Genomic DNA, 144,179 nt, shown 5'->3' with positions numbered 1-144,179 from the left:
TATGGCCCTCCAGGAACTGAGTTTGACACTCCTGGGATAGGTCTATTAATCTCAAACTAGTTGTTTTTAATTAAAGGAATCAGTTATTTAGAATAATAAAACATTTGGGCTGTTATCTGGCAAATCAGTATCAACAAACTCATCTTTTCAATACAGAGGAAATGCAAAAGCTTCATCGGACGTGGCATTTAGATGTATTTACACACTGTTTAGTGCAGGACAAGAATGCATTTAACCTGCAGTTACAAATGCATGAATAATGTTTTGATATGCCAGACATAAAATGTTGAATACTCATTTGAAATTATAAAAACTTAATTATAAAAAAAAAAAAAAATCAAAAGATACTTTAAATGTGAAATTAAAATGGCCAGTATGTGTCAGCAAGTCACTGTTAATAAGCGAGTCATTGCGATTGAACCAAATCATTTAAACGGTTGATTCATTCAGGAACGAAACACTGTCATGTTGCTCAGAGATGCAAAATTTTGCTTTGGTGGCTGTGTTTGGAATAAATTTTTGTTGTAGAAATAGAGCAAAAACAATGGCAATATGGTGTCTAAAACGCAAGTCTCTTAGTTTACTGTCCTGTTGTAAAAAAAAAATATATATATATATCAGTGGCGGCTGCTGGTCTTTCAAAGAGGGGAAGCTCATTTTCGGCCTACATTATAACCCTCTGATGGTCTTCATTTGTAGTGACACTCGGGGTCTTTTTGACCCCAGACAATAACATTTCATTTTGTAATAGTAAAATATTTAAATTTTTTACAAATATAATTTTACTCTGTTCATTTATGTTTTTACTAAACTTTGTACAGTTTTTGGAGGATTTAAATCTTTTACATTTCTATAAATAAATAAATATTTATTTAAATAGGCTTTTTTTTTTTACAAAAAAAGAAAAAAGCATTTCAGGTTAAATTCACTTCATAAAAGACCCAGATTTCTAACTTTCATACATGGGGATACCATGGATAATTTTATACGGTTTAATGTAAGATTTTTGCCCATTTTTGGGGAAATTCAGTTTAAAAATTTTAATAAATCACTTTAACCACTAGATGGCTATAGTGTGTGTGTGTGTGTGTGTGTGTGTGCGCGCGCACATTTTCAATCTGTCTTAGTTACCAATTTAATTTTGTGGTGGTTCTGCATTTTACAAATATCAAGAAATATTGCCGCAGTTTGTCTTTCGAATACACTTGAGAAATCCGCGATCATGGGACTGAGCGTGAAACAGCTTCGCCGACTTCTTATGGTGCAGACCGCTGTCAGTCAAAAGGAGATCGACAGATCCTCCAATCATCACGCGGAAGCCCAGTCTTCATTCACCTCCAGAGACGCTGAGCGTCCGTGGGCGGGACATAATCGCAGCATTTATCCAATGACCGTCTAGCTTCGGAGCACTGAAAAAAACTGTTCAAAGCAGCCCCATCGAAGTCAATGGACGCTCGGCTTCAACAGGGAAATGCACTGTGACGCTACGGGAATGTATGAGAAGAAAATCGAGTCAGCCGACACGTAGCTGATTAACACAATACATAATACACAATAGTACATATTTGACCGTTGGGTTTTTTTTTTACATTAGAGGGGAAGCTGAGCTTCCCTTGCAGTCTTAAAGAAATCCCCACTGATCTCTATATATATATATATATATATGTATGTGTGTGTGTGTGTGTGTGTGATTATGATTTTTAGAGGAAAAGACAGCATTCTTTGTGTGATTTTGATTCTAAATGATTTTGATTGATTTCATTCTAAATGCATTTCAACAGACTGAATCACACAGTGAAAGAACACTCTAAATGCGCGCGTACATCATTAAAACAACAATTATGATATTATCGCAGACAATATATATCGCACACTCCGCACCAATCTTTTTGGCTAATTTGTGCAAAACCTCTTGCTAAAATGTCAAAGCATCATTTTAACCACCAATGCAATGACGCAATTATTTAGCTCACCTCTATGCTTACGTGGGGTTGATGTCTTGTCGAGATTTTATAAACTGCTAGTTTGGTCTCCCTAGGCAAGCACAGCATACACAGCATAATAGAGCATAGTATATGGCCAGGGGTTCACTTCATTTCCTTGAGTTCAACTTCAGAATATGACGGGGTTTCGTTTTCAGCGGTGTCTGCACCACGAACGCCTGTTTTGTCCGTCTGCATCTTTCTTGTGATTTTAGCGGCAGTTTGCCCTCCTGCCCATTATTTACTGACATAGCTTCCAGGGAGCGATTTTTTTTTTTTACTCAGTAATTAATGTGTTTTAAAATGTAGCGAAGTACAATACTTCAAACAAAATATACTTAAGTAAAAGTAAAATTACAGATTAAAAAAAATACTTTAAAAAGTAGAAGTACACAAAAAAGCTACTCAATTACAGTAACGCGAGTAAATGTAATTCGTTACTTTCCACCTCTGCGATTAACTCAACTCACGAATCAATTCGATTCACAATTTTGATTTCACTATTCAATTCGATTCACTGTTTTATTTTATTTTTACTAAATTAGATTTAAGTAAAATTTAAAATTAAATGTGTCATTTTAATTTGGACTGAAATATAAAATTATAATTATGTACTAACATAGCACTTGTATATTATTTCTCTTTAGTTGGTTTTGATTGCTTCTATTGTCTTTATAAGCCGTTTTGGACAAAAGCGTTTGCTTAATGACAAATTTTTAATATAATGTAAGTTTAAATAGCAAAACTAAATTGAAAGTTTAAAACAAGCCTCAAACCAAGTATATAACACAATTAAAATAAATCTCTTCATACAAACAAAATAAGGCTTTGTGCTCTCCATTTTAAAATTTGAGGCAACCACTGCATTTTAATCATGATACAAACAAAGATGCTGCATACATGCAATGTAAGCAATTTGTAATTTAAATTAGATTGTAGAATTTTTACATTTGAAGAAAAAACTGAATGTTTTGAATTCAGTTTTGTGAAACTATGCATAAAAATATCTGCATGAAACAGCGGACGAGCTGAATGATACGCAGATACACTCTCTGCCAGCAGGTGGTGCGTAAAGCGTTTCCGGTGTAAACAAAGCAGAGTTTCACTTATAAACTTTAATATGCATACAGAGGCAAGATGAAAAGAAAAAATACCATCTAAACTTTTCTAAAGACAGTAAGTTCCCCTTAAACATGCTTTAATATTAACTCCTACCCTTAAATAAATCACGATTTGTTTAGCATCTAAACCGATTTCAATCGTCACACTCTTTAATTGCAGTTAATTGTTACATCCCTAGCGATAAAATATTACTTTTTAATGAGGCCAATTTTTGTTTTGCACATTTATGTAGGTTACTGAAGTTGAAGAAAAATATGAAAAGCTTTTGTTAAAGTTCCAGATCACAGAAGATACAGAGAATCAGCAGTACCAGATTTGTGACAGGATTAAGATGCTCCAGAATGAACTCGCAGTTCAATATTGTAGAGAAGACAACCTTTCAGTATGGTCCCAGTTTGATGATGCTATAGGATATAATGAACTGTCTCTTACAGAGAAGCTCTCAATTCTTGAGGCATCTCTACAGTTAATTATGCACAGTTGCATTGAAGATGCTAAAGATCAGCCGGCTGGCTGGGAGAAGAAGTACAACTTTCTCTTGGGTTTGATGGAGCAGCTTCATGCCACAAATCCAACTTTGGTCCAATGCATTTTATTAAATGTACTTGACATGACGACAGAGCTTTCAATACAAAGTAAGGACATTTTGGGTCAAATGTTGTTCAACAGAATCTGGACACCAAGAGAAATAATCTTCTTTTGCAAAAGTCTAACTTTCAAATGTGATCAACTCGACTCAGCTCTCCACAAAGCACAAACATACCATCTGGACTGTAACCTTGTTCTCTCTGCGCTTTCGAATGAAAACCCTTTAAAGTTTCTTCAAGAACAAATAAAAAATGACAAGGAAAAAAATGCTGATACAATTGTCAAGGAACTTAGAGAAGAAAACTGCCCAGAGAAAGTCTTGGTGCTGTTGAAGGATGTGCTTAGATACATGGAGTCAGAACTCCCAAAATATCAATCAGGGAAACTTACCAAGAAACAAATCAATGATTTGAAAGAGAAGATAAAATCTCTTAACCCTACAAACCTAGATATCACAGTTCTGAAAGCTGTATTAATTGGAACGTCAATAGCAGTGCAAGACTGCGAGATTCAAGGCTATGTTCCAAGACTTACACAATTAGCAACATTGCTATTGCTGCTCCATGCACATCTGACAGACAATAAAGGGTGCCTTCTAGAGATTGGTACAGGTGAAGGCAAGTCCTGTATTTTGGCCATGTTTGCTACAATTTTGGCCATTCGTGGAAATAAAGTGGACATTGTGACAAGCTCTCCAGTTCTCGCCCATCGAGACCAAGAAGAATGGAAAAGGTTTTTTAAAATGTTTGATGTCACCTCATCTGTTGTACCTCCACGTTACGCAAGTGGCTATCCACCAGAGGGACAAGAGGAACATCTTCGAGAGATTTACAAGCAACAAATAGTATATGGGACAGTGGAAGTCTTTGCAGCAGACACACTTAAACAGGAATTTGAGAAGACGACTACTCGCGGTACAAGGCAGTTTGAGCTTGTAATAGTGGATGAAGTGGACTATATGACCTTGGACAATGGAGTTCAAATAACATTCTTGTCCCATGAATCTAGTGGATTTAGGCATGTGGAACAAGTGCTTTCCAACATATGGGCCATGATATCTACTTGTCAACCAATAGAAATGCTTGAAACAGGAGAGATCAAATGGGCAACAAGAATACAATATTTTCATAAAGCTGTAACTGCAGCGGTTATGGGACAAGAAATATCAGACAACTTTTCAGCAAATGAGATCTTGTTGCCTGGAGTAACTTTGGGATTCTTCACCCAGGAGGATATTGAAATGATGCATCAGGCTGAGAGCAAGAAAGAAAATGAAGATGATGGGAATGAGGACCAAAAGTCAAAAGCATTATCTGAAGTCATGATAAAACTTGGAGTTTCACATCAGTACGATCTTCTGACTATATTTGAGGAGGTCTTGGAGAACAGTGCAGTGTTTAAGTGCTATTCTTTAGAGAACAAGAAAGCCAAATGTTTTCAAGCTCGAGAAAAACAAGGTGACCTCAATGTTGAAATGCTACTGCTGGAAGGAGGACTTGCGTGTGAAATCATGTCTGAGAAATTGCTCATTGATGCAACTGTGAGCACAATAAAGTCATCTATAAAGTACTCTGATGTCTGCCAAATAGCTGAAGAATCCAACAAATTCATTGTCATCCCTGTTTTCATGAAAAGTTATGTTGAAAATCAGTTACCAGCTTTTGTTAAGAATGCACTAAGGGCTGTTGAGATGTCACAGGGCAGAGAATACCTGATCGACAGCTCACCGGCTGCTGAGAAATATTTTGATGACAGTCATGACAGACACATGTATAATGCAATAATTCCAGTGGACTTCAAAGCAAGCGGTGTGCTGGAGAAAAACAAGAAGTGGGGGAGTGGTCTGCAGCAATTTTTGGAGTTTAAGCACCAGCTTGCAATTTCACCGTTATCCAATGTGACAAACTACATGTCAAATTTACATTATTTTAAAAGGTACCTCAATGGGAAAGGTATATTTGGTGTTTCTGGTACATTAGGAGGCAAGGCAGATCGGGATTTTCTGGCAAGACATTATGAAGTAAACAGTTACACTGTGCCTGCACATCGCCATAAAAGGGTGGTGGAGCTTCCAGTCATCCAGGTGACAGGTGGAAATCACCAGTGGATCCAGACTATTTGTGAAACTTCATGGAAAGTAGCAGAACGAGGACAAGTTGTCTTGGTAATTTGTGAAGATGTTAAAACAGCAGATGAACTACATGAGAGAATAAAAGATGGAGGCAGAGTTAAGGCAGAACAGATAACTCTGTACACAATCAGTGAGAAGCACAACATTGAAAGAGAGGAATTCTGTGCAGGCAGAATCATCATTGCTACAAATCTTGGAGGGCGGGGGACAGACATAAAGGTTAATGAAAGTGTGAATATTTGTGGTGGCCTTTTCGTTCTTCTTACTTATTTTCCAAACAACCAAAGAGTCGAGAAACAAATATTTGGTCGCACATCTCGAAAGGGCAGTCCTGGGATGGTCCAGATGGTTGTGAACTGTGATCATCTCGCACCCGCTTACCAAGGTCAGTCTGTGGAAATCATGCGCCAGCTTAGAGAGGATTATGAAATTAAATGTATCCATGAAATGGAAAGTAATGAGCTGGCTGCAATAAACCTAAAGGAAGATCTGTTTTCCAAATTTTGTAAATTGCTGAAGGATTTTGATAGGCATTACACACCAAAAGAACAATGTGACCCCATGCAAATGCAGCTCAATAAAATACCTGATTGCTTTAAAGATCATCAGCTTAAGTTTGATTATCAGCCTGCTGTCAACGCTTTGAAAGACTCTTGGGCCTTGTGGTTGACCCTTCAAGAGGAACACATCAATAGGCATGATGACTTCAGAGAACTTGAAGCAGACTTAATCAGGACAATAAATGAAACAAGTGGAAAGCTGCTGCAAGGAGAAAGCACAAATTTCTATGATCATGTAAAACAAGCAATTGTAAGAACTGATTTACACAGCCTAAAAAAATCCACTGAATATGGTGCTAAATCCTACTGGCAAAAAGTTGTAGACTCTGACAACTACTACAGGGCTGTGGCACTCTATAACCAGGCTTACATTACCATCAACCTCCGCAGTGGTAACTATAAAACAGATGCTATAAGCCTGCTGGAAGATGCAAAGATATCCATTGACGTCTATATCTCAGAAGTCTCAAACACAATGGTCTCAGGCTACTTATCAGTCACTGGTAACAAAAATCAGAGCACAGACAACAACAACAACTTTCAGAGTCAAATGGAGGCCAGAATGAGCATCTTTAAGTCTTGGAAGACATACATTGATAATGCACTGGATAAACTTAAAGAGCTGGAGAAAAGTAACAGCGATGCCATTACAGAGGACTGTTCAGTCTACACACTCTCCAAAGAAAAGAACTTCATCATCACTAATGAGATGAGATCGATGTATGACTATGGCCTCTGTGTTGTTTTCGAGGTGAAAAAGAAGCCCAAGTTTTGCTTAGATGCTTTGATATGTTGTATACTGGGGTTGGTACAGGTTCTTGCTGGGGTTCTTGTTTGTACGCTGACACTTGGAACAGCCAGCCAGTTTGGATTGGGCCTGATTTCAGAAGGAGTGTCTGACATGATCAGTGGAATAGAAGGAATGATAAAGGGCACATTCGATTGGGTGTCATGGGCAATATCTAAGAGTATCAGCATTGGGATTTCTTTGTTAACAGCTGGCTTTAGTGTTATCAGGAAATCAGTTACCAGTGTGATTAAAGTGACAAAAAGTCTCCTCGATGGTTCAAAGTCCTTCTCTTCTGTTGCATCTGATTTAATCAAATCAGGAAAGGCAATATTTACTTCATTCAAAGGAAGTGTTCAGTCTGGTTTGTCATGTGTCGGTAAAGAATCTTTTAAGTCTACACTGACAAAAAACTCTTCTACAGTGCTCAAACAGAACTTCATAAATGCAACTAAATATGCAGGTAAGGAACTTGTTAAACAGTCTTTTCATACTGGCATGAGCTATGCAGTCAATAAAGTACTTCAGGATGACTTAAAGAAGATTATACAAAGCAGCTTTAAGAATGATGTTACTTCGTCGGTGAAGCAGAGCAGTAAGCTGGAACAAACTCTTGTTGAGTTCATCAGCTCAGGCATTCCAAAAGCAGCCTTAAAAAAAAAGGATTTTAAAATTGATGAGAAATATGAGAATCAAATAAAAGAATCAGTTGGCATGCTCTGCGAAAGGATAATACCTCACCTCATACTGGACTGTACCACAGCACAGGATGTTATCAGCAAACTCTCTGAGGTGTGTGAAGCAGCAACAGATCTTATGGCTAAAGCAAATCTGTCAGGTGTGCTTGAAACAGCAAAGGTGGCGCTGAAAGTAGCTGAGTGGTCTTTAACTCTCTCTCAAATATTGGATGCTGTACCAACAGAGGAGATAATACAACAAACATTTATTCCTCAATTACTGGAGACCATCAGCGAGCTTCAGAAGGGAATGAAAAAGTATGACCAAGATGGACGACACCATTTACAGGATGTACAACGCCTTAAAGGAGAACTTCTACAGATTATCGCTGAGAATGTGTCTGAGCAATTCATCAGTTCCTGTTCTGAACACATGACTTCTTTAATGACAAGTACATTTAAGAGTCAGTGGAGCAGTGCTGCAGGACAAGCAGTAGGTGAGCTCATGTGTAGACATAAAACTGAACGTTTTATTGAATAGGGGAAAGGAGAAAACAGCAAGAAATTTGTGAGGGAAAGTGACTGCAAAGCCAGTGCAGTATACAGAAGATATGTGCAAAACAAATCAGCCCATGTAGAAATCTTTTATTAAGTTAATAATAATAAAAAAATATCAAGTATAATCTTTGTGAATATAACCATTTCATTCTACAATTATTTCTGATGGTCAAGCATGTATCTGATATGTGTGAACTGTATAGTGTTAGAACTGATGCAGCACTGCAGACCAACTCAGCTTTTTATCTCTGATAATTCAGTCTGTCTCCTGGCATCTGTAACATGTAATTGAACAATATTCAGATGATGCAAAACACACCAATTTGCATCATCTGGCAGACATTAATCTAATTTTAATTTTATAATCTTCTGGATTATAGTTGCTGCCGATTGACCCACGCCTGTCTCTGGATTACCCTTTTGTCTTGTCTATGAATCTACGATGTACCTGTTATCCTCCTGCCTGTTTGACTATGTCTTAGAATAAAGCTTTGCATGTGAATCAGCATGCCTCTTGTCTCACTCACTCCATAATAATAAAGAAGCCTATTTACAGAGTTTAGAGTAAAATGTGAAAAAGCTCTGCCTCCTTTACTAGACGTTGATATCCTGGATACTACCAATAGTTACCAGAAAAATAATCATCTTGTTTAATCACAAAATGTTTTTATTCTAGATCCCTCTGTAAACATATTTCTCCTCCTTTTCTAGGAAAAACAGTCTCTATGGATCTATCATTTAAGTGGGAAGAACATAGACCACCATAAATACATTTTATACAAATGCTCAAAGGTTTTGGGTCAGTAAATTTTTTACATCTTTAAAAGAAATCTCTTATGCTTACTATTGTTCCATTTATTGGATCAAAATATAGTAAAACACGAAAACTATGAAATAATACAATTCAAAATAACATTTCTATGTAAATACAATTTAAAATGTCATTTATTAATGTGATGAAAGCTGAATTTTGCCATCGTTATCCCATGCTTCAGTTATACATTCCTTCAGTAATCATTCTAATATGCTGATTTGTTGCTCAATGAACTAATATTGAAAGAGACTGAAACAGGGTTTACTATGACAAATATGTTGCTTTCCTCAGTCTCCATTCAAACTAATGTTTTATTCTGAATATGAGATGGAGTTGAAGAATGATTGCTGTATCAGATAGAGGTAATCACACTCACTCAGTTTTGTTCTCATAAGTAAGCAATAAGGCATGACAGGCTGTACTGCATTGTGGATAAATCATGGCTGAATTTTGTGTTTTTTAGGCACGATGTGAAGTAGACTCACTGCAACACTGTAAGCCATGACTTACTGACAATACAGCACAATTCAAGTACCTTATTACTTTTATAAAACAGAAACACAACACAAATATTAAAACTAACAATGTATGTACTGATGTTTTTTTAATTCATTAAATGCTATCCTTTTGAAAAAAACAGCACTGCACATTTTATATGTGTCCCTTGTTTTATACACTAAGGCCTTTGTAAAAGCATCTTTTTCTCTCTGCTTTGGCCTTCCGTTCACACTGAGACAGCATTTCTGTCAAGGAAAACTGAGCTTTTTTGCATGTGGACCATGAAAATGAAGGCTTTTGAAAATGATGACGCATGTTAAGTCATGTATGAATACTGTACCAATACATAAATACTAATAGATAGGGAGACAAGTAAAATGTGCAGAGAGGGGGTTAAGAACAACTGCAGGATTAAGAACAACTGCAATTAAAAATAGTTCCTGACAGTGACAGCAAACAGCAAGTGGATGTTCTTAGGTGTAACCCCTCCTCTTATGGATCTCAAATAAAAACAGGGAAAAGGAACTGGTGTGTTGTTTATATTTTAACACAACATATTCAAATGGACATAGAGTATTATACCACAAACAGAAAACTAAGAAACAAAGTAATATTCCCTCGCTCTTCAGAAACTGTAGCATTTTACACAAACGTACTACACACATCAATGCATCTCCTATATGAGAGTTTCTTTGACAGCGGCAATGGTGTGACCTCAAAATTAAAGATGAGCATCTCAAAATAACACCTACAGGGCTCACTCATAATTGATTACATGAATAATAAACAGTTATTTTATTCTGAAGTGACAGTTTCGAATTAGTAACGAGGCCTGGGCTCAGCTGTTAAGCTGACAACGTAAGATTTGAATCTGTGGCTGAAGGAAGTAGTTCTGCATACAAAATGTTTTTTCCAAGACTGGTTATTTCATATTTGTTTCCAGTTGTGCTGTTGAACAGCTGTATAAATGCAACATCATACTCGTAGCTGTGTGATATTGCGCTATAACAGCTTTTTTCACACTTTGGAACAATCTAAATTTGCATGACAAAATACATAACATACTGGGCAAACATCAAACCTGCACAATGTTAAATTGCTCATTGACCAATGAGTGATCAGTGCAACTAATGAATGTCTTTAAATCATTTAAAGAGACCTGCATGACAAGAAAACACTTGACAACATCGTAATCCTACGTCTGTCAGCTTCTAGAAGAAAATATAAGAAACAAACATACAAGAACTGGATAGAAAAAAAGAAATAAAACCACTCTACACCAGACTATAAGAACTTGCTAACGTTTTCTATTACATACAGATTCACTCATCTCAACTACACCAAATTAATACTCTCCAGCATCTGTGGACTATTTCAAAGGATGCCGGTCTTCAGGTGAGAAATCATGTACACCTCCGTATAGTGGGTGGACAGCCTAATTGGGCATTACCGCTGCGCGTGGTAACTGTAATTCACTCGTGTGTTAAAATCATTCGTGAAACTACCGCCAGGTGGTGCAAAGGGACTGATTGCGAAATGAATGTAATTGTAAAATGAGATAAAAGAAGTAAAACAACAATAACATTATGATATAACTTTGTAACATTTAAAAAAATTTCATAAAAAAATTTACAATTTGTTAATTTCAAAATGTAGGATAGTCTTAGGATACAGTCTACTCAACAAAAATTAAAAGAAGACCTTTACACAAATGATCATATGCATGCTATTTTTATTTAACATTAAATAAATATAAGGCCTATATATATATATATATATATATATATATATATATATATATATAAGCTAAATGTTTTCATTTCATTTTCATTTCGGTTCATTCTTGGTTTAAAAAAAAATCTTCAGGTTCCATATGCAGAGCGAAATGGGAACAGTCCAGCATTTAGCAATAATTAGTATTAACAATAGTTAATAATAACTATAGTTATTATTCTTGATTTTTCAAACTACCAACACTTTACATTTTTGAATTATGCCTTATGTGTGACCAAAAATTAAGTATTATTTGTTTCTGCTGTTTGATCGTGCTGGTGCCTCGCGCACATATTCACTGGAAACAGCAGTCCTTCACCAGACATTCAGCCTTAGCACTTTGACATATTGTTAATTATGATTTTTTCATAATGGGCAACATCATGAATATGGAAACGTTTGGATTTCTCCAGAATGAGAAAGCCAAACCTTACCTTATGTTTAGCTTTAAATTATTATTATTTTTTGTTTTTTTATTACTAAGCCTATGTTATTATATACTGCAATTATATTTATCCATTAGAATCATATATTTTATATTCTTGTTTTGTTCTGGTAAATTTGTTAAATTTAAAGGATTTGTTGTAAAGTGAAGGGAACTAAAAATTATAAAATTATTAGGCCAGTCGCTATTATTTCTAAATGTAATATAATGCAACTTATACCTGACTTATATATTTTTTTTATAAATTTTTTAGTGTTTAAAAAAAAATGCAGCAAATGAAAATAGGTGATTAATCTGTTAAAATGAAACCTATACACGACTCATATATTTTTTTTTCCTCTGACAAACTTAATTTATTTTTTAGTGTGTTTAAAAATAAAAAATAAAGAAAACATCCAGCAAATGAAAATAGGCGCAGATCAGCCTCCCGCTGTAATGACCCAGAACTCGACATGGGATCCATGTGCAGGCTTTATTCAGAAACTCGTAGTCGTACAGGCAATGGTCAGTAACAGCAGTTTCAACAATGCAGGAAGAGCAGAGACGTAGAGATGGAACAGACAGAATGTCAGGATCACAGGCAGAGAATCAATGTCCAATAAACAAACAAGGGTCGGTAGGTAGGCAGCAGAGGTACGTAATGGATAACAGGCAAGATCAGCAACAGTAAAACAAAACCGGGTAATAACGCTCAGAAATGACAAATCAAATCAAGCGAATCAAGACTTCGCGTTGAACTGATGTGATAGTCCTGTTTATATTCACCAGTCCTGATGGATTGCACCTGTGACGGTGATCAGAGTCCAAGGACGGGGCTTATGGGTAATGTAGTGTAGTCAATGTAAATGAGTGGGTGGATGCGTGTGTGTCAATATTCAGGTGAGGGTGCCAGAGGGAATCACGGGGTTCATCTCCGTGACAGAGCACGCCCCCCCCCAAGGAGGCAAACGACGTCGGGGTCTACCACGGGGTCTAGGGGCTGGTCTTTCGGGATGTAAACATCGATGAGATTGGGATCTGGAATATCCTCAGAATTTACCCAAGAGCGTTCCTCTGGATCGTACCCCTCCCAGTCGACCAGATACTGCAGGATTCTTCCCCGACGTCTGGAATCGAGTAATTCCTGGACTTGTTAAACCTCCTCGCCCCCAATGGTGATGGGTTGAGGGGCCTGTTCACGGGACCTCCCCTCCCCCTCGTCTCTGGGACCAGCAGCGGACTTGAGCAAGGACACATGAAAAGTAGTAGAAATACGGTATGTGTTAGGAAGTGCTAAATGGAAGGAAACTGGGGTTATTTGTCTGGTGATTTGGAATGGATCCACGTACCTTGGACTCAGTATGCGGCATGGAAGTCGGAGACGGAGATCTCGTGTTGACAGCCACACCCATTGACCCGGCTGGTAGTTGGGACCTGGGCGCCTTCTGCGGTCCGCTTGCTCCTTTTGCCTTCGCACAGCGTGTTGAACGTGAACATGAGCCCGATTCCAAACCTCCTCACTGCGAGTCATCCAATCGTTCACGGCCTGAACGTCCGTTGGATCCCCTGACCATGGGAACATTGGCGGTTGGAACCCCAGGACACATTTAAAAGGAGTTAGACCAGTTGAGGGTTTGAGAAGGGAGTTCTGAGCATATTCTGCCCATAATAAGTATCGAGCCCAATCATTCTGATTCTGATTACAGTAGGTTCTGAGGAAGCGGTTCAATTCTTGGTTAAGTCTCTCCACTTGTCCGTTGGCTTGGGGATGATAACCAGAGGTGAGGCTGACATTGACGTTCAGGGCTTTGAAGAAGGCTGACCATAATTGAGAGGTGAATTGAGGTCCTCGGTCTGACACGATGTCCTCGGGTAAGCCATATAACCGAAAGATCCAATTGCAAAGATATTCTGCAGTCTGGAGAGCTGTGGGTAATTTGGGTAGTGGACTGAGTCTGAAAGCCTTGGAAAATCGGTCGATGATGGTAAGTATGGTAGTGTAGCCTTGTGAATTGGCAAGATCCGTAATGAAGTCTACGGCAATGTGAGACTATGGTCGGTGTGGAATGGTGAGTGGTTGAAGGAGACCGGCGGGGGATTGCTTGGATGATTTGTTTATGATACAGTTGTTGCACTGCTGTACGTAGTTGGTTGTGTCCTTGTGTAATGATTCCCACCAGAAGCAGTTCTCCAGCTGATGGATGGTTGCCGTGATACCTGGGCTTGGCGAGGGTTAAGGCGTTTGGCCATGCGTAAATATTCCTAGTTCTTATGGTCTGTCAATACTGTAAACGGATGAGTGGATCCCTCTAGCCAGTGCCTCCACTCCTCGAAGGCTGCCTTCATGGCAAGGAGTTCCCGGTCCCCGACACTGTAATTGCGCTCTGCTGAGTTGAGCTTTCTTGAATAAAAAGCACAGGGATGAAGCCTAGCGGCTGGGTCTGGGCGTTGGGACAGGATAGTTCCGATACCAGTGCTGGAAGCGTCAACCTCTACAACAAAAGGTAATGAGGGGTCAGGGGGACAGAGGATGGGTGCGTTGCTGACTCGTTGTTTCTATGTTTGAAATGCTTCATGATTGGGTTCGGACCATTGTAATCGATGAGTTTTTTCTCTTTTGACCATTGAAGTAAGTGGGGCGACAACCAGGGCTGGCCCTGACCAATTTGCTGCCCTAGGCAAGATTTTACCTGGCGCCCGATGCATCACAGCCCATTTCACCCTGTCATTGTGTTCATGATTTAGCATATATATATATATATATATATATATATATATATATATATATATATATATATATATATATATACACACACACACACACACACACACACACACACACACACACATTACAGCAGAACTGTTTCCAACACTCATAATAAATCATCATATTAGAATGATTTCTAAAGGATCATGTGATAGACTGGATGTCACATGTGACACTGAAGAATGGAGTAATGATGCTGAAAATTCAGCTTTGCATCACAGAAATAAATGATAATTTAAAGTATAATAAATTGAAAACAAATTATTTTAAATTGTAATAATATATCACAATATTAAATTTTTTCTGTATTTTTGATCAAATAAATGCAGGCTTGATGAGCAGAAGAAACTTCTTTCAAAAACATTAAAAATAGTAATGTTTCCAAACTTTTGGCCTGTACTGTAACCCCCCAAAACTGCACAACTGTAGAGTAAAACATTAATAAAAAAGTGATAATAAAAAATGTGTCTTAAAACTGACATGATTGTACAAAATCACAGTCTGGGGACTCAGAACTCAGAACAACTGCTAACATTAAGTTTAAGGTAAAAATAACTGCCATGAAATTATAGTATCTTACTCCTATGCAATAAATTGTTCTTTCACTACATCTCTTTACCTCTGTCTTTATCCTCTTCTCTTCTTTTTGGCACTGTATCTATCGCAGACTATGCTCATTTATAATGTGTCATGTAAATTCGGCCTTCCGTCACAATCAGGAAACTTTCACCGTGTCTAGAACTGGCGCGAGCTGCCAGGCCCGTTTCTACGAGCTGTGTGTTAACAAAAGCAGTGCTGTCTACATTGGATGCGGCGTCGGGCACGCTACACAACAAATTACCAACAACTGATCGTGCGCGCGCTCTGTTTCTGACGCACTTCAAGCACTCGATGGGCGGGGAAGATTGAAGAGCCAGACTTTTTTTTTTTTTTTTTGCTTTATTTGGTAGTATTTCGAATTAATGGTTTTTAAATAGTAGCCAATTATAAAAAAAAATATGTAAAAAAAAAAAATAAAAAATTCACTCGTTCACTCATTCTGGCGCCCCTATGGATGAGTGGCGCCCTTAGCATTTGCCTATACCGCCTATGCCGCGGGCCGGCCCTGGCGACAACAGTACTGAAGTTTCTGATTAATCTTCTGTAGAAGTTAGCGAATCCTAGAAATCGTTGTAATTCTTTGAGGGTTACGGGTTCAGGCCAGTTAAGAAGGGCGTTGACCTTCCTCTCGTCCATGGCCACCCCTCCGGGACTGATTATGTACCCAAAAAATGTGGTGGAGGTCGTGTGGAACTCGCATTTCTCAGCCTTGGCGTATAATTGGTACTTGAAGAGACGTTGAAGAACTGATCTGACGTGTTGTACATGTTCTAAAAGTGTGTTGGAGTAGATCAGAATATCATCAATATATCATCAATAAACGATCACAGATTTGTTCAGCATGTCCCTGAAGACCTCGTTTATGACTGGAACACAGACGGACTATTGACCAGTCCGAACGGCATAACGAGATATTCGTAGTGCCCAGTGGTTGTGGAGAAGGCCGTCTTCCATTCATCTCCCTCTCTAATGTGAATGAGATTGTATGCACACCTCAAATTCAGCTTGGTGTAGTACTGGGCAGTGCGAAGCAGTTCAAGAGCTGAAGGAACCAACGGGAGAGGATATCTAAACTTAACAGTTATCTCGTTTAATCCACGATAGTCAATGCAAGGGCGGAGACCACCATCCTTTTTCTTCACGAAAAAGAACCCAGATGAAGCAGGGGATGTAGATGGTCTAATGAAACCCTTCTGGAGTTCTTCATTGATGTAATCCTTCATGGCTTCGGATTCAGGTTGAGGCAATGGGAAGATGCGACCCTTTGCAAGAGAATGCCCTGGTAGAAGATCAATGGCACAGTCATATTTACGGTGGGGTAAATATTACCCCACCCTACCTAGGTGTTGGCCTGTTCCTTACTGAATGCCTCTGTAAGATCAGCATACTCCTCTGGAAGGTCAGAAATGGATTCTCGTGCTGGAGAGAGTGACACGGAACAGACAGGAATGGGTTTGACCAGAGAAAGACAGTTCTGTTGACAACGATTGCTCCATTTCACAATTTGGCCCTCTCTCCAGGAAATTTGTGGATCATGCAGACGTAACCAGGGTAATCCCAGAATCACGGGAGTGTGAGATGTGGGGATAATGTAGAAATGAATCCTCTCCTTGTGAAGTAAACCAGCCGCCATCAATAGTTTGCGAGTGAGGTGAGTGATGGATCCAGAGCCCAGCGGTCGACCATCTATTGTGTCCACTGAAAGAGAGGTAGAGCATGAAGTCAGTTGAATGTCATATTTTTTAGCAAATTCTTCAGAAATGAAATTGCCAGCAGCCCCAGAGTCGAGTAAAGCAGTGGTAGTAATTTGTTTGTCGCCTATCCACAATTCAACTGGAATGCTTACACACTGTATATCGCAAATGGAATTGAGAGGAGTACTCACCGAGCGTTGGGAGGAAGTAGATGCACTAGTGGGGCAGTTGTTACGATGATGGCCAGGTAAGCCACAGTACATGCATAGTCGATTAGAGATGCGACGATCTCTCTCTTCAACAGACAGATGGTAAGTATTAATCTGCATGGGTTCAGTAGGTTCATTCGGCGGCATGAAAACTGGGTTATCCGTGCGGCGTGACCTGGGTCGTCGGGCACGTTGCAGATTGTCAATGGAAATGGCGAGTTCAATGAAGCTATTAAGATCTCTGCCCTCGTCTCTGCAGGCCAGCTCAGTTTGAAGATCATAATTCAGACCCTTGCGAAAGAGTACCTTTAACGTGTCATTCAACCAGTTGGTCTGTGCTGCCAGCGTGCGAAATTGTAGAGCATAATCAGCCGCCGTCATTCTGCCTTGAGATAATTCCAGTAAACGATCTCCTGCTCCTTTTCCCTCCTTAGGATGATCGAATACTGTTCTGAACTGTTGTAAGAAAACATGAAAGGAAGAAAATGCAGATCCATCGGAGCGCCATACAGTAGTAATCCATTCCAGTGCTTTCTCAGTCAGAAGAGAACAAACAAAAGCGATCTTCCCAGTATCAGTAGTATACAGCGTGGGCTGCTGTTCAACAAACAAAGAGCATTGTAGTAGAAGCCCCTTACATTTGCTGGCGTCACCGTTGAATTTCTCCGGGAAAGCGAGACGGGGATTAACATGTGACGGCGTCTCTGCAGCGTGGGTAATGGCGGACGCAGCCGGCGTTGGTGTGGCAGTGGGAGCTGTGTGAAGGCTTTGAACTGCTTTGACGAGTTCCTCGGTGATAGTCTAAAATTGGTTGGCAGCGATCTGACTGGCTTGGGCCGCCATGGTAGTATGAAGACTTTCATAAGCCGCTGGATCTTGTGTTGGCGAAGTCTTCTGTAATGACCCAGAACTCGACATGGGATCCATGTGCAGGCTTTATTCAGAAACTCATAGTCGTACAGGCAATGGTCAGTAACAGCAGTTTCAACAATGCGGGAAGAACAGAGACGTAGAGATGGAACAGACAGAATGTCAGGATCCCAGGCAGAGAATCAATGTCCAATAAACAAGCAAGGGTCGGTAGGTAGGCAGCAGAGGTACGTAATGGATAACAGGCAAGATCAACAACAGGAAAAGAAAACCGGGTAATAATGCTCAGAAATGACAGACACAGCAAATCAAGACTTCGCGTTGAACTGATGTGATAGTCCCGTTTATATTCACCAGTCCTGATGGACTGCACCTGTGACGGTGATCAGAGTCCAAGGACAGGGCTTATGGGTAATGTAGTGTAGTCAGTGTAAATGAGTGGGTGGATGCGTGTGTGTCAATATTCAGGTGAGGGTGCCCTCTGCTGGCCAGCAGATGGTATCACGGGGTTCGTCTCCGTGACACCCGCGATGCTCAGCTGTGGACGATTTAAAAATGTTTGTTATAAAGGTTGCTGTCCCATTTTATACAGGAATTGTTCATTTAAAAAGATCTAATTATATTCTTAGTTCTAATTATATTGTTAACACAAGTTCATTTAGGCTATTTAACATGCACTGTGACATTTTACCCTTTTTTGTACTTATAAACTCCTTGAGAACTTAAAGTTAGTTTAATAGTATTTAAATTCAAGTTTAAAAAAAGGGTGTAATTGCTTAAATTATTTTTATTAATTAATAATATGTTATCATGTTTATTCTTGTAGAAAATACATGTTTATTCTTTAAGAAAATAAGGGAAAAAATAAAGGACGATCCGAATATTTGTTTTGCTTCACCTATTTATGTAGGCTACAATTATTCAAAAAAATAAAATAAAAAAGAATAAAATAATGTCATTAAAAAATACCATTGGCCTGAGTAATTTTGACCATTATAGAATTGTGACTTAAAGGTTAGTGATTTAGGAGGTGAAAATACTGTGAAATTACTAATGGCATGGATTTTAGAGCATAACAACTGAAGGTTTATGAAACATTAGACAATAAAGCATTTTTTTAAACAACGGAACTTAAAGTTGTGAACTAAAATATTATTTCAACTATACAGCATGTGAATAAATCAAATGCATACTTTTCATAACATTTCATTATTCATAAAATGCATAACGTTTCTGGTGTTTGGATTTGTACTTTAATATAATGAACTCCAAGTTTAAGAATAGCCCTAGACTAGTTTCTCTCGCTCTCTCTCTCTCTCTCTAACAACATTAGCTCAATGAAATACGTCTTCCTTCAGGTAGAATGAATGTTTTCCTGCTTGCTAAATGTTAGGCTCGTGATCAATAAGTTGTATTGGCCTCAATCTGATTTAGTAAAGTCAAACCGCAGACAGTGATGCAGTGCATGCTGTGAGGCGGGAACAGAGGATTCCGCTTGGTCTTTCATATGGACAGTGTCTTATGAGGCTTTCACTTGCTGAACTGGTTTATATAGGACTGTTGTTTTGGTTTTACACTAAAATGTAAGATTTATCTAGTTCTAGTCGTTTGTTTGTTATATTCAACTAATTAGAGGTTTACATTAAATTTACATAATCAAATCTTAATATATTCTGCGCTCAAGCACATGCATTAAGTTTGCAACAAAGCACATGCAGAAGTAGCCTAATAATTGTGAAAAATGAGACATTTTAGTTATTTATTAATAAACAAATGTTTTCTTGTCGGCTGCAGGATGAAATTTACAGTGCTGACTCTCTCTGACAAGAGAAATTTAACATTCACAGATTTCACAATTTGTTTTCATTTAAAAAACATTTCAAGCTTTTTGTAGATATATTTTTAATGTATGTGAGACACCACGATATTATGTTAATTAAAAAATTATAAATTCATTATCAGGAAATTTTTTTTAGTGATGATGGGGTGGTGTTGGCGCAGTGGATAAGACACACGTCTTTGGTGTGAGAGACCCGGGTTCGAATCCACTGTGAGACACCAATGTGTCCCTGAGCAAGACACTTAACCCCTAGTTGCTCCAGAGGCGTGCGACCTCTGACATATATAGCAATTGTAAGTCGCTTTGGATAAAAGTGTCAGCTAAATGTATAAATGTAAATGTAAATGTAAATGTGATGAAATGGAGCCTCCCTGTCATTAATGCACATTAATTATTTTTGCACAAACACTTGAATATGAGCATTGTGGTTTTCACTCGCTCCAAGAGCGCTCCATCACGAGTACAATTCATGCCAACAGCCCATAATATAACTGCATATTCAGCAAGAATTAATGTTAAACATATTTAGCAATAGCTTGATCAGAAGGTTACAATGACTACAAAAGTCGAGCGGGATGTTAAAGGGTTAGCTCACCCAGATAGCAAATTTATGTAATTAATAACTTACCCTCATGTTGTTTCAAACCCTAAGACCTCCGTTTATCTTCTGAACACAGTTTAAGATATTTTAGATTTAGTCCGAGAGCTCTCAGTCCCTCCATTGAAGCTGTGTAAACAGTATACTGTCCATGTCCAGAAAGGTAAGAAAAACATCATCAAAGTAGTCCATGTGACATCAGAGGGTCAGTTAGAATTTTTTGAAGCATCGAAAATACATTTTGGTCCAAAAATAGCAAAAACTACGACCTTATTCAGCATTGTCTTCTCTTCCATGTCTGTTGTGAGAGAGAGTTCAAATCAAAGCAGTCTGGATATACGGTTCGCGAACGAATCATTCAGTTCACCAAATCAAACTGAATCGTTTTAAACAGTTCGCATCTCTAATACGCATTAATCCACAAATGACTTAAGCTGTTAAGCTGAAGAAATGAAGACGACCGCGGCTGCACAAGCACAGCACATCCACCAAAAATCAACCTGCAGCAATGCTCGTTGATCGACTCGCCAAGCTTTACTTTTGTAGGTTGCACGGCAGTAAATAATACGATAATATGACCATGCAGTCAATACAGATATTTAATAAAAACATTAAAACAAGCAGGGCTGTAAAATAAAACAATAAAAAACGCACGCCAGGTCTACACCGGACATGAGTGGAGTGATCCGACAAAAGACAACAGAACACACTGATGGATACACTGGACACGATCCCCATCAGTGAACTGATACTCGTTCTGTTTATGACAAAATGTACTGATACTGCGTTCAGATGATTTGACACTATAGTGTGATGTCATCAAGTTTAGACACACTTTTAGCGCAGTGGGGCACGGATGACAACTCTCGCTTCCGGTGTAGATACATAGAAAGTGTCTGCTCTATTTACAAATAAGTTCTATAAGAAAAAAAAAAAACTAAACCAGCGGCATAATGAGATGGAAATATAGACTAGAAAATATATGAACAGGTCCTCCGTCCATGACACTGACTCACTGCTGAGCTGCCAGTTTTAATCTTAACAGATCTTAAAGCTGAGTGGATGGTTAGATGCATGATGGGCTAGTATTAAAAAAAAAATAAATAAATAAATATAAAGGTCTTTCCAGCATTAAGGTAATACCATTATTGTTTTTTAATCATCTTGTTGCAGTTATAAATTTGACTGCTAAATGAATGATAAAGAACTATATTAAAACTAGTTTTGAAAAAGGTCATTGTCATTTGAATATTGATTTTAAAATCGATTTAAATCATAAATCAGACTTTTTTTTAGGCCGTATGCTATTGCCCAACTTTAAAAGCAAGTAAAGAAGGCTCCCTTTAAAATCACTTAAGTTGTCAATTACTAAAGCTCTTCTTTACTTTTAATACTTTATTTTTAATACTTTTTTGTGTGTATTTTCTTGATTATAATGAGAGAACTTGAGTTTAATCATGAGGACGTTTTATTAATCTGTCCATTTTTTTAGAGTTTCAAAGATTTAATCGTGCAGGTTTAATTTTATTCGTTTCTTGTTTTAGGCAAATTAGGCCTAAATAATGGGAACGACATTATACAGTGCTTCACATTTAAACATGCAACAATTTCTTAATCAGTTTACAGACAAATGTCTTTTTCCCAATAAGTTATGTCAAAATAAAGAACAGGTAACGAATAACAAAAATGCATGTTGTTTTATTAAAGGAAAAAATATATTTATATTTAAAATATGTAAAATTGAAAATATTGACATTTTGCATATTAATCCATGTTGCCTACCCCCCTAAATGCTCCGATGCAAAGTAAACCACAATTTCTTTTGAATAATATAACGCATAATTAATATAATATAAATAATACTGCACACCTTTTAAATATATCAAATCTAAAATATGGTTTAATACCATGTAGCTTAGAAAATATAAGCACAGACTCAGGCACAGGCTTGACATTTATCCTGCTTGAATTCGTTCTAAGAAATGCACATAACTTCATAAATACCAAACTGTCAATCTGTGAATATTAAATCTTAAATATATTAAATATTTAAACTATAGTGTTTTTCTTTCATTTTCCGTAACTGAAGCAGTCAAATGTAACACATCAGTGAGGCAAAACTGACATCTATTTGCGAAAATGTGCTTTGATGCGCTTGCTTGATAACTTGTGGTTAAAGCGCCACTCAGCGGTCAAATGCTGCAAATGCACTTTACAAATGCAGCGGCGGCGGTACCCGTAAAAAGGGCCTTTTGAATGTCTACTTACTGTATGCTTCCCCCATACATTCAAATATTTGCATAAGCAGCTAAATCAACATGCTTGTTGTATGCTTTCTTTCTGAGTTTGGGTGATGCTTCCCCCATAAATATAGTATCAAGCAACATTTCTCATTGCTGGCCATTCAAATTGCATCAGTTGTGTTGGGGAGTTTTGGCATATGGTTGTTTTGGGGGTTTGTCTTGCTGCTCTCCCCGCTCTGTCCAAGCATGGCTGCATGGACAGGCGTGTGGGCTGTTGCACAGAACATAACCATACCACCAACACTAACTGTATGCAATACAACTGTCATAATATATACTTGACGGAAGTGGTCCTGATTGAAATTGAGCATTGCGTTAGTTCAGTCAGGCCACGTTAGTCATGCTTGCATCAGCTGACAGTCAGCTGTTCCTGACGTGTACCAATCCAGTCTTGACACCTATCACCTGCGGTCTATTTAAATTCCCATTCTTCAGTGTCTCTTCCATCACATCGCTGCTTGCAATTAACTCCCTCCTCCAACCCCAACTCCACCAACTGAACCTGTAATCCGATCTAACTTTGTTCTTTCTTTACAGTCTCTTCATTGGAAGCAGTCTCTTATCACATTTTGTTTACAACTCATGTAATTGTGAATTGTAATTATGTATGCTTATAATGGTTCTGCTCTGTACCCCAGGAGGGGTTGTCTTGCTGCTCTCCCCGCTCTGTCCAAGCATGGCTGCATGGACAGGCGTGTGGAGTGTTGCCCAGAACATAACCATACCGCCAACACTAACTGTATGCAATTATAATTGTCATAAAATATACTTGACGGAAGTGGTCCTGATTGAAATGATGATATGGCATTGTTAGTGTTACATGGGGGATGTATAGGCTAGTAAGAAATATTATTTAAAGTTTGACTTCAAATTATTTATACCGAAGTTCATTTAAGGACAATATCTATGGTCACTGGGCACTGCATGAACTGGATGTTCTGTGGTACTTCTCACGGCAGGACCCTTCAGCCTCTTGGGCTCAGGGCACAAATATGGTTGGAACATTGTCAGTTTTTAATATCAAATGGCCTTTTTTGTCCTTGAGAATTATTCTCCCTCAAAATGTGCCTGCAGAGTTGCTTATGGGGTTATTTTCCACACACTTTCCAGACATTACATCATAATTGTCAAATCACAATTTCATTGCAGTCTAAGTGAAATGTCCAAATGTGCATTACAAACACAGCAAGGCAGATGTGCTGCTTCAGATGTGCTGCCCAAGCTCTGTTGAAGAAGCACAAAGAAATTGAGGACTGGTTAGCAGTGTCACCGAAATAAACTTACTGCAGCAGATGAATGGCACATCATGCTTACTTGCCTTGCAATTGAAAGATGTCCAGCAGTAGTGGTGGAAATTTTGATTCTTTCAAGAGATCCGTTCATTTTCACCAAAATGATTTGATCAGATTCTTTTACTGATTCGTTCAGTGACCAATTCTTCATATTACTCAACTATGCCACAGCAAGTGGCGAAAAAAAATGTCTTATGTGTTATGTCTTAAGTCAACAAACGTATTGTGACAAAATGCGCGGGTCAGATCAAGAAATTGTACTTTATTTGCGGGGTGGGCCAAATAGGAGTAGCCCCTCTTTCCTCCAAAATTAAACACAAAAACAGATTAATGCTGTGTTTCCGCCACTCCCCAGGAAAAAAAATGCTATTATATGTATGTAATGCAAGTTTCAACATTATATACGTTTAATCATTTCAGCTTTACAAGCTAACGTTAGCTTAGAAAGTGTTCACATAGCCTAACGTCAGCAGCAGCGCAGGACAACTTCAGCAAAGGTTTAAAAAGGTAAACTTTATCAAATGTAAGCATTAGGAGATAAACAGTTTTTACGGTAGCTATAATGTCTAATAATATAAAAGAATAAATACCTTTTCGACCAAACAAAAGCGAAAACTCAAGGCCGTGTCTGAGGAAATCACCGGATGACTGTTAACTGTCACTAGCGGCTGAGTGTTGTCATGGATACATGTCGCGTGCCCTAAAGTGACGTCATTCGGTCATGTGCTCATTTGATCGACACCTGCTTGGATCCTATCTCCAGTGTGGCTATATTACTTTTTATTAGAGCTCCATGTAGTATAGCAGTCTTAAATGCAATAACTAAAATAATATATTTCCTAAATAACTTTTCTTGTCGGCTTTCCAACAGTTTATACTACAATATAAGTTTATTTATATAGAACAAATAAACAGTTTAATACGTAAATGAAAATAATTAATTTATTTGTCTTACCTTTGTTATTTTCCACTTTCTATTCTTCATGTTTTCCTTGGCATTCACTCTATAACATTCTAGTAGAGCTCCTGGGATGCAAACATATTTTCTTCATTCATGCATAAACCTAATTGTAGCTATGTTCAATTATATTATTGAAAGGCATCATGATTTTGATTTTAAATGCTGAAAACAGACTCCTGATTTAATGACATTTTTCATTACAGAAGTTACTCCTATTTTCTTTTTCCAGAAATGAAAATGATTAATTTAACATTAACTTTATTTTACAATGTATTCAAATCTATATAGTAAAAAATAATAATAGCAATCTGCAAATCAAAACATTTTTTTTTTTTTGCATTCTGTTATTATTAAAGTTTTTTTTAAGGATTTTGTTTTAGGCAATAATAAACTTTAAAATCCAATATGAGTTTATATTTTAGTTTGATTTTGTCAACTCTCTTGTCTGAGTTGCAATTGGAAATGTTTTAGGTTACAGATTACAAATTACCTTATTTAAAATGTATTATGTAGTGTCACTTTTTCAAGTGTTAAAGTAATGTAACTGATTACATTTGATTACGTTTTGATTACTTTTCTAAATTTCTATTGTTTTCAAATTGTGATTATTTTGAATCATTTAAAGCAGGCATGGTTAATGTTACAGTGGTACTCAACACTGATTACTCTCAGATTTCAGAATCCTTCTTCACTTGAATTAAGACTATAATTTAATTGTAAAGTACAACCACCTCAAAATAGGACTTTAGCAGCTCTTTTTACTTTGCAATCTTTTTTAGGTTAAATACAGATTTAAAATCACAAGATATAGTTTAATAGCTATGATACTGTTTTTGAAATCAAATCTTTGCATAGCTATGACAGGAAACATTGGCATCTTAACAGGGGCATTGCACAAGATCCCGGGCCCTATGCATAGGCAGTCCTGATAGGCCCCCCGTGCCCCCCCCCCCCCATCCCATACTATTTTAGTTATTTAATCCCTACATGAAAAAACTGCATATTGTATGATAACCAAACAAGACTTGATTCAGCCATATTTTATTTGCAGAATGAACAAGACAAAGAGGATGAAGGGTCTGTTGCTACTCCACTTCCTGATGTGACAGTTTCTGAAACTGAGGGCCATGTGTTTTACAATGTTAAGATCTGCTTCTACTAAATCTGACAAATATAATGTTGTTCATTTGTAAACATTTGTGTACATAATGTAAAAGTTCATTTCTGTAATTTAACTTAAAAAGTGAAACTAATATATTACATAGACTCATTACATGCAAAGTGAGATATTGCAAGCCTTTATTTGTTGTTATTTTGATGATTATGGCTTACAGCTCTGAAAACCTTTTCACAATATTCTAATTTTGAATTTGGGGTTTTCATAAACTCTAAGCCATAAATAATCATCAACATTAAAACAAATAAAGGCTTGACATATCTCACTTTGCATGTAATGAGTTTATATAATATATTAATTATACCATTATAACAATATATTAATATATTAACTTTATTATATATTAGAATTACTGAAATAAATGAACTTTTGTACAATATACTAATTGTTACTAAGAGTTTCACCTGTAACTACCAATGAGCTAACAAGCTACCTATGACCAGTGGCGGCTCCAGACAATTTTGATTGGGGGGGCAATGGGGGGTCCTGGTTATTTCAAGGGGGGTCTCATGAAAACCAACAAAAAATACAGTGGGTACGGCTAATAACTGCATATTACTGCATCGAAAATACATTTTGGTCCAAAAATAGCAAAAACTATGACTTTATTCAACATTGTCTTCTCTTCCGTGTCTGTTGTGTGAGATTTCAAAACACTGAAGTGTAGTGATATCCGATTCACGAACGAATCATTCGGATCTTCCATCCGGATCTTCTTGAACCAGTTCACCAAATCGAACTGAATTGTTTGAAATGGTTTGCGTCTCCAATACGCATTAATCCACAAATGACTTAAGCTGTTAACTTTTTTAACGTGGCTGACACTCCCTCTGAACAGGGCCGTGCAGAGACCTTTGGAGGGGCAGGTGCTCGAAGTATAAAAGGGGCACATGGAACAAGGCTTTAAATGGCGCTGTTCAAAATATCAATACAGCAATATATTGTGCTGCATTCCTTGCTGATTCGTGTATAGATATGGATGATTATGTATTGATACTGTCACAGTGTCTGGGTTGTGTTCCCAGGGTTTCCACTAGGTGTCCTCCGGTTCCCACGGTGTGTATCATATTATCACTTCCTGTCTCCTTATTTGGTCACCTTCCTCCTTGTTTAGTTAATTGATTGTTCTCCACCTGTCTCCAGTTTCCCCATTATCCTTTTGTGTATTTATACCCAGTCTGTCTGAGTCTGTGTTACGGAGTTCTTGTTTAATGTTGATGTTAATTCATGTCCGTCATCTTGCCTTGCCTTGCCTTGCCTTGCCTTGTCTTCTTGTTTAGTTCATGTTTGGATTGCTCTTCTGGTTTTCGACTCATACCTGGACTGTTTATTCTCTGTGAATTAACCCCTAATAAATGACTTACCCGCACTTGGTTCTGTCTTCTGGTTTCCTGTATCACCGATCGTGACAGAAGGACTCCGTCATTCTAGGAACCAGCGGTATGTCGTTTTTCCATTCCCCAGCCAAGATGGCGGAGCGGCGAGCCAAGTATCTTCGGTTGATCGCCCTCCGCCAAGAGGGCAATGAAGTGGGGACCCTGGCTCAGGTGTTCTGGTCCCTGGCCGAGGGCATGGGTTACAACGATGCGGCCCTAAAGGACTATTTTAATGGCGGGCTGGATGATCCAGTGTCTCAGGAGGAGATGGCGCAGTTAGAGACACTGGAATTCTGGGAATTTGTGTGCTACCTGCAGCATCGGCTTCGGTGGGATGCCCCAGCCACTTCTGTCTCTTCCGGCGGGGTGGTCATCAGCCCAGCACCACTGCCCAGGATGGCAACCAGCCAAGCGCCACAACCCAAGATGGCCGCCAGTCCAGCACCACTGCCTAAACTGGCTACCAGCCCAGCGCCACAGCACAAGATGGCCGCTAACCCAGCGCCAATGCCCAAATTGGCCAATGTTCCAGCGCCACAGCCCAAGATGGCCGCCAGCCCAGCGCCAATGCCCAAATTGGCCACCGGTTCAGCGCCACAGCCCAAGATGGCCGTCAGCCTAGCGTCACAGCACAAGATGGCCGCTAACCCAGCGCCAATGCCCAAATTGACCAACGTTCCAGCGCCACAGCCCAAGATGGCCGCCAACCCAACGCCAATGCCCAAATTGGCCACCGGTCCAGCGCTACAGTACAAGATGGCCGCCAGCCCAGTGCCAATGCCCAAATTGGCCACCGGTTCAGCGCCACAGCACAAGATGGCCGCTAACCCAGCGCCAATGCCCAAATTGGCCACCGGTCCAGCGCCACAGTACAAGATGGCCGCCAGTCCAGCGCCACAACCCCAGATGGCCGCCAGCCCAGCACCACAGTACAAGATGGCCACCTGTCCAGAGTCATGGCCCAAGATGGCTGCTTGCCCAGTGCCGCTGCACAGGATGAGAGTCACAGCTGACCCTCCGGAGTCGAGTCAGGTTCCAGTTGACCCTCCAGAGTCGAGTCAGGTGCCGGTGAACTCTCCAGAGTCGAGTCAGGTGCCGGTGAACTCCCCAGAGTCGAGTCAGGTTCCGGTGAACTCCCCAGAGTCGAGTCAGGTGCCGGTGAACTCCCCAGAGTCGAGTCTGGTTCCGGTGAACTCCCCAGAGTCGAGTCAGGTTCCGGTGAACTCCCCAGAGTCGAGTCAGGTTCCGGTGACCTCCTCAGAGTCGAGTCAGGTTCCGGTGAACTCCCCAGAGTCGAGTCAGGTTCCGGTGATCCTTCCAGAGTCGAGTCAGGTTCCGGTGATCCTTCCAGAGTCGAGTCAGGTTCCGGTGATCCTTCCAGAGTCGAGTCAGGTTCCGGTGATCCTTCCAGAGTAGAGTCAGGTTCCGGTGATCCTTCCAGAGTCGAGTCAGGTTCCGGTGATCCTTCCAGAGTCGAGTCAGGTTCCGGTGATCCTTCCAGAGTCGAGTCAGGTTCCGGTGATCCTTCCAGAGTCGAGTCAGGTTCCGGTGAACTCCCCAGAGTCGAGTCAGGTTCCGGTGATCCTTCCAGAGTCAGGGCTGGTCACTGCGGATCCTCCAGAGTCAGGGCTGGTCACCGCAGATCCTCCAGAGTCAGGGCTGGTCACCGGTGATCTTCAAGGACTGAGTCAAGTCACCGGTGATCTTCATGGACTGAGTCAAGTCACCGGTGATCTTCATGGACTGAGTCAAGTCACCGGTGATCTTCATGAACAAAGGCAAGTCACCTCTGATCTTCATGAACAAAGGCAAGTCACCTCTGATCTTCATGAACAAAGGCAAGTCACCATTGATCTTCATGAGCAAATACAAGTCACCAATGATCTTCATGAGCAAATACAAGTCACCAATGATCTTCATGTACAAATACAAGTCACCAATGATCTTCATGAGCAGTGTCAGGCCAGCACCAATCTTCTGGAGTCCAGTAATGACACCAGGGGATTACCAGAGTTTCGTCGTCCCGTTGGTCCAGCCGCACGAAGGTCTGCTCCACCTTGGGGGGCTCTGGTCCTGACCGCATGGCTGTGGTGGTCTTCTGCTCCACCCTGGGGGCCTTCCACCCTGACCACACGGTTGTGGTGGTCTTCTGCTCCGCCCTGGGGGCCTTCCGCCCTGACCACAAGGATATGGTGGTCTTCTGCTCCGCCCTGGGGGACTCTGGCCTCGACCACAAGGACGTGGTGGTCTTCTGCTCCGCCCTGGGGGGCTTCATGTTGTTTTTTGCTTTTGTGTTAATTTCTGTCCCTGTTCCTTTCTGTTAGTCTGGCCCTCCGTCCCTCCCCCTGAACCTCCTCCGGTCCTCCTCCCTCCTGGTCTTCCTGTTTTGTGTTTACATTCTGGTGCCTGTTCCCCATGTTTTTCTTTGCTGACCCTCCGTCCCTCTCCCTGAGCCTCCACCTGTCCACCTCCCTCCTGGTCTCTGTTCTGTGTCTGTCTTGAAGCGTCTGGGAGCCGCTCCGTAGAGGGGGGGTACTGTCACAGTCTCTGGGTTGTGTTCCCTGGGTTTCCACTAGGTGTCCTCCGGTTCCCACGGTGTGTATCATATTATCACGTCCTGTCTCCTTATTTGGTCACCTTCCTCCTTGTTTAGTTAATTGATTGTTCTCCACCTGTCTCCAGTTTCCCCATTATCCTTTTGTGTATTTATACCCAGTCTGTCTGAGTCTGTGTTACGGAGTTCTTGTTTAATGTTGATGTTAATTCATGTCCGTCATCTTGCCTTGCCTTGCCTTGCCTTGTCTTCTTGTTTAGTTTATGTTTGGATTGCTCTTCTGGTTTCAACTCATGCCTGGACTGTTTATTCTCCATGGATTAACCCCTAATAAATGACTTACTCGCACTTGGTTCTATCTTCTGGTTTCCTGTATCACCGATCGTGACAGATACAGCAGCAAATGCTTTGATGCAGTTTTGAAAATGAAACAATAGAGAAGACAATTTTAAGTTTCAAATAGTAATAGCTCTGGGATTAGAAACTGAAATGTCTTAAATTGTCCCAACCTGATGGCTTTTTCTTCTCTGTTCTACAGAATAATTAAGAACAGCTGTTATAGTAAAAATTATAGAAAACACTTGTGCCTCTACATTTTCCTCTTTCTCACCAGTCTCTGTCTCCTGGCTTGCTGTTACCTGCTCTCTTTCTGTCACTTGTGCCTCTACATTTCCCTCTTTTTCTTCCTCTTTCTCCATCTCCTCATTTGATCTATTACTTTCCACTCTCTGTCCATCTAGGAAGAAGGCTTACTATTTCAGCATTAATCTATTATTTTAACCATCACTACTACTCTTGCACCTAATCAATAAGTCCACCTTAAATATTGATAAAAAACATTAAAAAACTGATACACTGAAATATAGTGATTAATATTATTATTACTGTTGTAGTTGTCTAAAATTGAACACCTTTGCAATGTAAACAAATGACAGGCTACATTTGTTATTCATATCCTTCACACTGCACTTTGATGTCAGGTATATTATGCATTTTTATTGACAGTGATATTTTCACATTTTTACATGCTCAAGTGAACCGGTTCTTTCGGACAATTTGAGCAAATAAACCAGTTGAAAAAAAAAACGGTTCACCGGTTCTTTTGCGCTCGATGTAATGTCATGACTGCCCTTCATTCAAGCCTTCGGTTTACCCGCGCTCATAACATTAGCACAGAATCAGTTCAGAATCAATCACCAAAAGAATCAGTTCGGTTCAGACGCTCTGTGTGTCAGTCTGCTTCACACTGAATCACGCATGCGCAGTATCATCAACTCCTCGGTTCTCGAATCGGATGCGTCTGACAGAAACGGTTCTCGGTTGAGAGTACGAATACATTTTGAAATAATTATTATTTATTATTGTTCTGTGTAGTTTGAAGAGAAACATTTTTTAATCTTAATCCCGGATATATATTTTTTTAATCAGGAAGAGGATGGGGGGTCAAATGGGGGGTCAAAACGTTTTTTTGCAGGGTCTTGAGACCCCCCAAGACCCCCCCCTGGCGCCGCCGGTGCCTATGACACTGATTAGCCTACTATTGCTAATTTTAGATATTATAGCCTATTAATTTAAAATTAAACATGTTTCAAAACTATGCTATTATAATGATGTGTTGTATGCAAACAGCATTGTTAGTGTACAGTTTATTTATGTAGCCTTTACCTGAGATTACATGTATAACCGAATTGCCATCTGAAAGTGAATGTTCTGCTCTTTCAATGGGTTGTCTCAGTTCATTTTTAGCACTAACGATCGGGGATTCGCAGGAATTTTCATGCAGTTTTGCACTATAAATTTCAGGTTCTAATTTAAAAAGAAGTCAGTAGCCTACCAATTGTTTCCCCTCATTTTGTTTTCTTTCCTTCTCCTGTCTTTCCTTTCTTTTTTGGAGGCCTGATTTGACTTTCTTTGAGAAAGACATTTCTAAAGCGCTCCACCAGATGCTCAACTAAACTAACATAAACTGCATGCAGATGGACTAAACCATTTGGCGCATTAGCAAGAGGGGTGGGATCATGAGACAATCAGTCAATCAATCAAATTATTTAGCCAATACACAAAATTTACGTTTCATCTGACATTCATTATGAAATTTAATTAGGAAATGAAAATATCCAGGTAAAATAAAATATATTCCAGACTTTTCAAGGGCCCTCTCTTCCTTTGGGCCCTGGTAATCAGTACTGGTTTTAGCTTGTCATGACGAGGAAAAAAACATATATAAGTCACATTTATTTAGAACCAAGCACCAAGAGAAAACATTACCGTCTACAGCCGCGAGAGGGCACTCAGTGGTCTTCAGTGGTAGACTACAGGTACACTGAGCAGCATAGAGCGCCCTCTCGCGGCTGGAGACGGTAATGTTTTCTCATGGTTCATTTCTCTCAGTTCATGTCAAATTAATTTTGATAAATAAGTCGCACCTGACTATAAGTCGCAGGACCAGCCAAACTATGAAAAAAAAGTGTGACTTATAGTCCGGAAAATACGGTAATCCATTTGCAACTTTTAACTCCAGTTCAAAAGGTGGCGCTAATGCACCTAAAACGGTTTATTTTATGTAAGCTTCGGCAGCCGATGTTTACTTTCTTGTATGTAAATGTAACCAACCGTAACATAGTAGGAAAGAAAAACGTGAAGTATAAATACTGATCAGTGATTAATGGTTTTTGAACAGATTTTGGGCTGAAATTCATCAGCTGGATCTGCCAAACAGATTTGGATGGTTGACGTTAATGTTACAACTAAACAACAATATTATTCACAGAAAAACTTTGTATATGAGATAGGAGTAGGCCAATTCAGCCAATGAAATGGCAGATTGCTGGTTGTCAGTTTGATCATTAGTTTTATTGTATTTTGAAACTGTCAATTTAGCCTACTTTGAAGCAAATGTTTAAATTTTTTGTTGTGTAAAACAGGCAAATGATAATTATAAATGATAATTATAATTCACTAATTAGCTAATGTGAATTCAATGTGCCATTGATACGTGTCCATAAATTATGTAGAAGTAACATTAGTCAAAATGTTCACACAGAGATGAGTATCCTACAATACTTTAAGAGGAAGAGGACAGAGGAGAATGAGCTTGTAGATTGTATGGATAGCTACATACAGTATATTCTAGAATTCACATAGTAAAAGTACTTTAGATCAGTAAAATTAGGCCAACAGCATGTCATCAGAGTTTGCATTGAAACCAGTTCTGTGTCCTCAAACATGTTACTTTCCTAGACAGGAGATGAAGAGACCACAGAACAGGGAGAGTTAGGTCCAGGTGAGAAACAGGTAATGGGAATATGACAGGATGCTAATTTTTGTAGGATACAAGAATACATGGGTACTGTGTCCAACTATTTTAACTAATTGTTGTTATGATTATATAGATTTAAATGTAAAATGAGTTCCATGTCCTCAAACATTTGTTACCTTCCTAGACAGGAGATGAAGAGACCACAGAACAGGGAGAGTTTAGGTCCAAGCAAGAAACAGATAATGGGTATATGACAGAATGCTCATTTGTGTAGGATAACAGAATACGTTGATACTGTGTCGAGCTAATTAAGTAGTTGTTGTTATGATTATATATATTTAAGTGTAAAAATAGTTTATCGCTGTAGCTTTATAATGATGAGCTGTACATACTTTTATTTTCATCAATATTTTATAAATTAGAAAACAAATGTTTAAAATAAACATGCTTATACTTTAGATGGCAATTTCTTGAATCTGCAAACATGTTACAGTATTTTTCACAAAGTAATTGTTTAAAAAGAAAGTAAATGCTATAACAGGGCACTCAGTAATCTGGTAATTTTGTGCGCACTAGTAATCATATTATTTCAAATAAAGACAAAGTATTGCTAAATTTACATACAGCACAGTGAAAACAATATGAATATGACATAGTTGCTTACTGGATAAAGTACAGCATATTTTAATGAAGGATTTAAAGTTTTTCGATCACGTCTCCAGTGAAGCTGATCTTCTGTTCGCATTCACTCACTTCACACTGCCGACCGTCACTCACAGTAATAACATGTTTATACCGGCTATAAATGAACATTTCACAAGATATCACAGCTGAATTCGATTAAATCTGCAAGGTTTGTGAAATTAAATGTTTATTAGATATTCATTTCAGAGATTTGTTTAAATGATGTAGAACTAGAAAAATCTTACGTGGGGACAGACCATTTTTTAGTCTATAACCAAAACAACAGTCCTATATAAACCGGCTCAGCAACTTTGAAAGCCTCATAAGACACTGTCCATATGAAAGAGCAAGAGATTCACACCTTTATCTCGACCCCCACAAGCCACACATAACTAACCCCAAAAACCCAACCCCCTCCAGCTGAACAGCATTCAGTCTGTGTTTTGGCTCCGAGGAACGTGTGTTACTGGGCTGAAACATACCTGCACTCAGCAGCACTACTCTTTGTATTCATTATATTCTCGCAGCCCATATTATTATTTTCACAATACCATAATGATAATAACAAATCATCAATTAATAATTTATCATTATTTTACAAAAATCATTGTTATTTGTGATCGTGGATGTTTGCGGAAGGCTTTAAGACCATGCGGAGTCCTCTGTTATCGCCACACAGCGCGCAGGACTCCGCTTCACTGACTCCGCTTCACCATCTGCTGTTTGACTTTACTGAATCAGATTGAGGCGAATACAACTTATTGATCATGAGACCAACATTTAGCAAGCAGGAAAACATTCATTCTACCTGAAGGAAGACGTATTTTATTGAGCTAACGCTGTTAAATAGAGAGGAGAAATCCGTTTCCATATTCGTGATGTTGCCCATTTGAAGCTTAAGTATTATTCGTGAGGTAAAATAGGCTTTGTTGTTCACGCGTGTTTCAGTATTGATGAAAAAAAATCATAATTAACAATATGTGGAGTAAGTGGACCACTGCTAACGCTGAATGTCTGGTGAATGACTGCTGTTTCCAGTGAATATGTGCGCGAGGCACCAGCGTGATCAAACAGCAGAAACAGAAAATATTCAGTTTTTGGACACACATAAGGCATAATTCAAAAATTCAAAGTGTTAGTAGTTTGAAAAAATCAAGAATAAAAACATAGTTAATAATAATTTTTGCTAAATGCTGGACCATTCCCATTTCGCTCTGCATATGGAACCTGAAGATTTTTTTTAAACCAAGAATGAACCAAAATGAAAAAGCTTTTTATCCGTATATATATTTTTTCACAAGACCATAATGATAATAACAAATCATCAATTAATAATTAATCATTATTTTACGAAAATCATTGTTATTTGTGATCGTGGATGGTTGAGGAAGGCTTTAAGACCAAGCGGAATCCTCTGTTCCCGCCTCACAGCGCGCGGGACTCCGCTTCACTGACGCAGCTTCACCATCTGCTGTTTGACTTTACTGAATCAGATTGAGGCGAATACAACTTATTGATCATGAGACCAACATTTAGCAAGCAAGAAAACATTCATTCTACCTGAAGGAAGACGTATTTTATTGAGCTAATGCTGTTAAATAGAGAGAGAGAGAGAGAACCAGTGTAGGACTATTCTTAAACATGGAACTTAAACTATTCTTAAACATGGCTCATTATATTGAAGTACAAATCCAAACACCAGAAACGTTATGCATTTTATGAATAATGAAATGTTATGAAAAGTATGCATTTTATTTATTCACATGCAGTATGGTTGTTGGTATTTAGCAGTTAAAACCTATTTTTGAACTTGAATTTAAATACTATTAAACTAATTTTAAAATATCAAGGAGTTTATAAATTAAAAAGGATAAAATGTCACTGTGCATGTTACATAGCCTAAATGAACTTGTGTTAATAATATAATTATAACTAACAATATAATTAGATTTTTTTTTTTACATGAACAACTCCTGTATAAAATGGGACAGCAACTTTTATATCAAACATTTTTAAATCGTCCACAGCTGAGCAACGCGGGAGGCGGATCTGCGCCAGAGCGCGTGAAGTGAATGTGATGAACGGTCATTTTCAGATGCAATGAAAAAAAAAAGAAATAGCCTAGATTAGGCCCATGCAGGCTCTGCTCTGAAGTATATAATAATTATAATTACTGTTAACCCAGAGTAACAAATTTTAACGGATTAATCGCCTTTTTTCATTTGCTGCATATTTTCTTTATTTATTTATTTTTAAACACACTAAAAAATAAATTAAGTTTGTGAGAGAAAAAAAAATATACGAGTCTTGTATAGGTTTAATTTTAGCAGATTAATCACCTATTTTCGTTTGCTGCATTTATATATATATATATATATATATATATATATATATATATATATATATATATATATATATATAACGGCTGGCCTAATAATATTATCATGTACAAACAGGATATATTTAGTTCCCTTCACTTTACAACAAATCCTTTAAATTTAACAAATATATCAGAAGAAAACAAGAATTAAAAATATAGAATTCTAATGGATAAATATAATTGCAGTATATAATAATATAGGCTTAGCTATAAACAAACAAAAAATAATAATAATTTAAAGCCAAGCATAAGGTTGGGCTTTCTCATTCTCTCACTCGGGAGAAATCCGTTTCCATATTCGTGATGTTGCCCATTTGAAGCTTAAATATTATTCGTGAGGTAAAATAGGCTTTGTTGTACAAGCGTGTTTCAGTACCGATGGAAAGAAAATCATAATTAACAATATGTGGATTAAGTGAACGACTGCTGTTTCCAGTGAATATGTGCACGAGACACCAGCGCGATCAAACAGCTGAAATAGAAAATACTAAATTTTTGGTCACACATAAGGCATAATTCAAAAATGCGAAGTGTCAAGCCACCTTTCCACTGTTTCTGACAAACAACAAGCGACAGACCGGAAGTCATTCTTTTCCAATGGAAAGTAATGCGGGAGCTGCGTGGAGTTCCGATCACATGCATATGCGTAAATTTCGGATCCGATTTGAGCCTCAGATATGTTCACATATTTGAAACATGCAAACATGTCTGGCAAGACTAGTGGAGTGCAGGCCAAAATCAAGGAGATTCAGCATCTTGCCCTCTATGTCCACTGTGGCCCACATTGCGTCAATCTTGTAACACAGGCTGCCCGCAGTTCATCCTGTGTGGTTATGGATGCACTGTCATTGGTTTCACAAACTTGGAACCCTCTTCAACCAATCAGGCAAGTTTAGAACGGTCTTTAAAGAGATTGCCAAATCAGAACACGGGAACATCAAAACACTGAAGCCCTTATGCCCTACCAGATTGGTCGTCAGGATATTGGCTATTCGAGCTGTTCTTGGGCAGTATGAGGCAGTGCTGCTCAGTCTGGAGGAGATGGCTTTGTCTGGTTACTCTGAAACAACAATCAATGCTAGTGGGGTTTTGGAGCGATTCCAAAAGGGGACCACGGTGCTTGGGCTTCTTCTTGCTTGTGAAGTGATTGGAGAACTAGAGTGTCTGAATTACTCCCTACAGACGTCAACAGGAACTGTCATGGGCATGACGGCAGCTGTGGACTGCATGAAGTCAACTCTGAAGGCAAAGAGGTCAGATGAAATGTTTCACCACATACACACAAAGGCCACCTAGCTAGTCACCAGCTGAGGTATTGAACCTATCAAGATGCTGCATGCCAGAAAGCCACCCCAGCGCTTCACAGGAAATGCAACAGCATTTGTCCCAGCAACCAATGAAGAGCATTACCACATTGACATTGAAATTCTGGATACTGTGGACATGCAACTAACCATGCGCTTTGAACAGAGTAGCCTGCAAGTCCTGGATGAATTAGAGAGAGTGCTCCTGACTGGAAAAAATGCAAGATGTTGTCAGCCAATATCCAGAGCTAGATCGGCGTTCAAGCTTCAGTTCGACTATAGTACCACTCTTGAGGCTACCAACATACAAAAAAATCTGCTGCCAGAGGTCTGCAGTCTCTTCAGCCAGGTAGAGACATTGGTGAGGCTGCTTTTGGTTGTTTCTTCTTCCTCTGCAGAAGCAGAAAGAAGTTTCAGTTCCCTAAGAAGACCGAAGACCTGGCTAAGGAGCATAATGTCACAGACCCATCTAAACAGCACTGTCTGTGGCTGAAGGAAGTAGTTATGCATACATTTTTTTTTTCAAGATTGGTTATTTCATATTTGTTTACAGTTGTGCTGTTGAACTTATGATCCAGATGGGGATCGAACTCGGGTATGTGGCGTGTATAACCTTGGCACTAACCACTTCTCCACTGAAGCAGGTCAAACCCAGATGCAGAGGAAATATCCAAGAGGCGCAGAGTCTGACTCCTAAAGTTCTTTACTCAAAAAAAAAAACTCTGTCCTTAAATGTCAGGCAAAAGAGAAATCCAAAGCAACACTCAACAGAAGACAGCAAAATTCTTTAACCAAAAATCCTTGGCAGCATCATACTCAAAAAGACTTTTGGACTGAACAAGAACAATAGTCAGTGAGAGTTTTAAATAGGGTGGGCAATTAAGAAAGATTCAATACAGGTGTGCTACAAGTCTCTAGGTGATCTGGGTTGAAAGTACGCCATCCAGTGGTGAAACCAGGGAAACTCAGTCAGAACATTACAGAACTGTTGTATAAATGCAACATCATACTCGTAGCTGTGTGATATTCCGCTATAACAGCTTTTTTCACACTTTGGAACAATCTAAATTTGTATAACAAAATACATAGCATAATGGGAAAACATCAAACCTGCACTGTATTAAATTGCTCCTTGACCAAAGAGTGATCAATGCAACTAATGAATGTCTTTAAATAATTTAAAGAGAATTGCATGACAGGAACACACTTGACAGTATCGTAATCCTAAGTATGTCAGCTTCTTAAAGTAAATACTAGAAATAAACATACAAGAACTAGAGAGAAAAAAGAAATAAAACCACTCTACACCAGACTATAAAAACTTGCTAACGTTTTCTACTACATACAGATTCACTCATCTCAACGACACCAAATCAATACTCTCCAGCGTCTGTGGTCTATTTCAAAAGAGAAATCAGCACATACGCCTCCGTGTGTCCAATTAGATGGTAATAAATCAAAGAAACAAACTCATACAGGAGTAAATGATGACAATTTTTATTTTGGGGTGAACTGTTGATTTAAGACAAGTGAATGTTTCCTCTTAAGTGTGACACCTTATTTTTCTTATCTGAATTTCTTCTCAGTGATTCTTCTCAGAATTTTCTTCTCTTCACTGTGAATTCTCATGTGAATCTTTTTCTGCTTATTAAAACAGTTCGCTTTGTCTGAGCAAGTTTTTACAAACTGATTACACTGAAATTTTTAAGTTATATTAACTCAGTTTTATAAGTTAATGCAACATCCTTTATTAATTAAATGTTACTAAGTCATTTTAACTGATACTAACTTAATCTGATTAGTTACTGTAACATTATTGATTGTTAATTTCACAAGAGTTTTTGGGTTCACAGGACCAATTAAAACTATATAAAGGAGACAAAAATTTTTTGGTTACATTACATTAAGCTTACCTTGGTTAAAACATTATAGTTTTAATCATTAACAAATCTTCAACATAAAATATTTTTTCAAATGGAAATACATTCTCCAAAACAGTGCAAGGCCCTTGAGAAATGAGCTGAGATGACAACTGACACTTTTAGAAGTGGACAGTATGTATATCTGCATATCACCTAGCTGTAAACACCTCCCTAAAACGTGACCCTTGAACAGAAAAGGTCTTAAGTGTAAATTTGTCAAAATTGAGATTTATAGATCAGCTGAATAAATAAGCTTTCCATCGATGTATGTTTTGTTAGGATAGGACAATATTAGGCCAAGAAAAAAAAAATCAAAATCCTGAGAAAATTACCTTTAAAGTTGTCCAAATGAATTCTTAGCAATGCATATTACTAAACCAAAATTTCAGTTTTGATATATTAATGGTAGGAAATGTACAAAAAATCTTTATCGAACATGATCATTACTTAATATTCTAATGATTTTTGACATAAAACTGACCCATGCCAATTTTTTATGACTATTGCTAAAAATATACCCCAGCAACTTACTCCACCCCAAAATGAAAATGTTGTTCGTCTTCGGAACACAATATAAGATATTTTGGATGAAATCCGGGAGGCCTGTAAACCTGTAAACCTACCCCTGGATCCCATTACCACCCCTAAACCTTTAAGCTCAGAGTGTTGTGGAGTGGAGCTGATTAAGGTGCATTGTGTAGTTAACCATAGATTACATTTGGTAAAATGGTCAACACAAACATCAATGCAACCAGGCAGCTACATTCATCAGCACCTGCATGCTTTCATGTTGTCCAAGTTCTGTGTAGTATGGTGTTTTTCATCGACTGCATGCTTTTGTCATGTTATGCACGCAGTCTCATTGGTTGCGTGTTCTTGTGAGCTGCAGTCCTGCCACTGCTTGGACTATTTTGGGGGTGGTTTTTGTTTATTTATTATTAAGTCCGATAAAAAGCAGATTAACTTCTGCATCCTTGAGTCCTTCTTCATCCCTTGTTTAACCTGACAATAAGTAACATTAAAAATATATTTGCAAGACAGTTTTTTTATATTATATAATTATCAAAAACACTTTACATTTCATTTGTTTTTTATGTAAAATCCATACTAAGACTCTATGACATATACAAATTACACGTTATTGCAACTTACTGATATTACACATACAAAGACATATATGTTGTATTAATAATTATATATGTGACATATGTCAAAATATGTATTATATATATTAACATACATAATATATGTGACATATATGTCAATGTATGGAATTGTTCCATTTTCTAATAGGTTTCATATATAGCTGGGTTTTTTATCTATATGAGCATATTAGGACATTTCATATATATATTTCATATATGCATAACAATTCCGTATGGGACATATGAGGATTTATTTCACACGTTTATTCTAACATGTTCAGTGACAGAAGAGAGAAAGAGACTGAATAACATCTCACTGTTACTGGTTTATCATGCAGCTCAAGGTATTGTGGGTAGACTCTCTCTACAGTCAATTCTGATTGATCAGCAGTTTCACTGATGATCTTTTAAAAATTGTAAACCCAGGATAGAGCGGCTGAGTGAATGTGGTCTGGAGTGTGTGAATGAGTCTCATTGTATCAGAGACGCTGTAGAAGGACAGAGTTCCTGCTCTGTGATCCACATACACTCCTATTCTACTGCTGACGGACTCTACAGGGAGTTCAGTCCGTATCTTTTTGTGTCTGAATGAGTATCTGTCAGAAGAGCAGAACAAACTCCAGGACTGATCATTACGTCCAAACACACACTCATCACCCCGTCTATTCCTGCTGATGCTCCTATATGAGACTGATATACACACACCTCTATCTCCACTCCACTCAATCTCCCAGTAACAACATCCACTCACACTCTCATTACACAACACCTGAGGATGCACATCAAATCTGTCTGGATGATCAGGATACAGCTGCTCTGTGTCAGTGCAAATAATCCTTGTGTTGTTCTCAGACAGACTGAGGTTTTTCTGTGCTGTGTTTTGATCCGGAGTGAGTGGATAGGAAACTGAAGGGAATAAAAACACACCAGAATCAGGAATTATGAATCAGATCTGGTAATGTAGCTACACTTTTCATGTTCATTATGTAGCCAGTGTCCCATGAAAGCTTAAATATTCTGTGCAAATTGTCAATTACACGATCAGTTATAAAACTCCTTTGTCATGTTTTCTTTCGCCCTTTACAGGAAGAAGATGTACACAGCAAGTTTTTCCGCTTGTTTTTTAATGACTTACATTGTAGGAAGTTGTCCCTGGTCCAGAGAACAAAGTTGATGAATGTGACTGTGGAAATCAACAGACATGAACAACATGATTATCATGTCAAGAGAAAATAATCCTCCATCCATTCCTAAAACTTTTCTAATATTATCTTCTTCATGACATGAGATGATGGAGGATATTTCTAAGAATCAATGAGAATAACCCGTTAATAACAAGGGCTATAGAATACCCAAGACATGTCACTCATATAGTTTTAAATGGGAAAAATCCAACTCTCAATATGGCCGCTCAATCGCAGGAACCCCCACCTTCTGAATGAAAAGTCAATGACTAATCTGAAAAGTCACTGATCTAGCCTGAGAAACAAGCTTTTTATAACGCTATTTGAGCAAAAGAAACAACATTTATGATACAGTTGTTGTCATATTTCTTTGGTGATTTCAAATATGAAATTTAATCCCAAGCTTAGTGAACAGTTTTGGAGAATTTGATGTTTCCCCAATCAAAGAGATAGGATCTGCACTTGGACGCCCGAGAGGCATTTCAAAGATGGCCGCCGAGTGACATGACTTGTCTTAAAGAGACTTTGTTCATAATTAAAAATGTTACAATTTAGTATAAGGACAAATTCTCACTACTAACTAGTTTTAGCATGCCTATTATTAACATATTAGCACATATTCTGTATAATATACCTAAACTTAACAACTACCATACTAACTATTAATAAGCAGAAAATTATTAGCTTATTGAGGCAAAAGTCATAGCTAATGGTTTGTTAATAGTGATAATTGGACCTTAAATTGGACCCTAAAAAAGCAAAATGTCTTCAGGAATCACAGTGATCATGCGTGAAAAACATCCATTCTTCAAGGCCACATCTGTAAGAATAAACTGAAATATAGCTGCAAGCAGCGATGGCGGGCTCAAGCCGTCAGTGCAAACGCCACCCCGGTGGCATCGGGAAAACTCTGCCCAGCGGGCATAAGAATTTACAGTAACCCTCTGGCAATCAAGTTTTAAGGGATACGGCAGTTAAAGGGTTAATCCGACCCATCTAGACTTTGAAATCACATACACAGAACAATATATATAACTTTAGTATCACTTTATTTTAATATATATAAAAAATGTATAAGGTGTGCATCGTAGCTGAAACCTAAATGAACACATCACAATTGTTTTATGACTGCAAGTCTTTCTCCTCAAATGCTATGGAGCTTCAAATTTGCGTTTGAGCCCATGTGAAAAAGTAGCATAATTTACATATGACTTACAGTTTGTTTTAATAAATATCAAACATTAAATTTAATTGTGCATTATAGCTGTCGCCTAGATGAACAATTACAGTTGTTTTTATGACTGTAAGTCGTTCTCTTCAAATGCTACTGACGTTAGAAAAGTGTATAACAATATCACATGTAACTTTAGAGACGGTCCCTAAATTTGAGACTCTCGAATGTCCAATGTCAAGCCAACTTTATGCCTGTTTTTGTTTTGTTTTTTACTTTCTTTATTTTTCTTTTCTCTGTGCCGGATTGCTGATGTCTTTTACATGGGCATAGATGTCCATACATCAATAACGAACATTCATCCGCAAACATGAGGTGCGAGCGGTCGCGAGCGCGGATGGGAGAATGGCGCATGTTTTTTTTTTTTTTTGAGCAACTGGGATGGTGCCCCCTCTGGGAGTTGGTGCCCTACGAAGACTGCGTACTCTGCATATAGGGAGTGTCGGTATTATCTGGAAGATATATTCCTCAAACCGTCGTACAAGAGGAGGTGATGCTAGTCCTTCAAGAATCTCTCAAAACTTATCTGTTCATAAAGCCTATATATAAAGTCTTTTTACATCTCTCAGAACCTGACACATTGTAATTCGTAGACTCCAGGAAAGTTGCAGTTCTGGAAAATGGTGGCACTGTAGACTAAATGCTCCCTGATTGTTTCACACCTAATTCTTCACTTTAATTCTTAATTCTTTTGCAGTTTACGTGTTTCTGGTCTTCTCCACCTGTTTTTTTTTCTGACCCCAAAATCCGTTCGCAATTTAAGTTCCTCAATGTTTTTTCAACATGTAGACAAAGTTTGGTGAGTATAGTGAACTTTTCCTCTGAGGAGTATTCATTAAATCACAGCTCAATTTAAAAAAAAAAATCCATATTCAAATCAAAATAGCCGATTTCCTGTTGGTCGTAGCTGATGACTGTGAATTAGAAAGTTGTCCGTCATGATAAGAACAATATACGTACCGAGTTTGGTGTCTGTACCTTTTGACAAAAGGTGGCGCTATAGAGTGCCTTTTCCACGCCCTTTTAAAAGCTTTTTCCATTGTCTAGCTATCAATAATACTGATATGTGTTTTGAGTTTCATGTAAATCTGAGGTTGTTATCTGCCTCAAAATCACCATAACAGAATTTTCAAGTTTGACACGTTGCCATGGCAACAATGTTTTGTCATTATTCTGATGAAGTTTGAGGCAAATCGAGTAAAAATAAGATGCTGAATTCAAAGCATTTTGAAAATGACTCAATTCCTGCTGCCAGTTGGTGGCGCTATAATGTTGACTCTTAATAGTCACATATATACGATCGGTATCATACATCGAACAAATCGAAGAAGTTTGATCAAACTCAAGCAATGTATGTGGATGTTATTAGGCGTTTCCTGTTTCTCATTTTTTGCCCAAATTTCAACGCCGCGCCACGGGCAAACCGTTCGAGATATCAAAAATCCCCTGGCAATTTTTCATCCCAAATGTCTTGAGATCATGTTGACCGAGTTTGGTGGCAATCAAGTAAAAAATCTATGACAAGTATATCAAATTCCAGAGCATGCTTTTTTTAAACAGCCCTGAATAGCTGACTTCCTGTTGGGCGGAGCCTATGACATAGCACGCAAAAGATGTTCAGCTCAATGAGATCTATAAGTGTACTGAGTTTCATATAAATATATGCAAGTGTGTGTGAGCTATGGTTCTAGATTTCTGACTGTGTTCCAGGGGGTGCTGTAGAGCCCCTGTGCCACGCCCGGGTCCCAGTCTCTGCGACGTCCTGATGGCCGCAGGTTCCAATGTGTGTGCCAATTTTCAAGAGTTTTTGAGCATGTTAAGGCCCCCAAAAACCCCTTTTAAAGGTTTTAAAGGTTTAATAAAAAATAAAAAAAATAATAATAAGAATAATCCTTAGGGGAACAATAGGGCTCTTCACCCCTTCGGGCTTGAGCCCTAAATATGTGGCTTCTCTGTACAGAAAATGATAGGTATTTAATCCCTATTGGTTCTAACTGGCTCCAACAGTTACACACTGATTAAGTGCTACAATTTAAGTGACTGAAATATTCAGTGTTTGTTTGGTCTATTCTGCCACATGTGCTGAGATTGTTTAAAATGTATTTTAAAGACTGCTGATATTGTGTTAAATTCTCAGCATGGTCACTAAGGACAAGAACGCTTTTATCATAAATCTACTGAAGGTCATTTTTAAGAATGTTATGCAAAAATCCAGTCCAGGTGGATATACACTATACCCTGAAATAATATCAAAAGCAGCAGTTTAGGTAAAACATATATGACAATGAGAGTAACATGTCAATGCATCAATGTGTCCTGACAACTAAGTAATTTAAAGTGTGAAGGTCTCTTATGTGTAGGGCAGCAACAACTAATTGATAAAATCGGCATTAATCAATTATGAAAATAATTGACAACAGATATCATTAAGGAGTAGTCGCTGTGGTGAGGGGGGCGTATGTGGTTCAGCGAGGTCTGCTGTGGGAGAAATAGATGAGAGACGAGCAGTGAGTAAAGCAATGGGCACCACGGTTGCTATAGTTATAGATCATCTTACAATAAACAGAACATAAAATACAAACCTAGCTATATAAATAAATAAATCTGGGCTACACGTCTCTGGCTGCTTTGTGTAGAGTTGTTACTGGGAAAGCCATTATATTTTTGATTTTCCAACTTCTGGCAGAATATGAAATTACATTTTCAATCAGCTTGCCAGCTATTTTTGTTCAGACCAGGGTGAAAATCAACCCATATTTTTATGTTGCAAACATGCAGATTTGTAAATGTGAACCGGTGGATCAACAAGGAAAATCTAAACAATTAAGACAGAAAAACATGACAATGGACTTCGGGATCCAAATGCAAGGCTTTATTTTTACATACGTGATCAAACAGACAGGTTCGAAAACCAGCAAACAGTATAATCCAAGGCAGAGTCAAAAGAGTAATAAAAAAATAGGCAAAGCTCAGGGCAGACAGAAAACAATCCCAAAAACAAGGAAACAGTCCAGGTTCAAATTAGTGATGGGTGCTTTTTTCGAAGCACTGCTTCGTGAAGCTTTACAACTTATCAATATTTGTTCTTCCTGCTATTAAGTGTTACAAAGCTGTACTATTAGCTAAAGCAGCATATTCTGCATATAATATGCACACTGCTTGTGTGGTGCAGTCAGTTTTGACTGCAAAAGTCATTAATCACTTACCCCCATATCAATCCAAACCCAAGTCTCTGTTCATCTTCAGAACACAAATTAAGATATTTTGGATGAAAACCTGGAGGCTTGAGACTGTCCCATAGACTGCCAAATAAATAACAGTTTCAAGGTCCATAAAAGTTACTATTCACACAGAAGAGCATACGCAGCACGGTGATATGGTATGAATTATTGAATGAAGTCTTTATTTTTGTTTTCTTCGCTTACAAAAAGTGTTCCCATCACTTCATATTACCCAGATTGCACGTCTGATGGCAGATGGACTATTCTGACGATGACTTTTCATAACTTTTATTTAACAACTACTTTGTTATTTACTTGGAAGTCTATAAGACAGTTTCAAGCCTCCAGGTTTTCATCCAAAATATCTTAAATTGTGTTCCGAAAACAAAAAGAGCTTTTACGGCTTAGGATGGACATGGGGCTAAGTGATTCAGGACAAAATGTTAATTTTACGGTGGAGTATCCCTTCATGTTGGTGAAGAATTGAATGCAAAAAGCTGCATTTTGTTCACTCTCTGTCACCTTGCAGTGTCGACACCACGGGCCTGGACACCTCGGTCACTGTGCTCCTATAATGCCATCTCCGAATTGGTTGCACTGATTTTAGTCTGTGAGGCAGGCTGGTGCCCTGGGAAGATCTCCCACTCAGAAGTACGAGATGCGAAATGTTTTTAATTTCAGTTTGTTCTTAGCAAAAATATTTTTTGCCTTCAGGTTCCAGAGAATAATAAGAACGTAACAGTATTCACTTTATAAAATTCCTAATAATCTTTTATATTACTGAATCTTCAAATTATGCCATACTGTAAGTGAGGGAGTATTTTATGTTTCAGCGATTTGATCGCGCCGGCACCTCATGCATATTTTCATTGTCACATAGTCTGTACCGTACAGAGTGAGCCCTGGTGCAGCAAAAATTTTTTCATTATGATTTTTTTCCCCGTCAATATTATTAATTTAATAAATAATGGTTTAGCTTCAAATACATTGCAAATATGGAAACATTTGGATTTGTGCTGAATGAGAGCTGTACGTGAGCACATACTTTAAGTTACGCTTTAAATTATTTGTTTTGGCTTGTTTATAGCTAGATCTATACATTTAAATTTTCATTTAGTCATTTAACAGACGCTTTTATCCAAAGCGACTTAAAAATTAGGACAATGGAAGCAATCAAAGTCAAAAAAAGAGCAATTATATATAAGTGCTATAAAAAGTCAGTTAGCTTAAATGCAGTACACATAGCAAAAGTTTTTTAAATTATACAATAAATAAAAAAGAAAACGGACAGTATAGAAAAAGAATAGAGCAAGCTAGTTGTGGCAAGGGGGCGTGCTTCAGCGAAGTCTGCATTGGGAGAGAGAGGCAGGAGACGAACGGTGAGTGAGTGGGTTAAACGAAAATAACCAACACCTGTGTCTTGTTCCAATAATTGGCGTGGAGAGAGTATCTAAAACCAGGAGAAACAGGAGTAGGTGAGAGAGAGAGAAGGACTGCTGACGGATGATCCTGCCTCGAAGAAGAAACCCCAGAAGTTATTGAGATTGGGTGTTTATGTTGGTGTAGTTTGAAACTGTGAACCGTTAAAAGTTATTTATATATTTAAAAAATATTATTATTATTAATATTAATTAAATAATATTATTAAAAAAAGAAAACAAATGGAATACAAAAAGATTAGAAAGGCTAGTATTATTATTTTTTTTTAAGAAGAAGACAACCAGTAAATGAATAGTGTGCAAGTCAAAAGAATAGAAATGTAAATATAGTTCTAGACTTAAAGGGTCAAATAAAGATGGAAGAGATGTGTTTTTAGCCGATTCTTGAAGATGGATAAGGACTCAGATTGAGTTGGGGAGGTCATTCTACCAGGAGGGAACATTTAATGTATAAGTCAGTGAAAGTGATTTTGTGCTTCTATAGGATGGCTCAAAAAAAAGTGACGTTCACTTGCAAACACAAGCTTCTAGAGGGCACATAACTCTAAAGTAATAAATTTATTTAAAGAGGTGCACAGCCAGTGGTGGTTTTGTAGGCAAACATCAATGCCTAGAATTTTATGCGAGCAGCTATTGGTAGCCAGTGCAAATTGATAAACAGAGGTGTGACGTGCATTATTTTCTGCTCATTAAAAATGTATCTTGCTGCCGCGTTCTGGATTAATTGTAAAGGTTTGATAGAACTGGCTGGAAGACCTGCCAAGAGAGCTTTGCAATAGTCCAGCCTGGACAGAACAAGAGCTTGAACAAGGAGTTGTGCAGCATGTTCTGAAAGAAAGGGTCTGATCATCTTGATGTTGAATAAAGCAAATCTGCAGGATCGGACAGTTTTAGCAATGTGGTCTGAGAAAGTCAGCTGATCATCAATCATAATTCCAAAGTTTCTGGCTGTTTTAGAAGTGATTATGGTTGATGTGCCTAACTTGATGGTGAAATTGTGATGAAACGATGGGTTTGCTGGAACCACAAGCCGTTCTGATTGAGTTGAAGTGATGGTCCATCATCCAGCAAGAAATGTCTGTTAGACAAGCTGAGAAGAAAGTAGGCACCATTGGATCATCAGGATGGAATGAGAGGTAGAGTTGAGTGTCATCAGCATAGCAGTGATATGTAAAGCCATGTTTCTGAATGACAGAACCTAATGATGCCATGTAGACAGAGAAGAGAAGTAGTCCAAGAACTGAGCCCTGAGGCACCCCAGTAGTTAGATGTTGCGACTTGGACACCTCACCTCTCCAAGATACTTTGAAGGACCTATCTGATAGGTAAGACTCAAACCACTGAAGTGGGGTTCATGAGATGCCTTTTGCCAGTAGGGTTGACAGGAGGATCTGGTGATTAACTGTCAGAAGCAGTGGACAGATCAAGCAAGATAAGTACTGAAGATCTGGATTCCGCTTTTGCCAGTCTTCGAGCTTCAACAAATGAGAGCAAGACAGTCTCAGTTGAATGTCCACTTATGAAGCCCGATTGGTTGCTGTCAAGGGGGTTGCTCTGTGTGAGAAATGCAGAGACTTGGTTGAACACAGCTCGTTCAAGTGTTTTTGCAATGAAAGGAAGAAGGGAAACTGGTCTGTAGTTCTCTAAAAGAGATGGGTTGAGGGTAGGTTTCTTAAGTAGTGGAGTTATACAAGCCTGTCTAAATGATGGAGGGAAAAATGGAGGGAAAAACCACCGTGTGGAGGGATGTGTTAATGATATTTGTGAGTGTAGGTACTTATACAATTTTTACGAATATATTTAAATGAAATGGGACAGATTTAATATTGCCAAATTATATATCATTATAAACATCTAAGCATCAAGCATCAACGACAGATTGCTGTTTTTAAGCAGTACATATCAAAACATGAAGAATGAAAATGCAGTACATACCAGATTTGTTGTATTAACGAGTCATAAACACATCCACAGCTGTAAATCCCGGTTTAGTTAGAAAGGTAAGGTTCCACAGAACGAAATCTCATGAAGCACGTTTAGTCCAACGAAGCAATAACGATGTAATATGGATGATAATTCCTTTGTTTACGTTTCAGTTCTTCAGGGACAGTATTGTTTGTGTCTGTTATGGAATAACTCGCGCTCAGAAACTGCATCTTGGTAGTAAAAAAACAGCATGGTTTTGTAGCGTACAGTGTCACAAACAGAATGAGACGATCCACAAAAAAAAGTGAAAGCTAGGCAAAAGATCGTTTATTTGAATTCTGGTGCTCTCTTGTTACGGCTCGTGACCCGCTCTGACGCACTTGTCAGCTGATGGAGGCGGAACTTAGCAATCGTCTTTTTCTTAATTTGATTTATTTTTCAACATTTTTCATATATGTGTGAGTGTGTTTTATGTTTAATGTGCCTGTCTCTGCATGATTACAATCTTTTGAGTGCAAATCAGCTCGCTATTATTGTGTAACCACAGCTATCAATGTGTACGCCAGCTATATGAATAGTTTGTGATGTGTTATGGACTTTATGGCGCATCTCTGATTTGCATCTCTATAACTGGCCATCAGCACATCAACACGTGATAATTGACTATATGAACAGAAATCATTGTAAATGCTACATTTCTAGCAATCTCAGGATGTACTGTAATTGGCATACAAAGTTAAATATTTTTTTATTTTATTTATTGTTCTTACTCAAATTATTCTTATTGTTTTTTTCTAGTGCTCAAATAAATCACTTATATGATGTCTAAGTTTCTGTCTATTGTTTTATAATTGAAAAGAATATTCAGTGGTATGTTTAATGACTAAAATAGTTTGTATAACCCTTCAATACAGTTTCTTATATTTGGGTCGGTTGTAGTAGTGGTGGTGGTGGTGGTGGGGGGGGGGCTATCTTCTTCAGATTTGAAATATAAACTCACGAGACATTCAACCCATTACTTTTCTAGATTGCTCCAGGACTGATTTCATGTATTTTTATATCAAATAAAAAAACAAATTAGTGTAGTAAAAAAAAATTCAAGGCACTTCCGTGTCTATAACGTGTAATAATTTTGAGCATATTTTTGAGTAAAGCCCAAAGGGTCTTCTTTCCAAAGACACCAAAATTATGTGTTTAACACACTGAAGTAAGGAACAATTTTAAATTAGGTAGGACACTTTCAGCTGTGAGTCCCATAATAGGGGGTGCTGGCTAACAGGTTAAATCAAGTGAAACATTTTGAAATACTGCATTTCATTTCATTGAATCTAAATGTCTCACAATGCCAGGATGTTTTTAATGTTCTATAAAATATAATACCACAAGATATAAAAGTGATATGAGTTTTACAGTGAGTCAAAGAATGATTGGCATAAAGGTGTGTTACTGTTCAAATCTTTGTGTTTAGATCAGTATGTTCAATCATGTGTCCTTTACTGTGTAGACCTATATACTGATTATAAAGGTGTAGTAAATAAAATACAAATAATCAAAACCCCCATTATTTTACTCTCATCATATTCTTTATTACCTGCCTCACAGACACATTTCTTACTGATGACTCACTATCAGAGGCACTTTGTCTCTTAGGTGTGAATCACTAAATATTCATGGCCATTGTCACTCCCTCACATAACACAAAACATGTCTTACAAAGGTTAAATCAATATACTGTATTTTTCTGTGAATGAGTGAACAGGATGATTTTCACATCATTTTGAAGCAAAAACTCTAGTTCACCACATCCAGTGCTCAAAAGTCTTGTGAACAAATGTTCTGAATCTGTTTTATGGTCTTATTTCGGGGACTAAAAATGTTTCACTTTTTCACTAACTACGCATAAACATTGTTTTCTCACAAACATGTACATTCATGCTGCTCACATTATTATAGACCAGTTTGCACTAAATACAGTGTTATCAGACTTTAGCCATTAATGTTTTTAAGATACTGAAAAAAGCACAAATGTCAGAGTATGTCAAAACTTCTCCAGAGCCCCAAAACCCCCTCAGACCCCAGAGGGCTAAATTTATGTTCAACATCTGCTGGTTTCCGCAGCCTTCTTCCCATAACTATGACCTTTGTGACAGAACGCTTCCCTAAAATTAACAATGTGGAGTAGAGGTGAATTTGGTTTTGACATGCTGGACTTGTCAACATATGCGCCCCGTGGACGTGGTTTTTTTATGGACCCCTAGTGTCAGACCTCAACACAATGTCGAAGTGACCAACTGAAGAGAATGTATCTGTTACGTATGGTAACCCTGTGGCATTGTGTCCCTTATGTAACATCTCTGAACTTAATCTCAATGGATTGATCTGCTTTCTGGACTCCTCAGAACAAAAAAATGTGAGCAAATGCCATACTGGCCTATTTATACCCAGATGTCCGGGGCATTGCTAGCTATGCAAATTGTGCTCGCCAGTTTCATTGGCATTTTCTCAATAATGTCAAGTGTCTGGGCTCCCAAGTGCAACCCTCAGTGTCAGACTTTAACACAATTTCCCCATACCCTCTATCAAGAAGCGAGGGTCACCAAACATAACTGAGATGTTTTGTCTCTAGGTGCTTTTCTTGAAAAAATAAATAAAATTGCTAAAGGGATCTGAAAAGTCACGCAATTTAGCATATATCAAATATAGACAAATGAATTCCTTAGCTTCTCTTTTTTAAATGGCTCGTTTAACAACTTAATTTTAACTTTAACATGTTACCTCGCTTGAGTTTGCTGCTCAGCTAGATTTTTCTGTTTATTCCTCTCCAGGATCTCCAACGTGATCCTCTCAGCGTGCTCTGGTCCAAAACGATTCATTGTAAGATCCACTGTGTCAGGAGTATTTGCCTTCTCTAGAGCAGCACTTGAAACACAGTAATGATTCTTTAAATGCCATCTAAACCTCTTCAGTTTATCTGTTTTGATCTTAACTGGTTTAAAATGATTAAGTAAGTTTAATTAATGAGCACAAAAATTAACAGCACTTTAAATCTTGTCAGGTCATACATTTATGAAGCAGTACTAACTTACCAGTAAAATGAAGATAAAACTGTAGGCTTCTTGTTTCACCTCTGAACTAGCTTCTTCAGAAAAACCTCTGAAGCCAATCTCCGGGAAAACAAGTGAAACCAGTTTTTCAAGAAAAACGTGAGAAAACCTTGTGGGGAAATCACAGTCTGTCATTTTCCTAGTCATTTTTTTTAATTGATTTATTAAACTCTGTCATGGTTTCATGCCATGCATGAATAAATTGTTTGTTCTCTGTCCTTTAATGATTTGTGGTCTCTTAAAAAAAAAAAGGTAAACATCCTCTGCTGGCATGTTATTTTTTTATGTCAAGGGTGTCAAAAGATACAATACAGAATAATGAAGGAAAACAAAAGTTGCGTTCAATTTAGCTGACTTCCTGTGCATGCCAGGATAATTTATTTTATTTAGTGCTTACAGAACCTGAATGCTATACCATAAAGAGAAAGTAGAAAGGGAAAAGAGGAGAGAACAGAAGCACAAAAGAGAGAGGGAAAAAAGTAAACAATCCAGCAGGGTAAGGTTCAGTGTAAGAGTTCCTTGCATACTTACATTAAATTTACAATACTGATATGATTATATCTATTTTAGCATTACTAATTCTCAGAGACCAAATGTTATTTCCACTTACTCCATAAAATAGCCTTCTTTTGCTTGTTTAATTTAAAAGAAAAAGTATGGTTTTCCATCTTATGTACTTCAATTACAGAAAAATGTCTTCTACAGTGGGAGGATTAAGTTGAAGCCATTTACGAGTAATAGCCTTTTTAGCAATTTAGAATTCCCAAGTATAAGACATGAAACTGAAATGGGATATTAAAGGGGTCATATGACGTTGCTAAAAGGAACATTATTTTGTAAGGTAAAAAAAACATTATTTTTCCACATACTGTACATTATTGTTGCTCCTCTATGCCCCGCCTTTCTGAAATGCATCGAGTTTTACAAAGCTCATTGGTCTGAAAAGCGAGGTGTATGCTGATTGGCATGCATGAATAAATTTGCAACGAAAATGTTACCCCCTTAACATACTGTGATGCTGTGTCCCAGCGCGACAAACAAGGCATTTGTTGCATCCAGTGGGGACATAATTACTGATTGTAAGGACTTATACTGTCTTTTTATACATTGCATATTGCATTTGTGATCAGAGAAACGACAAACAACAAGTGCTACCCTACACTGCTTATAACTCGCGTAAAAAAGGAAATCTTAAAATTGCATCATATGACCTCTTTAATCTTCAATATGTCCTTCAATGTCCGGTGGATGTCTTGCCAAAACAGCTGGACATAACCGGAATATATGGTGATGATTTGCTACTTCAGATTTACAGTGAGTCTCCAACACCCAGATCCTATTTCACTATGACACTTTCGGGCAGGCGATATTAAAAAAATCAAATAACATTTTCCCAGACAAATAACCTCCGGTGGTGTGACCCTGTTGTTTCCCATTAACATGCTTTTAACCAAACCTCTTCTGTTATAGTAATGTTGTCTTTCTTCTCCCATTTAATTCGGACATAGGAAGTACAATCTTATCTGTAATTTTAAAACATTGATCAAATTTGGAGATTACCTTACTAGTATTATTAGCTCTATATGCTGACAGGAATATCCTCACTAAATCATTCTGTGACCAATCCCCGCTCTTGTTCACTTTTGAATTAAAGTAACGTCTTATTAGAAAGTATCTAAACAAGTCATGATTATCCAACTTAAACTGATTCTTTAATTCTCTGAAAGTTAAGAAAATATTATTGTTCCTGTTAGAATAAAATGATGCAATGCCTTTCTTACTCCAATTCTTAAAAGATTAATCTAGAGTATTTGTGAAATCTGACATAGAGAGTACTGCAACCGCAATGTATCGTCATTACTACTGTGGAACTTCTCTTTGACACATCTGCAATAAATTCTTATGATTAAGTTACGTGTCTATCTGTTACGTTTCTCTTATAGACTGTATACTTTATACACTCACTCTTTATTGGTTGAGTAGTTCACTATAGAAATAAATAGAAAAATCAATGCAATATATGTTTTTTATTGCACAGTTACAAGATTTGTGGGTTTTAAGTCTGATTTTCTATTCAGTTTAATGTACTTTATTGGCATAGATTGTGTTTACATTACCACGCAGTAAGCATTTTCAGCAGGATCTGGGCCAACACTATATTGCTGTTTGGGTTACCAAAGCATGTCTCAAAATTAATAATGTTGATTATAGTAATACACAGTGCAATAATATGAAATTTTAAGATTCTTTATTCCCAGACAGCAACATAGCGTTGGCCCAAATCCGACTCACATCTGGCTCGCGTGAAATCCATGTGAGCCGGATCTGAGCTGACACCGCTTGCTGTATGGGTTGGGTCTGGGCTATATAAGGCTCAGATGTGCCTCAGATTTGGGGATTCCGGTTTACTTGAGGCTGAGAATTGGCACCAATAATAAAACCTGTTTTGGCCAGTTTAGGGTGATTAACTGGCTGAGATTCAGGCTGGTTATGGCCCATGTGTGGCCCTTGTCTTTAATCCAGTTCTGGGCCACTTCAGGGCCGTCATTCTTTGCGGTACTTGGGCTGAGGGAAAAATTATAGTTTGACCCTGATCTGGGCCAGAAGACATTTGCTATGTGGGCTTATGCTGCTGGCATTGATCCAGACGTGGATTGATAAGTGAAGCTTATATGTTTCTTTCTGATTAATCTATGAGAAATGAGTCAAATAGTCAGACTCCATGTTTCAGTTCAAAGAAACAGTTTCAAACACTTACATGTGCGTTGCACATGCGTCTAGGTGCATATATGCATGCATGCGTACATATTTGCTTGTGCAATGTTGTGTGTGCATGCATACATTTATGTTAGTGCATTAGTACATGGACATATCTGTGTGTGTGTGTGTGTGTGTATGTATATGTATGTGTGTACGTGCATGCATGTGTGCATGTGTATATCTGTATGTTTGTATGTGCGAATGCGTGTGTGCATGCATGCATTTATGTGTATATCTGTACATATGTTTATGTGTGTACTTGCATGTATGTGATTGTGTGTGTGTACATGCATGTTTTTGCATGTGTGTGTAAGTAACTGCAGGCTTTATTTTTATTGTTATTGCATTGTTATTGTATTATTATTATAGTTTTTTTAGTTCTTACTAATATATTGCTTTATAATGAAACATATTTTTATGAACATATATAGAACATATATATTGTAACACATGCTTCTATTTAAAAAAAATTCCAGTGTGGCTTCTCTAGTTACCTATGAAGAAGCAAATGGGCCATCCACGAACACAACACCATCTCAGAGGGGCCGTGGTCGCAGCTGTAGCTGTACAATAAGTACATGGGGGAGGACTTGACACCTCCAACAAGATGCTCGGAACAAAGTCGGTGCACCATAAAACAAGTAGTATGTGACCCTTTTCCAGCACTTCCTGGACATTGCAGTGACCAACAGCTTCATTTTACACAAAGAGCTGTGTGCCATCCACCATGATAAGCTCATGACACTGCAAAACTTTCAGGAGCAGCTAGCTGCTCAGCTCACAGGTTTTCCTCTGGATGGCCGGCCGAGAGAGAGATGCGATCATCTGCCTGTTCCTATGAGTGACACTCAAGACCTTTCACAGAGTTGCATACTATGCAAAAGGAGTACCCCATGGAAGTGCCAGGAATGTGATGTGGGACTATGCTTGCAGTTAGACAGGAAATGCTTCAGAGAGCACCACATTTAAATGACTGGATAGAAGGATCCAAAAATGCCTGGAGAACTGGAGTAAACCAAATGGCTACTGAGTGAAATCTGTGCAGTCCAGTTTCCCAGAAAGACTTGTATATATGTATCATAGTTCTCTATAGTTTTTCAAGATTGAGGCATTAGATTATTTTGATGAGTTTTCAGATTTTTTCTAAATAAAAACCAGTTAAATTTCTTCCCGTTTTTTATTTTTTGGCTATTTAAATTCTATTTGCACTTTGTGGTGAAATCTGTGTGTTTCGCGTCTGCACTGATTAGCTTGTGGGCATCTCCGTTAATTGTCATCAGCAACAGCTGTCACTCATTACTCATCCACTATATATTGGCTTGTCTCACGTCTTGTGTTTGTGAGATCGTTGTTTAATGTCGGTTACCCTGTTTGTTGGCTTTAGTGTTGTCTGCGTTGTGGATGTCTGTGTTTTTCCCCAGAACCTCATCCACTCTCCGCATATCCACTCACCCATGGACGCTTACCTTCGGCTCTATTCCCCGTAGTTCTTGTGCCATCCTCTCCTGCTGCCTACTCACCGTCATCATCCGGACTACTCACCTTCTCTCCGCCATCATCCGGACTCCTCACCGCCTCACCACCACCACCACAGAGTATCGTCTTCTCAGCCTCATTGTTCCTTTGTGTCTTTTTGTTCATCTCACTTCATTAAAACTGTTAACTCTCATCTGTTTCCTGACTTTTCTTCACCCCACCGTCACATAATTAGAATAATTAGTCGCCAACATGAGGTGAGAGCAAGAGTGGGCGCAGATGCAGGAATGGCATACTGCTTACTTTATAAAATGCAGTTTTTATAATTATATATAATATATATGTTCACGTTTAGATTTTTTTTTTTTTGGCAACTAGGAGTTGGTGCCCAACGCAAACTGCATACTGTTTCTTTTGCTTTTATACTTCTTATACTTTTATTTTGGTCTGGCGGTGTGATATCATTAGGCAGCGCAGCACTCCCACGTTTTTTTTATCAGTACAACCAGAGCCCGTCTACGGAGATCCTTCCCACTCCCTATTAAGTCCTATTGTACAGAATTTTGGTTGCAGTTCCACCAGAGTTCTACTGGGGGCGATCGCCATGAGTGCAAAGTGAATGGGAGTCTATGGGGCTAGACGGCTAAATTTGTCCCTTTCACCCGATTGCCGTTGAGAAATCTCAGATCTGATTGTAGGTTTTGCAAGTTCAACATAGGTTATAGGTCGAAAGTTGAATGAACGAGTACATATGTCCTTTCGATTTCTTACAGGTTGAGTTGTTGTTGCCCATAACATGCTAGCATTTTGCTAATGAACGCTGATTGGTCAGTGAAGGACTGATTACGACCAGAGATACCGCTTGATGGCATCAGAATCAGTGGGATCAGAATGTTAAGGCGGACTTTTTCGCCCAAGTTTTTCTTTTCAACGCAGCAACTTTTTTTTTGGTTGCTGGCACTTTAATCTCCATATTGTTATGTATGTACTGTGTAATTAACACGTAAAATAAATTGAATTTGAGTACTTGTTGTGTTATTCTTGTGTTAAGAAATACCGGATACATATGGTATAGTATTGCCAGCTTAAAAAAAACTCAAACAAATGTCACGCTCAATAGTGCGAAATATAAATAAAAATTGAAAAAGGAAAAAAAATGCCTCGCAGGTGTGCAATGATCAATTGTTCTAATAGTGGGAAAGGGTTGTCCTATTTTTCATTTCCCAAGGACGAAAAAGGTAACCCATGTGGACTTTGTTAATTGTCAAAGCCTACCTGAATTTATGGTGGTTCACGTGGGAGGGAAAGTTGGCCAAATGCCAAGTTGGCTAATGTCTAAAATCGGCCAGGTTGCGCGGGCTATCACAGATCGTAACGATACGTGTTGTTCGGAGGGGGACTCTTCCCTTACTCGATTGCTACATACAAATTGTTGTGTTAATATTTTAACTATTTTAACTACTTCACCGAATCACCTTCTACAGACTAAATGGTGTATTTAGGAGTTACCCAACGGTTCTGGAAAGCACAATAGACATTCTCTGAAAGCACCAAAGTGACTGAAGGATTGCCGTAAAGCAGTATCTCTGGTCGTACGATGTGTATGATGTCATTGACATTTTAAAAGACTTTAAAGCAAATAAGTGACTCTAAAAATCTAACACCCAGCAATGTGTAATTTCTTTGCATCTCCTTTCGAATACAACATTCAAATTACTAGACAAAAAATTATATCCTGAGAAAAGTGGATTTTGAGGGGTATACCGCCATTGACGGCATAATATATTATAATGTAATCTAATATGGCTTTTATTTATTTTATTGGCATATATAACAGTTATCTGTGTAAAAAATCAATCACTATGACAAGGTAATGTTTAATTTATTATATTTATAACATTTTATATTATTTCACACATGGATCTGCATTTTCTATGATGTCTTAATTCTAAATCAAAATACATATCTGATATGACTTAATATATAATTAGCATCAAATAAACAATATAATTCATATCCTCAAGGATTACTGATTAAAGAAAAGAAAAAAAAAGAAAAAATAATTGCACAACCATCAATCAGGTGACAATATGCACTTAGCATGTAAACCACAATTGAACAAAAAATGAAGAAACTTTTTCTTAGTGTCCGTTTCCATAGTCGATGGTCAAATCTTCATCAATTAGTTGTATACGGCGAGTGACTGTTCTGCGTGATAAACTAATTCGTTCAAATTTTTGTTCTCCGGACCATACCTGTCAACATTGATATTTGAAAATAAGGACCATTTTCAGGGCCACCTCAAAGAGCCCCCCCACCTCCCCATAGTGCACCCCCAACCCTGCATTGTATAAATGAAGAGACCGAGCCGAGCCAGATAACGAACAAAAGATTGACTTGTTCTCGAGTCAAGAACCGTTTCTGTCAGACGCATCCGATTCGAGAACCAAGGAGCTGATGATACTGCGCATGTGTGATTCAGCGTGAAGCAGACCGACACACAGAGCGTCTGAACCGAACTGATTCTTTTGGTGATTGACTCTGAACTGATTCTGTGCTAATGTTATGAGCGCGGGTAAACCGAAGGCTTGAATCAAGGGCAATTATCACAAATGAAGCCATTACGTCGAGCGCAAAAGAACCGTTGTTGAATTGAACTGTCCGGAAAAACTACTGGTGTTCCGAAAACCGATGCAACCGGTTCTTGACTCGTGAACGAGTCAGTCTATTGTTTGTTATCAAAAAGATCCGGTTACATCGAACGAATCGTTCGCGAACCGGATATCCAGACTGCTTTGTTTTGAACTCTCTCTCACAACAGACGCGGAAGAGAAGACAATGATGAATAAAGTCGTAGTTCTTGCTATTTTTGGACCAAAATGTATTTTCGATGCTTTAACAAATTCTAACCGACCCTCTGATGTCACATGGACTAATTTGATGATGTTTTTCTTACATTTCTGGACATGGACAGTATACTGTACACACAGCATCAATGGAGGGACTGAGAGCTCTCGGACTAAATCTAAAATATCTTAAACTGTGTTCCAAAGAGAAACGGATGTCTTACGGGTTTGGAACAACATGAGGGTAAGTTATTAATGACATAATTTTGCTATCTGGGTGAACTAACCCTTTAAGAACCGATGTACATCTATAACAACTGTAAATTTATTATAAAAACACCCCCAGTAGTGACTACAGAATGTAATTGCTTTTTGTCTTTTACTTTTAAGGGAATCCATCCTGAACCGGTTAGTGAGCTGGTGGTGCAAAAGCCCAAAACAGTTGGCAAGGATGGTCCACACTGTACAAGGCATATACAGGTGATTAATTTAACTTTTTGTTGCTTTGTGAGAGCAAGTTAAGTTTTTTTTAATGTTATGACTAACCAAATTATGGTGTCCGCAGATATAATGAATAACATTTAAATTTAGTTATGCACTCATGTCTAACTTTTCTTTTGTGTGACCAATAATCTTGTGTTTCTCTTGTCTAGGAGCACTGCCAGATCCATATATCACCGCAGCTGTCCTGCGAGATAGCAAAAGAAACTCAGCAGCAATCCAAATGTCCTGCATGGACACAGCTACGGCGACCAAGGCTGACTGCTAGTCGTTTTTGGGATGCTTGTTGTAGTAGGGCGTCGTGCAGAGCTGGAGTCTGCAGCTATCAGAGGCTCCATAAAGCAAACAGCTGCAATGAAGCGTGGTCTACTAGAGGAGCCTGAAGTGCTGGCAAACTATGCTAAACTGCTGCGAGTTAATGTGTTACCAGCAGGATTCGTCATTCACCCTGACACACCACATCTCGGGGCCAGTCCAGACGGTCGGGTGTATGACCCTTCAGAGTCGCCTCCTTTTGGCCTGGTTGAGGTAAAGAGCAGCACAAAAACTGATCCATCTCAGGTTGCTCACCTCAAGGTGCAGGAAGGCCAGTCTGAGGCATTCACATAAGTACTACTGGCAGGTTCAGGGCCAACTGGCAATCACAGGACTGACATGGTGTGACTTTGTTACAAATACCCTATCAACTTTAACTGTGGAAAGAATTTGGCGTGATGACTCATTCATAGCGGAAATGAAAGAGAAATTGGATATATATTATTATGGCACATACATGAATGCATACCTTGAATTACATTACCGTATTTTCCGCACTATAAAGCGCAACGGATTATAAGGCGCACCTTCAATGAATGGCCTATTTTAGAACTGTTTTCATGTATAGGGCGCACCGGATTATAAGGCACATAGAATAGAAGATACTGCAGTCAAACGTTTGACTGGGTTTGCATTATACATCCACTAGATGGAGCTGTGCTAAAAGGAATGTCAACAATTTGACAGAGTGCCTTGATCCATATATAAGGGGCTCCAGATTATAAGGCGCACTGTCGTTTTTTGAGAAAATTAAAGGCTTTTAAGTGCGCCTTATAGTGCGGAAAATACGGTAATCTTGTTTTTACCAATCAGTTTAGCCTTCTGTCTTACTGTTGATGTCCTGTACTGTTATTTTTTATTGTAAATGTTTGATGTTATTTGAGTTATTAAGTCAAAGTCATATTTCAACAGAAAAATATTAATAATATTCGATTTTTAAGAATATGTGGGAACACTAAATTATTTACATACTATTTACACATTATATTATACATTATTTACATACCAAACATTAATTCACTCTTCAAAACCAAAAAGGTCCTTGATAATTTGCCAAAACACAGCAGTTAAGCCAGATCTGATTCACACTGCCAATCAGTCCCAGATGTGAAAGGACTTTATCCTACTGATCACTCTTTCCACTATAATTCTGACAATGGCTCTTCTGGCAATGGCTTGGGTTTGTTCCGTTTCCTCGCTGAATTGAGCGGAACGCTTAAAAGGTGGAATGATGAGCTTAGATCCAACGTCAGCAAGGAGGTCTTGAATGAGGAACCCTTTGTCCGCCATGACATCGTCTCCTGGCTCAAGCAAGGGAAGGACTCCACTGATCCTGGTGATCTCCTTATCTGAGCTGCACCCAGTGTACAGGGGTGAGATTAATGTAACCAAACGATTGGGAGCAACTCCAATTAGCCCTTTCAATGTCGTCCTGTTTTTGTACTGTTTTCTGACTGTACATTTTTATGCTACCTTTCAACACAACACAGTAATCATGTTTTAAAAAGTATTTTAAGTGTTTAATTACAAATTACATTTGATTTATTTTTGTTAAGGAAAAAACAATTGACAAAATACACAAAAGTAATTAAATACATGTAATTAAAATAGGGGAGAGCCGGGCACAACTTAACACAGGGCCAGTTGTAACACACTTGTTTTAAATAATTCCACACATGCTAGTATGATGAAACTTAGTGTATTTACTAGCTGCCACATCAATAAATTGTTTCATTGTTTCATTCATTGTTCATTGTACATTATTTTATATGAACACGTAATAATTGTATTTTATTGAGAAAATATATTAAGAAATCTTGTATTTTTTTAATTTATTAGATCAGATTACATTTTAAACTATTATATGGTCGTGTTATAAAATTAATTTAGGGAAAAAATAAATACTGTAAACCCAAAGTAGGTTTACAAAAATGGAGAAATTCAAAAAGTGTTAGGTTGTGTCCCGCTCTCCTCTACTGCCCATTTCTGGTCCCTTAGAGCTAGACAGCATGAGACTATGTTACAGATGTAGGCTTACGTTAGTTGAATTTCGTGAACAGCTTAAATTATAAACATTAATTTGTTCAGGTAGAAATGCATTTATTCAATAACGGTACACATAGTTGGCTAGCGTTAACTAAATGATGTTCTCGTTAACAAGGTTCGGGAGGAGCGCGTCAGATACTTAGTCAAGTCAAGTCAAGTCAAGTCACCTTTATTTAAATAGCGCTTTAAACAAAATACATTGCGTCAAAGCAACTGAACAACATCCATTAGGAAAACAGTGTGTCAATAATGCAAAATGATAGTTAAAGCCAGTTCATCATTGAATTCAGTGATGTCATCTCTGTTCAGTTGAATAGTGTCTGTGCATTTATTTGCAATCAAGTCAACGATATCGCTGTAGATGAAGTGACCCCAACTAAGCAAGCCAGACAGCGGCAAGGAACCGAAACTCCATCGGTGACAGAATTGAGGAAAAAAACCTTGGGAGAAACCAGGCTCAGTTGGGGGCCAGTTCTCCTCTGACCAGACGAAACCAGTAGTTCAATTCCAGGCTGCAGCAAAGTCAGATTGTGCAGAAGAATCATCTGTTTCCTGTGGTCTTGTCCTGGTGCTCCTCCGAGACAAGGTCTTTACAGAGGATCTGTATCTGGGGCTCTAGTTGTCCTGGTCTCCGCTGTCTTTCAGGCAGTGTTGGGAAGGTTACTTTGGAAATGTAATAGGTTACAGATTACAAGTTACCCTGTTTAAAATGTAATAGTAGTGTAACTTTTTCAATTACTTTATTAAAGTAATGTAACTATTTACTTTGAGTACTTTTTGATTACTTTTCTAAATATGTGAAAATTAAAGAATAATAAATAAAAGCATATACATCAACTTAAATACAGTTATCTAATAAGCATGTAATGTATTCTGTGTAATAAACTCCTGAAACATTGGTGGTTTTTTTTGCACATGAAGTGACACAGAGCAGTTCTAGAAATTATGTTTATGTGCTCGTGTACTCCTATATTGAGGCAGCAGAGGTTGAAAACACTGCAAGCTTCAGTAGGCCTATGTGAAGTAAATGAAACCATGTCTTTGCCATTTATTTACAGGAGGGGCGGACTGGGAAAAAAATTCAGACTGGAAAATTCAAACTCATACAAACAAATTTATGTACAAAACTATTTTTTGTATGGACCTGACATAAAAAAGGTTTAAATCTTTTATTTGGGGACATGCAAAATAATTAAAAGTTCTCTCCTGAACTGCACCTTCACTTCCATTTTTCTCTTCAGTCTCTTTATTTTGCCCTGTTATCCATCTCTCTCGTGACTTTAATACTCAAGATTGAACAAAACTATACTTTACAATACAATACTCTACAATACTACAATATCTTTATAGAAAAATCCTAATACTGTACACGAGTCATGTTTTTCCCTTACAAAAAATTACCATGCTTTTATTAGCCTATATAAAAGTAAAATAACCTTTCTTTTTTTTTTTGCAAATGGATTTGTATTTATTTTTAAATAAATACATTTGTAAAATAATTTTACATTTTTGGTTATCACAGTTAAACAATAGTAACCATTTTCTCTGGATTTACAGTTAAATATTAAAATGTTAATTTTCGTAAGGGTTGTGGGGTTGTCTGTCGTAGCTCCCCCTAAACCTATAAAAAAAAATCGGGATTTTTTTTCAGCTAAATTACTACTGTAAAATTACAACAGATAATAATGATGTCCTTTATATAGTATTTTGAGTGATGACTGATGAGCAACGTGCTGCTTCTTGATTAAATAAATAAAAAAACAAAGACAAAAAAGCATCTTTACAGATGAAACTGACCTGAAACCCTGAACAGTAGTTCTGCTTCTCTGCTCCAGCAGGCCACTCTCTCTCTCTCTCTCTCTCTCTTTCTCTCTCTCTCTCTCTCTTTCTCTCTCTCTCGCTCTCTCACGCTCTCACTCACTCTCTCTCTCTCTCTCTCCCTCCCTCTCTCCCTCTTTCTCTCTCTCTCTCTCTCTCTCTCTCTCGCATTGATTACTCGGAGTCTGATCCAAACCGTTTGGCGGAGGCGCGGAGAGCGCGCGAGTCACGACTAACACTTCATGACTTATTAGAGATTTAATTATCAAATGGCGGATTCACAAATGATCGCTTTAGTACATTCGGCAGGCAATTATACAAGAATTATATTAAAAAGTGGGGCAAAATCGGCTGCCAGGACCCCGGGAAATGTCCCGGTTCTCCCGGTGTCCAGTCCGCGCCTGATTTCCACAGACATGCAGAATGAGCAAGTCATATTGCATTTTTTGGGGCTTTATATTCACAGACACTAGTCGATGTCATGTTTTGATTAAAGTGTACTGACCTACTTTTGATTTAGTCATCCAAAATGTGGCATATTCCGTCCGCGTTAGGCATTTCGTTTTTATGACTGGATTCTACGAACCAGACTGTATTTCCGCATCCCGGAAATTATTAGGGCGGTATGTCTCAGAATAGTCAGTGCAATTTGGGAAAGAAATCAGTTAAATCTGTATGTGGATGTGTGTAAATATTCAAATGTAATCCCCTTTGTAATCGTAAAAAATTTCATAAGTAACTGTAATTTAATTACTAATTTTTTCTTAGTAACTGTAACTAATTACAGTTACAATAATTTTGTAATTAAATTACGTAACTAGTTACTCCCCAACACTGCTTTCAGGGCAGTAGAGGTCCTTTCTAGGTGCTGATCCACCATCTGGTCTGGATACGTACTGGATCAGGGTGACTGCAGTGACCCTCTGATCTGGATACAGACTGGATCTGGTGGCTACGGTGACCTCGAAATAAGAGAGAAACAGACAAATATTACAAATGGGGTGGTGCTAGCGCAGTGGATAAGACACATGTCTTTGGTGTGAGAGACCCGGGTTCGAATCCACTGTGAGACACCAATGTGTCCCTGAGCAAGACACTTAACCCCTAGTTGCTCCAGAGGTGTGCGACCTCTGACATATGTGGCTATTGTAAGTCGCTTTGGATAAAAGCGTCAGCTAAGTGAATAAATGTAAATGTAATGTAAATATTAGCGTAGATGCCATTCTTCTAATGATGTAGCAAGTACATAGGGTGTTATGGGAAGTGTTTCCGGTTCCGGTTTACCTAATTAATGCAGCCTAAAAATCCTTTAACGGATTTGGATATTAAAAGCATATTAGTATGTTATGTGTAAGCCAGGTTAAAGAGATGGGTCTTTAATCTAGATTTAAACTGCAAGAGTGTGTCTGCCTCCCGAACAATGTTAGGTAGGTTATTCCAGAGTTTAGGCGCCAAATAGGAAAAGGATCTGCCGCCCGCAGTTGATTTTGATATTCTAGGTATTATCAAATTGCCTGAGTTTTGAGAACGTAGCGGACGTAGAGGATTATAATGTAAAAGGAGCTCATTCAAATATTGAGGTGCTAAACCATTCAGGGCTTTATAAGTAATAAGCAATATTTTAAAATCTATACGATGTTTGATAGGGAGCCAGTGCAGCGTTGACAGGACCGGGCTAATATGGTCATACTTCCTGGTACTAGTAAGAACTCTTGCTGCTGCATTTTGGACTAGCTGTAGTTAGTATACTAGTATAGTCTAGAATACTAGTATATCTAGTTTGTTTACTAAGCGTGCAGAACAACCACCCAATAAAGCATTACAATAATCTAACCTTGAGGTCATAAATGCATGGATTAACATTTCTGCATTTGACATTGAGAGCATAGGCCGTAAATTAGATATATTTTTGAGATGGAAAAATGCAGTTTTACAAATGCTAGAAACGTAGCTTTCTAAGGAAAGATTGAGATCAAATAGCACACCTAGGTTCCTAACTGATGACGAAGAATTGACAGAGCAACCATCAAGTCTTAGACAGTGTTCTAGGTTATTACAAGCAGAGTTTTTAGGTCCTATATTTTACACCTCTGTTTTTTCAGAATTTAGCAGTAAGAAATTACTGCTCATCCAGTTTTTTATATCGACTATGCATTCCATTAGTTTTTCAAATTGGTGTGTTTCACCGGGCCGCGAAGAAATATAGAGCTGAGTATCATCAGCATAACCGTGAAAGCTAACACCATGTTTCCTGATGATATCTCCCAAGGATAACATATAAAGCGTGAAGAGTAACGGCCCTAGTACTGAGCCTTGAGGTACTCCATACTGCACTTGTGATCGATATGATACATCTTCATTCACTGCTACAAACTGATGGCGGTCATATAAGTATGATTTAAACCATGCTAATGCACTTCCACTGATGCCAACAAAGTGTTTAAGTCTATGCAAAAGAATGTTGTGGTCAATTGTGTGAAATGCAGCACTTAGATCCAATAAAACTAATAGAGAGATACACCCACGATCAGATGATAAGAGCAGATCATTTTTATGATTTAACAAGTTTATACAATTCTTCCCCTCCTATAGTAGAGAATGAGTGGAACTGTTCCTCAGGGGGTCTATAGTGCACTGTCTGATGTGATACTATAGCTGACGGCTGAATGGTTGCAATTTTATCTCTAATAGTATCGATTTTAGAAGTAAAGTAGTTCATAAAGTCATTACTGCTGTGGTGTTGGGAAATGTCAACACTTGTTGAGGCTTTATTTTTTGTTAATTTAGCCACTGTATTGAATAAATACCTGGGGTTATGTTAGGTTTCTTCTAAAAGAGAAGAAAAGTAATTGGATCTAGCAGTTTTTAATGCTTTTCTGTAGGATAGATTACTTTCCCGCCAAGCAATACGAAATACCCCTAGTTTTGTTTTGCTCCAGCTGCGCTCCATTTTTCGGGCTGCTCTCTTTAGAGTGCGAGTGTGCTCATTATACCATGGTGTCAAACTGTTTTCCTTAACCTTCCTTAAGCGTAAAAGAGCAACTTTATTTAAAGTGCTAGAAAAGAGAGAGTCCATAGTTTCTGTTACATCATCAAGTTGTTCTGAGGTTTCGGATATGCTAAGGAATTTGGATACATCAGGAAGATAACTTAAAAAGCAATCTTTTGTGGTAGAAGTGATGGTTCTTCCATACTTGTAACAAGAAGTAGAATTTACAATTTTGGCTATATGAAGTTTGCACAGAACTAAATAATGATCTGAGATATCATCACTTGGCTGAATAATTTCAACACTATCAACATCAATTCCATGTGACAGTATTAAATCTAGAGTATGATTTCGACAATGAGTAGGTCCTGAAACGTGTTGTCTAACACCAATAGAGTTCAGAATGTCTATAAATGCTGATCCCAATGCATCTTTTTCATTATCAACATGGATATTAAATCACCAACTATTAAAACTTTATCTGCAGCCAGAACTAACTCTGATGTAAAATCACCAAACTCTTTAATAAAGTCTGTATGGTGCCCTGGTCGCCTGTATACAGTAGCCAGTACAAACATAACAGGTGATTTATCATTAACATTTGTTTCTCTGGATAATGTTAAATGAAGCACCATTACTTCAAAAGAGTTATACTTGAAGCCTGCCCTCTGAGAAATCCTGAAAACGTTGTTATAAATTGAAGCAACACCTCCACCTTTGCCTTTTAGACGCGGCTTATGTTTATAACAGTAATCTTGGACTCATTTAAAATAATGTAATCATAAGGTTTTAGCCAGGTTTCTGTCAAACAGAGTACATCTATATTATGATCAGTGATCATATTATTTACAATAAGTGTTTTCGTAGAAAGGGATCTGATATTCAATAAGCCAAGCTTTATCATTTGTTTATCCATATTGCTTCTTTTTTTATTTGTTGAAACTCAATTAAATTGTTAATCTCAACTTGGTTTGGACGTTTTTATTATTTTCTAGTTCGGGGAACAGACACAGTCTCTATAGTGTGATATCTAGGTGAAAAAGTCTCTATGTGCTGAGAATTAACTGACCTCTGTGACGGGAGACAGCTAGCAGACGGTCGGTTTAGCCAGTCTGTCTGCTTCCTGACCTGGGCCCCAGTTAGTCAAGTATAAACACTAAGACTATTTGCCATATTTCTAGAGAGAAGAGTGGTGCCACCCCAGGAGGGATGAAGACCATCTCTTTTCAACAGGTCAGGTCTGCCCCAAAAGCTCGTCCAATTGTCTATGAAACCTATGTTATTCTGTGGGCACCACTTAGACATCCAGCCATTGAGTGATGACAATCTGCTATGCATCTCATCACCACGTTAAGCAGGGAGGGGACCAGAGCATATTACAGTGTCTGACATCGTGCTTGCAAGTTCACACACCTCTTTAATGTTATTTTTAGTGATCTCCGACTGGCGAAGTCGAACATCATTTGCGCTGGCATGAATAACAATCTGACTGTATTTACGTTTAGCATTAGCCAGCACTTTTAAATTTGCCAAGATGTCAGGCGATCTGGCTCCCGGTAAACATTTGACTATGGTGGCTGGTGTCTCTATATTCACGTTCCGTACAATAGAATCACCTATAACAAGAGCACTTTCATCAGGTTTCTCAGTGGGTGCATCACTGAGTGGGGAGAACCTGTTTAATCAACACAGGTGGACCACAATCTAGTAATCAATCCCACAGTATAAATATCGCTGACTTACCTCTATCCATTGACAGTTAATAAGCATCCCTCCTCCACCCCATCTCCTCACTTCGAGTTCACTTTATAATTAGACGGGGAAGGGGGGGTACTCTAGGTTTGGGCCATTCCCGAGCTCGGAGCCCTTCCCCGGACAGCACGCCAAATACCATACCTCGGCTCATTATATGTAAGCGTGAACTCGTGAAACACATTATGAACAATCTTACCCGCAGGTGGGTGTGTCACGTAGTCGTGATCCATCCTTACTGCCTTAGCCACCATGTCGCTATCTTCACAGCATAGCTATATCGACTGAGGTTTGAAGGTTGAGTCATATACTGACTCCCTTCTCAAAGGAGCAGTAAAGTTGTTCCAAGGGAATAGGCTCGGGACAACACCACTCTTCAGGCGACGGACGACGCAGCCACCACTGTAATCATCCGGAGTGAAGTGCCGGCTGCAGACATAGGTGCTACCTGTTTTTACATTAAAACTATGCCCTTACTCTCTTCGGATTGCCTGTATCCATTTGGGTTTCAGGTTTGGATCCACAGGAAAAGAATGAAATGAAAGGTAGGGCTGTTTTTGGTTGGAAGACGAACAGCCTGGAACACAACAGAAACTGCGACTCTTCGACTCTTCGTATCTGCCACTATGATAACAGGAAGTTCTAATACCCTTAATTTACGTATTTCCGTTCGAAAAATGCAGAAGTGCGTAAAAGGTTTATTGTAAGCTTAACCAATGAAATTAGCTGCAGGGCGGGACTTCTGCTTAACTGTTTTGTGCCCGGTGGGATCTTTTTTTTTATTGTAAAGAAATATAAAAAATATGGAAGAAATACGGGTAAATATTCAAACGGGATGCATGAAGCATTGTGGGAAAAAACGGGAGGGTTGACAGGTATGTTCTGGAAACAAGAGACTCGCAGTCTCTACCGTGCATTCTTTCAAAAACCCCTTCAGAAAAAGGCTTGCTGATATTGTTTTATTTGAAAACCGCAACTGTTTCTTGGCAAATAAGACATGGCCTTTGATCGGATTTCAGTGGAAAACTATTTAGCTGTCCACTCCTTATTAAAAACTCGGCAGTCACTGTTCACTTTTCTTTTCTTTGGTCCACTCATTGTTAAAGAAGGGCTCAATACCATGCATTACAAAAGGTTGTGGTGTATTGTTTGGAGAGCGCCATCTAGTGTAATCAACTGAAACACACGGTATTACAGGAAAAAGGTGAAATGAATGCCCTGTGAAATGAACGGCCCATAGTTTGCCCACCCCTGGTGTAGGCTGTATATGACTTTTTATTAATTTGAGTGTTAGTTTTGGTTGTGTGTGTCTTATTAGGTGATTTAGGTGAGTAATATACTTCTGGTGAAGAGAACGCTGGCACATTGTTGCTGCTGCTTCTTCGTCTGGTTTTGTTTTGTTTGATTGTTTGTTTTAATTTGTTTTACATTTAACTATTTTGCATATTGTTTTTAAAAACTGTGTCTGATACTGGACACCTTGTAAACTTAAATTTTACCGTGTGGAATCACGTGGTGCTTTGTTCTGTGGCTTGCCATCATTTATGACTGCTGCGTTGATGCTCTCGGTTCCGTGAATCTGACCAGAGCTTGACTTTGCTTCGTGTCTTGGATTGTGTACTCCTTTGGTGTTGTCGACGTACTTGGATATAACTTTGTGTAACCTGCTGGATCTATTACTCCTATCATGCACATCTGCTTGCTAATCATTGTCATCTTCATTTCAACTCTGACTGGACTTTGTGGTGAGCGGATCCTTCAGCACTTGGATCTTGACATGATAAGGTACTCTCTGAACTTCTCTCATTAAAACATGAACATCGTCCAGAAATTTGAGTTCAAAGAACTTTATGGTCGCTTAAACTCCTGCATTGACCGAAGTATTGTCACAGAAGGTCAATGTGGAGCTTTTGTACAACTGGCATTGGAGTTAAAGTGTTATGTTCCTAGCTCTGCGTGTCTCGGCATTCAAACTCACTCTCGCCGTGGTATTTGCCCCGCAAACTTACCTTATCCTCCAATAACTACTAACTTTTCTGAGAGAGTGCGGCTTGATTCTTTTAACACATTTTAATGCTCGTTCACTGAAGAAAAAGACTGGACTACTTCACGATATCATCTTGGACAAAAAACTTGATTTCTTCTGTATTTGTGAAACTTGGCATCAGCAAAATGACTTTCTAAATCTTAATTTGACTATCCCATCTGACTATATGTACATCGATAGACCACTGCTAACCGGGAAAGGAGGAGGCCTTGCTGTTATCTTTAGATCTGATGTATCGGTGACTGAAATTGCCACTCCTAGTGTAATATCCCAACCCTCTACATTGCGAGTAAATCAGTCGCATATGTGAGTAAATCTTCACTCTGTGTGACTAAATGATGTCTAATATTAGTCAATGGCTAATAAATTATCAGATTTTACTCGCCAGTGTGTGAGTTGGAGGCTAAGTATAAGTGTGAAGCCGATCATTCTGACTGAGCTCTTCAGAGTTCTTTTATCATCAAGTGATTAGTGATATTTCTCATTTCATCTCAATGGATGCGCAGTGCACCGGGGTTTGACATACCGTGAGCTTTAGTGTGAAGGTGTACAACTCGCTGTCACTTTCTCTCACACGCGCAAAGTGAGAGAGAGAAGTCGAGCAAGAGAGTCTTACATAAATGCAGAATTGACGCGCTATACATGTACATGCTAAATTATATTCTTTTTTGTATTTTCCTGTAAAAATTTCTTAGTAGTGGACGGAACTAATGCGCAGAGGGCAATCTCATTGGCTGGTGCTCACCTACTGAGCAAATCAGTTTGACCGAATGCAGACAACCTGATTAATATTCACGAATCCATTACTGTTCTTATTAGTAGAATTATTATTATTATTATCATCATTGTTACGTTCTAGCTCCCCAAAGGGAGGGGATCCTGACAACCCACTGCTTGGGCCCACCGATGCCAACAAAGGAGGTATTGGGGTTGCGGTGTGAGAAAAGGACACAACTCCCAAATACCGTATAAAAACAAAGCTTTTATTTCACCACGGTAATAGGGTAAATAAACAATATTATATTGTAAATAATAAACGATAATATTCTGGGAAAAGGGGAGGACTGGACGGACCAAAGCAAAGAAATAAACAAAAAGGACCCCACCCCTAACCTATACTAAAGCACACATAAATACAATCCCTATCTGGCACACAATCAAGGTGCCCTAACCAAACTTACAGCTGGTGGTCCGCCCAGGTCTAGCTGGTGTTTCTAGACAGAAATATACCTACGGGTGATACATGTATACCCCGGGGTTGCTCTAAATCTACTCCCCAACTCCCTATAAACAAAGAAAAGAAAAACAAGTTAATACAAATTATAAGAATCCACAAACACAAGTGCTCTGTCCTGCTACTACAAGTTCCAATCAAGGAACACAAGTTAGATTTACTAACACACAGAAATAGTTTAAACCTATTCTCAAACATTTCAATCAAATTTTACTTGACCCAGCATGTTAATTTTCCTACTCATAACAAAGGTCATATACTTGATCTGGTGTGTTCTGTTGGCGTTGACATCAAAATTATCATCTCAGAAATATTGCTAGGATTAGGCCTTTCCTTTCTACACCTGATACGGAAAGGCTCATCCATGCTTTCATCTCTTCAAGAATTGATGACTGCAATTCTCTTTACATTGAACTATCAGCAAAATCTATCAAACGGCTTCAATATATTCAGAACTCAGCAGCACGTGTGCTCACACAGCCTCATGGCAGCACATCAGTGTCCTCTGTAACTTGCACTGGCTTAAGTTCAATCGCTAATTGAGTTTAAAATGCTTGTTTTAAGTTATAAAGCTGTGCATGAATTGGCTCCTTCTTATGTTTGTGATTTAGTTACCTCTTACATGCCTTCTCGTCCTCTTTGCTCTGCTGATTCTCTTCTTCTTTATCAGCACCACTCCAGATTAAAAACTATGGCACAGAGAGCCTTCTTTTGTGCTGCTCCGAGGTTATGGAATACACTTCCTTTGAATGTTCGAAGTGCTCCTACACTAAGTACTTTTAAGAAATGTTGAAAACCCACCTCTTTAAAATTGCTTATCATGATTAACCAGTTGATTAGGGCTTTTTGATTTGATTAATTTTGCTGTTTTATATTGTATAACTGAATCTTGCATTTGAATTGTTTTACACAGTTGTCTAAACCCAGGAAAAAAGACTCCTGAAGCAACTGAGATCCACGTGACACTGTTATATAACTATAAAGATGGCATTTATTAAAGAGGAGAGTGAAGACATGAAGATTGAAGAAACATTCAGAGTCAAACATGAAGATACTGAGGAACAAACAGGTTAGTTTTCATTTTTAAAGCTGAACTCAAACGTTAATGTTTTTGAGTGACACAAACTGACACAGAGACACAAATTGTGCACTAAAGGAAACATCTGTGGTGATTTTCACATATTCTAACAGCATTAGCAGTAAATGAACCTTCAGAAGTTGATCTAGGATGAGTGTTTCTCATGAACTCATGTAGCTGCACGTGTGGGGTCTTTTTCACTTTAAGATGCCAGTGGGGGGAAAAAACAGACTATATTCTAAACAAGAAAAATAACGACTTTATTCAAATTCAACTCCTTTCTAGCGCCATTTTGGAGAGTATTCACTGAAAGCAAACAGCATATGCTTTTCTGTGTATCGAACGTATCCAGCATAACACAGCTGACACAGAAGAGCATATGCTGTTTGCGTTCAGTGGATATTCTCCAAAATGGCGCTAGAGAGGAGTTGAATTTGAATAAAGTCGTTATTTTTCTTGTTTTTACTTTTGCGCACGAAGAGTATTCTTGTAGCTTCGTGCAATTATGATTGAACCCCTGATGTCACATGGATTAATTTACCAAACTCCTTATAAGGACACTTGCTGTGGGAGGGTCAGAGCTCTCAAATTCCATCAAAAATATCTTCATTTGTGTTCTGAAGATGAACGGAGGTCTTACGGGTTTGGAACAACATGAGGGTGAATCATTAATGACAGAATTTTCATTTTTGGGTGAACTATCCCTTTAAATGCCTTCTTTGCTTCTGCTTGAGCATATTGCAGCTTGCTTTCTCAGAAACCCTCCACCAAACTTTCCCAAGCTCCATCTTTATTAGGGCTGCATGATTAATAGATGGCAATTAATCAAGATTGTCATACAGTAAAGACAGTTCTGTGATTGGTAGTAAATCTCCATCATCATCTTCAGGTGGAGCAGCATTTACTGCACGAGCCATAGTTCTCTAACAAGCTATGTTAAATTGTGTTCATAATCGCACACAATATAATTGTAGGATTATTAAATTTTTTAAATCGTTGGCAATAATGACAGCTGTTTGTGTATCTTCTCAGTGAACAACAGCTCTGTGTAGTAAATGTTTCATCTGAGAGCACGTGAATATAGAACATTTAATAAAGTTTTTACTCCAAACTCACTTCATAATATCAGTCGAGTGTTTGAAATAAATCCTTCGGTGAGATGATGTGGCTTCATAAACAATGTTTAAGGCACAGAATATTTAGTTGTATTATAAGCAGTGATAAAGGCTATGTTGATGAGCGTGTCATTATAGATATACTTTATTATGGTGAAGATAAACTGTATATAAACTGTCATAGTCTCGTGTTTTTTTAGTTATGTTGAATCAATAAAAGCAGTTAAATCTTCTGTTTATTCAGCTGCAGGGGCATATTTGGATTTTCAGCACGAGAGCGCCCTCTCTTTTTTTTAAAAAGCGGTATTACAATATCAGTAAAAAGTAGATTTTGTGGTAAAACCATTAATAGTGCTTGTATTAAATTGTTCGGCCTTTTATTACATGTTCTGTTTGTTTAGGTTTCATTTGGGAACGCAAAGAAAGTCTGACGCGCTTTGTGTTGCACTTTTATCATTTACTAGCTTGGAGTGCATCTCCATCTCAGACGCTTGGGGCACAAACTCTTCCTCTGAATATGCCGTCAGTTTGGGCTCCTTTAACGCTCATCTGGGAAAACAGTGTGCATTGTCTCATTAAATTTATCATGTAAATAATTTATAGAACTACGCAAACACAGGAAAATACATCAACATATTTTTATTATGTGATTTGTTGTAAATCGCTTTTTCAAGATAAAAGTTCAAACCCTCGATCAGAGTTTGTTTGTGGCCAAATATTTAAATTACATGGATTTATATGTCATCGAATCACACAGTAAAATTAAACATCACCAGGTGTTGGCACCCTATGCAGGTATTTGTTATAATATATAATATTATGTAAGCATATTAGACCTGAGCATTTTACAAGTGTTGTTCAATAAAAACCATGTGATTATTGGTTTTGATACTTTATTTGAACCAATTATTGTCTTATTGTTAGTTTAACTACTATATTTACTACTATAAATGTAGTCAATATAAAGCCGGTTTTTCACTTAGGTCTATTTTTATTACTAAAAAAATATTAGATTACTCAATTGTAAACATAAATCAGCATTACTTGATTACCAAGGTAATCATTAGTTATGACTCTACATTAGCTAAAATGTTTCAAAATACAACTTCATTATTTGCTATTTTGTCATTAAACATTTCTTAAAAATAGTATTAAAATGCTGTATAGTAAACCAAGTACCTGTATTTTGTCTCTCGTGAGCTAAGTGTATTGTCAACACCCCTAGTGTATATGAGCATTATATAATATAATTTAATAGCTCATCACTTTCCAAGTGTATGATGAAGATTGTACTTTTCAGGTCAATCATATATTTATAAAACAAACAAAAAAACTTTGCCATAGTATCTTTTCAAGTTGCCACAACCATTGCATTTTTGCATTTTGTTTCATTAGTTTATTTATTAGAATTTGAAAAATAACAAAATTGTGATCTTTTAGTCCTTGAAAACATAAAAAAGTAGTGCTTAAAGTTTCTGTATGAACCCTGTTAGATGTGCTGCGCGTTATTTTATGTTATTTGTGTAGCAGCGTATGTCTAAAATTCTCACAGCTCCGTATCGCTGTATGCATTGGCAGTAGCAAGTTCCTGTACTTTCCTGCAGCAGTAGCAATAATCTACAACTACAGCAATAACCAACATCAGCAGCAGCAACAATTCAGCAGCGTAGCAGATCTATTCCACCAAGACCAAATACATTAACATCATTATCATGCTTAAAACACCAGAGAGTTGTCATGACAGAAATATTTATAAAACTGAAATAGTATGCTCTATTATGCTGTAAACGGTAACATACTTAAGTCAACTCAACGTTGTTTTCAAGTTTAACTATATTCTGAAAACTCAAGATTACATTTAGAAACATTTACATCTATATCTAGATGTCCATGCATCGCACGTCAGGGTCTCTTTCTCTGCAAAGGGAATGTTTTTACACTCATCTTTACCTCTTTGTAAATCCTGCACAATGCTTAGTCTGTTATGTGTCTGTGTCGATTCAGGATCATATAGCATCATAATTGTTGGAAGTTTTTTTGTTTCAGAGTAAACTGTGGTCAGTAACTGCTAATTCTCTGTTCTCCAAACTAAGATGATGCAGAGAGTTGTCAGTGTGTCTACAATGTGTTCTAGCTGCTACTACTGATGTTAACTTGTATTTGTCTCTCTTCACCTTTAGACTTGATGGCACTGAAAGAAGAGAATGAAGAACTGCATGAAACTCAAGAGAAAAATCATAATGAAAAACAGACTGAAGAAGAACTCATTAGTTCCTCACAAACTGAAAAGACTTCCTCACCCAAAAAAGCTAAAAAAAAAAAAAAAAAAAACACAAAGTACAAACCTTCATTCCTACATGAGAGTTCATACTGGAGAGAGCGCTTTCACCTGCCGAAAGTGTGGAAAATTTTTCTGTCAGAAAGGAAGCTTTACAATGCACATGAAATCTCACATTGAAAAGAAAGCATTAATATGCCCTGAGTGTGGAAAGTGTTTTAAATGGAAACAGTACCTTAATGTCTACATGAGAATTCACACTGGAGAGAAGCCTTAAGGCGGGCGTACACGGTGCGATTTTTGCTGTCGTACGAGTTCGCATACGATTTTTTTCAATCGTGTGGAAACCGTGAATGCTAGTATGGTCGTGGCTCATTTGCGAAGAATTACGAGTCGAGCAGAATGGCTTACGAGCACTTCGCGACCTCCCAATCATTTTTAAACATGTCTAAAAAGTTTGTGAGCTATCGGTTTGAATTCATGACAAGTGTGCGGTTGAACGAGCCGATTTGTTGATTTATCTGAAGTTGACCAATCACAAACTAGAAAAACCACAGAAAAAGAAAGACGAAGACGGCAGCGCCACGGCGAATGTGGACAATTGACCAGGAGGATAAACTCGCTGAACTCTGACAGGAACAGCGAGTGCTGTATGATGTTTCTAGCAACGTTTACCATGCTTTTTAATTCTTTCTCTCTCTGTCACACGCATATGTAGTTTACAGGGACTCTCCATAGACGTAATGGTATTGTATACTGTACATTATATCCCCATACACTACCTCTATCCATCACGGAAAATGCATGTTTAAAATTTCTATTAAACACCATTTAGTATTTTTTAAAGTCTTTTGGTTTACGAGGGCACAGGAATTGTCCTCACAAACCATGTTTACATTGTAATACCTATTTCAGATATTTATAAACCATGTACAAGAACACACACACACACACACACACACAGGGTGACCAAACGTCCCGGTTTCCTATCGCTGAAAAATAACCTGTAAGTTACGTGTAGGAAACAGTCACGGCTCGTATCAATATTTTATATGCAGTTATGAGAGAGGGAGAGCACTTATATTAGGCGCGTTCGAATTCCAAAAGCAATCGCACAAAATTTATAGATGCGTTCAACTTGAAGCAGCACTGCACAGAATGAGCACCTGTACGACATCAATGTACCGCGAGAGTGATTCGAATGCATTGGATATGTGTGCTCTCTTATCGCTCTCGCTGTACTTTAATGTCATACAGTGATCCTTCCGTGCGTGCAGCAGTGCTTCAAGTCGAATGCATCTATCAACTTCGTGCGATTGCTTTTGGAATTGGCAGGTCGTAAAATCATGACGTATATCACCTCGTCCGTACAATTGTCAGACAAACTCACTTGTGACTTGTGCGTGGACATACGATCTTCCGACCATCCGAATTCGCATCATGTACGCCCGCCTTTATACATGTAATCAGTTTGGAAAGAGTTTCAGACAGAATAGTATCGTTAATGTCCACATAAAATGTCATACTGGAGAGAAACCTTACACCTGCAAAATTTGTGAGAAGAGTTTCTCAAATTTTTTGATTCACATGAAAATTCACACTGCTCTCATATGCTCTCAATGTGGAAAGAGTTTTACAGAGAAAAAAGACCTTAACTCCCACATGAAGATTCACATGGGAGAGAAACCTTACACCTGCAAACTGAGTTTCACACGTAAAGGAAACCTTAAGACTCACATGAGGATTCACACTGGAGAGAGACCTTTCATACGTGTTCAGTGTGGAAAGAGTTTTACACAGAAAAGTCTCCTTATTGGCCACATTAGACTTCACACTGGAGAGAGTCCTTTCACCAGCACTCAATGTGGAAAGAGTTTCACCCTTAAAAGAAACCTACAGACTCACATTAGAAGTCACACTGGAGAGAATCCATTACATTGTGATCAGTGTAGAAGGAGTTTCAGATATAAAGAAAACCTTAATTATCACATCAGTATTCATTCAAGAGGGAACAGATTCTTCAGGACCTTCAGGATCATGTTAAAATTCACACTGGAGAAAAGCCTTTCATGTGCCATCTCTGTGGAAAGAGTTGTTTAAAAGAAAGACACCTCAAGGATCACTTGAGAACCCACACTGGAGAGAAACCTTTCACCTGTGAACAGTGTGGAAAGAGTTTCAGGGCTAAAGGAAGCCTCAAGACTCACATGACGATCCACACTGGAAAGAAACCCTACAAGTGTCTTTAGTGTGTGAAGAGTTTCAGAAGTCAAAGCAGCATGAAACGTCATTTGCAAACTCATTCTGAGAAGAATCTTAATTTATTAAACATTAAAAATATTTTTTTATTGTTTAGTTTTCCAAAGCACCAAAAAGCCAATTCACAACGCCATACTCTTAACAGTGAACCCACTGTACAAACAAAACAAAATAGGAATGTTTTGTTTTAAAGTAATTTTTGTGGCAATAGATGTGGCAATTTTTTTTACTGGCATAATAATATAACCTGCAATGAGAACTGGAAAAATTCTCTTCCACCTAGCAACTTTCATTGAAAGCACGACCTGTTGCAGTTTATTCAAATAGAAATGTGATTTACAATGATTGACAGAACAGAATAATTTAATATGATTTGGCAACCTTGTCTTTTGCACTTGATAAAAAAAATCTATAGATAACAATTTATGGAAATACTCTCTCTCGTCCTTCATGATCAATATTAGGCAGTTGCTTCCACACTGCCAGCTTCTCCGAAAGGGGCACTAATTTTGACACTTTGTCTTGTTGAGGAGCTGTTAGATGTCCGGTGTCCTGAAACGTGGCAGGAGTCAACCAAGCACATAATATTTAGCTGGAGGCCGCTGCTCCCCGAAACACCAGTGGTGGTAGATATAATGCAGTAGGGGCCCTTGAGGGGGCCCTCACAAACACTTCCTCGTAGCACTTCGCCTCCCAAAACTTAGTGGCGACAGAGTTGACGCCATTGCCAATTAGGCCGGAAGGCGAGACCGGGGCATCAAGAAGGAAAGTTTGATCCCTCTCCTTGATGCCCGTGAGGTTCAGCCACAGATGTCTCTATGCGGAGACCATAACAGCCATAGAACGGCAGATGTCACGGGCTGTCTGTTTAGTCACACGGAAAGACAGTTCCATGGCATGGCAAAGTTTTAAAAATGCCTCTTCACCAATGGACCCACATGTGCTCAAGTCTTTTAGCAGGTCAGCCGGGTATGCCTGCAGAACCGTATGTGTATGGTGTGTGTAATCCGTTATGTCACCTATTGAGGTCATTTAAGCCGATTCTTGGTGTGTTTGACCCACGTGCTTCACAACCGGTTGAATAAAGAATGGTCTCATTAGCATTTGATATACAGCATCTAGAGTAGCTTTTGATAGGGAACTAAAAAATAAATTTTGAGTAACATGACATTCAATTGCATTAATGGACCAAAGCAATCGTAACTTGTTCAAAAGAATGAGAGACTGCTTTTATGATGTGCACAAGTGATTAGATGATGTGGAGGTTAAACAAGTAGTTTTTTGGGGAAACACCAACTGTTACTGGTTTTTGTAGTATTGTTTGGAATGTATCTAATCATGTGTAAGACTGTGAAGTGTGTGTGTGTCTGTTGTGTGTGTGTGTGTGTGTGTGTGTGTGTGTTTGTGTTTGAGGGTTTGTGTGTCATGTCTGAGAGCAATGTTTGGTTTTCCAGAGTGGAGAGCCTAATTTTGACCTGAATATAGGAAGTTTGGGGAATTTGGTTTTGGAAGTTATGGATTTGTGTTTTGAGTTTCGCCAAAAAAAAAAAAAACTAGAGGAGTGGTTCTCAACCCGCAGTCCGCGGGTTGCATGTGGCCAGTCACGAATTCAAATGCGGCCTGCCATATGCTGAATAAAAAATAAAAAAAAAACTTTGTTTTACAATTAATTTTATTTTTTACATTAATTAAAAAATGTAGGCTTATAATGAAATATAAGCTATATCCTAATGTTTTTATGTGAAATTATTTTGTTTTTCATATATTATTTTCAGACATGAGCAGAACATCATGCATTTATCGAACACATACAAGCGCGCACTTTGGCAGAATTCAATTCAAATAGTCATCAACAGCCATTAGTTAAGGTACAATTGAGCATCAGAATGGACAAATTTGTTTTTAAGGGAGAAAAAAAGAAATGTGAAAAATGTCAGCGAATGAACATGTACAAACAAGAATAGTCGCAGTATCAGTAGTGAAGGAGAAGTGCTGGATTTTCAGTTTGTCCCGCAACTCATTCGAAGAAGTTCAGGCAAATAGAAACCCCATATACTACGTAGCAATCCTTAATTGATGAAATTTGGCAAAACATCTCTGGGGAGAACCTCATATTAGTAAATTCGAAAGTGCTTTCCATATTTGGATCAACATAGGCTACATTTGTCACACACCTTCAAAAGGAATGGAGGGAACCCGGCCCCACTTTGAGCAACACCCCCTTTTTCTGAAGAGACATCCTGCACCTGGCGACAACTGCCAGTGGCAAAGCTGCTCTTCACAAGAGGCAATGATGCATAGCTAATGCTAACTATGTGGACTGTTTCAAGACCACCTAACATCAAACTCAAATGGCATCTGCACTCTATGCCATGCCTGATTTACCCTCAACGCGAAGTGTTTAATCTGAGAGCTGGATTCTCCAATTACTGCCTTAGTGCTGGTCTACACCAACGACATGGCCACAACTAAAAGGTCTGCTCCCACCAGAGCATGAATTACTCAGATGACAAAAAGAGCCTTCTCTACACTTCCTGAACCATCTTGCAATTCTCACAACAGAATATGGAAAGTGATCACAGAGATGTGCCACCAGACTTTAATGGTCCTCAACAGCCAAGGCATCCGTATAGAGGACTAACGCCCCAAAGCCAAATGGTCAATGGCCCTTTAAGGATGCAATGTTGAGACACGGAGTGTCCAGAGCAGGTGTTTTTGTGGGTTAACAGCAAACCTCTCCAACAGGAACACTGCAAGCTGTACTTCCAGTCATCAAAGTACAATTGACAGTCATCCTGATCACCTTTCAAATTGCCTTGACTCACAAGAAGAGCATCAGATAACTCCTGATTTACACAGAATCAAATTATGCCAAGCTCAGCTTCACACACCACCTCCTTGGCTAGGAAAAATACGAGTTTGTCACAATGAACAAGAAGCCAGTCAAGCAACAACACCTGGCCCAGGGGTGCAACAACATGCCAAGTAAGGGGGGGGGGGGGGGGGTGGACACAGTTATATATACCCACAATAAGGCATGGTACCCTGATACCGAAAATTTCACGGTTTCAAAACAGCTAATATTTTTCAGGATATCGTTCCTGCGGTATGCACTGTTTTCCAGTTCTCCTCATTGACTGAAAAAGTAGGAATCACTCAGGCTGAGTGCAGTGCAGAGTAACACTGACCTCTCCTTCTCCTGTTGGAGTGAGCAAGCAGTCAGTCACCTGTCACGTGTGTGTAGGATGACTGAATTAAGACCCGGATACACTTCACATTCAGTGTTCCTTTCAGTCTCTCGTACAGCCGTGTTCGCACAGCTTTCAGAAGTATACTCAACCACAGATGAACGTGGATGGATGAGCTAGATGCACAGTACCACGGGGTGCACGGCTGTCCATGAGCCCTCTTGATGATGAAAATAACATGGAAGCCCGAAATATACTTTAGCCTTTACACAATCGGCAACAGGCTGTCTTTTGCCTTATTGCAACTCTCTGTTCTGGACTTAAACGAACTGCGTTGCAATGCAATAATTTTCCAAAATGTAATTTCAGTGAAAAAATATGAAGTCTGTTAATGCCCGTTAACAAAGGCCAGAGATGCTGAAGATGGACGCACAGAGAAAAATACTGTAGCAGGCAGATCACTCACTGTTCATGATGAACAAACTTGGAAGAAAATCCTCTATATATATATTTGGGGGTATATATGAATGTGTTTCTGAGGGGACCTGGCTGTCTTCTGAAAAGTTTACTTGGTATAATTTCACAAAGCTTGTCAGAACATTCTGTTTTTGCTTCAAATTTCGGTTAAATAAAGATGTCAGTCCTCTTTTTTTTTTTTTTTTAGAAAGCAAATTAAAGAAAAAATAAACTAATTCTACTGTTTATTGTAGTCACAGTGTAGTATATTAAAGTTAACTCAAATGATATATAGGGAATGCGCTGCGCTATCAAGCGCAAGGTTGGGGGTTCGATTCCCCGGGAACACATGATATGTAAAAATAGCCTGAATGCACTGTAAGTCGCTTTGGATAAAAGCGTCTGCTAAATGCATAAATTTAATTTAATTTTTAATTTAATTTAATTTGAAATTTTAGTTCATTATGTGGCTCAGCTCGGTGTTCATCTTCAGTTCTCTCCTCACAGCAGTTCAGTCAGTGTACTGTTTGAGTAAATGAATTACTCCGGGATATTGGTTTGTTTTAACTCAGAGGGAGTGTCAGCCACATTAAAAAAGCTAACAGCTTAAGTCATTTAAACGATTCAGTTCGATTTGGTGAACTGGTTAAAGAGGATCCGGTTACATCAAGTGATTCGTTCGAGAACCGGAATTCACTACACTGCAGTGTTTTGAAATCTCACAACAGACACGGAAGAGAAGACAATGCTGAATAAAGTCGTAGTTTTTGCTATTTTTTGACCAAAATGTATTTTTGATGCTTCAAAATATTCTAACTGACCCTCTGATGTCACATGGACTACTTTGATGATGTTTTTCTTACCTTTCTGGACATGGACAGTATACCGTACACATAGCTTCAATGGAGGGACTGAGAGCTCTCGGACTAAATCTAAAATATCTTAAACTCTGTTCCGAAGATGAACGGAGGTCTCACGGGTTTGTAACGACATAAGGGTGAGTTCTCATGACATAATTTTGATTTTTGGGTGAACTATCCCTTTAACTACCATTGAGAACATTTATCACAAGTGCTGCCTTGGCAGGGTAAAAGAACATCATCAAGGATGCCTCTCACCCTTACCATGGACTTTTCACCCTCCTTCCATTCGGCAGGCGTTACAGGAGCCTACGCTCTCGCACTAGTAGGCTCAGGAAGAGATCCTGCCCAGGCTGTGACACTTCTGAACTCCACACCACCAATCTAACCTGCAATGGTCACAGTACTTTACATATATGTATTTGCACTGCTCATATTTTGCACAGACTGTACATTGTACAAGCTATTATACTGTAAACTGTCTAACATTGTTGCTGTACAAAGCACAGTAAACTATTTCTATAAATATATTACCGCACTACTGATATTTTGCATATATTGTTTAACTATACTGTTGTACACTCAACCAACTGTATTTGTCACGGTTACCGCTGTTCTTACGTTGCTGTTGTTCATAATGTACATATAATCCTACATTGCATTCCTATTTACATTCTGTACATACTCTGCTTAATATTGTACAAACCAACTCCACTGTACATTCTGTAAATCATAGCTTTACTTACTCTGCACTTCTATGTATATAAAATACTATATTCTTGCACTTCTGGTTTGATCCTAACTGCATTTCATTAGCTCTGTACTTGTACTTTGCATATTGACAAATTTGAATCTAATATGTTCAACTAATTGTCAGCCCCTTTCACGTGTGCTTCTCGTAAACCGTTAGTGGATATGCATATAAACAGCCTTTTAATTAGGGTAGAATAATCCTGGCTGATACTAAGACATGTAAACATGAAAGAAAACCAAACTGCATGCAAAACAGGTTGCCTGCAACAGCCATTTTAGGATAGTTTGCAGCTTGGATTAGGAGCTAGTTTTACCGCTTAAAAACTTTGTGAAATACTTTAGAGCAAAGATTTAGGAGTCCTAAATTTAGGATTGACACAACACACAGAAGTATAGAAATTCTACATTGATCAAAAAAAAAAACTGCACTGATATTGGATCGGATCGGAATTGGCAGATTCCGGCAATTTTCAGTATCATTGCATCCCTAAATCCAACCCTGAGGATTACCTCTCTCTCCTCTTGATCCTTTAGTCATGTGGGTCCAGGAAGGCTGTTTGTATATCTGGATACCGCTGCACAAATCTTTCAACCATGAGAAATGCAGTTCCAGCATGTCTTCAGGTCCAGGACAGCAGAATGGTCAGGATGACCTGAAACATGTAACCAACTGAAATCAATTTAAAGGGACACTCCACCTAATTTTGAAAATAGGCTTATTATAGCACTTTTAGCTTAGCTTAGCATAGTTAATAGAATCTGATTAGACTGTTAGCATCTCACTCAAAAATAAAGAGTTTCAATATTTTTCCTATTTAAAACTTGAATCTTCTGTAGTTACACCGTGTACGAAGGTTGACAGAAATGTAAATGTGATTTTCAAGGCCGATAGGTTTAGGTACTATACTCGCATTCTGGCTTAATAATCAAGGAACTTTCTTGTCGTACCATGGGTGCAGCAGGTCCAATGATATTACTCAGCTCTTGTTAATAGTCACCAGCTAGTTTGTGTAGTTGCAAAGTTGCTGCCGGCAAATTTCAGGCACTGCATAATATCATTGTGCCTGCTGCACCCATGTATGGCAGAACAATTACTTTCTTTATTCTTTAATCTTTTTGAGCAAGATGCTAATGGTGTAATCTGATTCAATGATCTATGCTAAGTTAAGCTAAAATTGCTACCGCCAGACCCAGAGATCGGCTGTGTAGGGTATAAGACCCGAACCAGACAAATTAAAGATTTGATCGGTACCATGGTTGAAACATGAGGAGCCAAATTCCACAGAAAAGCTCAAGACAACAAGATGTTGTAAATCAATTCCTAACACCACAAGTCAGAAGCAAGTCCACTAACTAGCAGCTTGAACAGCTTTCAACATTAGAACTAAAGAACAATTATGGACAATTCCAATTTGGAAAGGAGATTGTCAAATTTGGGGTAAGTAATCATGATTGATGGTCAAAGAGATGCACATCATGACCATCACATGTAAACCCATGATAGTAATCATGATCACAAGATCTATGGATTGACTTCCCCCACCTAGAAGACTGAAATTCCTTTAAGGGGACCTTTTAACCTCTGGTCTCCACAGAACATCTTTATGCTAAATAATGGCACAGAAAAGTCTTTTAAAGATCAAGATGCACCAAAATGAACTCAAAAGAGACTTATAAAGGAAAATCAGTCCATTGCTTAACTCCATATTATATATGTAACCCACACATTTGACTATCTTGTTTCTAATCACTTATTGTGTATGTATTTTTAATAACTATTGAATAGCTTAAGGATTCATGTATAGTATGTGTGTGTTTGAATGTTCTTGCTTGAAAAGTTTCTGACCATCAATTATTTGTCAAATACATCATATTCTTTCTATACCAATCATGTACAAAATTATACCCAACAAGAGCGGAAAAATTCATACCACGTGATTTGATAAGATAATATGATTTATGAACGGGAAGGAAAAACATCGCAACACCCGAGCAAAGACAATATGTAATTGGTAAAGACAATATGTGAGGTGTGGCCGAAATGCTCGTCAAACTTTACTTCTGTTCTTTTACTTTTTTCTCAGTTTTTACTCAGTTTCTTTTCTTTTCCATTGAGAGTTTCGTTTTCTGAGTTAAGTTTTGTAATGTCGTGTCTCCTTGAGTGCCTGCCTAAAACTACAACCAGCCCACAACTACTGAACTTCCAGCCAATCAGCAACCTCGGGAAACACCCTTTTCAACAACAACAAAATAGAACCCCCTTTATGCAGGCAATGCAAGTAACTTACCTCCAGACTCTGAGATGCACTGGTGTATCTAATATAATTTTATGCATGAACTAGCTTTTCTGCATCAGAAACAGGTAACACATTTCGCAGCTGGAAGAATGCTGTTTTGGGAAATATGGCTTTCAAAAGACAAGTTGCTGTCTAATATAACACCCAGATTTTTGACTGTAGAGGAAGTAACAGTACATCCATCTAGTTGCATATTGTAATCTACAAGATTTTGTGTAGTGTTTTTTGGTCCAATAAGTGATATCTCTATTTTATCTGAATTTAAAAGGAGAAAATTATTGGTCATCAAATCTTTTAAATTTTTAACACACTCTGTTAGCTTAGATAATTTAGAAGTTTCATCTGGTCTCGTTGAGATATATAGCTGAGTATCATCAGCAGGATGAAACTAATCCCGTATTTTCTAATAATATTACCAAGGGGCAACATGTATATTGAAAATAGCAGAGGACCTAGGACAGAGCCTTGTGGCACTCCATATTTTACTGGTGATAAATGAGATGACTCCCCATTTAAATAAACAAAGTGGTAGCGATCAGACAGTTAGGATCTAAACCATCTTAGAGCCTCTCCTTGAATACCTGTATAGTTTTGTAATCAATCAATGAGTACGTCATGATCTATGGCAGTGTTTCCCAAACTTTTTTTCTGGGGACCCACATTTTAAAGTCGATAAATCCTTGTGACCCAATAAACATTAGGCCCATATAGTTCATATATCACAAAGAGAATTTATGCATTAACAAAATATGTATGACCATTTTTAAGGTCAGTTAAGCTTCCACTTAACGATTTAAAAGAGATACAGATATTTGACAAAGCACAATTATTTTTTATTTAAAAATGTTGTTGACAATAAGTAAAATGCAGAGGTGAAATAAGAAAGGAAGAGTTGACAGGGCATCTTATTGTTTTCACATTCTCATCATTACAGTATACACAATTTATACTTAATGAGACAAAGTGCAAAATAGGGCAGTTAATCATTTATTTTTCTTCCTCTCATCAATAAAACCAGACAGAATCAATGCATGCCTTCAATGACATTCAATGCTTTGCACATCTACCAGAATAATATGGCAGTGTTAGCCTGGTCTTTAGCTGTTTTTTTCTTCTTAATTAGCCAAGCATCCATTTTTATGGCTGGTTGCCGAGTGCAGAGCGCAGCTAAAGAACAACAAAAAAAAAAAACCGGAAGAAAACGACGAGCTCCCTCGTGTGGCTAATTGGTGAACTACACATATAAATTTTTAATCAAAAGTATATAGCACACTGAAAAATAGTGCTTGACTTGGCGACCCATACTAAATCTCCCGCGACCCACTTGTGGGTCGGGACCCCGCCTTTGGGAATGATTGATCTATGGTGTCGAATGCAGATCAAGTAAAACTAGAATTGAGATGCAGCCTTGATCTGACACAAGAAGCAAGTCATTTGTTATTTTAACAAGTGCAGTTTCTGTGCTATGGTGGGGCCTGAAACCTGACTGAAATTCTTCATAAAGTTTTTTTTTTTTTTTGCGGGAAGGAGCACAATTAACAGCAGACACAACTTTTTCTAAAATTTTAGACCTAAATGGAAGATTTGAAATGGGCCTATAATTTGCCAGTTCACCAAGATCTAGTTGTAATAAGAGGCTTAATAACCGCCAGCTTAAATGGTTTTGGGACGTGACCTCTTTCAGTAACTTAGTGGGTACAGGATCTAATAAACATGTTGTTGGTTTAGATACAGTGATAAGTTTATTTAGCTCTTCCTGTCCTATAGTTGTAAAGCACTGCAGTTTATCTTTGGGTGTGATGGATGAAACTCAAGTGTTAGACGCTGTAGAATCTACATTTGTTATTGTATTTCTGATGTTATCTCTTTTATCGGTGAAGAAATTCATAAAGTCATTACTATTAAACATTGACGGAATATTTAAATGTGGCATCTTGGTTATTTGTTAATTTAGCCACTGTGCTAAAAAAAATCCTTGGATTGTTTTGGTTATTTTCAATGAGTTTGAGGATATGCTCGGCTCTGGAAGTTTATAGAGACTAAAAACTTCCAAGTTAGATTTTCTCCACTTGCACTCAAAGACTACAAGTTTCTTTCTTGAAAGAGTGTCAAGATGTCAAGTACCATGACTACAAGTTAAGTCACCTTTATTTATATAGTGCTTTAAACAAAAAATATTGTGTCAAAGCACCTAAACAATATTAATTACAAAAACAGTGTGTCAATAATGCAAAATGAAAGTTAAAGGCAGTTCATCATTGAATTCAGTGATATCATCATCCAGCTCAGTTCAGTTTAAATAGTATCTGTGCAATCAATCAACCATATCACTGTAAATGAAGTGTCCCCAACTAAGCAAGCCAGAGGTAATAGCAGCAAGGAACCAAAACTTGGGGGGCCAGTTCTCCTCTGACAAGACGAAACCAGCAGTTCCATTCCAGGCTGCAGCAAAGTCAGATTGTGCAGAGACATCCTCACAACATTACCATAAAGTAATGTCACAGTGTCCAAATGACAACAAACTGGCGACGTCCTCACAACGTTCTGTGTTTGCTGGGGTTATGTCTTTATTGGGAGAGGATCTTGATGGATTATCTGCGTGACTCCAACTTCACAAGACTAACGATGAGCATGTAGACAACAGAGAGAGAATTCAATTCAGTGCTTTTATTTCCAAAATGCACTCATTTATGGCTGAATATTATTTAATCCAGGCAAAGTTACATCTTTATTGGGACAGGAATTAATTAATTATCTTCATTATTCCGTGAGTTGGTCTCTATTTCTTAGAACCATGCTGCATATTCAGGCATTTATGTAATGCATCTAATTTGTGCATAAATGGCTGTTATATTAAATAAAGTTTACGAACTACAGCAAATCAAGTACCGGCACGTCATTGTTGTTCTTGTCTCCCTTCAGACATGCTGCAATGGCAATCCTGCGTGCAATTCTTGCATTTATCGGTGAATCTGATATTACAAACGGAAATAAAAGAGGTAACTTTCCTCCACCTCATATATAAGCAAGGAAAAATAAACAATAAAATAAAGCAATCCAAGTGTAAATAAAAATTAAATGTAATGTGTAAATAAAAAAAAATTGATAGGGGAATCGTTTTTTTTTTTTATCCCATCCCCAATCGGAATACTTGTAGAATCAAATTTCTTAATTTTTTTTTTTTTTTTTATTGCAATACATATCGTATTGGCACCCAAGTATTGTGATGGTATTGAATCAGGATGTAGGTGAAGCATCCCATCCCTACTAGCCACAGGAGTACATAAGCACAAAAGGAAATAAAAAGCCTCATGGGGAAGCATAAAGGTCAAAGGTGCAAGAAAAAGTAGTCATTGTGTCAATCAGACAATTTTTCTTAAATGCTTTAACAAAGAACACAAATGGTATCATGACTTTACATATGTGTCCTCTGGTTAAGTGTGAATGCAAAAAAATTTAATTAGTACACGGAGTAAAACTGAATTGTCTATTAGAAATAATACACAGATGATTATAGAAATGTATCGTTTTTTTTAAATCTCGTCACTTTGGGGAAAGCTGTGATTTCTTACTCAGAATAAGTTCACAAATGGCATTTCATGCTGCTTTGACAAACTCCTCTCAAACAGAAGATACTAGCAATGTCTCTCTCCAGTGTGACTTTCAATGTTTGCATTGTTTGCACATAAAAGGCATTTTTTTCAGATGAGAATGTGAATGATTCTTAAGGTGATTCCTGTCTATTCGCAATAATGACAACTAAAAGTTTTTAGTGAAATATCATATGGTTTTTAAGGCCTGAAGCCCTTCCCACACAGTTCGCAGGTGAAATGACTCTCTCCAGTGTGAATTCCCATGTGGGCATTAAGGAGTTTGTTCTCAATAAAACTCCTTCCACACTAATCACATACAAATGGCTTCTCTCCAGTGTGAGTTCTCATGTGAACCTTAAGTCCGTTATTTAATGAGAAACTCTTCCCGCACTGTTTGCAGGTGAAAGGTTTCTCTCCAGTGTGACTCCTAATGTGACCCTTAAGGCAGTTTTTCTGTGTAAAACTCTTTCCACACTGGTCACATACAAATGGCTTCTCTCCAGTGTGAATTCTCATGTGACCCTTCAGAGTGTTATTTAATGAGAAACTCTTTTCACACAGTTTGCAGGTGAAAGGCTTCTCTCCAGTGTGAACTCTCATGTGAATATTAAGTTTTTCTTTAAATGTGAAACTCTTCCCACACTGAGAGCAGGTGAATGGCTTCTCTCCGATGTGAATTTTCAAGTGGACAGCGAGGCATTTTTTCTGTGTAAAACTCTTTCCACACTGAGGGCAGGTGAACGGCTTCTCTCCAGTGTGAACTCTCATGTGAGTCTTAAGTCTTCCTTTAAATGTGAAACTCTTTCCACACTGAGGGCAGGTGAACAACTTCTCTCTGTTGTGAATTCTCATGTGGACAGCGAGGTATTTTTTCTGTGTAAAACTGTTCCCACACTGAGGGCAGGTGAACGACTTCTCTCTGGTGTGAATTTTCATGTGGACAGCAAGGTATTTTTTCTGTGTAAATCTCTTTCCACACTGAGGGCAGGTGAATGGCTTCTCTCTGTTGTGAGTTCTCATGTGGACAGTGAGGTATTTTTTCTTTGTAAAACTGTTTCCACACTGTGGGCATATTAATTGTTTCTTTTCAATGTGAATTTTCATGTGAGTCTTAAGATCTCCATTTCGTGAGAAACTCTTCCCACACTGTTGGCAGATGTAAGTTCTCTCTCTAGTGTGAATTCTCATGTTGGGATTAAGGTTTGTAGTTTCTGTTTTTTGAATTTGTGAGGAAGTCTTTGTAGTCTGTGAGCAAGTAATAGATTTTTCTTCAGTTTTGAAATCATGTCGTTTCTCATTTTGATCTTTGTAGTCCGTTTCATTCAGTTCTTGACTCTCCTCTTTCAGCACCATCAGGTCTGAGGTGAAAACAGACAAATACAAAGTTAAAACCTTTAATGTTACAAAGTAACAGATGTTCTAACATTTAGTTATAATTAATATATTAATTTATATTAAATACATATTATCATATATGGTAATATAGTACATTGAAGCGGACATCCATATGCTCACCTAACATTTGGGCTACTCCATGACAGATGGAGGGGCTGGTGTGATCATTTGCTCTTAAAATACATAATTTTAGGTCATACTGTTAGGGTTTTGCACTGTGACTTTGTTTTATGTTTGTTTCCGTTGTCTAGTGTCAGCATATGGCCTTGTTAGTTATTTTCTCGGCCATGTGCTCCTTTAGCCCATCCTCCTTGTTTCTTCTTTACCACACCCTCTTGTTACCCTAGTTGGTCTAATTGTGCTCACCTGTCCCTCATGTATTTTCCTCCCTATTTATAGTGCACCTTACTCTTTTGTGTTTGCTGGTCCGTCGTCATTCTCACCCCCGCTTTCTAGTCATGATTCTTGGTTTTGTTTGATCATTCTCTTAAGTTGGTTAAATTGGTAATTTTTTTTTTTGTTACTTTTACTAGTTCATTGGTTTCTATTCTTTGTCTTGGATTTAACTTGTGTTTTTGTGGAGCTTTGTCCTGTTTAGTCTTGTGTTCGAGTTCCTGACCTGTCCCCATGTATCCTGCCCTGGTTCTACCATCCTGGCATCTGGTCTGTCTCCAGAGTCCGAGGTCAACAAGTTTCCGAGCTCGGCTCGATGGTGCCTTGTGTGGCCTTCTCTATCAGCCTGTTCTTGCTGCCCCCTCTGTTGCCCAAGTATTCAGCCAGTTGTTCCTGAAGCCTTACCAGTGGCCTTCCCTAGCTGTTCTGTTTATTGTGTTCCTGTTGTGGTATCTGTTGTGCACTTTACTACTTCTTGTATCAGTCTGTCTTGTCAATAAAACCTTGTTATCTCACTGCAATTGGGTCCTCCTTCCTAGATCCCTGACACATACAGATAAGAGTAATGCATCTTTTGTATCTGTAAAGACTCTACGTTTACTTGTGTTTACTCAGAATAGTAACAAAATTTTGCACTATTGTAAAATAAAGCAAACATGCACTTTCTGTCATCTTGGACTCTGTGAACTTGAGCTCATCACTTCGAAAATCTGTGTATGCTTGCCTTATTACAGACATGAAAAATTTATCTATAGAGAGTGAAACTTCTAAACAAGAAAACAAATATTCTCACATAATCCGTATGAAACATGTATACAGGTGAAACATTGCAACAGAATCGACTGATGGGAACACTGAATTTAGAATAAAAATGTCTTAATTCCAAAACCACCTCAAGCAAGCGTAAATCTTCTTTTGTGAATTGTGTGAAAAAGGGTTATTGCAAATAATGGGAGATGGAAATGCATTTTGCGAATAAATACCTCCAAGCGCATCAAAAAATGTGACTTCGCATTATGGGATGGTAAATCCTGACTAACCAGCGGACCGATCCCATTCTTACGCATCTAATATGTTGTTATGGTTACTCAGAAAAGCCTGAGGAAAGTCTGTCAAAGGATTTCTGTACAATTGGCTCCCAGAACTGTTAAAACGACTGCATTCCCAAACAGCAGCATCTACCTCCGAAAGCAACCACAATCAGTGTGTTTTGTCTAGGAAATGTAATGTAATTTATTATATAGAAAATTATTACATTCAGTAGCTTCTCCTACTTTTCTTTGTGCTGTATAGTGCCAGTTTATCAGAAAATTTCAATTTTGTTCTCTTTGACTCGTTGGATGGAAACGGTGCTCGTTTGCAAATATTTTATGCGATATTCCGATAACAAATTGGAATTTTATGCGATATTCCCTAACAAATTCATAATTATTATATTTGCTGATGCGCTGTGGCAAGCCTTTTTTTGTGTGCGCTTGAGCTCTTATTAGGCTATATATTCAATTAAAGGCTCATTATTATGATTTATATGGTTTATTAATAAAAGTGTGACTAATAGTCGACTAATGCTTAAAATTAATGACTTGGGGGGGGGGGTAATTGAAAATGGGTGGGGGAAAGTCACATGAGAGGAAGCAGTGCCTCCATTGTGGTATGATTGGAAATGACTGGTTATGATCAGCTATGTATCAGCTCGTGTTAGTGCTTGCAAATCAGTCTGAATGAACAATATAATGGTTATAATGGGAAAGCAGTTTATCAGGATCAGTGTCCTTATGTTTTATTAACAGTCAGTATTGTGTAACTGTAGTTTCCGTAAGCCCAAAATCCCACTCTATTGTCTTGTTATTTTGTACAATTTTGAATGACTCTGGTGGATCATACCAACTTACTAACTTTATTGTTACTAACTTTATTATGTAAAAAAAAAAAAACATGTTTGGGACCGCATTGATAGTTGTCAAGTAAAGTGGGACAGTACTTATGTGTGGGTAATCCATTTTTGTGACTACATGGGCCACAGCTTAATGACAATGTGGAAATGTGGGTCCCATGAACAAACCAGTGGTTCCCACATTTCCACATTGTCATTAAGCATGGTCACAAATGTAGCAATATTTATTTCTGTAGAGCAGGACATTTTAATAAGTTTTGAGAATGAAAACCAACCTGTTGGTGTCTCGGTATCTTCATGTTTGACACTGAATGCTTCTACAATCTTCATGTCTTCAATCTCTTCTTTAATAAATGCCATCTTTATAATTTTGTGTCACATGGATCTCGGACGCTTCAGCAGGAGTTTTTCCTTTTTAGACACTTTGTCCTGTTAAGGGTGAGAATAATTAAAAGATAGAAAAATAAATGCAAACTAAATCTCTGGGTGTGTCTCAATCAGGTCCCTACCTAATTTTACGATTCGATTCAATATTGATTATTTTGGATACATATCAAGTACAATACTTGCCAGATTTCCTCAAGGAAAGAAAACTAATGCTGTTAAATATACATCGGAATCAGTTAGCACTACATTGCTATATTATTGAAGCTTAAGATATATACTGATTTGTTAAAATTACCTTTAACCATGCCTAGTGTAAGTACACCTTCTTACAACCAGATTTAACCCTCTGGAGTCTAAGGGTTTTTTTGGGGGCCTGGAGAAGTTTTGTCATGCCCTGGCATTTGTACTTTTTTTCAGTTTCTTATGAACATCTAAATAGCTAAAGGTTAATCTCACTGTAATCAGCACAAACTGGGCTATAATAATATGTGAGCAGCATATATGTACATAATTGTGTCTTTGAGAAAAAAAATGTTATGCATAGTTAGTGAAAAACTAAAAACGTTAAATCACTTGAATAAGGCCATAAAACACATAAAGAACAATGGTTCCTGGGACTTTTGAGAACTGGAGCTTGTAACCTAGAATTTTTCTTTCTAAATTATGTGAAAATCATCTTGTTTACTCACTTACAGAAAACAATATATTGATTAAAATTTTCTAAGATACTTTTTGTTGGTAAAAGTCATATGTGAGTAAGCGTTAACTATCATGAATATCATTGTGATTTACACCTGAGAAGACAAAGGCCTGCATAATGAGCTGCATAATGAGCCTTTCTGTCAGCTGTGTCACTGACAGGGAGGAGTTACAAGAAAGAATGTGATTCAGGTTTTTTGGGGATAAATTGAAAGAACAGTATTGTTCGTTACATTTACATTTATTTGTTACATTTATTTTCATCAAGCTTTTGAATGGTATAGTAGTGTATATTGTTATTGAAATTTCATAATGTTTCACTTGATTAAACTTTTAGTCAGGAATAATAGTTTGGAAAAAGTCTTAGTAAAATGTTTACACATTATTTGAAACCTAACAAGGATATAAATAAATAAAAAGAGACTTACTCATGTTTATGATCTCTGCTGAATAAAGTGCTTCATTCCTTTTTCAGAGAAAATCCAACTCTCAAATCCACAACCACATCACATGTTTTTGGGGTGAGTTATGTCTTATTCCTCTCATTGCGAAGCAAACCGTAAAATAAAAAAACACTCGCTGCATTGTCTTCAGTTGTGTGGGCCTATTCAAGTCGCACGCTTCAGTGAAACATTAGCCTGAGCCTGAGTACTCAAGGTGAACGGTACCTCAATGGAGGTGAGCCCTGTTAAGGGTGCAGCTACCTGGCCAAAATTCGTGATGAATCGCCGATAAAAATGGGCAAAGCCCAAGAAACGCTGCAGAGCCCTCCTGGAGTTGGGGACTGGCCACTTGGCGACAGCCTTGACCTTGGCTTAATCTGGCTTGATCTCCCTTGCTGAGACTATAAATCCCAGGAACGAAACAGACTTGGCATGGAACTCGCACTTCTCCGCTTTGACATAAAGCTGGTTCTCCAGAAGCCGTTGGAGGACCTGGCGCACATGCTGAGTGTGTACCTGAGGGGATGGAGAAAAGATGAGAATGTCATCAAGGTACACAAAGACAAATCTGTTAATAATGTCTCCCAACATGCTATTGACCATGCCCTGGAAGACAGCCAGAGCATTAGTAATCCCAAACGGAAGGACCAGGTATTCATAGTGCCCCATGGGGGTATTGAAGGCTGTCTTCCACTCATCGCCCTCACGAATATGGATGAGATGATAGGTGTTGCGGAGGTCTAATTTAGTGAAGACCTTGCCTCCCTGCAAAAGCTCAAAGGCAGATGACATGAATGGCAAGGGTTACCAATTCTTTATAGTTATGTCATTTAACCCTCGCTAATCAACGCAAGGACACAGAGAGCCATCCTTCTTCTTAATGAAGAAGAACCCAGCGCCAGCAGGGGAAGAAGATGAGAGGCGGATGAGTCCGGCCTTTAAGGATTCCTGAATGTATGCGTCCATAGCCTCTCGCTCAGGACCTGACAGGGAAAAAAGGCAACCCCGGGGCGGAGAAGTGCCTGGGAGGAGATCGATGGCGCAATCAAATGGCCGGTGAGGAGGCAGCGAGGTGGCCCGGGACTTGCTGAAAACAAGCCGCAGATCGAAGTACTTCCCCGGTACCCGAGTGAGGTCAGTAGCCTCCACCTGCAACACAGGAGACACAGACACAGGAGGAGAGGTAGGACCAAGGCAACATGCTTGACACGACTGACTCCATGACACAATCTGACTGCGGTACCAATCCACATGAGGGCTGTGCTGAGCCAACCAAGGATGCCCCAGAACAAGTCTGGCATGAGGGGACTCCAGAAGGTACAGCACATCTGACTCATGGCGATTGCCTGAAACAACAAGACTTACACGTGGAGTGGTGTGGGTGATGGTGGCTACCGGCTGACCAGAAAGACCCCAGACCGTGACAGGAGAAGGAAGAGAAATGGCTGGAATGCCCCAATTCTTAGCCGTGCAGTAGTCCAGGAAACGGCTTCTGCGCCAGAATCAATAAGTGCCTTGCAGGAGTAAACTGAGCCCTGGTACTTGATGGTGGCAGAGAGCTGGGTACCTGACTCAGGGGAGATAAGAGGAGAAACGCCCATCAGGACTCCCCGGTTGACTAATGGGCTCTGGCTTTTAATGGGCACGATTGAGCAAAATGACCTGACCCTCCACAATACAGACAGAGGCCCTTCACCAGCCTATGTTGTCTCTCCTGGGCAGACAAACAAAGTCGCCCAAACTACATGGGTTCAGAATCCATCTTGGATGATTGAGGCGGTTGTTGAGTCTTGAATGGCTGGGTATCCTCTAGCCCCCAAGATGGACGGGAAGTCAAGCGGCATTGACGCAAATGAAAAAGGCTCTCGACACGAATGGCCAGATCAATAAAGCCCTCCAGGGTTTTAGGTAGCTCGTGTGTCACAATCTCGTCCTGTATGTTAAAGTTCAGTCGCTCACGAAACATAGCCCGCAGCGCCCCCTCATTCCAATCGCAAGAGGCCGCTAGAGTCTTAAACTGAATGGCATACTCAGTCACAGAACGTCCACCTTGATGGAGCCGTGCGAGTTTAGAAGCAGCCTCATCCCCCTTCACAGAGCGATCAAACAACTTCATTTCACAGCGAAATTCCTCAAAGTCTGAGCAAAAATGGGCCCTCGCATCCCAAACGGCCGTTCCCCACTCGCGAGCTTTTCCTGTCAGCAGTGTGATGACATAAGCGATCTTCAAACGCTCTGTAGCGTAACGGCGCGGTTGCAGACAGAAACGCCCGACATGAATTCGGGTCTCCGTCACACAAAGGCGGATTATTATCGTGCGGCTCGGGCTCGAGCTGAGCGACAGGCTGGGGAACCACCGGAGCGGCGGACGACAGAACATTTTGTAGTTCACGGAAGCGATCACTTAATTCAGCCATACGGGCAGTGAGTGTCTCTACCTCCTGAGCGGTGGACGAAAGCTGGCTGGCTTGGTGGCCGAGGAGAGCGCCTTGATGCACGATAGCCGACCGAACAAACTCGAACAAACTCGCCCGCTGGATCCATTTCTGGTCAGTCCGTACTGTCAGGAAAAGGAACAGGATCCAACTGCGGTTGAATGAATGAAACGTTTATTGATAAAACTCAGAGGACTTAATCGGCTGGAGCATGAGACAGTCAGCACTCCGCAAGAAAGACCAGCTCTGTGATCTCTTCGGCGACCGCCACACAGCAGCGGGGAACAGGTGGCGGATCAGTACTGGAAAGCCGTAGCCGGAGTCCGAAGGCAATGCAGAGGTAAGTAGAGTCAGCCACCTGGTAGATGCGGGCTACTGAGTAACGAGAGGCAAGGCAGAAAAAAAAAAAAAAAAAAAAACAGGAACACCAGATCGACTAGATAGAGGGGAAAAAAATACAAAAAACGGAGTCAGCAAACTATGGCTAGCAAGGAGAAAGCTTAACTTTAACAATACTTACGGACTGACACAAGACAGCAAACATAAGGGCATGATAAAGGGAAGATAATCAGCATAAGACAGGGTGCAGGTGAGGGAGAATACATTAACAGGGATAACAAGAGGGGCGGAGAAAACATAGCGGGAATAGTGAAACACGTGGCGAGCCAGCAAAACCTAAATCATGTGCTCCAGGACAGAAAAAGCCTCAGACCCCACTGAGATCATGACAGTACCATTGATCCGAAAACAAATGCAACAGGTTCTTGACTCGAGAAGGAGAACTGCTAGCAGTGGGTGTGTACGTCCGCTGAACTCTTGCTCATTCCATCTGCTTGAGCACATCCCTTCATCGGTTCTCTTTTCACAGCAGTTCAGTTAATGTACTGTTAGAGGAGTAACTAAATAACTCCGATATTGGTTTATTTAGAATCATGCACGTTTATTAAACGAATAACTTAATTTGTGGATCAGTGCATACTGCAGACACGAACTGATTTAAATGATTCAGTTCAATTTGGTGAACTGGTTTGAGCGGTTCACTAAGGAGATCTGGTTAAATTGAATGTAGGGCTGTCGCGATAACCACAATATTGTAATACCGCGCTATTGACAAGCAAACCGAAGAGGAAAGATAGCAACTGCAGAACCCGCGGCAACCGCATTGTTCAATTGTTTTCCTTTTTTCTTTTTTTTTATGAGGCTGTGGCCTTCTTGTTTTTTCAATTTGTCACTGTGCATTCAATGTAAAATAAATAAATGATACAATATGGTTACGACTGTAGTTTTCTCGCGAGCCGTTGTAGCTTTATGGTGCTTCGTTTGTTTTGAATAGGCCGGCTGAAACGATAGGAGGCGCTCGATCTCGTCCTGAAACCTAATGTCACGTCGCCAGTTTGGGAACATTTTGGCTTTCAACCCAATGAAAAGGGCGAGCCAGCGAATTTAGATGAGCCGATATGCAAAATTTGCTGTAAAAAGGTTCCTGTGACGCAGCAATACATCTAATTTGAGGTCATCGGGACATTCTAAAATGCTTAACGTGAAAAACGCTTAGCGTGGTTCAATGTACTAATACAGTGATATTAACAGACCAAACTCACTAAACATCATATTAATAAAGTATACTATCTACAAAAAATCAGATGATCCCTGAATATGAATTCAACACGTTAAGCCTTTACCTCCCATAGAAAACCATAATAAGGCTTCACAGGTTATTAAACCTGTAATTCATTTTCAGGGCTCATCTGTTGTTTTTTTGTTGTTGTTTTTTTTACATCGTATACTTTATTAGTATAATGTTTAGTGAGTTTGGTTTTTAAAAATCACTGTCTTAGTACATTAAGCCACATTAAGCGTTTTCTTATAACGGTTTTCTATGGGAGGAAAAGGCTAAACGAGTTGCATTCATATTCAGGGCTCATCTAATTCTTTTATAGATAGTATACAGTCGTGGCCAAAAGTTTTGAGAATTACATAAATATTGGAAATTGGAAAAGTTGCTGCTTAAGTTTTTATAATAGCAATTTGCATACACTCCAGAATGTTATGAAGAGTGATCAGATGAATTGCATAGTCCTTCTTTGCCATGAAAATTAACTTAATCCCAAAAAAACCTTTCCACTGCATTTCATTGCTGTCATTAAAGGACCTGCTGAGATCATTTCAGTAATCGTCTTGTTAACTCAGGTGAGAATGTTGATGAGCTCAAGGCTGGAGATCATTATGTCAGACTGATTGGGTTAGAATGGCAGACTTGACATGTTAGAAGGAGGGTGATGCTTGAAATCATTGTTCTTCCATTGTTAACCATGGTGACCTGCAAAGAAATGCGTGCAGCCATCATTGCGTTGCATAAAAATGGCTTCACAGGCAAGGATATTGTGGCTACTAAGATTGCACCTAAATCAACAATTTATAGGATCATCAAGAACTTCAAGGAAAGAGGTTCAATTCTTGTAAAGAATGCTTCAGGGCGTTCAAGAAAGTCCAGCAAGCGCCAGGATAGTCTCCTAAAGAGGATTCAGCTGCGGGATCGGAGTGCCACCAGTGCAGAGCTTGCTCAGGAATGGCAGCAGGCAGGTGTGAGCGCATCTGCACGCACAGTGAGGCGAAGACTTTTGGAAGATGGCCTGGTGTCAAGAAGGGCAGCAAAGAAGCCACTTCTCTCCAAAAAAAAAACATCAGGGACAGATTGATCTTCTGCAGAAAGTATAGTGAATGGACTGCTGAGGACTAGGGCAAAGTCATATTCTCAGATGAAGCCCCTTTCCGATTGTTTGGGGCATCTGGAAAAAGGCTTGTCCGGAGAAGAAAAGGTGAGCGCTACCATCAGTCCTGTGTCATGCCAACAGTAAAGCATCCTGACACCATTCATGTGTGGGGTTGCTTCTCATCCAAGGGAGTGGGCTCACTCACAATTCTGCCCAAAAACACAGCCATGAATAAAGAATGGTACCAAAACACCCTCCAACAGCAACTTCTTCCAACAATCCAACAACAGTTTGGTGAAGAACAATGCATTTTCCAGCACGATGGAGCACCGTGCCATAAGGCAAAAGTGATAACTAAGTGGCTCGGGGACCAGAATGTTGAAATTTTGGGTCCATGGCCTGGAAACTCCCCAGATCTTAATCCCATTGAGAACTTGTGGTCAATCCTCAAGAGGCGGGTGGACAAACAAAAACCCACTAATTCTGACAAACTCCAAGAAGTGATTATGAAAGAATGGGTTGCTATCAGTCAGGATTTGGCCCAGAAGTTGATTGAGAGCATGCCCAGTCGAATTGCCGAGGTCCCGAAAAAGAAGGGCCAACACTGCAAATACTGACTCTTTGCATAAATATCATGTAATTGTCGATAAAAGCCTTTGAAACGTATGAAGTGCTTGTAATTATATTTCAGTACATCACAGAAACAACTGCAACAAAGTTTAGCAGCAAACTTTTTGAAAACGAATATTTATGTAATTCTCAAAACTTTTGGCCACGACTGTACTGTATTAGTATGATTTTTAGGGTGTTTGGTCTGTTAATACCACTGTCTTAGTACATTAAGCCATGTTAAGCGTTTTTCACGGTAAGCGTCCAGCGCTGCCCCCTCAAGCATCAGGTCACGGAGCAACATCAAAAAGAACAGCTGAGACCAGCCGACAGTTAGGAGTAGCTGAAGCCTTTGCGAAATCTGTAAAATACAGCCGTGAAAGTAACAGGCATACCGGCTGAAGTCACGGACAACCTCCGCATCAGTGCCCATACCCAAGAGAGAGTGTGCAGATAACAAGGAGTGCATCGACTCCAACACGAATCCACTGTCCTGGTAGGCCAGTTGTGGCGCGATAATCAGTCTAGATTTCCGCTGCTGTCCAAAGTCGCGCGCAAATACGTGTAATACATGTTAGACCTATTAAAAATTATTGTTGCTGTTTGGCATTTAACAATAAACAAAAATGTTTTAAAACGTGTCTCACTTGTCAGTTAAAAAAGCAACAATATATGCTACATAACTCAATGATAGAGCTTTGTATGCAGCAAAATCCGGATAAATTAGGTATGTAAAAAAACGGTGGTAATACCGCATATCGCGCTATTGAACCACCCATAATAACAAGCAGAAAAAAGACAAGACAATACCCATCGGCAGAGAAAGTGCACAGTGCATACAGTTAATAAAGTGCTGCTAGCAGTCAGTGCAGGTTCAAATGTCTGATAGCCAGAGGGTAAGTGCGGTCTCTGAAATGTGATGTAGAAGTCTTAATACTCCTATATCTTCTTCCTGATGGAAGGAGATTAAAGAGATGATGAGCAGGGTGAGAGTGGTCCGCTATGATGTTTTTAGCTTTCCTGATTATTCTGGTGGAGAAAAGTGAAGGGAGACTACAGCCTATAATTTTTGATGCTCTGCGTACTACTCTTTCCATCCTAGTTTTGTCCTGAGCGGTTGTGTGACCGAACCAGACAAGCATTGAAAAAGTGAGCACGCTTTCAAAAGTTGACCTATAAAAGTGGGTCATGGCAACTCGGCTGACTCTAAACTTTTTGAGCTACCGCAGAAAGTGGAGTCGCTGGTGAGCTTTACTGATCTTAAAATTAGTGTTGAGCTCCCATGATAAGGATTCCTGGATTGTGGTCCCCAGGAACTGGAAGGAAGTGACCCTCTCCACCTCCACCCCATTAATGGAGAGCGTAGAGAGGGGACTAGGAGTCCTTCTAAAATCCACAACCAGTTCCTTGGTTTTTGAGATGTTAAGTATCAAGTTATAGCTTTCGCACCATTTCACCAGCCCCTCCACTTCTCTGCGGTAGTCAGACTCATCACCATTAGTAATAAGACCAACTACAGAGGTATCGTCAGCAAACTTAAACAACAAAACTCAACTGGTGTGTGATTGACAGAAGTGTGTATAAAGAGTACAGAAGTGGAGAAAGGACGCAGCCCTGAGGAGCGCCAGTGTTCAAAAACTTTGACTGTGAGACGTAATCAACCATTTTAACCACCTGCTTCCTATCGCAAAGAAAGTTAAAAATCCATTTGCAAAGTGATGTTCTAACACCTAGCTGCTGTAAAGTGTTAATTAGCTTCACAGGAACGATGGTGTTGAACGCAGAGCTAAAGTCCACAAAGAGGACACGTACATATGTAGATTTTGACTCCAGGTGTTGAAGAATAGAATGCAAACAGAGTGAAACTGCATCATCAACACTCCTATTTGCTCTATAAGCAAATTGGTGGGGGTCAAGTGGAATACTGAACAGGTGTTTACATATCAAACGCTCAAACACTTTCATAATGACAGAAGTTAAGGCCACAGGCCTATAATCATTAAGACACGAGATTCTATTTTTCTTTGGAACTGGAATGATCACAGCAGATTTAAAACAAGCAGGCACAATACCAAGTTGAAGAGACCAGTTAAAGATGAAAGTGAGGACAGATGTTAATTGATCAGCACAGTGTCTTAAAGTGGCAGTCATTACACCGTCAGGCCCCGCCGCTTTCTTAATGTTCTGCTGATGGAGCAAGATTCTTACATCATGCTCAGAGATAATGGGTGGAGGGTCACCCTGCTCTCTGTAGCAGAACGACAAAGAAGTCAAAACGACAGTAGAAGTCATTAAGCCTCCCAGGAAGAGAGGGGTCACTGACTGGAGCATGGTGTTTGATCTTATAGTCAGTAATGTCCTGCAGCCCACGCCAGACACCTTTGATGTCATTTGCATATAGTTTATTTTCAAGCTTAGCTTTATAGGAAGCCTTGGATTTCAACACAGTTCGCTGAAATTCATATTTCAGTAATTTGTATTGTACCATATCACCACTCTTAAAAGCAGCCTGTTTTTTCTTACATAGCATTCTCACTAAATTATTAAACCAGGGCTTACTGTTATTAAAGACATGAACAGCTCTTGTAGGAATACAAACGCTCTCACAAAATTGAATATAGGATGTGACGGTATCAGTAAAGGTGTTAATATCCTGACCATCAGACCAAAAATTACTCCATACCGTGGAGTCTAAGCAGTCCTGTAATGTGTCTATGGCTTGTGGGGACCATTTCCTAAAAAGTTTAACAGTTGGTTTCGCCACTTTAAGTTTCTGGCGATATTTTGGTATAAGAAAAATAGTGTTGTGGTCAGACTCACCGAAGGGGTCTTGGCTACAGCATGATATGCCTCAGAAATAGGAGAATAGCATTGATCCAGTGTTTTATCCTTCCTGGTAGCGATCTGGATTTGGGATTTGTATCTGGGGAGTGCTTTCCTCAAGGAGACCCAGCACAAACATGGCAGCGTCGGGTTTGTTTTTTTCAACCTCCGTGATATTATCTGCAAGTTGCTGCAAAGCAGCCGGAGCAGAGGCGTCCGGGGGAATATAAATAACCATCAGGACAACAGAAGAAAACTCTTGAGGCAAGTAGAAGGGCTTACATATCACAGAGAGAGACTCCAACTCTGGAGAGCAGGTTTGTGACAAGTTTTTGCAATCCGAACACCAGTTACTATTGATGTAGCAGCCAACCCCACCTCCACGTAATTTTTGTGAACACGCAGTGCGGTCTGCACGGTGTAGTGAAAAACCTGCCAGTTGTAACATGGAGTCCAGGAAACTTTCAACCAACCAGGTCTCAGACAGGCAGATAGCGGCGGAGTCCCTGAAATCTCTCTGTGTACGAATGAGCATAGAAAGTTCATCCATTTTGTTTGCCAGGGAGCGGACGTTGGAAAGAATCAGACTAGGTAGAGCTAGCCGGACAAGAGCACCACCCCTCACACCCCGCTTCCGAGTCTTCCAGCGTTGTTTAAGCCGCTCCTTGTTGGCAATCCGGCGGTAGATCGGGCAGGAAAACGGGCATGCTGTCCTGAATATAAAGTAATGCAGATCTGTTATACTGAACAATACCAAGGCTGGGTTCTAGGAACGTGCAGGACAACACCAAACAAACAACCAAAACAGATAGTACCGAGTGGCCATTGAACGGCGCCATCTTGCATTATCGCATTCCCCCTAGGGTTGTGCCGATAGACAATTGTATCGTGTATTATAATAATAATAACTATTATTTCTATTTTTATTAGGCTGCTTATTATAATTCGGCTTTTAAACTGCCCAGCTATTTCACTTAATTTCACTGCCCGCATTTCACACACACCTCGCACTCACAGGAGGATTAGAGCATGTAGTCGGTGAAGTTGTAACGCTTTGACTTGGATAATTCGTTAAATCCATGAAATGAAAGAGATAGAAAATGACGAGTTGGTGTCCCACACATATTTAATGTATACGGCAACGCGCTCTTCTCATACATGAGAGACTAACTCTTTCTTGGTGTCACAAATAAAGTAAAGACAAAATAATTAAAAAGGCGGCAGAGCGAATTTATCATCCATAGTGCATGGTTCTCACATAGTCCTTTTCTTAAAGACTGATCACTTAACTTATAAAACACACTATGTGGTGATGACGTAGAAGGACTAGAGTGAGGCACGCGGTCCGGAGCGCTGTATGACTGATGCAGCAGTTCAATTCAACTTTACTACAAATATATCAACTTACCTGTTTTAAATACTTTATATTTAAATGTTCGTTTATGCCCAATATTAGTGTTTAACTGTTGGACTTTAAATGAAATCTGCTTATTGATTTTCACCGTTGACTGATTTTGCAGAACATTTAGACTGATGAACTTGAGGCAGCCAGGTATCCCAGAATGCATTTTGCACCAAGCAGCAAGGGTGAAGAAGAAAACCAGCATAATTTTCAAAATATTTGAAATTGAGAAATGAAGTCAAGATTTTACTCTCGGTGTGACATTATGCAGCTGGCTAAAAGGAGCGAGGCTGGTGGAGTGATTGGAGATGATCGACACCTGCTCGACCCACCGGTCTCGAGTCCCACGGAGGAGATGGAGGGATATAAAACAGGAGCGACGACAGTGACGGACAAGAGAGGACCAGGCCTGGGTTTTAGTTGTGTTTGGTTTTTATTTGTGCGGGTCAGTCGTCCGTGAGGGGCTAACGCGCTGTTTTGTCTTTGTTTTGCAATTAAAGTTTGATTTGATTGTCTGCCGGTTCCCACCACCTTCTTCCCGATGATTGTGAAGGTTTAATTTGTTACAAACGTATATTACATTTTATAGTTTATGATGGTAACGTAAATTTCATGGAGTCTCAGACAATAGTAAATTTGAAGCTACTTTGGTTTTACATTTACATTTATTCATTAAGTAGACACTTATATCCAAAGCGACTTACAAATTAGGACAGTGGTAGCAATCAAAAACAACAAAAAGAGCAATGATATACAAGTGCTATAACAAGTCTTAGTTAGCTTAACACAGTACACGTAGCAAGGGCTTTTAAATAATATAATAAATAAAAAGAAAACAGATAGAATAGAAAAAAATAGAGCAAGCTAGTGTTAGAGATCTTTATATATATATATATATATATATATATATATATATATATATATATATATATATTGATGGTTTTTATTTTTATTTTATTTTTTATAAAATACAAAAAGGTTTTATTACAAACCCTATCATTAAAATATTTACTATATTAGATTAGATTTAACTTTATTGTCATTGCTATGTAAGGTACAAGGCAACGAAATGCAGTTAGCATCTAACCAGAAGTGGAATAAGCAGTAAGTACAGGATATACAGTGTCTACAATATGTTACAATTATTATACAGATAAGGCTATAGACATAATTTACAGGTTTTAAATACTATCAGCATGATATACCGGTAGGTGTACTGTGAACATACTATAGAGATGGATTATGTAACAGGAGTAAGAAAAAAAAAAAGTACTCCATGTGTACAATGAAATATACTGCTGTTGTGTACTGGTGATGTTCTGGGCCTATATTTCTGCCAGAAATCCTGGATATAATGTTTGGATAGATGGCATCATGGATTCTATCAAATACCAACGGTTAAAAAAAAATCTAAACCTGACAGCTTCTATAGAAATGTTATAATGGCCTGTGGTTGGTTTTTCCAACAGGAAAATGACCCACAAACAAACACCAAAATCAACACAAAAATGGGCCACTGAGAACAAAACCAAGCTTCTGCCATGGCTGTCCCAGTCCTCTGAGCTTAACCCTATAGAAAGTGAGTAAGGGTGCTTTCACATCTCTAGTTCGGTTAATTTGGTCCGAACCAAGGGCAAACAATTATACATTGTAGCATTTTTCAGCTTTTTTGGTTCCTTTTCACACCACACTGATTGCTTTGGTCCGAACCAGTTGAAATGAAACAAAATGCAGTCACATGACAACATCCACATCACTCATTGGCCATGACATATTTCCTAAACTACTTTTTGATTGGTCAGAATTTACGTGAGGGAAAATTCAAACATAAGAAAGCCAGCAAACAACACAGAGATAACACAACTATAAAAAGACGACTGCATGGGCTGGTTTTGTCCCTGGCCATAATCTATTACATTGTTTGTATACAACACAATATGCAAACAATACATTTCTATAATGAAGCGCGGATGCGGCTTGAAAACAACGTTCTAATGCACTGCAAACGGCGAGCGGGCATCGCTCGTAACTTCAAGCGGAGGCGTGCATTAATTCTTCTTAACTCTGACATGCTCATGGTCATCTGACCAAATTTCTATGAGGCTCTGCACCTTCTCACTACTCCAAGTTTGTCCACGAGCTGCCATGCTAAAGTGCAAACTGTCAACAAACACTTCCTCATCCCATAATGCACAGCGCAGCTGACTACGGCAGCTGGTTTAGTCCAAAAATGATCAGTACTTTTTGCAGTTGGGTCTGTTCGAGGTCGGATCACATTCTCACCACAAACGAACCTATCCAGAGTTCGTTTGAAAGCGTACCGAGACCACCTCTTCAAGCAGGTCTCGGTACGCTTGTTTGGTCCGCCTTTGGTGCGCACCCGAGTGTGATTGCTGCTTTCTCACCTGCCCAAACAAACTGCACCAAAGTCAAAGTCACCTTTATTTATATAGCGCTTTAAACAAAATACATTGCGTCAAAGCAACTGAACAACATTCATTAGGAAAACAGTGTCAATAATGCAAAATGATAGTTAAAGGCAGTTCATCATTGAATTCAGTTAAGTCATCTCTGTTCAGTTAAATAGTGTCTGTGCATTTATTTGCAATCAAGTCAACGAAAGGGAGAAACAAACTCTGGTACGATTCAACCGAACTAAATGAGGCAGGTGTGAAAGCACCCTAAGATGACCTGAAGAGAAGCAGCATCAACATGGAGCTGGCAATCTGAAGGATCTGGAGAGATTATGAATGAATGAATGGTCTCTGATCTCTTGTCAGATGTTCTCTAAACGTATCAAGCATTAGGAGAAAACTCAGAGCAGGTCTCTTGGCCAAATGAGGTTGCAAAAGGTATTGAATTCATTGTGGCCAATGTGTATTAGAGAAAAACATTTATTTCATAATGTGATTAAAGGTTATATATACATTATATATTATTATTTTATTATTATTTAATTAAAGATCAAGGCAGACTTATTTTCACAGCCTTCTTTGATCATATTCAGCAAGGGTATGAATAATTCTGTAAATGCACATTTGTAAATGCTTTAGCTTACTTTGTAAATATGTTACCTTGTGACTTGCGTTCACTAGTTGATTCATTCTAAAAGTTTATTTTTTAGATACTGTTTTGGGCTAATCAAATATAAGTTAACGCAAAGCACAATTTAACAAGTTTACAAAGTAATGTATATTAGAAGCTTTTCAACTGGAATATAACATTTACATTTCATTTACTATCAAAATCAAATAGTATATCAAGTCACATGTTTGAAGAGTATTTCTACAAGAAAATAACGGAGAAAACAATGTTAAGTTTTTAACTTATATGAGATATCAGCTAGTCTGTGAAGGAAATGTACCATGTTTTTAATATAGTAAATATGTTAACGATAACGCTTGTAATAAAACCATAGTAGCTTCAGATTTACTATTGTCTGAGACTCCATGAAATGTACGTTACCATCATAAACTATAAAATGAAATTTCCTTTTTATTATAATAAACCCATGGTTGATTTTCAAATCTTTGGCAGAAATAGTAACGTTAGTCAGATAGCCCAGTGTGTTCATTACTGGCGTCTTGCGGCGCAAGTGTTTTTAGCATGCATTCAAAACCCACACCAAGTGGACTTTTTTGTTTATTTTCCTTACTTCAGCCACTATGGGCAATCATTGTAATCCAAACATTTTTAATTTTTACAAGAATGTCAAAATCATGTAATGAGCAAGTCTTTACCATGAAGTTAATCACTGATAACACGGGCTGTGTTTGAAATGGCATACTTGCTTACTGCCCAGTACACAGTGTATACTGACTACTATTTTTTTTAAAGAATAGTGTGTGAAACAGTATACAATAAACAACAAATGTTTCAGAGTATATGCTAAAGTGTTGTCAGCAAAGCTGCTGAGGTTGTTACCTCACAAATAAGGCCCAATCCCAATTCATTTTTATACCTTCTATTTTATATCTTGCCCTTCCCCTACACCTTCCCCTTGTCCCTTGAAACAGAGTGTCAAGGGGTAGGGGAGAAAATATTGCCCTAAGGATTGACGTCACACGCCATCATTCGTCGTCTAGATTTTACAATACACACATATACTGGTGTGCATTAGAGCCTTTAATTATCGTCCTGTATTAATGAGCTGCTTACTGACACACACTAGGGCTGTCAAAATTGCTCAAAATTGACATTCGAATATTCCCTCTAAAAAATACAAGAATATTCGAACTATTCGAACATCTGGTTGCGCATGTTGTCAATGACGCGCATTACGTCAATAACAGGCAAAAATAATACAAAGAGACATAACTACTTGTATAGATAGTCTTTTTAAGTTTAAACATATATGACAACGTATTACCTACACAAAAACAAGGAAATCAACTAATGGCCAAGACTGCAGACTTCACGCTCTCTCACCCTCACGTTCTCTGCGCATAACGGTTTAAATGAACAAACAAATTTTTGTGCAAGCAATTTAAGGTCGCGACTCTTGTCCCAAATATAGCAGGCATCATTCAGTGATTGAAACAAATATTTTTAATATTAATTGAAGTTTTACAGCATATAGAACTGACATTGAATGCTCCGAGCGAGCTGTGCTGTGGTAAACATGAAACTTTTCCTTGACATGAAACGATAATCAAACCTCGGATCCATTGCTTGACAGAACTCCCCGAAGCGTGCCCCATCCGCGATACTGATCGGTCTCATGTCCTTACAAATGAACGAAATTAATTTATCCGTTATGGCCTCTTGTCATGTTGCAGACAAAGTGCTTGCGGCAGGCGATGCAAAGTAACGTTAAGTGTCAAGACGTGACTGTTTAGCTGGAGTTCCACACATTATGCCATGCTCATTTGGGTGCACATTTTTGAGATGTGACCTCATGTTGCTAGTGGTCGAATGTTATGCTAACTGTATCTTAAATAGCTTGCATACAACTTTATCTCGCGGGTCAACAATTTTACCTCATTTTCTCTGTTGCGGTCGAGTTGGGCTCTGCACTTGCTGGCATCTTCCATGAAGACGCGTCAACTTTCAGCAGTGATGCTATGCCAGACAGTGCGACTCCTGTGAGGCTGTGACCTGTCCCTGAACCCTCAGGCGCGCTAGCGCGCCCACTCGCAAAGCAGACAACCACGCCTCTACTACCGCGGGCCTTTTTTTCCACATTTTTTTTTTATTCGAATATTAATTTCCACCTTTGAAATTTGTTTTTTTTAAACTATTCGAATACATATTCGAATTTAGAATATTCGTTGACAGCCCTAACACACACACATATCTGAAATCGCGCAGCTCACACATCCAGGAGAAAATAGACTTGTCAACACTGCCCCACGACTTTTATTAAATACAGTTTAAATACTGAATTGCTACATTATATTTTCCAGTGACGAGAGGATAAATCTGTGTTTTTAAGTAAACTTACTCTAAAAAGATAAACACACAGACGCGAATACAACCTCCATCTCTCTCTCTCTCTCTCTCTCTCTCTCTTTCTCTCTCGAATAGGCAATATTTGAGAAAATGGTTTAGCGATTTCTAATTATTGGGGGGATTAGCCCCCATCAATGTCTACGGCAGTTATCACCCTGATCAGACATATGCTGTGGCACTATCATGCAGTCTGTAATGATATGACGTTAGCAAATATTAGCCATTTTTTGCAAACATTTCTTTGAGTAACATGACTGTTAATATGAACTCACAATTGAATGTAACATAAAACAAATGATTACTTTTCGTTAAAATCTTTATTTACGCCAAAAAAAAGCTTACATTTATGTGTCTTTTTGTTCATTGTAGCAGCCATGTTGCGGAGATAATTCATACCCCTTCGTTTGAAGTGTGGTCCCGAAAAATCTTTGTTTGAAGGGCTATCTGGCCCTTCCCCTTACCCTTCCCCCTTCCCCTCCAACCGAAAGAGAATCAAGACAAAGGTTTGAGGGGAAAGGGGAAGGGCTAAGGGGTAGAAGTGGGATTGGGCCTAAATGTACTGATCATTCTTTTTAAAAAGGCTTGTTAATTAAGGATTCATATGAGCAAAAAATTTTATATTGCCCAACTGAACTCATAATTAATGGACTATACTAATAATTATTGTATAAATAGTTGTTAGGTGGTAGATACTTATATTTCAGTAATGTAGTATATTATAAAACAGTATGCAATAAAACAGTGTGTTTAAAATATCATTCTTGAAAATATTATTAAATGAATGCAACTTTATTGGAACAAAAGCCTCCCTATACCTATACTTCTAACCACCTAATAACACTATGAAAATGTTCAAATATTTCCTTTATTTTTAATGAAATAGATGCCTTTCTGATCTGATGGGAAACTTAGTAGCCTAGAACAAGTTTGGTATAGGGCAGCCTTGAACTCGGGTCGCTCGTGTCAAAATCATTCTTCACATATCTTTCACCCGCTGCGCTACTGATGTTAGAGAAATGGGCATCTTTCACAGTGCTGTTTATCACGGACAGGCATTGGTGAGTGGAGTTAATGTAAATAGTCTCTGCCAACAAATTATTTATATATTATATATATATATATATATATATATATATATATATATATATTACTTCAATATTTTTATTATTCAGTATCTTTAAAATAAAGCACTATAGAGATAAAGGTGACCTCATTTGACAAGAGATTAAAGAACAATTTAAGTCCTACGTTTGATATTGTTTTTATATACACAGCAATAGTTTGTAGTTTACAGTAACGTACTGTATGTATAAAAGTGTTTTATGATTACTATTTCCCAGCTCCAGTTTACACACGTGTTTGAATATGAAACATTACATGGAGCGCGTTGCGTTCTGGGAAACAGTGTCCCATGCAGTGTCTTCAGGTGCATCCATCAGACTTCAGCAAATGTAATCTGGGCATTACATGAATACAGAACATTCTCTTACTATTCACAGTATACACGCAGCATACAGCAGTATAGTAGGAGTTGTGTGCTAATATGCCATTCTGAGAAACGTCCTGATGTCTGCAGACAGACCTTGTTGAATCATTTTGAGAAGCAAACTGATTCAGTTGACTCGAAAATGTTTCGAAAAGCTCAGTTTCTCCATCACTACATCGAGTACTACAGTGTTGCATTCGGTAGTAATTTCTTTGCACAGTTTTATTTCATTAGAAACACTTTAAAAATGGTTAAAAGCACAAACCTTTCTTCAGTTGAATCACAGATGCAAGATCTTGTCGCAGTATTATGACATCACCTCGCCAGACCAAAATAAAAGTCTGTTTTCTTCCTCTTTTAATGTTTTATGGAGGTTGGGAAACCAGCTTTGGTGCATATTCCGCCTCCTCCTGGGATGGAGAGTGAGGCGAGGACATCCTTTTACCTATATTTTATTATATAGATTAGTTTTTTCAGAAAATTAATTTTTTTTATAACCATAACAACTGTTTAACACATTCTGTAATGTCAATTAACGCCAGCAGATTTTAATTCCTCTTTTAACTGTATTATATCCCTCTCATATGTCCTACAGTTCATCAGCACATGCTCTCCAGTTTCTGGAAGTCCACAATGATTACATTGACCAGATTCATGTCTTGCTGTCATCTGGAGTGATTTATTATTATTATTTAGAATGTCGTGGAAAAGTTATTTCAGTAATTCACCTCAAATTCTGAAACTCATGTATTAAATAAATTCAGTGCACACAGACTTAAGTAGTTTAAGTCTTTGGTTCTTTTAATTGTGATGATTTTGGCTCTTTTTTTTTTAATCAAAAACCCACCAATTCAAGGAAGGAAATGAAGTTGTGGATATGCCAGCAAAAAACTCTACAAAGCATGAAACAGTAGATGTACAAGCACCATTAAGAGCAGAGGTCAAAACCATCATAAAGCAACATTCACTTAAAATATGGCAGGAATATTGGAAGACAGCGGATACAGGACGTCATTTATACAGTTTACAAGTAGTCACAAGCATGAGGAAGAGCAGAAGCCCAAGGGATGAGATGTTAGTCTCACGTCTCAGAATGAGTCTCACTGGTTTAAATACAACATTGCACAGAATTTAATCCGATGTTTTCTTTCACCTCTCATTTGATGTCATTTTAATATTCTCACTCCAGTGTAGTAGGGGGCGGTAATGCGCCTTTGAGATGAGCTTCCAACCGCGATTAAACCTGAAAGAAGAAGAAGAAGAGGCTCACGCGTCTGTGATTCGACTGAAGAAAGGTGAGCGCTTTTATTTTAAAAGTGTTTGAAAAAAAAAACTTGTTTACGTTCAGTAAAAAACGCTGATTACTTCTGCTGCGACCATTTCACATTTCCGTCCTAAATAGTATTAAAATACATAGCGCAGATCGATGCACGCTGTAACAGTGCGGTGGACGAGGACTCGAGTAGAACTACAAACACGCTTAACATGAGTTTAAAAACTACAAACTTCGCGGAGACCAACGGACAGAGAAAGGAGAAATGTCTAACCTGATTTATTATTTATTTTACCGATGTCCTTGCCATGTTTCCGTACCTTGATCGTGGTAATATCTTGCTGTCTGTGGATGGTCAGAGAGCTTTTCTGAATTGATCAAAAACATCGTAATTTGTGTTGCTTAGATAAAAACAAAGGTTTTACTGTTTGGAAAGACATGAGGGTGAATAAAGGGATACTCCACCCCGAAATTAAAGTTTTGTCATTAATCTCCTACCCCCACATGTCCAGCAGTGTTCGAATTGTGTCAAAGCCCCCACCCAAAACAACAACAAAAACGAATAGGCTCTAATATATATTTGTATTTATTTCATATAATAATTTAATTTACTTGTGTGTTTCAGAACGTGTTTTTGCAGCTGAGCATTTACTATATGTAAAACTCAATAAAAATCTATATACTTTGAACAGTGCACATGTATGCATTTTATTTCATTAATAAAATAATTTATCTTGAATGCAGTTACATAACCCTTTCATAGTTTCTAGCACAGTGGTTCCCAACCTTTTTCAACTCGCGGCCCACACAACCACACACATGTTTGCGCGGCCCACTTCAAAAAAATTAACTGACCCCGCTGTTGTTGGTTTAATAACTTAGTACTCAGAAGCTAGATTGTTAACTGTGTTTATTGAATGAACTAGGGCTGTGCGACATGGACAAAAAAAAAAAAAAAACATATCGCGATTTCTTTGATCAATTTTGCGATTGTGACACACACCGATATGCTTTTACAGTCATAAATGCATTCAGGATTAATTTGAAACATATTTCCAAAAGAAAACCAATTAGAGCTTTATCAAAAAGTTGTGACGTCTCTAGAACAGCCATAAGTCAAAATTATCACTATAGTAAAGATGTAACAAAATGTATAGACATGGCAAAAAAAAAAAATCCAGTGTAGTGGCCATGCATTGTTCATAGAGCTCATTAATTGTAGCGGTGCCTCAGGTGTTTGCAGTGTGTATACAGTATGTGTATGCGGTCAGCAGCGAGAGCACATTAAAATAATGCACGAGTGCGAATCTCTCTGTTCGCACGCAGATTTCCTTTGCTCTGTCACAAAACCAGACGTGCTTGCTCAGATACACGCTGCTCTGCGCGGAGAGAGTGTGCGCACTTAAAACGTGTCTCCTCTCACTTAAACTGCGTCCTGTGCACTCACAATTCTCTCTATGCTCATGTGTTAGATATTAATTATTTTTGCACGTTTTTATTTCTAGCCTTTTACCGCGTGCAGTGTGAACGCTCTGATCCGTTAACATGGGCTCAGAAAAAAGGTGCATCACAGACAGTGTGTGAACCTGGAGTTAGGCATATGCCCAGTCTGTTCTGTTCTCGCGCTAGGCGCAATGCATTCTGATTGGATCGGATAGCATACTACGGGAGGTCAGGGCCACGGAAAATCGTGCTATAAAGCGATTTAGAATTCGCAGAAAATGAACAGAAAATAATTGGCGGCCCACCACCGCGACCCACTAGGGGGCCGCGGACCAAAGGTTGAAAACCACTGTTCTAGCAGAAGTTGACATAGTTGGGCAAACTTCTATAGTGGTGAATGAGAGACTACATTAAATATACGTTTTGTCACAATACTGTTTCTACAAGAGGGAAAAAATAGAAAGAATTTGATACGATTACGATGCTGATGACCATTAATTAATTTCGATCTCTTGATTCACTATCAATTCACAGGAATAGGCCTATACTGTACTTACTTTTCTTGGGTTAAATTCAGTATTTTCTTGGATGAATTAATATGCCTCTTTGCATTGAATTTAAAACCCTTTTCTCCATTTAACCTTAAATACTACACTAATTTTATTAGGCTGTACATAATAACGGAAAATAGCATACAATTCATAACAAAAAAGGTTTATTTGCATGTTTGTCTTCGGCGTAATAATCAACGTATGTGTGTCTCACGCACAATTTGTGAGAGTTAGCAACCCTGCTTTGTCATCGTAGACACAAAAAAAGCCTTCACCTGATGAACATGTTCATCAGTAATAATGTCCTTAATTCAATTAACACTGTTTTTGAGCAGTTAGGCCCTGTGTCCACCAAAGCGTTTTTAGGCAGCTGAAAACGCCAGGCGCTCTGCTGAAAACACCCAGCTGTGAGCGCTTGAGAGCGCTTTTTTTTTCAGTTGAGACGCTTTGGTTGCTATGATACAGAATTACCGTTAAACTGTTACATGTATCTGATTTGGGAAATAATTTTTTTTTCTGACTTAAATGCTCTGGATGCTCAGACACCAGCAACATTAATTTCTCCTCCATTTTTCTCGTTGTTGCGCTTGTTGACACGTCGTTGTAACAAAATAACAGTTGTGACAGTTGATTGTTGTGGAATTTGCCCCGCCCCTCCTGCACAATGATTGGTCAGCTGACTAGAAAGTGACAGTGATAAGCGCAGCGTTTTATCCAGAGCTGATCATTCTTCAACTCTCGACGCGAGAAAAAAACGCCCAATGCTCAGCGCGAATAAGACGCGCAGCGCTCGGCACGCTCGTGGCATTTAAAAAAACGCGGCGCTCCCATTGAGAACAACTGAAAAAATACGCTAGTTGCGGTGAAAAATGCTTTGGTGAACAGGCAGCCTTAAGGTTACTAGTAGTGTTGTCAAAAGGCCCGGTACTTCGGTACCAAGTCGGTACTAAAAAAAAATTATGTGACGGTACCAGGTTTCTTTAAGTACCGGTAGTACCGAGGTCCCGTTCAAACCCGGTTCAGCAATATGATTTCCGCGAAGCAGAAAACGAGGACGGAATCTCAAAATCCAGTCATGAAAATGTAACTTACATTTTAATATGGACAGTCATGGAATTTGTCAAAGTTAGCATAAATTAAAATCTCCATATGGACCAGTATCTGTAAATGTTAAGCTGCAAAAGTTGTTTGAAATATGAATCCGTGTTCTGCGTGTCTCTGTGTGAATTAATGAATGGCAGAGACGTGCGGGTTTGTTTACTACATAGACTGAAGCGCATGACGCTTGCATTAATTTCATCATCTGAGCTTCAGAGTTCTCTCTCCATCAAGCGTTCTGAACTTTTGAGTTCATCTCAATGGACGCACAGCGCACCTGTATTTGATGCTCTGTAAACTCTTTGTGAAGGAGCACAACTCACCGTCGCTTTACTGATAGCGCTGTTTCTCACACATGCAAAGAGAGAGAGAGCGAGAGTCTTACCACGCTGAATCAACATGCTATATGTAAACTATTCTTTGTTGTCTTCTCCTGTCAAAATAATGGAGTTCATTTAGAATTATTTATATTCATTTTCAAACAAGCAGAAGACATACCGGTTTTTCTCCGGTGGGCGGAGCTAATGCGCAAATGCGCCGATCTCTTACCGTCCCTTATTTTTATTTTTAATTAGCATATTTTTGTGTTTTGCTTTGGTACCGAAATTGGTACCGAGAACCGTGGATTTTCACTGGTATCGGTACCGAATACTGAAATTTTGGTACCGTGACAACACTAGTTACTAGATTTAAACTTATTTGTTTAATTCAGAATGGGTGCAATGCTAGCTTTTTTTTCTCAGAATTACGTTAGATGGCTAATTTACAACTAACAATACGATAGTGAGCTAGCATCATAAGTTGAAAAAAAACCAACTATTGACAGACCAAGTTTATAATAAAAGTGACTGTCCGATTCTAAGATAAACACTTATTCAGTATCAGTAAATTAGGTGTACCAAACAATCATAAAACAAATAAATATTATCTTACCGTCATCGTGAGGTAAAATAGTGAGGAAGGATCACTCTGTCAGCCAATCACACAGCGATGTCGCGGCCGCAGTCTGTAAATTCAGAAAACAGTGTGTGGCGCACTTGAGCGTATTTACAGACGCACATCTAATTTGAAGTAGATTTTTATGGGAACGGCAGCGCAATTTTTTGATTAAAAAATAGATAAGGTTATGTGAAATATTGTTTCTATTTTAGTTTTAATGAAAAACCAGGGGACCCACCAAGGTCATTTTTTTAAGCCTTATGGGGGGTCCCAGACCCCCACAGCCCCCCTCAATTCGAACACTGATGTCCAGGGGTGCACATAATTTTTTCAGCCTGGTTCTCATAAGAGAACCTGGAGATTTGGTTTGGTCCTCACACTGCATATAGCGTGACCCATTAAATGCAACTATAAAAAATTAATTAATAATAGTTTTAATATTATTGCACTTTATTTATTTAGTTTTTTAAAAATTAATTAACAGAAAATAAACTAAATAATAGTGTGTGATAATATTATTAAAAATAAAAAGCAGTCCTAGTATTAAATGCAAATGCATTAATTTTATAGTAAATAAACCTAAACATTAAATGCTAATATTTACTACTACTTTGTTTGTTTGCCTCTTTAAGAAGGATCGCTTTATGTATTCCTAAATTTTAAGTTGCTTTGGAAAAAAGCGTCTAAAAATAAATAAACAAAAGCGTTTTCATCATATTCAAACTTAAAATCAGCAGGCTTTTATTTTGGCGGGTTACCGGCAAGTAAGTATACGCGCTTCCGGATTTAGCACTGCTGATTAAAGAGCGTCAGTGGATGAATGTCACTCTTGTATTGTGCTTTGAAATTGTATGAATAGCCTAGATTTATGCTTTCAGGTTGAAAATAAAACTTATATAGTACAGTTTGTGATCTAAAATGGTAATTGTGCATTAACAACTGTCAACCATGTCGGTATGCAAATGCGCTGTCAGAACATATTTATATTACGCATTTTTTATTTTGGTCGCGCATGCAGACCTGCGGACCACTTATGTGCACCCCTGCCCATGTCGATCCGAACATGTAAAAGCTCAGTTCATCTTCAGAACACAATTTAAGATGTTTTGAATGAAAACAGGGAGGCTTGGGAATGTCCCATAGACTGATGAATAAATAACCGTGTGAAAGTCCAGAAAAGTAGGAAAGGCATCTTCAGAATAATCAGTCTTCCATCAGTGATTCATTCCTGCTATACTCTTTATTTAATCATATTTTCTCTAAAATGAGTCACATATTTATAAGATATGGCTTAAATTGTATATTTAGATATTCTTTAATTGTTAAACAGATAATAGAAATAATAATAATGTTTTGTATTTTACACACCTTTTTATTGATATATTTATTAGGGCCATTACATAGTCAACGCGAGCAAGCAACGCGAGCTACGCGCTCCCTTTCATAGTCTAAACAGTGGACGCAAGCGTCACGGGCGATGCGTTTATGCAATACACCGCTCACGCAACAGGGGGTAGTAGAGTCAGGGTGATATTAAGATCACAATGGCAACTGAAGAGGAGTGTATTCTGTTGCTGATTTTACATTGGCGGCAACAAAGGCAACGCAGAGATAGGGCCGTTAAGTTCACATAATTTTTTCTCTTCGCCCGCCATTGTATTAAACCTTCTTCTTCTGTAAACACAATATACTTGATTTAATGTACAATACTTGCAATGTCGCCCCCACCGACAACGCATAGTATTGCGTGCATCGGCGCGTTGCATATCAAAAACTAGGACGACACATTTGGCTACGCACCGACGCATAATGGTGGCCGAAGCATAACGATGCGTAGCCTCGGGGATGCATATGCGTACAGATGCGTTGACTATGAAACGGCCCTTAAATTGTATTATGTCCTCAGTGCAAAGAAATCTAATTCCACAAGAAATACAAACCATGAAATAGTAAAAAAAAAAAAAAAAACCTCAAAATATGTTTATGTTATAGACTAGGCTAAACTGCCTCTAAACATCATGTGAAAATATAGTTATTATTTTTCTTTTACTATTTTCTTCAATTACCGTGTCCCTGAAGTCATTTTTTATTATATATTATATTATTATTATTTATTTTTCCCTCTGAAATTCATCTGTACAAACTGATGTATGCTTCAACTCTCTCTCCTAACCTTTTTTTTTTTTTTTTTAGTTTTTGAAATGTTATCCTGCTTGTGCCGCTCTTAAAGTTCCACCCTGTTAAGCTATATTATGGAAAATGTTTGTCCTATCAAAAATATTTAAAAACAAATCTGACATAGTTATAAAAGTTCTGTTAATCTGTAGAAGGCTAGCTAGCTAAATGTTGATCACTCAATGAGCTATGGCTAATTAAGCTCAAACTAACAGGGTGGAAATTCTAATATAATATATTTAGTGTATATAGCAAACAACGTATAGATGGTTTCAACGGCAATAACATAAACAAATGTTACTGTGCATGCACGCTTTTGTGGCCCTAACTTAACTTCCAGTAGACTTCCAAATAAAATCAATAACAACAGCCAAGTCCCTCTAGAGTAGATATTTTTGTGATAACAAACAAAATATGTTTACTGCGTAAATCAGGTGGACTTAATGAAAATGCAAATTAATTCTTTGCCAGCAGGAGATGCATAAAGTGTGAGAAATAGAGGTTTCCCCAGTAACAGCTGTAAACAAAGCAGAGCTACGCTTACAAACACTGCGTTATCAGGCATATAACAAACAAGTCTTCCTTCAGAAATAGTGATATAAAAACACCCTTGCTTCATTTTGATATTTAAACATATAAATGTAAGGTATTATTTGTAGTTAACATGCAGGACGTAACTTTACTCATGTTTATTCAGCGAAGCCTTTTTGAAAATCGATCAGTTTTAAAATCGTGGCGAGTCTCCACAAATAAATAAATGTATGGGAAACACATCCCGCAGCACAACCACCTGAGCCCAATTTCAGTCTACTCATCACCTTGACTTTAACTGCTTTTGTAGAAGGTACTGCAGCCAGACCGATATACACAACACAGACCGGAAGTTAACTTAGGTCCAGGCGCGTGCGCCCGATGAAACCGTCTATATAAGATACTGTGCAGAACCCTTAAAGGGTTAGTTAACCCAAAAATGAAAATTATGTCATTAATGACTCATCCTCATGTCGTTCCAAACCCGTATCTTCTGAACACAGTTTAAGATATTTTAGATTTAGTCCGAGAGCTCTCAGTCCCTCCATTGAAGCTGTGTGTACGGTATACTGTCCATGTTCAGAGAGGTAAGAAAAACATCATCAAAGTAGTCCATGTGACATCAGAGGGTCAGTTAGAATTAGTTAAAGCATCTAAAATGCATTTTGGCCCAAAAATAACAAAAACGACGACTTTATTCAGCATTGTCCTCTCTTCCGGGTCTGTTGTGAGCACACTGCAGTGTAGTGAGTCCGGTTTGTGAACGAATCACTTGATGTAACCAGTTCTTCTTAAACCAGTTCACCAAGTCGAACTGAATCGTTTGAAACGATTTGCTTCTCCAATAAGCATTAATCCACAAATGATTTAAGTTGTTTTTTTTTTTAATGTGGCTGACACTCCCTCTGAGTTAAAACAAACCAATATCTTGGAGTAATGCATGCACTCAAACAGTACACTGACTGAACTGCTGTGAAGAGAGAACTGAAGATGAACACAGAGCCGAGCCAGATAACGAACGAACGATTGACTCGTTCTCGAGTCAAGAACAGGTTTCATCGGTTATTTTCCTTAACTAAAGTCTGTCCGCATTTAACACATCAGCCAAACAGGAAAACTTATTGGCCGATGCCGATATATTTTAAAAAATGGCATAAATTTGCCGACATATCATACTTGGCAATATATCGGTCGATCAATATTGGGGAGTATTTTCTCCTTAAAACTGTAGTTTCCCAAAGGCAGTGTTGTCAGATTGGATGGACGGATTCCAGCCCAAAAACTCACAAAAAAACACCCAAAACTTTAACTTTGAAAATAACGTGATGGAATATATAAATTAAGATTGATAAGGGCCACTTTTAACTCCTTAAACAAAATTATGACAAAATAATATAATTATAACATTAGATACATTTCCCAGGTAAACAGGTCACACTAGGGAAAATAGCGTAACGTTACATAGAATTAGGCTACTAATCATTCGCTGACTGTGCTAATTTAAATATAGCGGTTCTCCAAACAACAGACCCGGCTCCTCTTTTTGGCACAAGTTATTCTGTATCATGTTCTACTAGTTCTGCAGCATCCATCTCCCCTGTAACGTAACACCAGAGCACTTCTGTGTTTACCCTCACCACGCCTCGCAGTGGCTGCTTACATTGTAAAGGGTCTGTCTGAAACATGGTTTCCACAGAATTTCTATGAACAACAAAAAAGTTATGTCATTTAAATCTTCCAATCAATAGAAATTAAATTTGAACACAATCAATGGGATCCTCCTGCATTCCAAGCTTCAAAACGAATCCAGAAACACCAAACACAGAATAAAAGTAGCAAAAACAACTGGCACAGTTTTCCAAGTTATACAATATATTTGTTTAATGAATGGATCTAAGTGAAAAAGAGTCACAAAAGATTCGCTGAGTCAAAATTGACGGGGCTCGTTTCCGGTCACAAGAAATGTCATTATTAAGCATGCTTTTGTGAAATACACCTCAGGGTCGCGAAATTTTAAAATCCCTGGCATTGGTAGGCACAACCTGGCACAGGTTTTGGTAGCCCAAAATTAATTTGACTAGGCTGAAATAATAATAAAAAAAAGACACCGGCTGAACTTAACTGTGGAAAAATCAGTATGATCAGCAAAAACTAGTAGCATATCTGGATATAACGATACAATAAACTTATGAAGCGATAAAATTCACAATACAGATTACACCATACATTTTTCTTAAAATTGATTTTTCTCATTTTGTAAAAAAATTATATATAAGACATTATAAATGAAAATGTGTCCTATTATTATTAGACAAAAGACAAAATGCTGCATATTTTGTGAAATGGAAATTGTAAATAATAAAACTAACTTGAAATTTTAAAACAAATCCTAAATCAAATAAAAAAAATCATACAATTAAAAGAAATATCTAAATTTATCAACAAATTTGTCTGTGCTCTATTTTAAATGGGAAGGGGACCATTTGAATAACTATCCCCAAAATATGCTAAATACAAATTATTTGGATTGTTTAATAAAAAGATTTTAAGTAAAACAGAATGGTCCGATTTTACCTTTGTGAATGTCACTCTCTGACAGCAGGTGCCACTAATTGAACACCAGGCATTTAAAGGCTGCTGCCCCTTAAAGACCGAATGTACGGATCCAATATAATAATGCACAGGAGATTTCTTTTTCCTCTGTATACGTTCACTTAAGACATAACCAACAATTATTTTGAGATAATTTTGTGTTTATTCAGAAGCTAGGATACGCGAAAGACGAATCAGTTCTGTGTAAGCGCATTGTCTGAAACACTGCTCTCAGCGCATGCTTTGAATGAGTGCGCGCAAATGGTTTAAAACGTTTGAATCGGCAAGATTTACAAACAAGTGCAAACGATCAAGTACGATCAGTTTCACCCCGTCAAGCGAGTGAACACGCGAATCAAGTTAGGAATTTTACATAACTATTCACGATAGACTGTCGGGCAGGGCGGTGATACATTAATTTTGGAGCCCGAACAATAGCCCCAGGACATCGGGCTAGCGATAAACCATTCGTTTCCACACTTGTTTCGTTAAACAAAAGAAATGATTCTTATAGAAGATTGACTAAAAAGAATCACCTGTTCATGAATCGGATCATGAACTTGCATAACCGAGCCAAAGATGATCTATTATTGAACATTTTGAATAAAGACTTCAAGTTCATCTGTAAAGCGCACAAAGCTATTGTTTGACTCTAGAAACTTTTATTTCATGCATGAGTCGTATGGATCTGTTAATTGAATGCAAAGTCAGAGTTCTAGGAGAATGTTTGTGTCGTGATGATGAGCATGTATTGCTCACTAGGAGTTGCTAAATGAACAGGCTGCTGCACAAAATTTTTTAGTTTCAGCGGAGAATCGGTCACGGTATTGGTTGAAATACCCAAACTGTTAAGTTTAATTATGAAATTAATAAATGACATCAAAATAAAAGTAATCACTGGTAATATAAAATACTTTTCAGATGTAACTGTAATCTGTCCTTATTTAATTAATGACAGAATGTTCATTTTGGGGTGAACTAACCCTTTAAAGGAACACTTTTAACTTTTATTTTTGAATGGGCTCATTTTCCAACTCCCCTAATTCCAGCATTATAATCAAGGAACTTCGCTGCCGTACTCTGGGTGCAGCAGGCGCAGTGATATGACGCAGCACCCAAAAATAGTCTGGCGCTGTGTAATATTGTGCCTGCTGCACCGTATGGCATCAAGTTAATTGATTATTACACTAGAATTAGAGTATAGTTCTCCAAACTCTTTGGTAATTTTTGAGCGAGATGCTAACGGTCTAATCAAGTTTAATTATTTATGCCAAGCTAAGCTAAAAATACTACCACCAGACCAGGAGATCGGCTGAATAGATTTGAAAAAGTTTGGAAAGTGTTCCTTTAACTGGAAATATCATGAATGCTTTGTAGTTTATAGGGAATTGAGAGCACTCCACACTTCTTCATATAAAATCTATGATGTTCATAACTTAAGGAATCTGTGATTTAATATTTTACAGATCCTTGTAACACACTATTATAAAGATGGCATTTATTAAAGAGGAGATTGAAGACATAAAGATTGAAGAAATATTCAGTCTCAATAATGAAGATACTGAGGAACAAACAAAGATGGAGTTTATTAAAGAGGAGAGTGAAGACATAAAGATTGAAGAAACATTCAGAGTCAAACATGAAGATACTGAGGAACAAACAGGTTGGTGTTTATTCTCAAAGCTGAATTTGTTCATTTGATCCTGTTTAAAATATCCACGTTCTCCTTTTGAACCTCTCACTATCATCACTAGTTACTGGACCGACACATTGATTACTTTCCCATTCAGCCCTACATCTGGAGAGCCTTGTTTTCAAAGGACAGATGTGAGCTCTAGATATTTTATGTGAGGTTTAGCGCATTCTGCTTAAAAAGTGTGCAATCTGGAGACACTGTTGCTATGGAAACAAAGATGCCAAAATGCAATCACGTGAAAATGGGCTTCTCAAATACTTAGTTTTAAATTCAGTTATAATTTGCTTATTTTTATTATTATTATAAACAGAACTCTGGCCTTTGTAATGTTACCGTATAATGTTGTTATTGTGTATTTACCTTTAAATATGGGTAAATTCCATACTTTAAGACTTAAAAGATGAATGTGAGACAAAACTACAGAATGTCACATTTTATTATTGGGTTATTCAACACACAGATGTTTTACCAGCTAAGAAGATCAGCACTTTTAGAGTTTCATCTCCCTATCTGATGTGAGCATAAGTATTGGAGCTGCCTCACGGGTCTTTCTAAGTGCTCAAAAAGTGTCCTGTTGCAATCATTCTTCAGATATTAAAAGCAGGGAATGTGTCTTATCAGTTATATCCATTGCTTCTGCATTCTAAGTCTTGCATTCGACAATGACACTCACAAACCAGGATGAAGACGAGGAAGCCGACTCTGAAAGAATAGCAAGCAATTTGGATGCTGAATGAAAAGAGAAAGTCAATTAGAACTACAGTATAAACAAAGGGTATGGAGAAATCAAGAGTTTGGAAACTACCAGCGACATCAGCAACCAACAATGACCTGATTGGCTGAGAACATCAACAGTAGTTGATGACAGAAATCATAAAAGCTGAGAAAATGATCCCTAAAATACATGTCTGTAAAATCACCAAGAAGAAAGCTGGGGTGATGCTCTGTCAATCTACATTCCGAGGGAGTTGCAAATGATCCTAAGCATACAAGCTCATCTGTAACGCCTGTTCCCACATAATCTGTCTGCAGTGCGTATGCGTTGCATATTTTTTTACGGATTCCGTAAAAATGATAAAAAAATATTTTTTAACGGATTCCAGCGTTCACACTGCAGGCGGTTGCGGTCCGTCAGTGCGTTCCAGGAGCAGTGCGTCTGCAGCAGTGCAGCGATCGTTTATGTACTGAGTTTATTTTTGCTGTGCTGCACGTGCTGAATTAAAGTGACAGCGCATTGTTCGCGAAAAAAAATTAACATGGATTGACTCGGAAATGCAGCAGTTTCACAATAAATAGTAATTAAATCCTACTGGCTTGCAAACGCAACAAATGGGTTTTTGGTTAGGTTTAAAACAGATAAACAAGCAACATAATATATGCACTTTTATGGAAGCAGAAAAACAAAGTTCATTAAGACCCGTACATACGTAACGCACGCGGACTGCATACGCACTGCAGACGGATTATGTGTGAAACAGGCGTAAAGCTTGGTGGAGGTGGTGTCATGGCATGGGCATGCATGGCTCTAGAACAGGACCTCTTCATTTTAATTAGTGTTGCCAAAAATATTGATATTTCGATAAGTATTGATACTAATACATTGTTACACCGATTCTAGCTGAGCTGTCACGTTCACTTTTCTTCAAAGGCGCGTTGACAAACACCACATGACAGCAGTGCCTGTGTCAGCTCATTCGTGCTGGTAAAACAGAAAAGTGAATAGAAAGTGGGCGATTACAGCACCCCTGCGACCGACTTTGGTTGATAAAGAACAAAGCAGTTCTCAATGGACGAGCAGTGCACCTGTGTTTGACGTACCGTGATCTCTGGTGTGAAGGCGTACGACTCGCCGACGCTTTCTCTTACACATGCAAAGTGAGAGAGAGAGAGAGAGAGAGAGAGCTAGCGTGTCTTACATACATGCAGAATTGGCGCGCTACATGTACGCGCTATACGATAATCTTTGTTGTATTTTCCTTTTTGTTGCATTTTCCTTGTTTTCCTGTAAAAATATCGGAGTTCTTAGTAGTGGTTAGAACTAATGCGCAGACAACAATCTCATTGGCTGGTGCTCACCTACTGAGCAAATCAGTTTGCCCGAACGCAGACAACCTGATTAATATTCATGAATCCGTATTATTATTATCATCATCTTATCAGTCTTATTGTTAGTTTTTCTCTTTTTTTTACAGAAACACTGAATGATCAACAAAGCACCACCATCAGTCCTAAATTCAGTTAAAATGTCTGCATTCATACATGGTTACCAAGTTTTAATTATAATTACTAAATTACTAAAAGGTTCTATCATTAATACGTGATTATCCAGATATCACATTATAATGCTTGACTGACTGATGTTAAGAGTGTACTTTCAGGTATTTAAAAAGCTGTGCCATTTTAAAAACATATATATATATATATATATATATATACACACACGTTATATTTATCTTTAATTATATTGTGTTAGTTTTTTCTCTGTGGTAGCACTTTTCGAAATCGTATCGAATATCAATATTTTTCAAGGTATCGTATTGATATTTGAAATTCCAGTGTCGTGTCAACACTCATTTTATTAATGACTTAATATATAATAGCAGTAGCAGAATGAATTTGGAAGGGTACAAAATCATCTTGGCTACCAATATTCAAGAAAATGCCACCAAACTCATTAGAAATCAATAATAATGTAGCCGATCTGACTCGAATCAGACAAATTAAAGAGTCGATTAGGACTGTGGTTGAAACACGAGCCGAATTCCTCAGTAAGGCAACAGGAAGTCATAAAACATTCTGTGCCACAAGTCCCAAGCAAGATAACCAACCAACCAAAGCTTTAACAGAACAGCTTTCAACATTAACACCACTAGAACAATTATTGACAATTTCAATTCGGAGAAGAGATTGTCAAATTTGGGGCAAGTGAGATGCAACGTCGGACATCACATGTAAACCCATGAGAGTTATACACAATATCCTTAAACTCTTCCCCCACCTAGCAGAACCAGACTGAAATTCCTAAGGGGGACGGGCTCTGAACCTCTGGTCTCCACAGAAATCTTTGTCAAAAGATAATGACACAGAAACTGTCTTTTCTACATGTATATGGACCAAGATGAACTCAAAAAGACTTATAAATGATTATCAGTCCATCGCTTCACTCAATATTCATCTATGTGTAACCCACACATTTGACTATCATGTTTATAATCCCTTATTGTGTATGTCTTTTAATAACTATTGGATAGCTTAAGGATACATATTCATGTTTCATATGTATGTGCTTGAATCTGCTTGCTTGAAACAGTCATGACCATCAGTTATTTGTCAAATGTATCATATTCTTGTTATAGGAATCGTGTCCAAAATTAGACCCTGCAAGAGCGGGAAAATTCAGACCACGTGCTTGATAAGATAACATATGATTTATGATACCCCCGAGCCAAGACAATATCTGATTGGTCAAGACAACATTTGAGGTGTGGCCAACAGGCCAGTTTAAATACTCAGGACACCATAAAATTCTGCTTTTAGTTTTTAGCTATGCTTCTTAGCTTTCTGCTTTTAGTTTTAGCTTTGCTTTTGCTATCAGTATGCTTTTAGCTTTTAGCTTTGCTTCTTAGCTTTAGCTTTTAGCCACGCTGTTAGTCATCACTATTCTTTGAGCGTGGTTCCAGCGTGCTTTGGCCTACACGCCTGCTGCTACTTAGCCACGATGAGAAGAAACACCACCTAGTCTCGCCAAACTTTACTTCTTTTCTTTTCCGTTTGAGAGTTTTGTGTTCTGAGTTAAGTTTTGTAACATCGAGTCTCCGACGTCTGACTTCGAGTGCCTTCAACCAGCGCACACAACTCTGCGTCTTCAGCCAACGCCCAACCACGGGCTTCCCAAGACGTCCCTTCAGCAACTACTGAACTTCCAGCCAATCAGTGACATCGGGAAACCCCTTTCAATGACAATAAAGGGGACTCCCTTTTCACAGGAGACGCAAGTAACTTTACCTCCAGACTGTGACCTTTACTGGTGTATCTAATATAATTTTAACCTCATTGAGGAACTCAATGCGAGGGTTAATTAAGTGATTGATGGTTGTTCATGACTATGCAATTTAACGTATTGCTGTAAACTTGGGATTCCACATTTCCATGCTCTTAAACTAATCTTTCCCTAACTTTCGATCTTCCTGCAACTTGTGTGAATGTGTGAGTGCGTGCGTTTATGTGTTAGATTAGTTTATATGTCTTATTTATCTAATAAAACCTTATTCATATTGAAAAGAGAAGTATCTTGTGTTTTGTGCTTACAAGTTAATGTCTTAAACTGTCGATCTTGTTACTGTGCTAATTGATAGTGTTTTCACTATACTTTGGATATAAATATCCAGCGCAGATTTGATGTTAAACGGCTCATTCAGTGAATCGCAGGGCGTCTCAGTGATTAGCCGTGAAACAGTGATTCTGTTCAAATTCCCTTTAAAATCTTAAATGATTCCCTTTGAGCTAAATTGACCTGTTTCCCCTACGATTAAATGTGACATTCTGTAGTTTTGTTGCATATTCATCTTTTAATCATATTTGCTAATGTCTTGACTACACAGCAGAGAAAGCTATTTTGTCTTTACTGTTTCAATACTTATTGAGGGCACTTTTTAACACTAGTGGTCGACCAATATTGTTTTTTTAATTAATTTATTTTTTTTTACAGCTGATGCTGATATCTTGGGTGGCCAATGGCCGATATAAAGCCAATATAATAAAAAAAATTATATTTAAGAAATTTGAAATAATTTGAAAATGGATTAAAACATTAAATGTGTAAAATAAACATGCTTATACTTAAATGAAAAATGGAAATTTTAATGATAAATGAAAATGAAAATATATTTCACGAATAAATATTTAATACAAATATAATTAAAAAGGCAAATGACAGTGGGCAAAAGCATTTAAAGTTGGTCAATCGCGCGTCTCTATTGAACTACTGAACTCTCCTCCTGCATTCAATTCACACGGGGCGACCAGAGAAGACATGATCACGCAGGATACAAATGCACACTTCACAAGATAGTTTGCAAGGTTTTTGAAAGTAGATCAGTAGTTATTCAAAGCAATGATTAATTGATGATCGATTTAACTGTCAATAAGAGATGCATTCGGGTAATGATTCACATCTATATTTTTTACTTGAGCCAATGAAAAATAAATAACTATTGGCTCAAATTAAAAAAATATAGATGTGAATCATTACCCTAAAGTGGTTTAATTGGATGAAGGAAACACTTTTTTTCAGTGTGCTACAGTAAGGGATTTTTTTGATCAAATTAAGTCTATGTAATTTTAAGGTAAAATAAAAATAATCATCCTATACAGAACTGATGTTTACTGCTGGCTTTTCAAATGTGTATGCAAGTTCTACTTAAAAAAAAAAAAGAAAAAAAAAAGCATTTCAGTTGTCACAGTTTAGTCTGATTCCTTTCTCATCCAACACGTGAGAAGTTAAGCTGAACATCCCGTCACTGCTTTTAGATCTTTGTTTCAGTTGTTTCTGTGATGTACTGAAATATAATTACAAGCACTTCATACGTTTCAAAGGCTTTTATCGACAATTACATGACATTTTTGCAAAGAGTCAGTAATTGCAGTGTTGGCCCTTCTTTTTCAGGACCTCTGCAATTCGACTGGGCATGCTCTCAATCAACTCCTGGGCCAAATCCTGACTGATAGCAACCCATTCTTTCATAATCACTTCTTGGAGTTTGTCAGAATTAGTAGGTTTTTGTTTGTCCACCCGCCTCTTGAGGATTGACCACAAGTTCTCAATGGGATTAAGATCTGGGGAGTTTCCAGGCCATGGACCCAAAATTTCAACATTCTGGTCCCCGAGCCACTTAGTTATCACCTTTGCCTTATGGCACGGTGCTCCATCGTGCTGGAAAATGCATTGTTCTTCACCAAACTGTTGTTGGATTGTTGGAGGAAGTTGCTGTTGGAGGCTGTTTTGGTACCATTCTTTATTCATGGCTGTGTTTTTGGGCAGAATGGTGAGTGAACCCACTCCCTTGGATGAGAAGCAACCCCACACATGAATGGTGTCAGGATGCTTTACTGTTGGCATGACACAGGACTGATGGTAGCCCTCACCTTTTCTTCTCCGGACAAGCCTTTTTCCAGATGCCCAAACAATCGGAAAGGGGCTTCATCAGAGAATAGCAGTCCATTCACTATACTTTCTGCAGAAGATCAATCTGTCCCTGATGAGAGAAGCGGCTTCTTTGCTGCCCTTCTTGACACCAGGCCATCTTCCAAAATTCTTGGCCTCACTGTGCGTGCAAATGCGCTCGCACCTACCTGCTGCCATTCCTGAGCAAGCTCTGCACTGGTGGCACTCCGATCCCGCAGCTGAATCCTCTTTAGGAGACTATCCTGGCGCTTGCTGGACTTTCTTGGACGCCCTGAAGCCTTCTTTACAAGAATTGAACCTCTTTCCTTGAAGTTCTTGATGATCCTATAAATTGTTGATTTAGGTGCAATCTTAATAGCCACAATATCCTTGCCTGTGAAGCCATTTTTATGCAACGCAATGATGGTTGCACGCGTTTCTTTGCAGGTCACCATGGTTAACAATGGAAGAACAATGATTTCAAGCATCACCCTCCTTTTAACATGTCAAGTCTGCCATTCTAACCCAATCAGCCTGACATAATGATCTCCAGCCTTGTGCTCGTCAACATTCTCACCTGAGTTAAGACGATTACTGAAATGAGCTCAGCAGGTCCTTTAATGACAGCAATGAAATGCAGTGGAAAGGTTTTTTTGGGATTAAGTTAATTTTCATGGCAAAGAAGGACTATGCAATTCATCTGATCACTCTTCATAACATTCTGGAGTATATGCAAATTGCTATTATAAAAACTTAAGCAGCAACTTTTCCAATTTCCAATATTTATGTAATTCTCAAAACTTTTGGCCACGACTGTACACTTGTGCAGGGTGAGGACAGGTATGCTTGCGCAACTTCAGTGAGCGCAGGAAAGGGGCTTTTATTTGTGCGCCAGTACACCAACGGCTGTTCGGTTCCTACTATCTGTGCCTCAGACGTGTAGCTCTGACCTTCCAGTGCTGAACGGCTGCCCGTGTCCTGCACACAGATTTCTAAATGCTTCCAAACAACTGACATGATCGCGAATGATTACAATGTAGTCTGTCCATGCGGGTGCACTTCTGGGAAAATTGGCCCAAAAAAAGACAAAAAAGCGGCCGATTGCCAATCGCATATTTTAAGCAAAAACTGCCTGGTTCCGATTTATGGCAGGTAAACCGGTGCATCCCTATTTAAAATACAACAATGAGCACCACAAAACCATTTAAAGAGGCGCGTTCACGTTCAGCGGACTCCGTGCGGGATAGGAAACAGTCAACAAAGTAAAATGACCTCAAACGCACGCTCTCTACATTTTACCAAATGATCATAATCACATCCAGGGGCGTCATGCATTCATGATTTTTGAGGGGGCACATGGGGGGGGGATTAGTCATGGTTGTCATGTGACACAGCAGCTACAATAGCACTGTATAACTGATATAGGCTTATGTTTTATTTGTTTTATTTTCTTTCTATTCAAAACAATTCCAAACATGCTTAATATATCAGGAAATATCTCGATTCTCAAATATGTGTAAGTGAACGCTTTTTGCACCTTTATAGATTGTTATTTGATCAATAAATGGTGATGGGCAAAGTACTGTAATCTATTAACTATACATAAAACCCAGACTTTTTACTTAAAGGCAGGGTAGGTAAAAAATGTATAAAAAAACATTTTTTCCAAATTTGTTTAAACTTTATGTATATATCAATACATAATTAAAATGTAAGTACTCTGAAAAAGTAAGTATAAAAATCGAGTGTCTGTAGACCTATCACGACTGTTTTAAAGACAGCTCATTATTTCCATTCACTCCACCCCCTCCCTTCTGGGCTCCTTCCAAAGCCTCTACTACGGCTCGCTAAGTAATGTTATGTTAGCTATATTACGCAGCTATGTGTGCTAATGACACATGCTTCATGAAAAAAAATATATATATATATGTATGATCAAAATACAAAAAGAAAGATAAACCTGTCCAGCAGAAATAAAGCCATTAAGGAGTCACTTTTCAGCCCCTTGAGTTCCCTCAGTTCTCGCCATCGCTGGAAACCACGCCGATATTAACTCGCATTTTATTTCTTTGTTTATCCAAAGACTTTTTGTTCATTGCCTTTTCTTGTACTGTTACTGTCTTCCTTTTTTTGCCTGGTTTGCCTTCACTAACTGCATAGGCCGGTACTGTGAATTTTGCTTGCTGTTTCTCTGCCATTGTTTTGGTATTCCTAGGATCCGTGCCTCTTGAATTCCTCAAATCAAACGTGCGCGCGCAAGTGGGCAGGTCTTGTGTGGCAAAAGGGTAAACGGTCTAGAGTCACTCGATTTTTATACTCTTTTTATCAGAGTACTTACATTTTAATTATGCATTGATATATATAGAAAGTTTAAACAAATTTAGAAGAAAGTTGTTTATACATTTTTTTACCTACCCTGCCTTTAAGTGCCATATATGGGTGTCATGCCATAAAATATTTTTAATATGGCTGAATTTGCAATTAATGTAAATTTTTATAACAATATTGTAAGTTACTTAATTTAATGGTATTTTACAGAGAGTAAAGAACATTTACATTATCAGAGAACATTGTCATTCAGTCTAGCCAGAGTTCAGGCACACTCAAAAACTCCCATTAAAATCACTGAAGCACTTTACATTATGAAATGAATATCTTAGTTACATTCTTACACACATCTGCACTTTTTGTTGTTTCTGATGAGAGAATTCGCTAAATAATTCAGTCAGTGAGCAAGTGAACAAAACACCGCTTTTCAGGGATGACTCTTCTGCACGTCTCTGATTGGCCATTGCATTCATAAGCGCAACAGAATCGTTTCTGATTGGTTATCATTTAGCGTTGTACGAATGCGTCTGTCTCTGGTGTGATTGTATCAAATATATAAAAAATTTATTATTCAGCTTTTTTTTTGTCGTTTCAAGGGCACGTGCCCCCTCACTTTGAATGGACATGATGCCTCTGATCACATCTAATCATTTTGTCTAAAACCCATTCAATTAGAGTAAAAACGCGGTATGTGTGTGTGGCTTTTGCACATCCTGTTATCCCGTTGACTGCGTGGCTGCAGTAGATGCATTTTGCAGCATTAAGGTTAAGGATTAATCGATTAATTGATCGTTAATTTAAACGACGATCGATCATGGAAATGATCAAAAATTGACATCCCTGATATAAATGCATATTTGCTGAATGCTGAGGGCAAACGAGAAAGTATTATAATGTTTGCCTTTCTAATGCTACAACATGAAAAATAAAAGTCCCACTTCATACAAAGATTTATCAGCTGATGCTTATAATTAAAAAATGGCAAATATCGTCCGACCACTATTTAACACCTTTAATAGCTTAGTGTGTATAAGATCTACAGGTTGTTGGTTTTGATGTTTGTTCTTTGTGCCGTTAAAATGGTGTTAATCTGGATGTCTTTTTTTTTGCATTAGACCTGATGACACGGAAAGAGGGGAGTCAAGAACTCAATGAAAAGGAAGATAATATTCAGCATGAGAAATATAAATTCATTACTGGAGAAAAATCATTTAGTTGCTCACCTACTGAAAAGACTTCACAAAAAAGAGCTCAAAAGACAGCAGACAGAAGTTATTTCACCTGCCAACAATGTGGGAAAAGATTCAACAGAAAAGGAAGTCTTGAAGTCCACATGAGAGTTCATACTGGAGTGAAGCCTTTCTCCTGCAAACTGTGTGGAAAGAGCTTCATTCAAAAACCAAACCTTAGAGTCCACATGAGAATTCATACTGGAGAGAAACCTTACACATGCCAACAATGTGGAAAGAGTTTTACACAAAAACGAACCCTCGTTTTCCACATGAGAATTCACACGGGAGAGAAACCTTTCTCCTGCAAACTGTGTGGAAAGAGCTTCATTCAAAAACCAAACCTTAGAGTCCACATGAGAATTCATACTGGAGAGAAACCTTACACATGCCAACAATGTGGAAAGAGTTTTACACAAAAACGAACCCTCGTTTTCCACATGAGAATTCACACGGGAGAGAAACCTTTCTCCTGCAAACTGTGGAAAGAGCTTAATTCAAAAACCAAACCTTAGAGACCATATTAGAATTCATACTGGAGAGAAACCTTTCACCTGCCAACAATGTGGAAAGAGTTTCACTCACAAAGGAAACCATGAAAAACATATGTGAACTCATACTGGAGTGAAGCCTTTCTCCTGCAAACTGTGGAAAAAGTTTCATTCATAAAAAACCAAACCTTGTTAACCACATGAGAATTCACTCCGGAGAGAAACCTTACACATGCCAACAATGTGGAAAGAGTTTTACACAAAAAGGAACCCTCGTTAACCACATGAGAATTCACACTGGAGAGAAGCCATGAGTTTTAAAAATAAAGTAGATTTATTTATTAGAGCAGGTCACATGTCTGTTTTTTAAAGTGTCCTCATTTTGTGTCCCGTTCAAAAGTTTTAAATGCATCTAAGGTAGGGGTGGTAAATTTGAGCTAAAATTCATATCACAATGTTTTACACTGTCCAGGTGATATCATTATTACAAGTGCTGGTCATATAATTAGAATATCATCAAAAAGTTGAATTATTTCACTAATTTCATTCAAAAAGTGAAACTTGTATATTATAGTCATTCATTACACACATTATATTTGATGATTATAATTGACAACTAAGGAAAATCCCTAATTTAGTATCTTTATCTTTATTTAGTAGAAAATTTGAATATTGTGAAAAGGTTCAATATTTAAGACACCTGGTGCCACACTCTAATCAGTTAATTAACTCAAGACACCTGCAAAGGCCTTTAAATGGTCATCTGCTGGTGTTGGTCCACTGTGTTTTCTGAGGTCCAAGGTCAACACAGCCATATACCAGGAAGTTTTAGAGCACTTCATGCTTCCTGCTGCTGACCAAGTTTATAGAGATGCAGATTTCATTTTCCAACAGGAGTTGGCACCTGCACACTGTGCCAAAGCTACCAGTACCTGGTTTAAGGACCATGGTATCCCTGTTCTTAATTGGCCAGCAAATCGCCTGACCTTGTGAAGAAGAAGATGCGATATGCCAGACCCAAGAATGCAGAAGAGCTGAAGGCCAATATCAGAGCAAACTGGGCTCTCATAACAACTGAGCAGTTCCACAGACTGATTGACTCCATGCCACGCTGCATTGCTGCAGTAATTCAGGCAAAAGGAGCACCAACTAAATATTGAGTGGTGTACATGCTCATACTTTTCATGTTCCTACTTTTCAGTTGGCCATGATTTCTAAAAATCCTTTCTTTGTATTGGTCTTAAGTAATATTCTAATTTTCTGAGATTTTGAATTTGGGATTTTCCTTAATTGTTATAACAATTAAATTATAAGCTTATAACCAAGTTATAAATTCCTTAAAAAGTTTGAAACATCAACATTAAAAAAAATAAACACTTGAAATATATCAGTCTGTGTGTTATGAATGAATATAATATGATGATATTCTAATTATATGACCAGCAGTATGACCTGTATATTGCAGTATGAGATAAAGTAACACGCAAAATATTTTAACCTAAATATTTTAATAATATAACTAGAAAAAGTGAGAGCTTGGACAAAGATCTGAAAAGTATTTTTATTGTGCCATTGTTTTTCACAAAAAGTGCAAAATGAGCTATGCCAGTATGAATTAAATTAAATTAAAAAACTGTGTTTTGAGTAGGCTAGTGGTTCCCAAACTTTTTTTGCCAGCTCCCCTTTTGTAGAAATTTTTTTTTCACGGACCCAACCCCTCAATTTACATTATTTGCATGTTTTAACAAATGCTACTGTATTTCTGTGATCAAAGCTGAATTTTCAGCATCATTCCTCTCTTCAGTGTCACATGATACTTCAGAAATCATTCTAATATGCGGATTTGTTGCTCAGTAACCGTTTCTGATTAGTTCCAATGTTGTAGACATTTGTACTGCTCAATATTTTTGAGGAAACCATTTTTTTTCACAATTCTCTTATGAATATTTGAAATTGTTCTTTGTGTCAGAGTGCTGGAGTTCATCAGAAATAGAAGACTCCAAGACTTCAAATGTGTGTCAAATAAGAGACCAAAAATGTGCAGTGTTGGGGGTTCTCCAGGACCAGGATTGGGGACCAGTGGATTAGACATTTCAAAATTCCAGTTTTCCGCGCTTGTTTTAAATTAAAACTGTTTTTTTATCTGGCTGGTATTGGCATTTTGGTTACACAATAAATTGAATTTAATTTCCATTTAATTAATTGTAACCTATTGTAATTCATGGCTGGGATGCTTATGGCTATATAAGCAAGCAAATCGCCAGAGGAAATCAGGTCATACGACTGAAGAGACGACACTGAAGCCGCAGCCTTGCGGCATGGCATACAACGCAGTACTCTTTCCGTATCTCAGGGAACAGCTGAGTACGTTCCCTTTTGATACTTCAATCATACTGCGTATGGGGAACAAATTCAACCGCACCGCGCCATGGTAGGGAACGACAAGACTTATCATAGGGGTCCAGTGTCATGCTGTCTGGTCTCTGTTTCCCTGAGTCTCCACTAGTGGTTTCACTTCCCCATAGGCACCTCACCATAGGCACTACAATTCCGACAAAGCCTTGTCCCTTTATCACAGTAATTGCACTCCTGTTAATTGCACTCAGGTGTCTTCACTTGATAGTCATTACCCTGACTATATTAACTGGTCTTTTTCTGTTTGTCTTCATGGAGTCCTTTCTTTCCGTCACCCAGTTTCCTCACCTTCCGAGTTCCTGTTCCCGTTCCTGTTCCTTCCCTGTTTGCTATTGTTGGATGGATTAATGGTTTTGACCCCTGCTTGTGGGATTCTGAGTTGGATTACCCAAATAAACCCACACTGCGTTTGGATCTCTCGTCTCCTGCATTTCACTGGGTCTCCGACCGTAACATCCAGGGGACAAGTGAGAGGGCCGAAGCCATCGAACCCTTTAAGCTACACTACTAAGAGTGAGCTAGTTCCCTCGAGGTGGCATGATGACGGTATCTGATAGAGGCTGTCATTATCATACCGAAAGGACCCGAGCATGCAAGATCAGGATGTCCAGGTTATAGAATCTGACAAAAGTGGATGGCAAGGACCAGCCGGCCACCTCACAGATGTCCTTGATGGAGACACCACTAGACCAGGCCCATGAAGAGGCCATCCCTCTAGTGCAGTGGGCTCTTACTTCTATGGGGCACTCAAGGCCCATAGAGGAGTAACACAGAGTGATAGTGTTGACTATTCAACGCAAGAGGCCCTGCTTTAGAGACCAAAGACCCCTTGGTGCGGCTACCAAAGCAGAAAAAAAGCTGGTCAGATTGCCATAACGGCTGTGACCACTCAATGTATATCCTCAAAGCCCTCACTGGGCAGAGTCATTCCAGCTCTCGCTCGCCTGACAAAGGAGGCAGTGCCAAGAGGGAAATGATCTGTGCTCTGAACGGGGTCGAGAGCACTTTAGGGATGTACCCATGCCTGGGTTTTAAAATGTCCTTCGAGTCAATGGGCTCAAACTCAAGGCATGCAGGGTGCACCGAGAGGGTCTGCAGATCACCAACATGCTTGACCGATGCTAGAGCAAGTAGCAGAGCGGTTTTGAGCATTAGGGGCCGAAGGTCAGCTTACCCCAGCGGCTCAAAGGAAGGACCTTTGAGTGCTCAGAGGACCGTGTGAAGGTCCCAAGTGGGAACAATAAGAAGATGCGGGGGGTTCAACTGCCTAGAACCTCTCAGGAAACGCACAATGAAGCTGTTCCAACCCACTGATTGGCCAGCGATAGGAGCATGAAATGCTGCGATGGCTGCTACATACACCTTGAGCGTGGAAGGGGTGAGACTCTTGGAGAAATAGCAGTATCAGAGATTGGTCACACTCAACAGGGTGTTCGTTTCGTGCTGAAAACCAGTGAACAAAGACTGACCATTTCCGGGTGTAGAGGCGTCTTGTAGATGAGGCTCTCGCTGTGGATGCCAGATTGTCCTGTTTGCCTGAGAGAGGAGGTCCCGCCTCCATGGGGCTTCCGTGGAAAGCCTGAATAGCTCATAAGACCAAACTTGGCTCCTCCAGAGTGGGGCCACCATGAGGACTCTGTGCTGGTCTTCCCTGACTAATCTGATAACCTGAGGGATTAGAGCGATCGGGGGAAAAGCGTAAAGAAGGAAGCTGAGCCAGTCATGGGCCAGCACATCTGTGTCCTTCAAAAAATAGGTTGGGCAATGAGAGTTGGTTTTTGAGGCAAAGAGATCGTCCTCTGGCTTCCCAAAAATCTCCCAGATTTTGAGAACTGTCTGGGGATGGAGCATCTACTCACCTATTCCAAGAGGCTCTTTGCCAGTGTGCCGAGATGGCTGGATAAAAGGCCGCCTTGGTGATTTATGTAGCACACCACTGTCATGCTGTCCGACTGGACTAGGATGTGGCACTCCTTCAGGATCGCCTGAAAAGATTAAAGGGCTCATTCCACTGCCAGCATCTCGAAGGAGTTGATATGGAGATGGCTCTCCTCGTGTGACCATGAGCCAAAGGCTGGTCTGCCCTCTCACAAAGCGCCCCAACGCATCTGTTGGACGCATCTGTTGAGAGCACCATCCTTCTGGAAACCGCCTGTAGGGGTACTCCACGACTGAACCAAAATGGTTCATCCAAGGTACCAGGGTGGCCAGACAGGCCTGGTTGACCCTGATGTGATAGTGGCCGTGCCGCCAATCATGAGATGGGACCCAGAGTTTCAGACAGTATTGCAGGGGCCGCATTGGTAGGAGGCCGAGCTGTAAAACTGGGGAGGCGAAGGCCATCAGCCCTAGCATCCTCTGGAAGAACTTCAGAGGGAAACAGGCTTTGTTTCTGGCGGCTGTAGAACCTAGATCTGCTTTCTGAGGGAGGAAATATTTCTATGGCTCCCTTCCTTAGCAGAGTCATCACTTTGGTGCGGAGGACCTGAGCGTCGCCCGGTTCTACCAAAGTGGGAATCACCCCTTGGAAACGCGTGTCTTCAGGTGAACTGCAGTGAGTAGCCATGTTTTGTTACCCCCAAAACCCACTTGAACACTCTGGGGATGGCCTGCCAGGCCTCAGCCCGCATGACAAAAGGCTGGATAGCATTGGATGACAGGCCGCTGAACAGGGGCCTGAACACTGACGTGTGTGGAAGAGGAAAAACGCTCTCTTTTTGAAAATGTGAAATGTGGTTCGCTATAATAATGACTTTTGTGTGGGCACAACAACAGTGGGCCCAGGTCGCAGAGCAGGCAGGCTAGAGAGCTTTTAGGGTGGTCTGGCTGCGGCGGGACTTTGCCTCTTCCTCTTTCTTCCCCAATGATCAGGAAGATTTTGAGGGCGTCGGGTCCAGAACATTCCTTGGCCGGGGGCCCTGACGTCTCTTCTTAGGGGGCACCGCCTGTGAGGTTGAAGGGGCAGGCCTGCTCTGATGCTTAAGTGTCGCATGGCCTGGGACAACTTCTGTGCTGCAGTAAAACACTTGGTGAATCCCTCTTTAGCTGGCCCGAAGAGACCAGATGGAGAGACTGGGGCATCGAGAAAGGCCACCTTGTCACTCTCTTTGATCTCAGTCAAGTTGAGCCAGTTGAGGTGGCGCTCAAGCACAATCAGGTTGTCCATGGAACATCTGATGGTCTGGGCCGTGGCTTTCGTGGCACGCAGGGCCAAATCCGTGGTGTTGCGGAGGTCGAAAAAGCCAGGTGGGTCATAGCTAGACTCATCCAGGGAACGGAGAAGCTTTGAAAGAGAAAGAAAAAACTAATTAATCTTCAGAAACAACACACAATGCTCCACTACAACACCAAATCATCTCAAAAGTAGACAAGTCATCCATAGTTTTATAAAATCTAAAATCAATCACCACTCTTTTTTTCACCAACATTAAAAAAAAAAAACTCAGTGATGCTTTGGCAAGGCTTTTGCTCTATTTTCCTTTTCCTAGTGGTATATATTGCCAATTTTGCTTGTCCCAAAACAAAATTCAAAAATTTACAGGCATACCTCTTGTTCCGACTATATTTAAAACCCAGAATACATTTTTTTTTTTAACTCTTTACAACAGTTGAATATTTTTAATAACGTCAATAAGTTGTAATGTAGAACATTGCATAAAAGCATGAAAAATTGTTACCCTTTAAAAACAAAAGGGACATTCTGATTAAACTTATTTAATAATGGAGGCTTATACAGAGACCTCCACTCAGGTTTTACATTTTCATCTAGGCCACAAAAAGAGCGCCATGGTGTATCAACCTTTCTTTAAAAATATGTCTTATTAAAAGCCATAACACAAGCTCTATACAACAAATTACCTTTAGTTGACAATAAATCCAACCACAAAGATTGCCAATTCGTTAAAAACAAACCTGTACATCCATTAAGATTAGGTAAAATATCAAGACAGGAAAAAAAGTCCTGAGCATTGGGAGTGTATGCCCCCAGAGTTGTAATCTTTTAACATTTGGTTCTCTTCATCTGTGAGAGCTGATCTCAGTTTAAACAAAAACAAAGAAACAAGACAAACAGATCTAATACCCAAATGTCGGGATCCCATCTCTGCGTTCTCCAAATTTGAGCCAGCAAAAGTCAACATCTGTCCTAAAGTGACAGCCCTGGATTTTTGGAGAGCAGAACTGAACCAATTTAAATTACAATTGTTTGTTATGTCCAGACGTGCTCCAAATAGCAAAGGTTCCTCTAACGGCCAATGAAGAGAGTATGAGCTTTCAGTCTTTTGAATATGGAACAAACTACACACATTCAAAAGGTTTTTGTAAAAGCACGGCATCTTTGAAAAGTCCATTTTTAAAGGGTTTATCAAAAAGAGAGTACCTGTAATATATCCACTCCCAGCTCCTTCCAGACCATCCACTCCTGGAGCCCTCCCAGACTCCATGCCTTGAAGGGCCTTATGCAGCTCTTGTTATTTTGACTTATGTCTGCTCTAGAGACATTACAACTTTTTGATAAAGCTCGAATTGGTTTTCTTTTGGAAATATGTTTCAAATTCATCCTGAATGCATTTAGCATATATGTTTGTGCCAAAACAGTTAACAATCTAGCTTCTGAGTACGAAATTATTAACTTAATAATAGTGGGGTCGGTTAATTTTTTGGGTTGTGTGAGCCGTGAGTTGAAAAAGGTTGGGAACAACTGGTCTAGCAAACAGAAACCCAAAGACAATAATCACTTAGAACTGTGACAGAGTGTGGTGTTGCAGGAGGATACAATAATACAATGTAGCCAGCAACCAGCCACACGTGTTTGTGGCTGATGAAGCCTTTCCACTCCGCCGAGACCTCATGCGGCCTTTCCCAGGACACAATCTCTCCAGCAGGCAGATAATCTTCAATTACAGGTTGTCACAGGCAAGGCTGATTGTTGAGAACACCTTTGGTATTCTCACAGCTCAGTGGCGTATGTACAGAGGAGCCATTGAGATCAGCCCTTCAACGTGGATGCCTGTGTGAAGGCTACGTGTGTCCTGAACAACTTCCTGAGAAGGTCCACAAACAGCACCAGGACATCCATACCATCAGCTGGAGACGGAGAAGCTGCTGGTCTAAAGGAGGTCACCCGAGTGGGCAGCAACAACCCCACACGGGAGGCTTTCCGTGTCCGGGAGAAATTGATGACCTATTTCTCCACAGAGGGAGCTGTCCCCTAGCAACCTGTGGCATAAGCCATTGGTTTTTAACGGCTCTTTCAAGAGCCACAAATTAGTAAAAAAAAAAGCATGATTTCCATAAGTATGTTATGGCAACACCCATTCTTCTCTGGTGAAAATAAATTACACTTCCATAATGTGCTTAAAGTGCTCTACTTTCACGCACTAATTTTGTACTTAATATACTACAAATTTGTCTTTAGTAGCTCCTAAAGAACATCCAAGTGTACTTAACTATGCTGTTTGTGAGACACCATGAATATGAACTAAAATGTGCTGAAAATGTATTTAGAAAATGTGTTTAGGTACCACTTGGAACTCTTTCTAACAAAGTGCTAACTAAATATATTTTTTAATAAAGAGAGAGTCCGTAAAAAGCACATTTTAGTTAATATTCAAGGTGTCTCATAATAGCACAGTTGAGTACACTTACATGTTTTTAAGAACTACTAAAGAAGAATTTGTAGTATATTAAGTGACCAGAATGTTGACAATATTTTAGTGCCGGGACATTAACTTAAAAATAATAAAATATACTTAAAAAAAAAAAACTTCAGTAGTATACATTCAAGTTTTTGCATTTTTTATTTTTGGAGCAAATACTTATATGCAGAACAGTTTAGAACATTGTTATAGCAAATACTTTTATACCGTACTGAACATTTTTGAACACTATTGGAGCAAATATTTTTATATTAAACATTTTCTAACACTGATGGAACAAAACATTTCATAAAAGGCTTACTTTGTATGAGGGAGAAATCATAAGGTGCAGCTGACAAGACTGCAAGGGAAATAAGCTTACTAACACCCCTCACAGACTTGTCAGCTGCTTCCCGCTACTCAATCCCCAGTGTTCAGTGAGTCCAGCTTCCAGTAATTTTGTATCATACACCAGCTTATGAATTTGGAACTTTAAATCCTGCCTGGTCCTCAATGACAGGGTCTTGAAGTCCTCCAGGAGGCTTTTAAAAAATAAACTGTCACTGTCCTCCTGAGGAACACTAGTTCTCTTACTCACAGCCTCCAAAGCTGTTAACAGCCTCTCCTCAAACTGTGTGCTGCTGTGTGCTCTCTTTCTCCTGTGTGAGTTCCCTGTCTGTCCCTGAATGCTGGACTGGCTCGGGCTTGATGGTCCTGCCTGAACCTCAGTGCTGAACTTGCTTGGGCTCTCACTCAGCTGGTTTGCCTCACACTGCTGATTGTGTATGTATGTTGTCTGTGCTGACTGACTGTGCCCAGTCACGGCATCTTCTCTCTCCTCTGGGATCAGGGCTTCCCAAACCCCACCTACCA

At 38.7% G+C, this 144,179-nt stretch overlaps 1 protein-coding gene and 1 pseudogene across 2 annotated transcripts; one reads left to right on the top strand and one right to left on the bottom strand.

The window, feature by feature from the left end:
* Positions 1-41,188: 41,188 nt before the first annotated feature.
* LOC132106149 (gastrula zinc finger protein XlCGF8.2DB-like) lies at positions 41,189-113,038 on the bottom strand. Of its 2 annotated transcripts, XM_059511805.1 has the most exons (4): positions 112,751-112,862; positions 94,573-94,726; positions 41,985-42,032; positions 41,189-41,755 (listed from the first exon to the last, which is right to left on the bottom strand). In XM_059511805.1, exons 2-4 carry the CDS (start codon positions 94,655-94,657, stop codon positions 41,220-41,222), a joined length of 669 nt encoding a protein of 222 aa, XP_059367788.1. In that variant the 5' UTR covers positions 94,658-94,726; positions 112,751-112,862; the 3' UTR covers positions 41,189-41,219. The 2 variants fall into 2 exon arrangements, with proteins under 2 accessions (XP_059367788.1, XP_059367789.1); XM_059511806.1 differs by lacking the exons at positions 41,189-41,755; positions 41,985-42,032 and adding an exon at positions 90,705-91,973 and having other exon boundaries at positions 112,751-113,038.
* A 921-nt stretch (positions 113,039-113,959) lies between these two features.
* Positions 113,960-135,640, top strand: LOC132106095 (gastrula zinc finger protein XlCGF8.2DB-like; annotated as a pseudogene).
* The last annotated feature ends 8,539 nt before the right edge of the window (positions 135,641-144,179 follow it).

This window comes from Carassius carassius, chromosome 26 (genome assembly GCF_963082965.1).
Source record: "Carassius carassius chromosome 26, fCarCar2.1, whole genome shotgun sequence".
Taxonomy (NCBI): Eukaryota; Metazoa; Chordata; class Actinopteri; order Cypriniformes; family Cyprinidae; genus Carassius; species Carassius carassius.
The sequence above is the reverse complement of the archived record's forward strand: the minus strand, read 5'-3'. Positions and strand labels throughout refer to the sequence as shown.

What these genes read in the sequence shown, in the direction of transcription:
- LOC132106149 (XM_059511806.1), bottom strand. Translation starts at nt 94,657, where the DNA reads ATGGCATTTATTAAAGAAGAGATTGAAGACATGAAGATTGTAGAAGCA. An exon ending in AGATACCGAGACACCAACAG is followed by an intron (nt 91,974 to 94,572) that starts GTTGGTTTTCAT and finishes TTTTCACCTCAG; the next exon opens with ACCTGATGGTGCTGAAAGAG.